This window comes from Pleurodeles waltl, chromosome 2_1, assembly GCF_031143425.1.
Source record: "Pleurodeles waltl isolate 20211129_DDA chromosome 2_1, aPleWal1.hap1.20221129, whole genome shotgun sequence".
Classification (NCBI taxonomy): domain Eukaryota; kingdom Metazoa; phylum Chordata; class Amphibia; order Caudata; family Salamandridae; genus Pleurodeles; species Pleurodeles waltl.
Window position 1 is genome coordinate 679,191,042 of NC_090438.1, and position 144,179 is coordinate 679,335,220.

The 144,179-nt window shown below is 43.4% G+C and overlaps 1 protein-coding gene across 1 annotated transcript; it reads left to right on the top strand.

The window, feature by feature from the left end:
• Positions 1–15,659: 15,659 nt before the first annotated feature.
• On the top strand, positions 15,660–110,931 carry APCDD1 (APC down-regulated 1). The gene is made up of 5 exons (XM_069216493.1): positions 15,660–16,613; positions 49,119–49,302; positions 59,816–60,347; positions 103,541–103,862; positions 109,747–110,931. Exons 1-5 carry the CDS (start codon positions 16,556–16,558, stop codon positions 110,199–110,201), a joined length of 1,551 nt encoding a protein of 516 aa, XP_069072594.1. The 5' UTR covers positions 15,660–16,555; the 3' UTR covers positions 110,202–110,931.
• Positions 110,932–144,179: the final 33,248 nt, after the last annotated feature.

Genomic DNA, 144,179 nt, shown 5'->3' on the forward strand with positions numbered 1-144,179 from the left:
TGTAATAAGGTGAGTAGAGGAGCCAACACCTTTGTCAAACCCTTAGAGCTGATTACAGGCCGAAACATAGAACACAGAGCTCAAAATGTTAATTCTGTAATCAAAATGGAGAAACGGCTGATGTTCCTTGCAGATTGGAAAAAGTAGATGCTCATTCTACAGGTCCAACTTCAAATGAGTTATCTTTTTAAGACAGTCCATTTTGGAGGGTATTGTCAGTACCCATAAAATGACCACCTTTAAATACAGAACGAGTCACACCCTTTCTTATGCTTTTTTCATCAAAAAAGAAGGGAATACATTACTTGACCCTGCTTTTCTACTCTTGAAGGGGAGGGGTTACTGCTCTTTTCTCTATCAAGACCAGACATACCTGTTGAAAGGACAGAAAAGAACAAATGGTTTTCTTTAAGGGGAGGTACCTTTTACCGACAGGAGTGTATCCAACCTTTTGGTTTCTAAAAAGAGAAATAGGACAGCAATAGGTCTCTCTGAGCAGGATAGACACTCTTCATAGAGCAATGACTGGAACAAGTAAGTGGATGAGGAGGCAATTATTTTGGTTTGAGACCTAGGCACCCTGTCTGTATCTGTCAATTGGGTAACATTTCCAACTCATTTCCTCTTTAAAATTAATTAATCTATGCCTGGGGTCCCTTGGCATATATATACGCATACACTAGTGCTGAATATGCTAAATAATATGGGATCACTATGTTGGCTGCCCTGTAGTAACCCCAAAGAAATGGTAGGGTATTTCCTCTTTCTTATCCTGACCACTATAATGTTACAAGTGACATATATTGGTACTTTTGACTCCAAAGTAGAATCTATAGCCTTCCTTCAATTTGCTGAATTGAAAGGAAACTAGCACATGCTAATTTTTAAATGTGAGTACAATGCTGGAGAGGTACCATTTAAAAAAGTGTAGTCAGACACGGAAGTGATAGATACATTTTCACCCAGTGTCCCACGTCATTGGTAAATCGCTGGAGTATTACAGAGCCGTTCATGTCTATATAGTAGTCTTTTCAAGGTAGGGTGCTGTCCTTTTGTTACCATTCATGATTGCTCTTAATACTTTCCATGTTCGGGTAGCCCATGTTCAGGTAGGGGTTGTCTGAAACCCCTATTTTCAGTATGACCGTTCCCTCATATTCTCAGGTACTAAATACATATAGCATTGGGAGTTGCAGACAAAATATTTAGCTTCTTGGATTCCTCTCAATATTAGATACACATAGAAACACTTGTCAGCTATTTTGTAACACTGAAAAAGCAACATCCAACAATTGCTGTTTTATGACATCAAAAAAGCAAACACTGTATCAGAAGTGGACAAAGAAAAAAAGAGCCAACAACACTGTTTCGAAGACATCAACCTCAATGTTTTCATCGAATAAGTAATGTTGCACTTATTTACTGTTGGCGGCTGATTTCCTGAGCAATGTGTATCCTACTGTTTGATCTGTATGTATGACTTCAAGAAGCGAAATATGTTGTCTGAAACCCCACAGACTAAATGAAGAGGTCCTTGTGCTATTCTGGAAACTTGCCCTCACAAACCATATGGGTAAGTCATAGCGCCTATCAATTAGGATGCCGCTTCATGCCTGGCAAGCCGTTAGAGCAGTTTACCTGCTCTGTTTCTTAGTCTGTTTAATGTTTTTGCACCACTATGCAGGGTGTTGGTGCTTCCTCTGGCACAAGACCCCCTCTCATTTGTTGTAGCCTTGGCTGTTTCTCATGTGAGATACAAGCTACCTAGCTTGACCTATAAGCTACCCCATGTGCCTGTGATCGTTGTGCTGCTATCTTGTGGGAAAGATGGATGAAGAGTGTCACATGTACAGACATAAACAAGGTAAACACTAAATTCAGTATTATGAGATGTACAAGTGGACAGTTCCCGTTGGAGCGGGACAAAGAATGATATTCATATGTCTGGTCTCTGTCTAGAGAGGCACAGTGGATAAAAAACAATGGTCTGGTATGCGGCTTGAGGAATCGCCAGTATCTGAGGTTAATTCAAGCTTTCCTTCCATCATTTCACTCTTTGTTGCAGTATACACCTTAAGAATGACAGGTATGCCCAGATTGGTGTATAGTGCACACTGTGACACAGAACTTAACCCTTAACTCACTGACGAGGCCTAAGTAGGCAGAAACTGGAATGGGGGTGCTCCCGTCTGGAGGGTACCTGGCCGGGCCAGTTTGAGCTGGAGTATTCCTGTTAGATCAGAATCAAAACTGATTTGGATGCAGTTGGTCTCTGTCTGACTGGCGTAGTGGGTGAAAATGGTGGTCCTGAATGAGCCCCAAGCGATCCCAATGGACGAGATAAATTCAAGTATTCCCCACTTAGGGCACCTACTGCAACAAAGAATGAAATAATGAAAGGAATGCTTGAATTCATCTCAACCTTTCTCCCTTTTAACTTTTGTCAAGCACTATTGGATCCAATGTGATTATTCGGGCTATGGCGGTTGTGTTTCCAATGGGCTTTCTCCTGCAGTTTAATCAATACTTGAGTTTATAATTACACCAAAATAAAGTTGTTTATGGTGATAGCATTATTACAGTTTTTTGGTCTCTTAATCTGGAGACTGGTCGATACGAACTGCCTTTGCATAGGTTTGCCTCATTGAGTGGTGGCTTGAATAAGGAAGTGGAGGAGGAGGTGATGTTACAATTACTTAGCTGTGATTTCATTACCCTGAGTGCTTTCTTCCTCTTTCCAGTCATTAAGTAGAAAGAAAAGAGGTATTTGTGGGACATGTTTTATTTTGAGCCTGTTTACGTACACGAGGGACATGTACAACCTTTACATTTCTGGAAGGAGAATGGGACAGCAATCAGTCTCTCTGAGGAGATAGACATTTCTCATAGAGGACTCGAAGTTATGAAAGGACTAGTAACCAAGTATACCATTAGACTGGAGAAACACAATAATGAAAAGTTCGTCCTTATATGCCAATTCCAATCTAAGGGGAGGTTATGAACCTCAGTGGCTGTAAGACATAGACCCAAAGTGAGTAACAACGGTCTGGCCCAAACTGAAGACCTCCCTTGAAATACAGACTGAAGATGTCTGATACAGAGGGAACATTTCTGTTTCAGACAACTTCGACTTTCTGTTTTTTTTAAAACATGTTCGACTGGGATGAAATACAGTATTGACCCGTGACCCGCGAAAGAAGTGACTCAATTGGCTGCTTACTAAAACTTACAACATTATCCTATATAAGATACTGGACACCTTGCTGAGGCTAAGGGACTGGTGAATTGTAGATATTGTACTGATTGCTGAGGAGGACTGGGGACAATGCACTTTCACAATCCAGGAAACTAGCCATCCAATACAACTTTACAGTCATCCAAATTAGAAATTTAGACAGAATGCACCATCAAAGCTCGAAGTGTTCCGACATGTGGCCCCTTTGTATACAGTGCACCACAGTCATTGACAATTTCTATCGCGTAACATGGCGCTGTGAGGTAACGCTCTCATTCTGGGAAGGGAAAAAGCACATGTGGAACTGGTTATGATTGTAGAGGTTGAGGTAGTAGTGAACTCCCCCACCCCACATGGTGCAATTACTAATGCAGAGTGATACGAATACGCCCAAATACAAATTAATCCTAAAAATTTTAGGCTTGACATTGGTAGAAAGCTCTTCACCTGAAATGGGCTGGGACCTTACTCTAAATATATGGAGGAAAAGATATGTGTATTTCTGAAAAGAAAGGTGTGTACCAGAGGAGGAGTGCCTCAGAAAAGGATTTGAGCACCTTGGAGAGATGCATAGTGTCTATAGATGAAAGATGATGGGGTATGGTTGATGGACCGGCACTGTGTCATGAGTGGAGTTCGCCCTGGAGAATTAAGGTCTTAATTAAAGTTTCTTGTGTTTCCTTAACTGGATGCATATAACTGTTCCATAGAAATACCAATGTGTGTTAACTAAACCTAAAGGGGTCTATCTTACTGCGATGTGATTACGTGTCTTGCTTAATGTGCAAAAAAAATCAATAAAATATTTTCAAACACTGTATTCTACCTGTGCTTCTTTGCCGATGGAGCAACTGACATATGTCTGGGAAACTCAGTGTACATACGGTGCAGTTAAAATATTCTAGGGCTAGCTGTGAGTTAATGAGACTTCCCACAGACAATAGGTGCTCCTTGGAAGGTCAGGGCTGCTCTTTAAATATGTCAGGCTGATCACTGCAGCAGTGTTGCTGCTCAAGTACACCAGGGATGCTCAATATACAACAAGAAACAAATCAAACATGCATGTGCCAGCGGTGCTGCCGAAACATACATAGGTTCCTTGTAAATTGCAGGACTGCTGATCACATGTGCAGGGCTGCTTCCAAGTGCCAGGGGTATGCTGACATTTTCAAGACTTGTTTATATTTACTCAAGCTCTTCCAAAACTATGCCGTGATTTCTTACATGCACCAGGCCTGGTGCTCAAACATGTCAGCACAGGTAATATAGGAAAAAGATGTTGCTCAGACATGCTGTTGCTATCATATACTCCTGATGTATGCCCCAAGTCTGTCGCTTATCATATATATTTAGAAGCCCACACTCCCCCGCACCTACTTAGTTGTTGGGGCTGGAGCATCCGCTGTTAACACCCAGTCAAGAAGCACAGGTGAGGACAGGGGCATAACACAACCCTTCGGGGCCCCAACCCTACAAGGTGTTCTCATTCATCCCAAGGTCAATGAATATCTGTGAGTTATGCGAATTGAACCCCCCACTCCCTCACATTCTGCAGGTGGACCCATCACTTTCGGTTATGCCATGGCTAAAGGTTATGGAGGGCCCCTTTTAAGAAAAAGAGAAATCACTCCCTGTTTCCTAATAAAAGTCTACCCATCAATCCTACCGCAGTCTCTCTGCTGCTAAAGCTGTATCTGCCCCCACTGATTTGAGACTTAAGCTCTGGCCCTCAGCCATCAATCTCGAATTTAGCTGGTGCTACATTGCTCAAGAAAACACCCACAGCACATCCTGGTCATTCAAGAGCTTCAAAAGCAGCAAGGGCGGTTTCTAATACAAATGTTTGCACACGGAACGTCTTTATTTATGTATATAAAGCTTTCCAACAGCCAGTCCGCACCCTTCAGGTAAAATAAATAAAATGAAAACAAAGCATAGGCACAGCACACTAAAGAAATGCAACATAAACAGCATTAATCTGCACTCATATATGCAGACCCGATGTGGTATTACAATTTATTTGCACTGTCGAATATAAGGGAACAGACACTCCCTGCTCAGGTAAACCAGTATGATAAGTTCAGTGGGATAATGAACTTGTTGCTGATATCCAGGGCTTTAAGTGGGATGAAAAAACTGGTGGTCTCTTAGAGAGGCATGGCCTGTATAGGTAGGCGTGAGGCTTATAAACATGTACGGTAAAGATCTGTGTTTAGCATAGTGTGCTACCCAACTGGTATTTTGCTGCTTTTTCTGTCATTTAATCCAGATGTATAATACAACAACTGACATTACACCTAAACAAGCCAGGACTATTGGCTTTGTCAATGGTTGCTTGTTGCATAAGATAAACAACAATGGCTTTGTTTTATATAATATTGTAAATGATTCAGTTCTGAAATAATGAAACTGTTAAAGGACTATAAGGAGTCTCTGAAGTTACATCCAAGGCAGTGAAGGGTGATTCTGCTGCTGAGTTAAGATTTTTTTAAATCCTGGAGTGAGGGCAGTAATCAATGTTTTTCAATCTTTTTTTATCCTCCTTGTTTCCCCGTTTGTCTTTTTGTCTCTCTTTAGCTGAATCAAAATCTGTTGAGGAAAAATAAGTGGTGATCCTCAGAAATAGGTCCTGGTAGGCCCCACCTGAAACCACCAGCTCAAATTAAGATTTGCTAAAGACTATGTATATTGTAATGTGAACTACATCTTCCTAACATATCATCAGATGCAGTGCATGTCAGAGAGCAGGACCCCAAATAGAAAATTCCTACTGACAGAGCCTATAGCCTATTTTCTGGTGCTAACAACTTTAAAAGTGAGATACTTAAGTAAATGACTTTATATTCCACTCAAAGGTAGAGGTGGGGATAAAGGTAAAAGCAAGGTGATTGTCATGTGTTGAGTTGCTGGGGCCAAAGCTACTTTCCTCAGTACTGTGGGGGACTTTTTTTCATTCATTAGACTTTGACCCAGAGCAAGACATAGAAAGGGAGAAAAAAGAGACAGGCATAGAAAGGTAAGAAAACGGTAACAAGAGGGAAAATCAGGGATTAAAAAGAACATCCAAGAATAAAGTAAAGAGACAGAAAGTGTAGAATTGTGAAAGAAACAGAAATGAGGTGAAATCAAAGCTATGCAGCCTTGGTCTTTGGCAGCCCTGGAATTAGACAGTATCAATGGTAGGCCCCTAAGAAATACTCAAGGCCCCTGCACTTTTGTGTTTTTACAAATTAACCACTGCTAGAAGCATTCTCCAACAGTTTGGTTTCCACCTAAATTAAAGTGGCTAGTTCAGTGCTCAAATAGAAGGCCTCATTATGGCATTGGTGGTCCTAGGACTGCAAACGCCATAGTGGTGGGTGGACCACCGCACTCCAGGTGGTCTGACCGCCACATTACGACCCTGGCAGTCAGACTACCAGGAACAGGTTCCTGATGGGCTGACGGTGGTCGGAGTTGTGGTCAGCCACGATGGCGCTGAGTTCAGTGCTGCCACAATGATCACGAGTCCAGTTTTCAGCAGCCTTTTCATAGCGGGGACCCCGACATGAAAAGAATGGCAGAAACACAGTGCAGGGAGCTCCACTGCCAAGCACCCTCATATTATGCCCTGTCTACTTTGTAGACAGTAAGCATTCTGAGGGTGCTGCTGTGCTACAGTAGTGGCCTCGGTTCCTTAAGGGAGCCAAGACCAGTACAGTATCAGTGTTCCCGCCGGGCTGTCAGGTGGAAACATTGTAATATGATGTTCCCACCGGTCAGCCGGATGGGAACATCATAATACGATGTGGGGTGAGGCAGCCGGGTTGACGGTCACCTCATCCCCACATGTTTGGCGGTCGGCTCATCCAACCGCCAAACTCGTAATGAGCCCCAGATATTTCAGAGGCCAGTGACTTTTGGTAAAATCAAGTATACAATTAATCACTGACATGCTTTTTGCAGAGCATGGTTTCCAGGTCTTCAAACTCTTATCTCTTCATTGGAGTGAATGGATTCCACTGTCCACTGCGTACATCTACAAAACTGAAAAAAAAATCACTTACTTAAGCACCCACTATACTCCAGAATGTGAGTGAAGGCAATCTGCAATTTTCATAATCTGAAATAGAGTAATACAAAATGCATTGGAAAAGAAACTGATTAGTTGAAGCAGCTGACACAAAAATATGCATAGGTTTGCCATTTAAGCTACAGACACATATGTTATGCATGATGCACAATATCTGCATGTACAGTATCTGATGGGGGCTTGATAGCCAGAGTACTGGTACAATAATTTAGCAGATGACATGAGTCAAACAACATGCATTATATTTTGGAGCAAAATGATTACTTACAGCATAAGTGGATATGGGGGATACTTCTTATAACAATATCTAAGTGATTTGGGCATTGTTACCATGCCATCTCAAGGGATCAGAATTACTGTTAAAAAAAGCACCAGAGACCGATTCCAAACTCAGCCACAGTCTGAAGGGCACTCCTTGATGTGACCGGTTTCACCATAACAAACGATCAAATTTCAAAGAACAAAAGTACATAAAGGTTACACCAATTCAAGCGGGTCATTGGCTTCATAAATGTCATCCTTTGTAAACGCAGGCTCCTTTCGGCAGGGATTATTTAGGCTTGCTGGATTGCTTGGATCCCATCCTCTCTCCATTGGCTGAATGTACACTGTCTGTATTTCACTTACATCCTCTTTCTGCGTGCCCACACATTTGGTGTGGTAATGTTGCACCCTGTAAATACTGATACCGCAAGGTGTATTATTTAGTTGCGTTCAGGTTTTTTTGCTTGGCATGAGGAATAACCTGAACCAAGAAGATTTGTGCATCTTGTGCCACAGATTTCCTCTGTTCAAGTGTTTTTTCTTGATCAAACTTTGCCAGGTTTTTCTTACCTAAGTGTGAAGTAGGATTTTTTGGAAAAGTCTAGATGAATCGGGATTTACAATGTGCTCAAAATGAGGATCTGGTGTTTGTCTTCCTTGGTAAGGCATCTGCAGTTCCTGCAAAATGTGATAGACAGAGCTTCAAGGCAAGAGACATGCATTGCACTTGTTGGGAGTCCCTAAACCGATAGATATTTCATATAACTGTATACATCACAAGGCAGATTTTCTACTCTAAGGATCCCAAATACGAATGGACAAGATACAAAAGTTCAAACCCTGTAATAGTCATACGGTTTGCTAAAGCTAGCTAAAACCATTTGATGAGGAAACTAGCTGAGTTCTCTGAGGGAAAAGCAATATTTTACTGCAAAGCCTGACTTCGTAAAATATGAATGGAGCAGTCCATTTAACATACATTTTTGCTTTATCATATCAGAGATTAACCTGTTTCTAAACGCTGCAGATTTCGCCAGACACATGAACTAAAACTCAAAGAGATTAAGGGACTGATTACGGGTTTGGCAGTCCACAGACTGCCAAACTAACAGAGGCGGTCAGACTACCGTACTCCTGGTGGTCTGACCACCATATTATGATCCTGGCGGTCCGACCACCAGGAGACTGCCGCCACCGCCAGGATCATGGATCCCAATGGATTGGCGCTGGTCGGAGTTGTGGTCTGATCACAACTCCCCTTTCCGCTAGCCTTTTCATGGCTGGGTCCCTGCCATGAAAAGGCTGGTGGAAGGAAGTGCTGGGGGCCACAGTAGGGCCACTGAACTGCCCACAACCATGTTGTGGGCAGGTCAAGGCCCCCCTTGCCAGCACCCCTGGAATAAGCACTGTCTGCTAGTGCAGACAGTGAGCATTCCGAGGGTGCTTGTGTGTGATGGCACTTGCTTCGGCTCTCTTAGGGAGCTGAGACCAATGCCGCCACACTGTTTCCACCGGGCTGACTTACAGAAACATTGTAATATGACATTTACACTTGTCAGCCCGGCTGAAATATCGTAATATGGCAGGGGTGAGGCTGCTGGCTTGACGGCAGCCTCACCCTAATCAGCCCCTCACTGATTTCTCAAAAATCACACAATCTGGTTCTTAATTAGAACTTGAGTTTGCTGCTTAGTTAACTGTTTTTGCAGGAATATCAGATCACAAAGGTCATTCCTTCAAAGGCCCTGTCAACTCAAAACAGTCTTGTTAACTCCCAAGAGTTCATCTTTTTATGGAGTTTTAGAGAGCCAATTTGGAACAAGACCATTAGAGTGCTTTACCTGAGCACAGATTGCTTTACAAAAGGTCAGATTTTTTCTGGTTTTTTTTAGGGGTTATGGAGATTAATGGGACCACTCACAAAGGTAATTTACACTTGTGAGTAATTTACACATGTAACTTTACCATTATGTTTTTGAGTAACTTCACTACTTTTGGCTATTCACAAAATTCAAGTGTAACGTTACTAAAAAGTGTAGACTTGCACGTCTCCACTCCCAGAAAAAGGAAGTAAGCAAAATTTATCGGGAACGCCCTCAACGCCGACTCCTAAACAACGAAGTCCTGGTTAACGATAGCGGAACAACGCTTTTGTTAACCATGACTTCGTTGTTTTGTGCCTTAACCATGCATGTGCTGAACAACGCACATGCGTGGTTAAGGCACAAACAAGGAAGTCGGCTGAGGAGGATGACAAGGTGACGACTCAGGTAAGTGGGGCGGGGGTGGGGGGTCGGGGTTTTAGTTTTTGGGGCGGGGTGGGGGGTCTGGGTATTTTCTGTTTTAGGGGCGAGGGGTGGGGGTGGGGGGTTGGGGTTTTAGGTTTTCGATCCGGGGGTGGGGGGTCGGGGTATTTTCTGGTTTAGGGCCGGGTGCAGGGGTGGGGGGTCGGGGTTTTAGGTTTAGGGCCGGGGGTGGGGGGTCGGGGTTTTAGGTTCGGGGTATTTTCTGTTTTAGGGCCGGGGCGGGGTGGGGGGTCGGGGTTTTAGGTTTAGGGCTGGGGGTGGGGGGTCGGGGTATTTTCTGGTTTAGGGCCGGGGCGGGGGTGGGGGGTTGGGGTTTTAGGTTTTAGGGGTGGGTCGGGGTCGGGTAATTTTAGGGGTGGGTGGGGGTTTGGGGGTTTAGGTTTAGGGGCAGGGTGGGGGTATTCAGAGTAGTTTTACGGGTGGGGGTTGGGGTACTTTAGGTTTCAGGAATGGGGTGGGGGTTGGGGTTGGTTTAGGTTGTGGGGGTAGGGTAGGGGTCAGTTTTAGGGGCAGGGGTGAGGGGTTGGGGTTTTAGGTTTTAGGGGTGGGTTGGGGGGTTTAGTTTTAGGGGCAGGGTGGGGCATGGAGTAGTTTTAGTGGTGGGGTACTTTAGGTTTCAGGGATGGGGTGGGGGTTGGGGCTGTTTTAGGTTTTGGGGTAGGGTGGGGGTCAGTTTTAGGGGTGGGGTGGGGGCGGGTCATTTTTAGGGGCAAGGGTGGGGGGTTGGTGTGGTTTTAGGGGGGGTGGGAGGTTCACGGTAATTTTTAGGGGTGGGGGTGGGGGCCAGGGGGGCGCATGCAGGAACAATGGATGCCTATCACTGATGCCTTTACCAGGAATGCATTTACAATGAAAAGTCGTTGTTAAAGCATTCGTGGTAAAGGCATTAGTGGTAACAACGAGGTCGTTGTTTGGACCTCTTTGTTCAGGCGTTCGTTGTTCCGGCAGGTGTCGTTCCGACATACATCCAAATGTGTCAGTTACTATGAAAAATAACAGTAGTAAGTCCAGCACCACATATTGCCAACCCTTGATCCGCAACACTTTCCACAGAAAAAAATGGATGCAATGACTTAAATATAAACCCCTTAGGAAATAATTTTAATTTAAATGAAATTCTTTGAAATAGTTAATATATAAATAAATATAATTCAATGTAATATATATAATCACATATAGTACATGTTTAATTATAAAATATTGTTATTAATATTTTGCATTTAAAAATTAATGTAACAATTTCTATTACTTATCATTAAATAATGTTAACGAATTGCATACATCACTTTTAATAATTATTAACGCATACTAAACAATATTTTTTTGCTTTTAAGGTACGTGGGATTTTTTTTTATTTAAACTCAATAAAAGATGTGATTCAATAAAATATATTTACAATAATTATTTATTTTAAGAGTTAGTTAATATTACTGATGCATTCTCCTTTCATTCAATATTTAAAATAAATACATAGAATTAATTTACAGTATTATTTCACATAAAAATATTTTTTAAACTTTTTCAAACTCTAATAATAGATGTGTTAACTTTTCCCTGTACTTCACCATGCAGTGACTGCTACCACTAGGGTGGCAGGCTGCCTACGGTAAAGCAGGGGTGGCTCCACCAAAATGGATAAGGAGCATCACCCCACTGGCTACGAGCCAGCAGCTTAAAAATAAAATGATATTGATTGTCAGTTTATGTTTCAGCTGCTGGGCTGAGCGAATGTGTGCAGGGATGGGCACGGCTGGGTCATGGGAGGGGGAAGGAGGAGTGCACTTAAGTGCGCATGTCAGTTTGGCAGGCCATCTTAGGCCAGCCAAACAGACATGAACACTTCGATTTTTCCAACCTAGCTGTGTTGCACAGCAAGGTTGGAGAAGCAACACAGGCTCCAGTGCACTGTCTGAGCGGTAGACCAAGCCCCTCATACCAATGCTGGCACTGCTCTCTGCATGAGAGGAGAGCGAGGATTGTGTGGGGAGCCTGTGCTGGTGTCCCAGGGACTGCTGGGATATCATCACGTGAGAAGAGGAACAAGGCGCCCAGCAGCATCGAGACAGGTACATTTTTTTTATTTCTTTTAATTTATGGTTCCCTCCACCACCTTGCCCCCGTCTCTGTCTCCTCTCCACCCCCCTTCAGATTTGTGGCAGCCACCACTGTGGTAAAGCATAGAAAATATTTCCCAATAATTTACCAGAGATCTCCACCTCCGCTGCGGAGATCTCCCTATGGTAAAGTGTAGAGAACCTTTCCCTATTGTTCATCACACAGAGATCTCCAGCCAACACGCAGGGAAATATATGAGAATATGAAGTAGAAGTGGTATGGGGTACTACTTCATATACTCATACTATTAACCACCTTTATAAATTGACAGCAAAACACATAAAATGGAAATATTCTGGTAATATTCATATACTATTGGTGCAAACAGAAAGAACAGTTCCCCCTTTGCACTTTGACTAACAAGGGGTTAGACATTTTGTGGCCAATTTACAAAGGCATTTATGAGCCTCTGAGCTAGCTCTGCAGGAGTAGTAATACTTCACACACTCAAAAGTACCTTAAAGAAGTTTCACACGTGTTTTTATTTTACTCTTGCTGTTTCTTTTTCATCCCTGCTTTCTCCATTTGCTACTGTTTCCCTATTTTTCTGTTCTTCCTTTTTTATCTATTTTCTGCTTTTCACAGTCTCATTGTATTCCAAACTTCGCCTGCCATTTTCTCCTTTCTGCTGGATGCTGTGTTGTCACTTTGCAAAGCTGTGCTTGTAATTTGTGCTTCTTTGTTTCTACTGTGTTTGTACCCGCCCCGACGATTTGCTCTTTCACTATGTTTGTGATTGGTTTTCTAGTAGCCTTCAAGCATCATAAAACTGTTATTTTTTTTTATTAGCACTCCAACAGAGGCTGCATCATTTTTTCACAGCACACTTGTGCTGTGTATTTTAATCACCTCATTTCTAATACTACCAGGCTATCCCTTCCACCCTCTCTATGCCCATGGTGACCAGGCGTCCCAGATTTGCAGGGACAGTCCCGTTTTTTTCACCAGCTGTCCTCGAAGATCTCTGGAAATTTAGCTTATGTCCCTGTTTTTACAGAGGGCTGCCAGATAATGGTGGGAGGTGATTTTTTTATTTATTTCCAAAGCAGAGAAAGTTAGCAGGTGTTATCAGAAATGCATTTTATTTATGTTCTTAGTGCCTTTTCTGTAATTCAGTGTTAATGAGTGCTGTCATTCTGTGCGCTTGGTTGAAGTAAAATTGTAGTCCTTCCTCTACTTTTGTGAAATGTCCTGGTTTTTGGCTTTAAAATTCTGGTCGCCCTAATTGTTGGTGCACCAGATAGCAGCCTTTGTGATCCCTTGAAGATCCACTCCTACCCTTGCAATGGTCTGCTAACCAAGTAGCTATATCAAAAAGCCTAAAAAGCAGGGAAACGTTGTTTTCTTTACTTTCGAAATGGCCGCCATGCAGGGTGATGCAACATACAGTTCATCGTCATGTGCTTTGGGACAACATGATGCAAGTTACGTCATGACCCCGGGTGGCCATCTTGAAAGTATTAAAGCAATGTTTTCATTGTTTTCTAGACTTTTAAAATTAGTGCTGTGGCATTGGCAAAAGCCAAGCGCATCACTCGCTGAACATTGGTAAAATGAGTGTCAATGCCCACCACCTGTACAATTTAAATACTGACCTTAGTGTACATGGTCCATGGCACAAACAGGTTCGGTAGTTGCAGTCCTTGGACTACGAAGCATTTACATACTTTTGAGATACAGCAGATTTGGGAGTGGTGAAATAGGTTGGACTCCTAAAACGTTTTTTTTTTTTTGTTTGTTTTTTTAAATGAACACTGGGAGCATCCAGATTATAAATTACAAATTCACTCTTCGGGTATCTTTAAATAGAAGTGCTGCAGAAAAAAACCTATCTTTACATGCCTCGTTCTGCTCTACCCTGCACCAGGCAGCAGTGATATATGTAAGATCATTCATCGGCAGCACAGAAAGGAAATCTGGGAACGAGGCTCTACCTCACTTTGGGGGAAAAATAGAAAACGCCAGCCTGTCTTATTTATGTTGATAAAAATCAGTTTTTTGTGATATTCTACAATGAGGAAAACTATTTTCTTCAATTTGAGGAAATTTGAATGAAAAACATCAGCATTCCCTCAGGGAACACGAAACAACACAAGAAGGGATAAACACTTAGACATACTGAAAATGAATGATCACTTGTGTGTTAGTCCGGCACTAGAAGTGAAAAATCATCCAGAAAGAAGGAATAAATAAAGGTGTCATAAGTGAATGATTAAACGGGAGCGATCAATATATTGACATCATCAAAGATGGATTATCAACCAGTAGCAAGGTTTGTTAGTGTCTAGCAGAATGAATGATCACTCTGAAGGAAGAAATGTTTAAAAGTACCGGAAATAAATGATCACCAGACGATGTTATTCTTTGAGGCACCTGAAGAGAATGATCATCGAGGTGTGTAAATGTTTGGAAGCAGCAGAAATGTATGATTACCTCGAAGATGTTAATGATTCTCGGTGCTCTAAATGGGCAGACACTGCCAGGTGTTGAGTACCTGCATTGCTTCATTTGAAAGGGAGAGTACTTCCAGTCCTCAGCAGTGATGCAATACTTTTAATCGGACAGCACCTGCAGTTCTCAGCAGCGAACAGGTACTCTGGTACAGGGGGCATCTGCACTTCTAGATTTCCATTTCAAGCACCTGTGACACTGGAAGTGATCGATGACCCAGAGGACAGAATGTTCAGTGTACAGAAGTGAGTGGTCGCACGAAAGCGATGGATGTCTGTAACTCACCAGAAGAGTGCCGTCAGGGGGCAGCACTGGAGGTTAGGGGAAGTGGCCCATCACATAGTAGGGCTTACAATAGCTAAAAAGCTTGGAATGTAAGACAAAACTTGTTGCATTTATCATCGGTAAGGAGACCAAAGGCAGTAATCCCCGTGGCTCTGTCTAAATTAACCAGAGTGCTCTGACTGTACTGGAATCGAGAAAAGTATAGAGGCATGTGTCTAGGGTTGGCACCTGCTCTTTTTTTCCCTACCCTGACCTGCAGTGCTTTAAATGGGCCGGTACTCTCCGGTACTAAGTACCGGCACTTTTTTTATTTTGAGAGGGAGAGTACCTGCACTTCTCAAGAAAAACGTAATACTTTTCACAGGAGAGTACCGGCACTTTTCAGAAACAAGCAGGTACTCTGGTACAGAGTACCTGCACTTCTATTTTTCCATTCTAGGCACTGCTGACCTGTATTTTGAAGTCCATGTAAAAAAAAATGTAAAAAGCTTTGTAAACCTTTAATTTTACCCTTGGAACTTTAAACGTCAAACAACAAATAGGGGAAGAAATCACGTTTTGAAAGTGTTTAGAACTATCCACGCAACGTCTACATGATTATTAAAGCACACAGGAGGATAACAGCCAAGTTAAAAAAAGAACACTGAGAATTTTACACAAATTAATTTCGTCTACCAGCTCTCAGGCATTCCAGACTAGCGAAACTTAATCAAATGTCTGCCAGTGCCGGCGTGCTGTCCGGTAAAGGTGGCAGCCCTACCAGGCTGTCTCTGAGACTCGCGGGCACGAAGGAGAGTGTGCGAGGACGCACAGGGCTTCCTCCTGGGCACAGCTCAGCCGCTCCTCTTCACCGAGGGATACCGGCCCCGCCCCTTTCAATGGCTCCGCCCCCTCCAGCTCCGTTCAAAGCGGAGATCAGAGCTGGAGCTGCAGCAAAGTGCAGCGCAGGAGCCGCCGGCCCGGGTAGCGTGATCTGTGCGCAGCCACCGGGCAACGGGACAAGACAGGAGGGACAGCGGCAGACAGGAGAAGAGACATCAGGGAGGAATAAAGAGGCGACGAGGAGCTGAAGAAGAGATACGCGAGAGTCTGGGGAAGGCACAGCAGACAGGCTGGCAAAGTGGAACAAGGTGGTGGCCAAACACACAGAAGAGCCTGTCGAAGAGACGCGGAGATCCTGGAAAGAGATCTTATAGCAGTCGGGGCGAGGAGCCCCCAGCTCTTCAGCCTGCGAGCGCCCAAAGGCGCGTGTTGTGGCGCTATACGACCTTCCTTGTTCACCTAGCACTTTGAGACAGCAAGAGCACGGGTCAGATCAAAAGACAGAGCTGGGTTGGAGGAGAGAACTTTGGAGCACACCCAGAGGCGGAGTGGTGCGGCTGCACCAAGGACATGCACCAAACTACCAGCTCTATAAATTCGTGTCTCACACATCTCATCATTTAAAAACACACGAACAATCATTGTTCCAGATAAAGGCCGAGCTCCCTCTTCATCTGCTCTTCGCAGGTACATTCCTCACATGGCTTGCCGATCCGATTCCTCTGCCCCGAGGTCTCTGCACGCTGCGCATTTCAGATGCGAAGACGGGATCTTTTAAGTCTTTTTAAATTCGTTCTTTCCTCTCAGACGAGCCTTGGCGTCTCCCTCGGATACTCACCGGACCCAGGAGCCCCCGCGTAGAAGGCCCGCAGGACTGCTGGTGTCTGTATTTTTTCTTTCACCACCTAAAGGAGTTGTGGAAAGAGGTCAAGGTTTCACCCGAGGAGGTTGGGAGCCGTCCCTGTCACACATAAACTCCCCCGCGAGACCCCCGACGCCTTCACCATGTCCTCACTCTACGTCCGCCTGGTCCGGTGCCTGCTGCCTGCCCTCCTCCTGCACGGTAAGCCTGCTCGTACTCACCTCTTTCTTTGCGTCCCTCGAGCACTCACACAACTGACTGCATTGTCCAGTAGATTTGTAGGAGTCGGAGGGATGAAGGGGGAGGGGGACCTCTCGGAAGGCAGCCCTGTCTCCTTGATGCGCTGGGCCGCCTTAGGTGCGTGTTCGCCTTTGTATGTGGGGCTCCTGTCTCGCCAGTGAGCACCTTGCTTCTCTCAGAATAATCTCTGCAGCGAGGCCACGCTCTGCCCCCGGCTGTCTCCCCAGCAGGGCCAATGAACACGTTTAAGGTCACGTTTGGATTCGCTGATGCGTCTTTGGGTCGGGATTCGATGGCCTTCACATGTATGGGGACGGTAGTGTGGGAGCCTCCCATGGGAGCCCCGAAGGCGTTAGTGGCACGAGCCGCTACCAGCACCCGCAAAGCACTGTAGTTGATGTGAGAGCACCTCGTGCTCTGAACCTCTTCACACCCCCGGGGTCCTTTCCACACCCGAGTCTTCGGGCCTGGCAGGTAGGTTCCTCGCTTCTTCTGGTAATACTTCTGGGACTATTATTTCGGTGTCCACTCTGATATTTCAAAACAAGAAATACCCCCTACTACCGAATGGCGCTACACGTGACATACCAATAGCAGATTGTGCGCTATGCACGTGGCAATTAAAAATAACTCGTCGCCTCATTCCGAACACAGTTTTAGTGGCCCTTTCAGAGCGCCCCCCGCTTTCACTTCTGGTACCTTTAAGTATTTCTCCCTTGTGGGAGATTTTACACTTGAACAGGGCGGCTCGGCCCTTCTGGGAAGATTTTACTCTTCGTAAAGCTGTGGTTAGGTTTTAAAAGGAAAGAACCTCCTCAGGCACTTTTGAAACCATCCTGAAGAGACTCTATTCTGAGTGGAAGAATTCCCTTGGAATTTTTCCGAAGAAAACTGGGTCCTCTCTTGTTCTACCATCCCTCGTGGCTGTTAAAGAACCTGCTAGCACTGGAAGCGTCAAGAGAAGATATAGTTGAAAGTGGGCGCTATCTGCAAAAGATAAACAAATATCGGACGCAAGCTTACATTCAGCCATATGTAAATAAAAAACAGATGTGGTGACAGCGTGCTTCTCGTCTCACTGAGACCTGGAACTCTGATCGGCGCCTTGCAGCACTCCCCCGAGCGCTAGACAGCGGTGGCTGCCGACTTCCAAATTGCAGTTAAGAACATGCTTTCACAATCCCCACTTTAAAATTTGTGTTACCCTCGCTAACAACTAACCTCGGATCTGACAGCGCAACATAAAGTCTACTAAAAGCACAGTAGGTTTACTTGTTTCTATTGAATAGATATAATTACCCAGGTTTGCAGAAAACATTAACTACATCTCTTGCGTCTGTTTCTAAGTTTTCCCTACTTCCTAAGAAGGATCCTGGGCCGGAGCATCTGGTATAGCTGGGATTAGACCTCGGGTCTCCTGACACCAAACATCTTAAACATAAGACCGTTCTGCAGGACTGAGGGTTTTGTCATGATGGAGGAGAGAGAAGCTTTCTGTGGGGTGTTACCTGCACCTGTAGTTTACAGCGCTCTAACGACGTCAGGTTGCCGCACGAAGCACTATCTAAATGCACCACCATTTAAAAGAGCCTTTTTGAGGGTCTTGTATGCCTTGGCTGCTGTGTTTTTAGAGATACCATTTTAATGCTTTGGGTGGTACCCATCACAGGCCACAGGGCTGGCAAGGAAACCCCCACCCTCTGCCCAGTGTAGCCCTTTACGTCTCTGGTGCCTCCACGTTGAGACTGAGATAGCGCGGGGTGTTTGCACTCCGTTGTCTTAAAAACAAGAAGCCATGGCACTGTCATGAACGTGACTACACTGAGTAAAGTAAGCCGGATGAAGCTGGGGACCATTTACAGTCTGTAATTAGAGGGTCGAAGTGACGCAGGCATGTGTGACGCAGGCAGGTAGCAACTAGTAACTCACGACTTCTGGACACCCGGAAGTAAAAGAATTCACAATGCGTCGCGAGCACCTTGCACCACTGTCATGCTGTCCGGACGCATCGCATTAAAGAAACTACGTAGAAATTGATACTCGGAAGCAAGTTTTATCCCTTGCAATATTTTCCATGTACAAATTTGCAAACCTTTACACTAAAGTGCAGCCATTAATAGTTGTTACTGTAGCCAAGAAAATGGCAACCAAAAATTGTCAACGCGACACGAATGATGCATAAAAATTGTACTACTGAGTCCTTTTAATGTCGTGGTACTAGAATGGTGTGGACAAAATATCGGACATTAAAATATCGAAAAGTAATTACCTGCTCTGGAGAACTGCCTTTTTCAGTGGAAGTAGATAATTTCTATATTTAAAAACACTTGCACACCAAAAAATGGCCCGGTGTTATTCATGATAAGCATCATAACAACTCAAGTAGATGCAGCATGTTTATGTAGATGTTTACAGCGAGGGTCAGAAAACTCTTGAAAACGGAAGTTTCCAGGTTCACCTTTGTTTAACTTGTCTAGAGCGAGATTCGTGCTGAAGTAAATTTGTCACGCTTAGGGCACGGCTACCTGCCATTTCCAACAATCATACTTTGTCTTGCACCTACCTGCAAGCGTTCTGACGTCACCGAGAAGCAACACTCATTAATACATAAACAATATAGGCCTGCAGCTTCAAGTGCAGCCAGTAACCTGTTCTTGCATTGTATAATATGCTACGCTCTTGCGGATAGCACACACTGCTAACCGGATGGCTTCCAAGCTCTTCATACGGAAGTAATAATCACACGGGATGCACACACTGCAAACAGAATCACTTCTAAGCTCTACCTATGGAATTACTGATCACACGGATAGCATACACTGCAAGCCAAATCACTTCTAAACTCTACTTATGGAATTTCCAATAACACGGATAGCATACACTGCAAGCCGAATCGCTTCTAAGCTCTACCTATGGAATTACTGATCACACGGGATGAACACACTGCAAGCCGAATCGCTTCTAAACTCTATCTATGGAATTTCCAATCACACGGATAGCATACACTGCAAGCCGAATCGCTTCTAAGCTCTACCTATGGAATTACTAATCACACGGATAGCATGCACAGAAAACCGAATCGCTTCTAAGCTTTACCCATTGAAGTATCGTACCACACGAAATCTTCCTATTGAAGTACCAAACACACGGGTGTCACACACTGCAAACCGGATCACTTCTAAGCTCTACCTATGAAGTGTTAAGTAAAGTATTATTATTAGCCTCAGATTAAGCACAATGTTGTTCGAAATTACAGTTGGCCAGTTCCAAATGTTTTCTTTGGCTTAGCTGTGGGGGTGAGTTTATGAACATTGGGAATCCGAAGATATCTGTAGCAGGTGCCTAACCTCAAGATATTTTAAAATTCAGACTTTGCAACCAATGAAGCAAAACAGATTTACCGTCCTGCTTCTTTTGTTGCCAATTTTTTTTTGTGGTAGAGATTTTTTTAAAAACAAAGGTGTACGCTGAGGCACTGATTTTGGGTCGGGGTTGCATCACGTTTCTGGCTCTTTTATTTCTCCAAACCGCACTTGTTGTTACAACGGCGCGAGTACGTCTGACATGCATCTTCACCATGCTATTAATCAGTACATTCACAAATCACAGTTTATATAAACTGAAGGATCGGGTGCCCATTATAGGTGGTGTTATGGTGCTTCTTTTGTTTACCTCGAAAGGTAATCATGCCACAGTGCGCACCTGTCACCTAGAGATTAAACATGTATCACAGCAATGAATGTACTAACCCACTGAGCCATCAGACATGGTTAGTGAAGCCATAAGTGATGGATTTCTGATATCATGGTTGGATTTGCCAGAGACTGTATGCATATAAATTGAAATCAACCGTTTTTTAAAATTTTGTACATTTACTTGGATACATCACGTCTCAGAAGCCTGAACTTAAAGACAGAAGAGTTCACAAGGAAGGGCACTTAAAACACTGTATCCTAATTCTAGATAGAACTGAGGAAATCATCAGTAGAGTAATTTTTCACAAGTCATAGCAGAACTGGCATCACATGCGCTTTTACTTGTGATCACATTGCGTGCTATCACCTCGCAAAAAGTCATATCACACAACCATCAACCCTTAATTATAGACCACTGAACATTTTTAACAATTCTTTACTGAAAAGGATGCAGTGGCATGCAAATAAAGACACAAACAAGCAGCAATTAGAAACTAGCAGAAGTTGAAGGCATATTTCCTCAGATTGGTTTAAAAACATTCTGGTGATGTGACCTGTTTTTCTCCTTAATGTTTGCTGTCAAAGAGACGTCTTCTCATAGAACCTAATAATTAAACTATTTTCTGCACCTTTTTTCAACTTAGGTGATGCACAAAAATACGTGTTTGTGATTGTAAAGTCACATGCCTGTTATACAGTCAGACATAGCGTTTTTTTCTTGCAAATTTGTTTCCAATATCGATGTTCAGTAAACATGGTGCAATTTTCTCATTTGCAAATCTGTGGTTAGGAAAGGGGTTGTTGGTATTTCTGTGTGGGTTGTCTGAAAAATTTGGCATACACTACAAACTCTTTGGGGCTTATTTACAAGCCCCATGGCGCAGGGCAGAGCACCAGCTGACCTTGCTACGTTGCCCGCGCCACAGAGAAAGCACAGAAATGTGCTGTATCTACAAGATATGGTGCATTTCTGTCCTCTCCCCCTGCGCTGGCGCATAATGGGCTGCCTAGCATCAACACAGGCACCCTTGCAGCACGGTGTAAGGATGACTGCGTCACAAACAGGATTGTTTATGTGCAAGAAGGGACACCTTCCTGCACAAAAAGAACCCATGGAGGCGTTTCCTCTTTCTATGTGTGCTGCGTTCTGCAGCACACATAGTGGGAAAAATGAGGAGAAATAAAGTTATTTCTCGTCATTACGCCTCCCCTGGTGAGGTGCAAAGTTTCAACACATTCCCAGGTTTACAGATTGTAAATCTGGGAATGTGTCAAAACCCATGAGTGTTGCGTGGGAAAACCCACAGCAACACCCATGGAACGCCTCCCTGGCGCAAAGTAAGGCAATGCAACTACTTGCGCTGCCTTGCCTTACTCCATAGCAATGAGGCCTTGCAAAGCCATGCAGGGTAGCTTTGTGTCCCCTCATAGATATGATTGAGATGCCTACGCCCGGGAAGTGTCATAAAAAGTGACACAAAAATACCTACTGCTGTTCAGGAAAGGAGAAAATGAGAAGAGAACACCCACAGTTATGAGTGGGCAGGGGAAGGGTTTTCTCCAGGAAAAAAGTATGTTCATCATGGAGAAACACCCAACAAATAGTTACATGTGCAAATTTACATTTGTGCTCATTGTAAGCATGTAGAACTTACAATTGCAGAAACAGAAATAAGCAATCAAATATTCACAGAAACATACTAATGTCATAGCTATTACTCAAACTAAAATTATTTGAGAACGCTGAAAATTCGGAAATGTACTTCCAATTTAATAGTAATCCCACAGGAACACATTTCTGACTTTCCTTAGCCATTTTTGACTCACGACTTGACTGTCCAACCTATCTTCATGTCTAGCATTGGCCAAGAGCTTTTGATTTTACTGACATTATGTCTGTGATATATTTACTAGGGGTTTAGCCAGCCCTCCTCACCCCTTGATGTGTTGTAATGTCATTCACATTATTCTTCTGCCCACTACAGCACCCAGTATGGGGCAGTGGATCACCTAACTTCAGGCATTGGCTATTTTCACTATTAGTAAAGGTATTATTCCTCCCTAGCACAAGGATCATAGCTACACATAAAGTATTTCCATTCAGTACCAATGCCTTCTATGGCAAATGGTGATTTTCAAGACCAAAAAGTAGGTAGGTTTTTGCCACTTTTCCTTTTCTTTAGACTGACAAAGCCCAGCCCCTCCCCCAACAATAAAGTTTTGCAAATCCAATGCCAAAACAAGCATTGACAAAGCCAAAAGACTGTTGGCCACAGCTAGACTTTTTGACTTAGCCAACACTTGTTCTTCTGTGTGAACTGAGCTTCCTAATCGAACCCATCACCTGTAGTGCCCCCAGCCCAATAAACTGGGATCTTCATTGCTTTTCATTCACAACACATGCATTCGTCATTTCCATTTTCTGCATCAATGCTCGGTATCTACACATCACTTACAGTGCAGAAATAGCTTATTTGTAAATGCTTGTGACTTTATCATGAAGAGAATCGAGGCTCAGGCAGATAAAGAAATTAGTCCAAAATTACACAAGTTGGCTATATGGAGAAGCTGGTACTGAATGTTATGGCCTAAGGTCCCTTAGATAAACAACTGCTCTGTAAGCGTAAACCCGAAGTGTTATAAAATGCAGTTATTGAAAAAATGCGCAAGTACTGAGCACTAAACGATTGTCTTTGATATCCTTTTTAGTTTCTGCAACCCGTTCAGCCCTGATGCATTTCACTGGGAATTAGTTAGCCAGGAGGCTGAAGCAAAAGTGGGCGAGCAAGTGCATACACTTATGTATCTCAGTATTAAAAGTCGGGTTGCTGGTGGTACCCGGAAGCAGAGCTGGTCTGGGCCAAATGAAAGGTACCCCGAAGACAAAACATGTCTGCAGTGACGGAGAGCTGCGTGTTTGTGTAGCAAACAGTCACAGAAGATTTTTCTTGTGTTTAGGAACCAGAATTGGAGGTCTTGATCGCCCCAGGAGACGAAACAAAATTTGGGTAAAGAAAGTCATGCAGTAGTGTTGAGGCCTCAGTGCTTCAGGTCCTGAACTCCCCTGGAGGCAAACAATGCTGTCGGTGCAGATTGGAATTCTGCAGAAGTTTCTAGGCCTTCAAAACTCAAGCAGTGATAGATAGCATCACTCCCCTAAGGGAAGAAAGTATGTTTTGTTCACAAAAATGAGTTCTGCTTTAGTGTTTAAGAACCTGACCCCCCAGGGCCTGGACTCTCCAGGAGACAACGCTAGGAAGTAGTTAGTGGTAGTGTTTCGGCCTCAGAACTGTAAGCCCTCTTCACCGTAGGAGGCGAAGCTGTTTCGAGCACTGAAAGTAGCCCAGCAGTGAGTCGGCCTTAGGTCTGTAGGCCCTGCTCACCCATGGAAGGCAAATCATGTTTTTAGTACAAGAAGTAGTTCTAATGTAGTCCTTAAGCCTCAAAACCTAAAGCTCTAAACATCGTGGCAGCAAAGCGTTTCTTGTAATGTTTAGGCCTGAGAACTGCAAGCCTCCCCCAGGAAGGTAAACGTGTTTTCGGGACACAAAGCAGCCTTGCGATGGATGACCTGAGTGACATAGTAAACAAATGACGACATTGCCAGGGCACTTTACCACATCCCTGGTCCCCATCGGTGGATTTACACACCAGCAGACAAATTGCCAGGTAGAGCAGCTCTGTCTGTCAGGTATGACTTTATTGACAGGCATGTATGCATCTGAAAGGGGTAGTAAAATAGTGAACGGTTTACGATTGCACTGCATTACTACATATGTACTTCGGTTAAAACATATAGGTGAAAGGTGTTTATGACAGCATCACATTAAAACACTTAATCAGTGCTGACGAATATTTGCTGCATTTATCAGGAGTTGCGCTTAGCCCAGCTACTAACCGAATCGCTTCTAAGCGCCTGCCTTGTGTAGTCAGAGAGCCCATGCTGTGCCAAGGGCTTTATGATAGTGAAATATGTAGTAACTGTGTCATGAGAATCACAAGAATGGCGTCGCAGCTCCTTGCAAAGGTGTAATATTGTCTGATTCTGTTGTTACTAAAAATGACGTGAAAGGGAAAATATGGGTAATCGGTAGAGTCCATCTAAAGCACTGATTTTAGGATTTTAAATGGGAATATTAAAAACATATCTACCCATGCCTGCAAAAATCTGGCAGTCAATGCAGCCTACGAATGGCAATGACGAAAATAGAGGGGGCCCCCTCCCCATGGAGCCAATCTGGGGCCTGACCCGTTTACACAGCGTACTGTGCTGAGGGTGGCACCTGAAGCTCGCGTCCCTCCCCCCCTCAACCCCCCCCCGCCCTTACCACGGGGGCTACGGGGACCTTTGTTACGACATTGGTGTGAACTTGCTACTGACGGCCGGGTTGTAAGGGGGCTAATAATATTGTTCAAACAGAAGAATCCATTTTAAAAGTGAAAAGAGCTATTTGTGTCGCGGTATTCCTGGCAACGTATTCCCCTGCAAAAACAAATTGAGATTTCCCTACAAAACGGTTCCCGAATCGAGGAAAAACATGAATAGAGCGGTGCTTTCCCCTGTTATTCTCCATTCCAGATGTGATCGCTCGGAATTGCTCGGCACAGGTGCAGTAATACCACTGGTCATCATGAACTGCACCAGGCCACTCAAGATGGGGACCTATTCAGGGGCTCGTATCAGGTTAGGTACCTGCCACTGATGGAAAACGTGAGGACACCTGCCAAGTGAGGTATCCTCCAGTTCCCAAGCCACCACCACTCTTCCCCCCAATGTATTAGCAGCAGTGTAACGTAAAATTATATCCTCGCCCTCAACATGTGATGAAGGGCTCCCGTGTCTTCCATATCTCACAGATATTCGTTTGTCTTTGCACCGTCTCCTCCTTGAAGAATTGGGGGCACCCTTAAGTACTGGGCACCTCTCTACACAACATGGGCTGCAGGAGCCTGAGTTACAGCCCGAGCAATGAGGGACATTCACAAAGATTTTTCCCACAGTATGTGAGTTGTGCCTGAGAAAAAAGTAACGTACACAAAGTTCATTCTACATGTGAAGTGCGCATGTAATTGGGGTTCTTGTGTTTGTAGAGTAACCGCACAGCTTTGTTTTGACTAAAAAATGTGGTATATGTGGCAAGCTGTAGGGTGACCAGAATGTTAAAGCCGAAAACCAGGACAATTCACAAAAATAGAAGACGGACTACAATTTTACTTCAAACGAGTGCACAGAATAACAGCGCCCATCAGCATAGAATTATAGGAGTCATTAATAACATAAATAAATTGCAATTTTTAAATTCATTATCATGCCTGTTAATTAAATTGCTTTCCTTTAAGAACTGCTATCTATCTCTGCATTGGAGAACATCGGAATTCACCTCCCACTGTTTTCAGACGACCCTCTCTAGAAACCGGGACATGAGCTAAGTTTCCTAAAATCTGACTGGACAGCTGGTGGAAAACTGGGACTGTTCCGGCAATTCAGGGACGCCTGGTCATCCTAGACAGGTGATTAGTCACACAGAGAGGAGGAGCTTGTGAAATTCAATTTAAATTAGGGTACCACACAGGTGCACAAAATGAAAGTTTCACCTGCAAACTTCTGCAGTTTTGACAAACTTTGCATTCAGCAAACTTTGCAGATTCCGTATGGCATATAACTTTCCCCTAAATGTGCCAAGAGCAAGTTGTGTAAAAGTGTAAGACCTATGCGGTCTCCCCCATTTAATATATAGCCTCTGGCCCTGCCTGTCCAGAGGATGTGCACATTGTGTATCCAGGAGGGAAAGGTTACTCACGGGAGGCTCATTACATCCCTCCTCAGCTCAGTGTTAATGTTCGTCTTGTTGTGTGACACACAAAGTCTTTGAGTCTCTCGCTGGGCGGTGGGTTTGGCCGGAGATTGTACCGGTGGTGACAAGAGCAGCTGATATCTTCTTGGGAGTCCTGGTGGCTAGCCTTTTCTTTTTCTTGGATGCCTTGTTCGGTTGTAGGGTCGATTAGTGTTGGCTCGGAGTGCTCCCTTTCCTCAATGGGTATATCCCTTGTAGTGTTCTAGGTTTCAGTGTGGAATTCTTGGGATTCCGGGAAAGTCACATTGCAGAGCCATTAGATATTCCTTGTTACTTGTTCAACCCCTTTTCTGACCATGACCATTTTTCCAGCTACAGCAAGGACCATCCTTACTCCAGGTTTGAAAGGTGTCCAGAACGTCTATCCTGGGCTTCTGTCCCTTATGATTACATGGTCTCCAGGATCTAGATGTTGGGTAACCGCATGGCGCCTTTTGCTCAATTGCATGTTGTTTTGCAGTCACCTCTCCTGGGTCTCTTCAGGATAGTACAGAGGCAGGGACCACCCAGGGCAAGTTGGTATGGCATCACGCCTCGCTCCATTCAGCATAAGTGACCATGGAGCCAGGTGCGTGGTGTGGTGTCTCTCGGTATTCTCTTAGGAATCTCTGGAGGCTTAGCACAGGATCTGCTGCTTCTATCGTGGTGAACCAGAGGCCCTTATTCAGGCCTCTGGCCATTGAGGGGGGATTTGGCGGTGATGTATTCCTAACTGTTCAATCAGATCTTTGAACTCAGTCCCTTGGAATGGCGGTCTGTTGCCGGTCTTGATCTCCTCAGGAATTCCAAACATCGTGAACACCTTTTCCAAGATGGGGGTTACTTTGGCAAATGCAGTGGAGTCAAATACTTTGATGATTAGATACTTTGAGTATCCATCGACAAAGACCAGGGTGGTCCTTCCATCTGGGAAGCTCCCAAAATCCAGTCAAACTGTGGACCAAGGCATGGTACACAGTTCCTCTGTTATTATGGGTGCTGGAGCTTCTTGTGCGCTTGTCAGTTGACAAGCAGGGCATTGCTTCATAAAATCATCAACCGCAGCCTCTAGATGGGGAAACCACACCTTGGCCCGTATGTGCAACTTTATCTTTGCCATGACTTGGTGTCCTCCATGAGCAAGCATGCTCACTCGTTGTTGGAGACTGGCAGGGATCACAAGCCGGTGTCCTTGCTGTACAAGACCATCTTGTGCTGTGCGAAGCTTATTATGTACCCTCCAGAATTTCTTTAATCTTTCTTTCTCTGGGCCTGTCCAATCATTCACATCCTTGAGGAAGTCTTGCCACGATCGTCTGGCCAGGGAATTCTTTACCTTCATGAGTACTGCATCATCGGCTGTGGCATCCACTATTTCACTCAAGTTGAGTGTTCTTGGCAAGCACTGGGAACTAGCACTTGCCATGCTCTTGACAGGTGTTTAAGGGTGTCTCAAAGCTGCCGTTGATGGTTCTCAGCAGTCATGGAGTGAATAAGAATGTTGTCACTCACATTCACGATGCCTTGGAGGCCTGACATGGTTTCCTTAATGGGGTCCTGGAACACCTCGGCTGCGTAGGAGAGTCGCTTGTATTGGCACAGCCCCAGGTGTGTGAGGTGTGTGAGTAGGTATGTACATACTCTCTTCAGATGGGCATAACTGATGGTATTCAGTGTTCAGATGTAGCTTAGAGAACCATCTAGAACCATTTAGCTCTGGAATTATGTCATCTATGGTGGGCATGATGTACCTGTCCCTTTTGATCGCTTGGTTTGGGGGGTGCATGTCAATACAGAGTCATATCTTCCTTGGCTGCTTAGGCTTCTCCGCAATCACCATGGGGGACACCAACGTTATTGGACCAGATAGCTTCTCTATCACACCTTGGTTCTCCAGCTGCTCGACTAGCAGGCGGAGGTGGAAGAGGATGCGCCAGTGTCTAAGAGTCGTGGGCTTCACTGACTTGTCAATGTGCAGTTTAATAGGTGGGGCCTTCAGACATCCTAGACCAGTCAAAAATTCAGGGTAGTGGCGTAGCAGTTCATCTATTTGAAACGCCTTCACGCTTTGGCAAACACACCACTTCCAAGTCCTCAGCAGAGTGACTGCTGAGGAGCGTGTCTGCTTCCTTGTCAACTATGTGAAAAGTGGTTTTGATCTCTTTCTCGTCTGACTTGGCGTTCACCATTATGTGTCCTTTCAGTAGTTGAGGTGTGAGGCTCTCATATGTGAATGTTCTTGTATTCAAGGCTACCAGTGCCAGCCAGGGTTGGAGGCACTGGTATTGCTGGACGCCCAGGATATTGACTGAGGCACCGGTGTCTATTATAACTTTCACCTGAGACCCTTCAGCCTCTTTCACACATGTCAGTTGAGGTCACCTGTGGCGCTTCAAGTCATTTGTGAATGATATGAGGAAGATTTCCTCTTCTTCAGGCAATGAGTCCCCGGGGGCATACCTGTGTCTCGACTTATGAGGAGTTACCTCAAGTTCGTCCAGAGATAGTTGTTCTATCGCTCTTGTGGTGGCGCACCATCCTCTCGCCCTTCTTCCTCTGGTGCCACTTCTGCACACAATTGCAAAATGGTTCATCCTGCCACAGTTGGAGGATATTCTGCCTTGTGCTGGGCAGTCATTTTGGGCATGCTCTTCTTTCCCACAGTACATACAGCAAGGCCCTTGTCTGACAGGGGCATGTGTCTTGGATCTCCAAGTTTTGTTCTGTATCTGTACGGCATCAGCTCTTTCTAATTCAATGATGGGGGCTTTTCCGGGGGCTTGTGTTATTGTGGTATCCATCTCAATGGCTGTGGCTGCTGCAAGGTCACGTGACCTCACCATGTTAAGAATGTCATCCAAACTAATATTTGGTTGTCTCAGAATGAGGCCTACTGAGCTTTTAGTTGCGATATTGTTGGATGATTTCCACCCTTATTTCCTTAGGCTGGTCATCAGCTGTGCATGTGCTGGCTAGTTCTCTCATCCTTGCATAGAACTGATCTATTGATTCTCCTTCTCATTGGCACGCTAGGCGGAGCTTGAACCGATCGAAATCCTAGTTTAGTTGTGGGCCAAAGTGAGCGTTGCGCACTCTCACGGCTGCATCATAGTCAACTATTGCGCTGGTGTTGGGGAGGTACCTGAAAAGTTTGTAGATTTCATCCCCACCAAAGTGTAGGAGGAGTGACCTCTTCACAGCTCTGTCCCGTTCACGAGTGGCAAAGAAGTAATTCACTAACCTTCCTACCCATATCTTCCAAGTAGGTGAGGCAGTTATGGGGTCTGCCAGTTCGCTGAACAGTGGTAGTGTCTCTACCGCAGCATGCCACAGGCTGGTCATCCGTCATTTTGGCCCAGGCAGTGGCTGCTTCCTAGACAGAGTCACGGTATGGACTGTGGGGCTGCTGTGCTCCCTCCAGCGTTGTTGCAGACAGCGGGTGCTCTTTTGGGCTCTCCCTCCCTCCGCTGGCAGGTTTGTCAGGTTTCAGTTACTGGGGGAAGGGTCAAGCTTGCTCCCCTTCTGTTATGGGAGCTGGTGGAGCCTGCGCAAAAGAGATGTCTGCAACAGGCTTCCTCTGGTGCACTGTGGAGCATCATTTATCAGGATGGTGGGCTATCTTGATGCAGGTGCCTGGCGTGGTAGGGTTAATGATCCCAGGCATACAAGGCGTTACTCTGATTTTCTACTGTCTACATATGCTTGCTTTTCACCTTAAGGGTGTATATTCCTCCTATTTATGTTTGTATATTTGTTTTTGTTTTTTTACTTATTGTTCCTCCTCTCACCATTCTTATTGGCTGCCAAATACAGGACCACATCAAATGCCCCAAATCAGGCCAAGGAGATGCTTCCCTCACCACCAGGGCCCCGGGACCAGTCCTTTGCACGTCAGCCATGCACGGTACCCCCTGAAGTCGAGGGGGGCGAAGCTTCACCTCCAATCCTGGAGGCATTGTCGAGCTGCAGGCCAGCAGGGAAAACAGCAAGTAGCTTTCCCTCTGTGCATCTCGCCGGCAGCAGGGGTAGAGCAGCGGCAATGTAGGAGGCGAGCGGGCCGTTGAGAGTTCGCAACCCGTGGCAGATGAGGTTGTCAATGCATCAGCAGCTTTGACTGCAGCAGGTGGAAAGTGATGAGGGAGCAAGTTTTCCCTCCAACATTGGGCACGGGGTAAATAAGCCTCTTCGCTAGTGTAGTGATCGGTCAGCACGATCACAATTGTAGGTAGCGCTGGGCCCAGGGCGCAGTATGGAAAGCACCAGGATAATATACACTCAGTTATACTATGGGTGGAAAGACCCCTTGCGGTCTATCCTCATTGATTATATAGCCTTTGACCATGCCTGGCCAGAGGATGTGCACATTGAGTATCCAGGAGGGAAAGGTTACTCAGGGGACGCCGGGTGGCTTATTACAAACATGCATACTTTACCAATAGGTGGCAAGGAACTGACTGTCAATATCCAAACAGTAGTAAACTAAGCACACACCCAGCTGTAGATCATGGCACAGCACATCATGGTGCACGTGCTACGTACACACGTGTGTCTCTCGATTCCTTTTACGGGGTTCTGTGAAGATGGCCTCGTGCATGAAGATGTACAGGAGGACCTCGTACTGTGACCCGGAAGTTCTGCAGCTAGAGCACAGGGCATGAAACGGGAGAGTGTATAATTACAGACTGCCGCCCCAGGTTCGTCTGCTTCGAATTATAGAACAAACTTCGTCTCTGGCTGAAACCGGGAAAACAGACGAGAGAGATCAAATCAGAGGTTGCTACTTGGGGAATTGCACGTTTAAACGGGAAATCACCCCTCATGTCTGCAAACGTACCTGGTGAAGGACGAAAGGCATGCTTTTATCACACAAACAACAATCAAGATACCGTGTGCTCACTCCTCTCTTTCTCTCATAACATCCCTTCCCGCTTCTTTTCTCTTAGCAGAGTTTTAAAACAAAGATAGGGCAGCTAACGACGTGCAAGCAACAAACATGATATCACTGCCCGCTTGGCCCCAGATGTGGCTTTTAGTTGGGAGAATTTTAGACGCTGGGAGTAACATTTTGTTTTAAAGATAAAATAAGTAATTCTCAATCTTAACAGGAGCATTTCAACTGGGAAAACCGTGGTAACCCAGGTGGATTGTTTTCCTGCAATTCATGTTTCGTTGTAGCTGGTGATTTACATAATTCAGAAGATATAGTTTTCAGTTTGAAGGCTCTCTGCAGATCAAGCAACGGTAACAGTAGAGCGCCCCCTTGTGACACATCGCCGCTGATGTCACTCATCTGGACTCGTCAGACAGATAGGGCCATATGTACCAAAGCATTCTCCCATTGACACAGAATGGGTAAAACCCTTTGATACATCTGGCCCATAGTGCCCTTGGAGCCTTGCGTAGACTCCATAGCATGCTTTACTCTCCATTTTTTTCATTTTACAAGTATTTACTTGGCAATTGAAAATAAAAAGGACAGATAAAACACATGCGTGGTAGACTTATGAGCCTTTCTTTCATCATCTGCTCTCTGAAGCAGACGTTGGGGGTGGCGAGAGTGGTAGTGAATAAGCACTACAAGCAACCAGCGTAGCATAAGTGTCCATTCCCATTCCTTCCTGCTCTGTCGTGTTCCCTGTATCCTTTTTCTGATGTTCAGCAGCGTGACGAAGCAGCCATAAGCACCAGTAATACAGCAAACAAAGGACCAGATTTAAGAGCCCCTAGTGCCTCCTTCTGCCACATTAAAATAATTTTGTTTTTAGGCTAATGTGGCCTAAGGACGCCAGAATCACTGTGCCAAATTTACAAAGTGGGGCTTTTTAACTCTTTGCGCTACACTATGCATGGGCCAGGAATAATGTATGCAAAGGGGGGTGTTCCCCCACTAGGGGGGCAAAACAGTGGTGCAAAGAAATTTGTTTGCATCATTTTTTGGGCACTTTTAACGCCTGGTCAGAGCAGGTGTTAAAAGGAGGCGCACCATTGTTTACAATGGGCCTCATTAGGCTTTGCAGGATTAGCGTCAACATTTTTGATGCTAATCCTGCAAACTAGCATAAAAAATGAGGACATTAGTTCCCTAATTACTGCCATGGTGCCTCATATACTAAATACGGCACACACATGGTGGCATTAGGGGGGCGCTAAGGTGTGCTAGAAAAGTGGTGCTGCACCTATTTTTCATAAAAATGCCCTCAAGTATCACTGTGTGTTCCATCCTTCCCACTTGCTCATATTACCTCTTTCCCTCCTGCTAGTGTCATCCTTTTCCTTTCTTCTCCTTTCTTTCCCACAACACATCTAATGGAGTTATAAATAGGGTAGCCACCAAAAAAAAAAAAAAAAAAAAAACAGCCAACATAGAATAATAGTGATTCCACCTTCCTGCTCTCTCGTGTTCTTTTCTTCCCTCTTCTGATTCACAGCAGTGCTTTGAAGGCGCAATCTAACAGTGTGAGCACCACAATCAACCAACATGGCACGCCTCTGTATTTCCATTCCCTGCCACCTCTTTCTTAATCTCTCTTCCTTTAGATCTCTTTCCTTCTCTTGTTCTCTTCTTTCCTCAGCGCTTTGAAGCAGCCTCAGAGTTGCCTGGGCGTTGTACTAACAAACTATAAAAAGCCATAGACAAGCGCTATCTTTGCATGGTTATTTCACAGACGCACACAACTTTTAAGACTACGTCAAATGTTCTTATTTTGCGCAGGACGAATTCCAGAATAAACTGTATATTTTCCTTAACTAGGTTTTGCCTCGTGATGATATGTTCCACCTTTTCTTTTTTTAGATAACAGAAAAAATCACTAAAATCTCCTTTGCTGCCAAAACGAACCCTGCTGAATGTCAAAGCTCGTTTGCAGCTGGACGTTGTCTGTTGTCATCAGTGGGTTCTGTGTATGTGCTGGAAGGAAGAAGCCCACGTCTTTTCAGGGACATGAATATCGTGGGACAAAATATCCCCAGAGCTCTGCAAAAGCGTAGCCCCCAGTCATTACTTTACATGTGCTTGCCATGACTAGTGTCTACCCAGACTTAATATCCCTGTCCAGACAGTGTTAGCTTCAGGTCTTCCCGGCACCAGGCCCAAAATCCATATCATAGTGTATGTAGTTTTAGCTATAGCCTTTTGTTCTATATTTTATTCAACAAATCTAAAAAAAAAACTGGGCGAATCAGCGGACTGAATGCCCATTCACAGCTACGCAGGCCACATGTTCAAGCCCCCAGCAGTGCTGGCTTATGGCCCTACTTGGAGTTTGAGTGATGTCCCGCCCTTTCTAGTCATGGAGCCCAATGTACTCTAATCTGAGTGGATGGGACATCTGCCATTTTCCGCCAAAATTCTAAGGCCCTTTGACTGTTATCTTGCTTCTGAGGTCGATAAAACAAGTATCATCGATATAGGTGCTAAAACGTTTGTTTTGTTTTTTTGCATGGACATTTGTTATTAGAAATACGTCTGTGTTTGTTGGTGCTGGTATCTACATTCAATACTTATAATATTTTAGCATATATTGTGAACGACTTGCTGCTTCCTTCTGTAGCATTAACAATTAATGTTTGAGGTAACTCTTACTTTGTCAAGGGTGGTTTTCAGTGTGATTATTTCTGTCTCTCTGATAAGCTCATCATGTTCACTAGGCTTAATTAGTTAAAACTGAGAGCATTACTATGTGTTTTATACCTGCTTTTGAGGTAATCACCAGTTGGTAAATGCTACCCTCTAATGATGGGCCTGAGCAGAGGGTGCATGTTTAGGGGAAACAGTAATGTTTGGCTGGTGCCTCCTGTGGCGCTATTATCAAAAGTGCTCTGAGGGTGTAACATGCATGTGCGACATCTGTCTGTGCCCCTGTGGCACTTGGTTTTACTGAAGGGGCCACACATTTATTGCAGGGCATTGCACGACCCCTTCTGTAATGCAGATCGTGCCAGCACGCATGTAGTGCAGGCACAATCTCAATGGGGTGCTGCCTTATTTGCGTGGGGTTGTATGTGATGCATGGTGCTTTCCTCTGTGTCATATTATAAACGCCAATGAAGAGGCAAAGGAGCTGACACACGGGTACAGACTGTGTACCATAAACAAGCGGTGCCCCTCAGGAAGTGGTAACTGGAGACCCATGGACCCTTCCTGGCAAAACCCTGCAGGAAGGAACAGTCATTCACTGTACCCACCTATGAGGGATCTCTGCCCCCTTTCAAAAGCAGGCCACATTGCCTCCTGCTCAGTGAAAGACAGAGCAGTGGCTTAAAACAGCCAGTCTGCCTTTCATTAATGTGCTACCTCCAGGGTAGGCACAAATGTGCAGCCGCGCTGGTGGCAGTGCATTCATTGTAACAGAGAACACAGACAAGGCCTGCACTCAGTGCACCAAGGTAAAGGTGTGCCACAGCACAGGCCACGGCAGTGTGACTTATCTGCAATATGGACCCTGATTCCATGTAGGCTATAAGAGTATTAGTACATGTTTCACACAATTTAATCTCCTACACAGCGACATTCAATTTAACTGAACCCAATTGCTTCAGACTTTTACTGCACTTAAATGCAGGTGAGCAACATAAGTTCATGCCATATTCTAAGCAGGCTGGCTGGGTGAACCAGTCTCATTAGTATACAGGGTGATACATTTGGCTTATAAATATTTGTCTCTCCAGAGTAATGTGTATGCACTCCTTATCCAGTGGCGGCTGGTGATATTTGAAAGTGCTGGGGTGTAAAAGTTGAGTACAACTTTTATGTAGCGAGCAAAGCAAGCAAGCTTAATTGACAAATGTGGGGTACCAGGGGGAGGGTTGCCCTTCTATTGACAAAAGACTGGCAAATGGTGCATTTTAAAGCAAATTAATTTAGTGAGAAAGCAAGGTTTATAAAGCAGTGGGAACGTATAGGCTTGAAATATGAAAAACATTAAAAACTGTTGCATATCTTATTGCCTTAATATGTTCAACAGTAATTGTAATGTGCAAATTGTATAGCACAACTTTAAAGTGTATGCAGATACACAAAACAACAAGTGGCATACACATAAATCCTGCCAGTACTATTGACTTTGTCAATTGTTGTTAGCTGTGTAAGAAAAAATGAGTTACAACAGTGGTTTGTCATAAATAATTAACATTTGAATGTTTCAATTCTTAAATTGTATGACTGTGAATGAAATATTATTTAGGCCTGTGGAGGAGTAATTGCCTTCAATTATGTGAACTTTATGTTAGATATGTATGCCCTTTTTCTCTGCACATCTCTTCCACCTGTACATCTTCAACCTCATCTCTTTCCTCTTCAGCACCCTATTTTCACTTCCCCTCAAATTGCACTTCCTCCTATCTCCCTCATGTCACCACCCCCAAACATACACTGCACTGACACTCATATGTAAGCTCCTTTACTTTTGCTTAGTACATATTTTGACATCTGTGTACCCCTTTCACAAACATCTACACAGATTTACCAATGCAACTACAATATAGGACCATTGTTCTGTCTGCTCTGCAGAGAGGCCAACTCACTGACGGGGACTTTGCTTGCCCTTATCCTCAGCACCAGATCTCTCAATCAAAGCTCTCATAAACTCCTGGCACGACTCAAAGACTGCACTATACACGAGTACTAAGATGCACCAAAAACATAGGAACATAACATGATAATAACTAACACTCTTGGGGAATGCAAGATTAAGTAAGACATGTGAAATAACAGAGGAACTAAATCAATGACATGCATTACCATAACGTTTTTAACATTCATTGTTTTTAAATCAATCCATGATTTTGGCATTAATGTTAAGGGCATGAAGATAGGGCACGTTTTAACATCATACAGCATGTAACTGTCTTTACCTTAAGTACATAATTCTCCCTTTGCCCTTGACTCCGATATTTAGATCAAGGTTTCTGGGGAGCAAAAGTCCTTAGCCTTTTGGATTAATTTTACTGGGGGTAGGTGGACAAATAACGCTGCTTCACTTCTAAAGGGGTCAGCGACCTGCAGCCTGGGCCTGGGGTGTCAAAGTGGTGGAGATTAGTGTGACCAGAGGTCTCAACACAATATGTATAACACAAGATTAGCATTATAAGAAATACCATCACAAAGGACAAGGTGTCAAATCTCACATGCTTAACATCCAGTGCTACCCTATTACAAATGGGAAAGGGTGGGATGCAGGCTCCGTCCCCCGAAACCATCACTGGCCTACAGTGGATACTTTCATGGACTACAATGGCAATTTAGAAGGGCTTTAGAAAGGTGAGCCCTGCATTTTGCGTCACATTGCGGAAAGTTTATTTACTGCCTCGCTTAAGTCTCTTGCTTCAGAGCGAGGCAGGGCAGGCAGCCTAGGAAAGAAAGCCCATACTTAAATACATCGATTTGTTTAGAGATGCAATCATATCTCTAAATAAATTGATCTATTTAACATTTTTGGAGGAAAAAGTGGGATTTTCAGAGGGGCACAACCCCAGAGCCCCAATGGAGAAACCTCCCATGTCCTTACCTCAGGTACATTTCTTTTTCAATTTGGTGTCCCTACTCTGGGTGCCAAAATGACTATCATACGAGTTAATCCTTCATGTATATATGAATAACATTTTATCAGGATCTCTGGTCATTTATGGGTCGCCAGGGGTCGCAGTTGCGACCCCTGGCTTGCCCTTTGCGACCCCTGGCACTTTCTTTGCGACCCCTGCCCTCAGAGGTGGCAAAATCAGTGCCAGGAACACAGGGGCAGCTCATCTTTATGGACGCTGGCTGGGGATCCACACTGTTTTCTCTCAACATTTCTGTTACACTAAAAGTTAATAATATTTCATTATTCACTGTTAGCATAATAAAAAATTGAATAAAATTAGCTAGAATATAGCCTTACCTGTCAGCTAAGGTAACCAATAAAAGTGCTTTTAAATGTATGTTGTACGGTTGCTTGCAGATGAGTGTGTGTTTAAGTGAGAGAGAGTATGTATGTGAGTGTAAATGTGTGCGTGTGTAAGAATGCATGAGTGTGAAATTAAAGGTCAAAGGGCGTGTGATGTCACTTCCGCTACCCCTAGCATTTTGGTGAATTGACGTTTATGGATCTCTGTTTCAAAATGTAAACCTTACAAAAATCCATTAAATACGTTGATTGTAACAGTAAAATCAGAACAAGCTACCAGTAAATAAACATGTGTGCGATTTATCCAGCAGCAGTATCTGTTCCCCTGCCTTATGATTAAATTGCCTGCTGTACTGCCTGGGCTATGGTGGAAAATGTAGTCCACATTTAAAAAAGGAAACAACTACCACCCTGTCACTTTGGCATTGTGTCAGAGGAAAACTATACACTTTTCCTTGCCCACTAGAAGGTGAAAGTGTGCTTGCCAAGGGTTATTCAGTATATGTTCAATGACCAGCAATGACAACTTTGATTCCAGGATCCCCTCGTTTGAACCCCCCTGGTATATATTACACAAGGAGAGCCTGTAGACAAAAACCTGAAACAGTCAGAAAAAACCTGAAAAAGTCAGAACGACTGGTAATTACTCTGGGTGCTGTCAATTCCATCATTTAGCTAATTTCTTACCCTTTCAGAGCTGGTTCAACCACATGCAAATCAATCCTACCACCACCCCAGAAACTGAACCCTTTGGCTGGATCCCATCAGGTTCATAAAGGTTTCCCATACTTGCTTTTATAACTGTTTTGTTTATTATTCTGCAGAGCCTACAGAAATAGAAGGAATATGAGTCTCCCGCTATGTAAATGCTTTTTTTCTGTTCTTTCAATTGGTCTTTTGAATGTTTTAAGAATATTTAGAAAAGGATGACACACTCTGCTCAAAGTCCAGCGTTCATATTGGCAAAGGCAATTCAAGAATGGCTTCGTTTCTGCTAAATTTGGGGAAAATCAGAGTTTAAATGCTTCTGCACTTTAGTTCATAATCTGCTTCATGTATGCAATTATATACCGTTACTCCCATGGTGCCTTCTGATACACTATACTTCTTACATACATGTGGTTAGAGACAGACCTCACCGATCCAAAAGATCTGGAGCAAAAGAGCAAACCAATTACAGTATGCAATATGAGGCCAAACAGCACTTGAGTCCAAATTAACACCTCCTAGCATCCTTATGTAAAATGACCCTTGGAACGTATGTACATTTGCCCACATCTGTGTCTGCAGCCCGCCCTCTGCTGTTTCCATATGGAACTGCCTGCTCTGCAAATATCTCAAATGCAGAATGTCTTCACTCTAATTTTATCTGCACTGACAAATACCTGTTTTTTAATCTGATTAGAGAAAAACAGTACTTTCAGAGGGTAGAAACTATCGCAGAATCCTTGGGGCGAGCAGGTTAACCGTTGCCACTGTAATTACTGTAAGGAAGAAGCGGGAGAGGTGATAGAACTCTGGTGATTTACTGCTTTCAACAGCCATGTGACTGTAAAGATCACTTATTGTTTCTCAAACTATATGTAAGTGAAAATCAGAATCTAAAATAAAAGTTGCAATACACCAATAATTATGTAGTAACAGCTGACTATTGTATATAAAATATACATGTAGTTCTCTTGTGAAATGAAATGTACCCATATGTTACTGTGGACACGGTTTGGATGTAACATACATGGAACCATTGCACCGTGGCGCACAGCTGCACATGTACTCGCCACAGTGAAGGATAACACAATGACACAGCGTGAGATAAAATGCAGTTTAAAGTGTTGCTCACAGCATGTACCGAATACTCCAGAAATAATGTGTTTGCTGATGAGAAGTGCTGAGTAATCATGATTAAAATGTTTGCCCAGCCCTATAAAACACAACTGAAGATTACCTCCTCCAATTTGGGAAAATAATGATCATTTGGACAACGTATTTTGGTGCAACTAGGTTCTAGTCCCTTTACAAAAATTCACCCTGAAGTCCTTCTTTACCATTATAAATAATTTCTCCTTATGTCGTTTGGGTCAAAGGGCATGCAATGCCTCTTCGACCGCTGGAATTTTGGAAAGAACAACCAAATAGTATATCTGTTATTTTGTTAACTGTTTTCTCTGGTGACATGTAAGGAAAGAACAGATCAAAACCACAGTGCAGGTACAAAACCCCAGTGCTGGGACATATTAAGTGTAGTGAGTAGACTGCTAATTCAATCACATCAAAAATCATATGGAAACATGGAAACAAGAAAAGTTTGGTACGTTCAAGTATAAATATAGTCCTTAAAGTATTTGTTAATTTTGGTGCTTAAAGCTGGCACACTCCTGGACACTTCACCACAAAATATTCTCTCACATTTTTCAGTGAAAACATAATCCTCATATTTTAACATATCGAAGGTCAGCCATTCATTGATGGAATATGTGAACCTGTCTGAAACGGTCTCCTTTTATGGCTACAGAACCCCCAAGTGTTAAATGAACCAGGATGTTTTAGGGGCATGGTGTCTCATAGACTGGAGCAGTGAGTTGTACAGTGGAATTGCGTGTCAAACAGTAGTGCAGACTTTGTCGTAGACTGTCATAGAGTGGAGTAGCGTGGCATCATTGGCTATGCATATTGGTATCAAATTGCTAAATGCGTGATATCAGCTGACCTGCACGATAGCAGCCTACATGTAGGTGTAGTAAGCAGAGGGCTCGTTGCTAAAACATGCAGTGATCCAGAGGTTATGTGTCTGAATCCAGCGACACAGTCTTAGCTTTTCATTTTTTCTGAGGTGGTAAATTGATACAATAAATTGGGTAATACCTTGGCAGTCCAATGAAGTTACCCATGCAGCTCACTAAGCCACCTCCAGGATCCTACTGGAGTCAGAAACCCACAGGTGTAAAAATCAGATGTTTGAAAGTTCTATGTAGATGATTTACTAGGTCAATTGACAGGATTTATAAGTGCAGGGGATTCATGCAGATGGATGCCTTGCAGAGGCGTTTTAAGGTATGGGCAAAGTGGGCAATTGCCCAGTGCCCTCACATTCCAAGGGGATCCCTGGGAAAGTGAACATTCTCTTTGATATCTGTCTTTCCTATTCCTCTATCTAGACCTCCCTCCCTATATGCCTGGACCTTTGACTCTGTCTCTCTACTATGTGTCATTTTAAGGATTTTTGGGTCCCCAAGCAAGACATATTTCATCAGTTTTTGTATGACCCTGTTTACTTTTAACATATATTGTAGTATCGTTTAGTATCATGTGGGCTTGCATTAGCAGGAAATGGCAATACAGTTCAAATTTGTTCTATACAGGAGCCCCAAATATATCTTGCCCATGGCCCCCAAATTATTAAAAATGACACTGATACCTTGTACACATATCCATTTACTACCACTATGGAAAAATACTCTGCACTTGCAAGACATCAGTCAGAAGAAAATCCAACACAAAGGGTGGGGTGTGGGCATCACAAGCAGGTGGTATGTCCTGATGTTTGTGAATACCCATGTGCACATCAGTTTTTGAGCTTTCATACATTTTCTGCCATCCCATTCCCATCCTAGAAATATTTGGATATTTCCCAACCTAGAAATAGTTGGATATTTTCTCCATTTTCAGGGTGGACACTGAAACAGAACACCCCAAAACTTGTTGAAGATGTAAGGGTGCGATTTTCTCAAGAAAGAAAAAATTTCTGTTAAATAACAGTGCTGCTATTTGAGGGTAATAACTGCACGCTGGGTACAGATCCACGTTGTCCTAACTGCAGTGCAAGTGACAACACACATTACAGTGTCAATAGGACTGGCCATGGCAAACTGGTGCAATTAATATTTTTTTATTGCAAGCATGTACAAAAAATAAGAAAAAGGGAAAAAGAAAATTGCTGCCTCCTATGTTTGGCTGTCATATGCTTTACAACATTTTTTAAATAAAGAAATTACCTTTTGGGGACAGTTTTAATTGTTATGGTTTTGGTTGTGCTATTCTTTTTATTATTACTATTTGTGAAGGACATAAGAATAACTCACTGCCTAACCAAGGATTTATATGCGTGGCAGCTAAGTTGCTTCAAAGTCCCTTGAGGACTTTATAACAACAAGGATAACAATTAGATGAAAAAAATACAATTAAACTGGGTACCAAAAATGCAGGCAAAACAAATAGCTGGTATTTGAAGTTAACATAAAAGGAAAATGAAAAAGCAATCTTTAAACCAATTTTGTCACCAAAGAGGAATTACATATTTGAGACAGATGTGAACAGTGTGAACAGGTTTTGTGCAGTCACTCAAAGTGAAGGAAGCCAACGGGAAAAGTGGGGTGACCCACTGCCTCACTCTATAAGCTGTGGTGGGTAGGGGTGGGCGTAACTCAATTCCACGGAGTTACAAGAAAACTCAGTGAGGGGTGGAAATCGGTATGTTGTGCTGCTCGTGCTGATTTTTAACTTTTGAGTTTATGTGGCTAATACAGTCACATGAAGGAGAGTAAATGGATGGACAAAGAATTTGATCCTGTTACCTGAGGTTTCACATCTTGCTGCAGGTTCTTCATTCAGCTGAGCTACCATGTGAGGATAGTCACTGAAGTCATATAGATGTGTGGGCTAAACGGATAGTACTGGAAAGCTTTCCATGCATCCAGTGTCTTGACATCACTTTGTGAGAGTAACTAAACAAAAGCATTGGCAACGCTAATAGGTCTGGCTGTGCCAAATGTGCAATGGGTTTTTATTTATTTTTTTGAAGACCTATACAAATAAATTGGAAAAATAAAAAAGAGCAAGTGAGTGACCTCTGAGATTAAACCCAGGCTTGGTTATGAATTGCACTCCGTTTCAGGTGGTGTGCACATCCGATCAGACAAAATGTCACGTTTCAAAATGAAAAGGTGCCAGTGGATGAAATGAGCTGCCCCCATTGCTCCGTGATTTATGCGGTGGGGTACAGAAGCAAAATGTGGATATTTGAACCGTCCAATAAATGTGAAGGACAGTCTCAAAGGCATCGTTTGTATGTATGTGTATGTATATATATATATATATATATATATATATATATATATATATATATATATATATGTATTTTAACTATGACATTTTTGGAAAACACAAGGATGGCAAAACAGCTAAAGCCCTCTGTATGCCAGACCTAAAAAATGAATGAATGTATATATAAAAAAATTACAGCTTGTCCAAATTTCGCTTTCTAGCAGAACAGTGTATTTATTCCATCCAATAACCCCTAACCTCTGCTTCTTGTGACCACTTTGCCTTAGTCATGCCTCGGTCTGAGTCCGGGAAAAACAGCTGTGCTTTTAGAATTCCAGCACTGAGTTCCTTGGATTGGTTATCTTCTAGAAGCTTGAAGTGGATTGACCCCACCCCTGTTAATAATCCCAGAAATGCCTGTTTTGATTGGTTCACTGCCCCCACCCCAACTGTCGGTAATCCAAAATGCCCATTTCATAAAAAAAAAAACATTTCATCATCTTGCTACCAGATCCGAGCTCTGCAAACTAAAGTAAGTATGAGCAAAATCTTACCAACCAAGCCTTCAGTAGGTGAATTTTCAGTGGCAGCGAATTTGGCGGCCTTGGAAATAAATGTGGCGGACAGTCACAATCAATGGTTTCCCATTAATTTCCCCGTCATTGCCCCCTTTAATTCCCTCAGCTCCTTGAACTGAATGTCTCAGACTCAGCCCTAGCTAGCGTTTCGAAGGTCTGAGACACTTCACCTAATTACCTGGATACATTAAGGGGAGAGGGCTACCCCCGGCGCCCATTGCTAAAAGTTTCTGTATGGTATTGGTGTAATAAAGTGCTCATGTTGATATATGTCAGCTTCAGAGCCCTGTTACCCATGTCAGCCAGACAGTTCACCATGTTAAGCACTTGTGGTGATGTCTGCAGTGAATTGCAGGTCACAATTTCAACCTCAGCGAGGGTGAGCTCAGCTTTTCTTTCTTCCAAGATTCATAAATTGAGTACCATTAATTTTGGTAACAGAAGCGTTTGGTATTCATCTCGCTTAGAAACTGCCAAATATATGTTTATAAAAACAAGTTATTAACATAAGGTTTAGGTTAATGAGCAGATAGGCCAATAACAGTGTTACGTTAATAATTTCGGAATCATTCGTTGCTAAAGTCACTGTCCGTATCAAGGATGAAATGGGCTAGTTTGCGTCCCTCACTTCGAAGGTGCTGTAGGAGGGATAGCAGCGTCTGGACCCTGGCAAGTGACGGAACCGACATCGCATTGGCACTCGTCTGGGAGTTGCCACTGTTTGTTTTGAGAGGTCGATCAGAGACATCTGAAGGCTAATACAGATCCGGGTGCTGTCTGGGAACTGAGCCACACACATAGTACATGCACTAGGCGTAAAGTCTTATAGTTCCGGTAGACTATTTACAGAATAGCAATACCTCGGATTTGTAGGGGAGTGCAAATCCGAGAGGAGAACCTGCCTGTGAAAGGTCCTTTACCCTAGCATAATATTTTACATTGTTTTATTTAAGGGCTTTGTAAAGCCCTGAATACCACATAAATGCTGCCTCATAGGGCAGATGAGGAAACAGGCAGCAAGACACAAGCCTTCAAAGCAGGTCAGATTTTGCTGTCTGGCCGCAGCTAATAAAAAAAAAAGAGGACAATCAGGAAGCATAATGGAAGACGTGATGTCTAGATCAATTTGAAAGGCCCTAGGATACAGTGGAATGATTGGTTTTCATATTTGTGCCTTGAACATGGTTGGGCCTTCACCACATTTTTAGGTCTCTCTAGGAAACTGATTGTATATTTGCAGGGGCCGATCTCAGCCACACGGAAGACTGCAATGAACGCAAGGTTTTCTTCAGGTGTTAGTACACACATCTCTCTAGGGTCATGTTCTAAGCACAGAGCTGTGATCATTACGTTTTAGAAGAAGTCTGAGTCAATTAACATGATTGCAAGCTCTTTGCAGTTCGACCAGACACGCTGCAGGGAGACGACTGCACACTTTTGCAGTTCTCCTGGTAGAAAAGAACGGAGCTAAAATGAAAGCAATTTGTCAGGGAATAGGAGGAAGAGGGAGCATTCTAGAAAAAGTTACGTTATGGAACATTCTTTTTTGATTCTCTTATCACCTTTAGATGTTCTCATCATAAATGAAACTAAGCAAAGCAATCATCGTAGATATTACCACTCACCCATTGCACAGTTGGAATGTTTTCTTCCGATATCCCACATACATCTAAGCCCAAGTAATCTAATTTAATTGGAAAGATGTAATTATTTTCAGGTAATCACCATTCTCTCTTTCCAACCATATCTCAAAAGACTAAAAAATCCTGGTTTCTTTGCTATTGAAGTTTTCTTGTCTAGAATATGAGGTATCTTCATGATTTAAGCCACTCAGATGCCACGGAGGGATGAGGTGAGATCCATGCATTCCAAATTTCACATTTCACATCCAATAACTGATGAAACAGCTAGTTCTTATGATCCTGCTGCACTATAGATTCTTCCTGTTACCCAAAGAGAACAAAGTGTAGCTTGACTCAATATTCTGATGAAAAATAGATGAGATTATTTTACATGCGAAAAGAGATGGGAAATTTCATTTGGTGTAGACTTTCGAGGAGTTGAGAAGATTGTGAGACTCCATGCTAGATCTAAGGGTGCCAACTTTGTTTTTGGAGAAATTATATCAGGTTATCATTGAGTGCTTTAGAGGGTGGGGGCAGGACCAACTCTGAGGAAGTGCGACTGGTGTAGCTGCACTGGATGCTGATTTGGGGAGGTGGGTGCTGACGTGGGGGGTACTGTGTTTAGCAAAAATGTACTATATAAAAACACCTGCTGCAGAGTTCCTTGTGCTTCCAGCTTTCAGGCAGCAATAAAAATTGAAGATAACTCTTGTGATTAATGTTCCTGCTAGAGAGAGATGGAGTTTTGTCTAGAGTAAGTTTTGACCCACCATAAAGTAGCACAGAGGGTTAATACATCTGCTGCAAAGAACGCATACCATGTAGATCACAGATCTGTATTTTATGTGGATAGGTGAGTGGATTACTGCTTTTATCATAGATTATTTTGTTACTGCAGCTCATAAAATGCAAACCTATCATATGAACAGTGACTGTAACGAACTGTCATCAATGCCCTGCATGCAAACTGCATAAAATAGGTTAGGACATTGTTTTTTCCCCAGTCATTCAGTATCTATTCGTAATGTTGCTAAAAATGGTTTGTTTGGGCACATATACATTCTTATTATTAAAGCCAACTTTTACCAGTGCTTTAAAACAAATGAAGTATATGTGAGAGTGGGGCTATGTAGATATGAGGGGCACGTTTGCTTGATGGTAATGGTGGAGTCAGAAGAGAAGGTCATGAGGGGATGTGTCACAAATTATTGCTGCCCTGGGTGCCACCAGTGCTAAAGCCAGCCCTGGGTTGGGGCAAGGGAGATGAGTGATTCATGAATATAAGTTTCTTGCAGACATGAAAATGTTCTCTAGACGAATTTATAGGATAGCACCCTTGTATCAATGGGGATAATCATGTAGTCAGTGTGATCGTCTTCTAGTTGATTTCTCATCCAGCGGTCTCGTAGAGCTCTTCCATTTCGTTTTGATTTGGGATTTCCATCATTGCACATTACTTTTGGAAGTGAATAAGAATCTCTGTGAGGGTTCCAGATGTTAGAGGAAAATTGGTTGAAGTTGAAGAAAGATGCTTAAGAAAATTATGTCCGAGGAAATGCTACTTATGGATTCTCTTCTGGATTTAACAGTTCATCCAGAAATAGGAGGGTTTGCCATTACCTGGTCTTTGGTGTGGTATAACTCAAAACCAATAGTTTACCATCAAAGGCATGGTTATGTTGCCTGCTCGCTTTGCGGTTTACAGTGTTGAGCCTTCTCTTGCTCATGAAGTGTCTTGGAGTGTAGAAGCAGGTAGCTGTGATTGCAGTATCCCAGGTAGTACACCACCATAGCGAGGAGCAAAAACAACCAATGTTGTATGAGCAGTAGATGGAATAACTCACAAATACAATTTACACCAAGCTTTTCTGATCTCCTAATCATTCACAGCCATAGGCATACTTTTAACTATACATTTGCTTTGCTGTCTGTGAATTATTCCCAAAGTGAAGGGCGAGTCTTACTGTTACTTGACTCCTAGCACACAACATTCCATTCCCATGAATGTGTGAACCAGTTCAGAATTTATTTCTTCAACAGCTTAAACAATAACGGTGGACTCCAATACTTCAGCAATCAGTGCACACATTTATCTTTATTTCTTATGCCAAACAGCACATTTATTGTGGGGAAATGGTTAAAAGGCTGTCCGATTGGCCCTTTCATTTCTAGAGAAACTCTTCGCCAGGGTCTTATGCTTTTAAGGGTGTAACATGCACCTTGTGCCCATGTCAGTGAGAGTTTTAGATAGCGCCTCGGTCAGAAGAAACCCATTTCATAACTCTTTCTGATAGCTGGATTACTTGACTTGAAGTGACCAGTGGGAGAGAAGACCCAAAAGGAGTTATTCTAGAGTCAGTGTATTTAAACTCTGACAGGCATTCTAGGGATGTGAAGTAAAGTTTAGATTTTAGTTTATTAGCCGGACATATGTGTCAATAGACGAATGACTCCACTGCGTGCACTGCACAGAACAAACTCCGCTGATCTCACTCACTGATTGCAACATCAGTGTGTCAATCAGGACACGGCATAAGGTGATTTATAGTATAGACAGGAACTGCAAACCCACTACCACAAGAGAGGCAGAAAAATAACTTGTCAAAACCCTTTTCTGTCTCCTCATCCGTATGTAACTACAAAGTGCCATGGTAGCAGATCAGTGGAAACCGCGGAAGTGCCCAGATGTGCTTGTGTCTTGTCCCCATGGAGACTGAGCTGTTGCCCTTGTCCCCCTTGTCCTTGTCATAGTGTTGGCCCTGCAGAGGAACATTGGCTTGGAGCTGGGAGGCCAACAGTGGAGGTTCTTAGTGAACTGGGCCTTGCGTGGTGGGCAGATGGATGCGGAGGTGGGTAAGTGAGGGTGCGGTGGGCAGTAGCAGGGAGAGGAGGCAGGTGCTCTTTGTGGTTTGACACACCTTGAACCTTAAGCTGGCTTGGATGCACTATCATTCGCCTTCTGGGATCGTGAGTCAAGGTGAGCTGGAAAGTAAGGTGAGAGGAGTATAAATATAGTCTAAAAGTTGCAGAGCTATAGAGTCATCACATGGGGGTACCGTCACTGGCGAGTGTTGCCGGTTGATTGCCACTGGATGGCGACTTACCCCATGAGTCTTTGAGGGGCAGTTCTAAGCCAGCTGTTTTCCTTTTTTTCATCACACCCACAATGTTCATTAGCTATCTACTAGCCACATCCTGCCACTTCTTGCCTTGGACTCAGTGCTTATTTTTAACTTGACCTCATCAAAAAGCAATTAGTGGTATTGAGGTAGTGTGGTAACTTGGAGGCATTGGAGGCATTGGGATATCTTCTGAGATTGCACGTATGCCTCCAACCATAACGTAGGAAGAGGAAGAAGGCGCCAGGGCAGTTTGGGGCAGGAGGCTGAGAAAGAGGTTCTACAAGCGTTGGTGCTTTTGAAGCTTTATGGTTGGATTTGTCTGGTCGCTAGGCTTGCCGTGGCTAATTCCATATTTGGCAGATGCACACCTAGGTACTCTTTCACCACATTTGTGCCTGCATCCCTACCTCTACTGTAAGGTAAAGTCTACTCTTCTGACTTAGAAGTAAACTATCCTAAACATCTTAACTCATGATATATTGAGGAAGCCCTTAATAAATTTGCTATAGCTCAGAATGTTATACACCAGGAAATTCCAGGCAAGGTCATTAGTTGTTTAGCAATTCAATATTTAAATGAATGATTGTTTCCAAAAAACGGAATGGTCAAATAATTATTTATTTCAGTTACCACATAAATAGGCAAAGCCCCTGATTTAACAAAGAGTGTAGAATTCTAAAAAGAGCAAGGAACCAAGCTTCAGGGGCTCTAAGAAGTTTAAAAAAACTGAATTTCAGAATCTTTAAAGTAAAACACCAAAGTTACCATCAAGCTGTAAAAAGAAAAATAAATGGATTCTATTACAAAAATTGGGAAGAAATGTTGAATATTATTGAGGTCAGGAACCCTCGTATGCCCAGGTATAAGAAAAACATGTGATCAAATCAAATAAAATCGGGATTTATAAAGCGGAAGGGTCTCAAAGGGCTAAGAGGGTTTGTCCTCTGAGCTTCAGTCGAAGTGCCAGGTTTTAATGTCCTTCCTGAATTGAGGTAGGAATGGTGATTGCCTGAGGTGCAGGGTGTTCCAGCCCGTTGCCGAACATATTGCAATGCACATATTATTACAATGATCGCAAGTGTACTATCTCTATGTCAGCCTATTGGATTTTATTACTCAAGCAGATGGGCACTATTAGTGTTGATTAAATGCTTTTGGAATCAGTAACTGTGGAAGCATTCTTTAAAACAATTAAGTACTTGAACCTTTCCACAAATCTAGCCTACTTGAGTCTATGCTATAAACCCTGCTTGTTGTGCAGGTCTATACATACTATGTTAAATAGATTACCTCGAATGGAAACATTCCCCATTCTTGAAAAGGGAATATAGTTAAACTTTTTTTTTTTTAAAGGAGCAGTAAAGACAACCCTGCATGCTATCATTTTATCTCGCTAAAGGCATAAACCACATTTTAATTTTTTTATTTTTTATTGTGGAGGGTAAATAATGGGTGAGCTGAAAAGGGTTCAATGCCTTTGGAGCAAGCTATCAACATGATCAAGCTACAATGGATTAGGGTTTGTACTGTGCGAGAATAGTAAATTAAACTTTGGTGTCCATTAATGGGGCACTTGAGAGTTTTTCTCAATACCTAGACCCACTGTAATCAGAGTTGTCATTGTTTACGTTGCCCTTCATTCCTGCCTCCATTTTCATGGTCTGATGCTTTCTTAATTTTGTCCCCCAGGTTTGGGAGAGGGTTCTGCTCTTCTGCAAACAGACAGCCGGTCCCACTCTCGGTCGATGGAGAAGAGCGCCTGGAGGGCCTTCAAGGAGTCTCAGTGCCACCACATGCTCAAGCACCTTCACAATGGAGCCAGGATCACAGTGCAAATGCCTCCCAACATAGAGGGGCACTGGGTGTCCACTGGGTAAGAAACCCCAAAGCATGCACGAGCGTACATCATCAGGCACAGTCAGGGGCAGTCTGAGCATTAACTCATTCTGGTCAATGCCCTGCTTCATTAATGGCTTTGAGGTCCGTTTCTTGATGAATTAGGGCCACCCCACTGTATGCGTCTCATCCCTCGTTACTTTTTTTAAGGGTAATATTGTGTTTCTAAAGCTGTGTTCTGCAAGGCACCTTCCGCGCTTCATTCGCTCCTCCAGCCATCTTTTAAACAAACATTGTCCCATTCGAGGATTCCTAGTCCACCTCCTCATGTTAAAGATTTTATCTGTACTCCCAACTATCAGGCAGACTTCTTCGAAATTGGGGGCTGTCATTTAAATAATGCGCGGTTTCAATAATTCTTGCTTTTATTGCACAATCACACATTGTGGAAAAATGCATATTTTGAAGTGTTGATGAAAGCCTACAAAGTATGACTTCAGAGAGAGGGTGTGTTCATCCTGTAGGGAACACCTTGAAGCAGTGATAATATTAGCACACGGCACTAGCTCCATATTGATAGTTTCCAGAAACAAATGATGTCACTGCAGGTTTTCCTTTAGACAATTGCGCGTTGTTTCGCTGGCAGAAACCATTCATGGCATTTCTGTGCACGAACACAGTGTTACAGCGTTACTGCGAGTTAGCAGTGGGGATAAAATGTTGATACCTCACATTTTTGCCTCTAAGCTAGCAGTTTAAAGGAGGGCATGTGTTCAGACCCCACATGGTAATATTCCAGAGCTGTACAGCGCTTTCTTTTATACATCGTTCACCAGAGCCATTTTCACAAATAGATGTCAGTGCAAGATTTTCCACATCTTTGCAACTTTTCCATTGATGTTAAGTTACAGCTATATTTAGCATCCTTTCACACCGAGCTGCTCTATTCAATATAAGGCAGTTTGATCGGTGAAGATGTGAAATTGTATAGGAATGCGTACGTGTCTATGAACAGTGCATATTGTCGCAGTTAGTGCTTCCAAATGTCATTAAGTTTGTTTGTGTCAGAATCTCCAAGTGCGACCACAATAATTAGAATGCACTGGATTTCCAGTGAAAATGTTCCAATTGGGAATTGAAATTACGAGTTTTGGGGTTGCGTGTCACCATGTCAAGGCGTGATATGTTGAGTGACCACGAGCTGCAACTTTGCACCACAGCTTCAGACAGTTTTTTTCTGAGGGTCCCTCTGATGCGCACCCTGCTATTAAGCCCAAGGTCCCTGAACAGGCGCACTGGAACCCTCATAAAACACCACCCTCCTTCGTCTTAAGGATTTTCAGGCAAAATAGCTTAAAATACCCCCACAAAAAAAGCACTTTAGGCCATTTTGTTCTAGGTTTGCACCAGCTAGTAGTGGAGCCGTTACCTCCCCTTTTAGAAGTGCTGGTTGTCCTTGCCCCTTCTCTGTCACTGTCTGAGTACCATCTTAATGCCCTGCTGTGTGCCAGCATTTCCTGCTGCAGAAGGCTGCCTATGTTCCCCCATAGCAGTACTGGATGGGTGATCTTACCCGTAGTGTACGCATTATTGATCCACCCACCTCTTTCTCACACATGCTTCACGCATGCAGTTTTTGGCATTACTGAGTTCCTCTATATTAACATTGAAATGTTTCCATACAGCTGCTTCCAGTTAGGGCGAGAATCAGTTATTTTAAGTATTTAGGTATGTTTCCATCCTTGCTGCAGCAATTCAAGCATGTCATGAATGTATTAGTGAAGGTCATAATATTTGGGCACTCATTGAAGGTGAAATATGTGTAAGGAGCAGTAATTATGAAGGTGTGATCCTTGGCTTTCAGCACCTTCTAAACCACCCTATGGCCATGGATAGCTGTGATTGCTATACAAAGTAGTAGCAGCAGCAAGATATTGAATGCTTTGCCCCTATTCATGGTTAAGACTTCTTCATAAATGGCAAACGTATGAAAAAATCCATCCTCATTAGTAATCTACACAGTAAACTCTTAACTGAATGTGGTTTATATCCTCCTTTTGGACACTTCCTCTCGGCCGCAGTTGATACAGTTGAAAACAGGTCTATCACTGTCATGAGAGATCCTTTGAGCTGTAGGAGCCAGGACAGGATTGGTTAATTTCCGTCCTGGTCAATCCCTTTTAAGAAGAGTCAATGGCGCTCAGGTTGGTTCACTTCCTGTGCCCTGCAGCAATCTGTTAGCCTCAATGTTGTTGTTCGTTTGGTACATAGTGCCACCAAAAGTGCTACATCAACATTTGGGCATTTCCACTCACCAGAAAGCAGATAACTCTCAAATACATTACAGACTTACCACCATGGAGCATCTGAAGCTTTCAAAGTGCTGTTTGAGGTGTACAGAGTCATAGATGGTCTGGTCGTTCACTACATGGAATTCAGTGAAGACATCATTTTTAACCCCACACTTAGCCAGTTCTGTTAAGGTCCACAAAGTAACTTTCGATGATGCAGTTGCCACTTGCCCTTCATCAGCAAAGTCATTTAGCATCACCAGCATCTTTATCCTTTCTATGATTGAAAGCATCACAGCTATATTACCAACCACCAATGAAATTCAGGTTTCCTCACTCCATAATTCTGCTGTGTCGCAGGATGATTTTAGAATGGTAGTGCAAACCCTGTTGTTTTTTAAGGGTGGACCCAGGAAATGTTTTTGTGGCTCTTGCACCCCTATAAGTTCATGCTAGGAGCTATATTAAAAAATAACTTCATTGCACACTGAGGCCACATACAGTTCTGCAGAAGAGAGATTTTTTCAGTAAAATCTGGCAAGACGTAGTTAATCGGTGCAAATAGGTGAGATCTTTTAACACAAGTGTGCCTGTAGATTTGTGAAATGAAGCCTTGCTCCATGCACAGCTAGATTACACCAGTTTCAAGTAAGGTGGAACCATTTGTCACAATTTTGAGAGAGCTTCATTGGTCCTACCTACAACCAGTCTTTGCTTTAAAACTCCTTGCACTGACTACAAGAGAATGTATTTTTGTTTTGCAGATACCGTCTTGAGAAGGTTGTACAATTTGGAGAATCCACAAGCTTGTGTATTTCAACTTCTTTTCTCCCAGACACTCCAAACTTTGGGAGGTCAAATTTCCTAACCACTTACTTTATTCAAAACAACTTCCAGTGGCTTGCAGCTCTTGACAGTTGTACTGAGGGTTTGTAAGAATTGGAAAAGCTGATTTGGGTCCAGCTATCTTGGTGGATGATTGGAGAATCAACAATTTTAGTACAGAGACTGGAGTTATTCTTCCAAACTTGGCAATTCTTTTAATGTATGGTGCTCTGATATCCGTGGCGAAACCCGAAAAAGTATTGATACAAATTCTTATACAATGAGGCCTTTTCAAATTAGACAAGAAATAGAGACTAGAAAGTCCTTCATGTAACCTTAAATACTAGATGTTGCTGCCTTAGCAGCCTATTATTTTAATAGGTGTAATGGGTCTGACATCTATTTCAGCCTCCTTTTCAATATACGGAGTGCTTAATTTGAGCCGGTGGGTTCCGGTGCTCGGCACCGGCACATAATCATCATCACCGGTACTTATGACAGCCACCCACATGGCGCTGCTTGTCCCATTTTGTAACATTTGTTTAATAATGCTATATACATTAAAATGACTACTTCTTGCCAGCCAAAGCTATAAAAATAGCTTGGTTGGTTGGTATTAGTCATTTTTAATGTATACAAATTCTGAATTATCATTAGTAGTGCTGGCAGAGGCAATGGATGATACCAGCTGTAGTGGTCTTCTGACAGGAGCCCTGGGACCTATATTTTTTGTAAAAATTTTTTACAAACTAAGTACTGAATATATGCCTTACCTTCATTCTTAGTCTCAACACCTCGTCATCTAGCTCTCTCTGCTCCGTCTGATTTAACTGATCGTTTTCAGACTACTTGGTAGAAGCTGGGGGCAATATAGTGTGCAGTCTCACAATATAAGATCCACCTCCGCTATTAACACTTTTTGAGTCACTCACTGCTTCTCTACAAATCCCCTGCAAACACGTATTGTATCATGTCTGGGTAATCAGCTTTCTCATTGGTGATGGTATTGCTACTACCAGGCGTTGATTGTCTATTACAGAAGCTTTGTATTCCTTAATCCACCCTCCGACAGCATCTGCAACCTTCGCAGGGCCAGTGCTGCATAAGACCCTGCCAGGTTTGCCATATTCAAACAGGATACCAAGAAACCCTGCACCACAGATCTCCATAATCTCCTTATTCACTCCCAAAAATGGCCTTGATATTTGCTATGAAAACATCTTCAAGAGTAAGGAGCATGTGAAAGTAGTTTCCAAAGACACCCAGAGCGCTCAATAAGATAATGGTTGTCATCTAGTTCCCCCCACCTAAGATATCTTTGTCCCTACGTATTCTTCATAGGCAAACGCATTTCATCTCTTTTTACTGCTTTGCATCATCGTCCGTGAAAAAGCCGAGCTTGACTCTCTGTGAAGAAAGATTGAAAAATTCCCCTTCTGCTTCCCCACACTTCAATCTTTTCAGTGTTGTTTCTTTCTGATGGTGAAACATTTGTCATTGGCTGCTGAAAAGTATCAACCCCTTGCGTGCTGATATTTTATCCTCATTGGTCACACAATAATAACTCTTAACAATTTGCACAAAGACACCCAACAGCATCAGTCTAGCAAAATGTGTAAGTCCAAGCACAATAGCTAGTTTCATTTTTACTAAACTTTATGGTACCCAGGGAGCTTCACTCCTGGCACTTGCCTGTGTCCAAGTGCACTTACTGCACTGTGTACTGGTTATGCAAATGGTGCTGTTCAGGGCTAAGGACAGAATCATTTCTAAATGAGCATCTGACATCCTTTTATGAACTAACTCTGAAGTCATACTTTGTACTCTTTCATCAACACTTCAAAGTATGCATTTTTCCACAATGCTTGATTGTGTAACAAATCCATGAATTATTGAAACTGCGCACTTATTAAAAAATTAGGCAATTTTGCTGTAGATTACACAGGACTTTTGAATGCATCCTTGTTCCTTGGTCTACGTGGCCTATGAAATTTACATGAAAAATGTCATTATACAGGGAAACATGAGAAGCTTTGTTTCACCCACCGCAATGAGTACAACTGGTTGCCTGTAAATCACTCTGACTTTCATCAGCAGGACCATAGCTATCATTAGTGCAGTCAGTGCAATAACCCGAGGCAACAGGGACGAGAGTGACCCACTTCACCACAGTTATGACTGTCTTTTACTACCCAACTAGGGGTCATAGTGGGAACTTTTTGTTGCTTGAGTTGAAAGTTTCAGGGTGATCTGTCAAGTGGGGACCAAGAAAAAGGGTGGGTGCCAAAAAAGTGTTTTCTCTATTCACTTTACCATAGGGGTCTTTAGTCATGCTTACAGCCTGAACCGCTGAACAGATTTACACCAAATATGGCAGGAAGCTAAATCCTGTTCTGCAAACTGTGCTGTTTCTGATTTGGTGTAAATCCATTCAGTATGTTTTGGAGCTATTAAAGGTTAGAAAATATACATATCTAGGAACACGGATCCTCTGCGGATCCAACAGTACCTGTGATGGTATCTGATTGGTTGCTAACACTTCAACAGGGAACTGTTGGCAGCTGAGTACTACAAAAAAAGATTTAAAAAAAGAAAAGAGGCTAGGCTAAGGACTCCCTGAGCCCCCAGCCTTGGTGCAAGAATCCCCCAGGGACCCTGGCAGGGCTAAAAATCATTTAGTTTTTTAAGATCTCAGAAAAATCTGCAGATGCATCTGCAGATTTTTCTGAGATTGAAAAAAAAAAACACTGCCTCCCATGCTTTTCCTTTACTTTACCCCCAGGTTGGCCAGGTCGCGGGGCATTAAGGGTGAAAAACGGAGGGGGTGCATGGGGCCTCCCTCCTATTGCTGATGGTAGCCCCAGGTGCCACCACCTCCCCGGGGCTAAGATATAAGAAAATGTGGTGGGGGCCTGCCCCAGGGACCACCACCTCCATGGGGAAAAAGTTAATATATGAATGTGGTGGGGCCAGTGTGCCCCCCGTCCCCGCCCCCCACCCCCGGGGACTGCCTACTCCCTGGGCTAAAATAAAATAATGAAGGGGGTCGGTCCCAGGCCCCCAGCCCTGGGGACCACCGCTACCCTGGGGCTAAAATAAACACTGGGGGGGGTGGCGGGATGGACCTGGAGACCAGCATCCCCCAGGGCCAGCTCCTGCTACCTTCCGAGGTGCCCACCCTCGGGCGGCAGCTATTTGCTTTTGCTTGGTGGGAGTCACCAAGCAAAAGCAATCATAACTCTGCTTTCTGCAAGAGGGAGCCGTCAAGCAGCTCTTGCTTGCAGAAAGCAGAGTTTTCATCTGTTTCCCTTCACACAAATATGCATGTAGGGGAACAGATGAAAAGATTGCTCCTGCAAGCAGGGAGCTGCTATTTAAAGCAGCTTCCTGGTTGTTGGAGCAATGCCAGCTTGAGGCTCCCCCCATGGTCCTGTCACTTTCTTTCCCATTTTGGGATGGAAGAGAGAAAGCAAGAAAGGTATTTGGATGTTGTAGTTATGTCTTGACACTGCATGGGAAAGAGTCACCTGTGGTCTAATGGTTAAGGTCTCAGACACTCTAAACCATGGGTTGAGGGTTCCAGCCTAGATGTGTCAGTGGTCATTTCCTCCTTTCAACTTCAAATATTTAAGGTACATAATGAAAGGTGATCTCACTCTTTTTACCTGACAAATACATTTTATTTTTCAATTTGTTCAGAAATATCGCAATCTAAGTATATCATTCATCAAAGCATAAAAACCCCTCTCTCTCTCTCTCTCTCTCTCTCTCTCTCTCTCTCTATCTATCTATCTATCTATCTATCTAATCTATCTATATATATATATATATATATATAGGTATGTATATATATATATATATTTCTCTCTCAACCTCTTTCTCTAATTCTCTCTCTGTGTCTCAATCTCTCATTTTCTCTTAGTCGTTCTCTCCCTTCCATCCCATTAGGGGTAGTTCTAAGGGGTTGGTTGCAGAGCCTGGCCTCAGGCCAGGCTCTGCAGACAACCTCCACTGCACATGGACAAAGGTTGTACAGGGTGCAGGGTTGGGTGGTTATAGGGGCTTTGCTGCAGGGCCTGTGGCCCGGCCTGGCCTGCAGCCAACCCCTGCCACACACAGCAAAAGGCAGTGCATGTCGGTGGTTGTATTAACATATAGCAATTAAAATTGCTTTACGTAAAAAAAAAACATGACATTCACTGAAAAAACAAAGATTACAGGGACACTATAGTTAGGAAATAGAGTTAAAAAAAATAGTAATTCACTTTAAAAGACCAAAGTTTACAGGGGCATTAAAAATAGGTTCTGAATTTACTTGAAACAAAACCATAGAAATACAGCTGTTATGGTTATGGTTAGCTCAAGTAACTATAACTCATGCCCTAAGGCAGGGTTCTGCAAAGTCAGTCGTGGAGAGCCAGGTCCATGCCAGATTTTTAGCATATCCACATTTAGAAAAAAGATGTTTCAGAAATCTACATTATTCTAAATGTGGATATGCTAAAATTCTGGCATGGACCCGGTTCTCCAGGACCGACTTTGCAAAACCCTGCTAAGGTAACTATTAATGCGCTCCCTCACCATGCACTGCTAATTACCCCAGATAGTACAGCACTCAGGACAACTTCTATAATGTCTTTAAAAGTATAAATTAAACATTAGCAGTCAAATTATTGAAGAAAAAACTGTGCATGGTGGGGGGTTGAAACTCCCACAAGCACTCTGCTTGGCTGCCAGCAACATGAGAAAAATTTTACTGGCAGCCATTACAGTACTTGGGGAGTTAGACCCTTGTCCTGAAGTTCTTTAAATAAAAAGATATATGGGGGCAGGGTAGGGATACCATGCCCCCCAGGCCCTGTGAAGGGACCCCCACTGGGGCCAAAAAAAACAGCACAAAATGCTGCAAGACTCTTGCAGCATCACAAAAAAATAAAATTGCAGCAAAGTCGAATTTCATTAAATTATGTCCTGGGGAGCCTACCACCAGGGCTGTCTTTGGAAAGGGATGGGCTGTGCAGACCCCCCTTATCCCTATGCCATTAGAGGAACCAGGAAGCCACCCTTGGTGCCGATCTTATTATTTATGAGAGGGAGGTAGCAGGGCCCTCTTCTCCGTGCCTCTAGACACCCCAGGGAGCCCACCCCTGAGACAGATATTCATTTTTATGGGGAGGGGGGATGTGCAGCCCCCTCCCCGAGTCTCTTGAAGCCCTGTGGATCACACCTTTGGGGTTGTCATTGATTTGTATGGGAAGAGGGGATGCGAGAGCCCCCTCTCCAGGCCTATAAAGGACCCCAGTGCCAAAAATCCATACTGTGAGGAGTTGGGCTACGTGGCCCCCACCACTCCCCCAGTCTGAATAGGCCCCATGGATCCCATCCCCAGGCTGATTCCTATCTTGAAGGGGGGCAGTGTGCCCCCCCCCCCGCCCTGAGCCATTAATAGCCCTGGGGACCCCATCCTCCAGGGCTTACTCATTGCGCCTGTCCCGAGGTGACTACCCCTAATTGCGACTAGCAATCCCTTTTTGCGATTCGGTAAAGAGATTAATGACTTGCAAAATTGGATTTGTGCATCGCAAAATGCTTTTTCCTTGTCGCAAAAGGACCGATTCTATGAAACTGGCTGTTTGCGATGAGAAAAAAGCTTTGTGCATGTGGCCTTAATTGCTAAAAATAACCTAGATCTGAAGGTTGTAAAGATCATACTACCTGGACCCTTCATACTGTGGTGAAAACTTTACAGATAGCCCATCTTCTGGAACAAAACAAGCATGCATTCTCCGGGTGCACAAACTCTTCTATCGTAAGTACAAATTATCCTGCTGACACGATTCTCTCTAATAAGTCTAGACTGCTTTCAAAAGTTAGTATTTACTATGTAGAATCTTTCTTCTGTTCAACACTTTTTCTGCAGAACTAAAGGTTGTGTGGAGCATAATGAAGACACATCAACCGTCACTTGCACACAGAGTTACTCTTGAATGCAAACACTTATAATGTGTTCAATACTTCTACCCAGCTATGGTGCATTAGGAGCACATGTGTTTTTTTAAACAATTACACCTATTAGGTGGACCTAAGCTGTACAGTACAATGTAGAAAATAATATGGTAGTCACCCACCACTACGTGAACTGAAAAACAAACTAGCACACCCATTGAATGAGGTCATCAGTGATGTCATCAATTATGTCATTGGAGATGTCAGATGAGAGGTCATAAACAGTGCATGGTGGTGGCACAAGTTATAGATAGCGCTGCTGAATTTAAGCTTGTGAAATTCTGTGTTTGTTTTTAGTTCAAAATGTTAGTTATCACTGATATATTCACCTACCTATAATGTTACTTTAACCTTTATTTTTTTAGTGAATTTCTACAACTTAAAAAAACAGATCCTTTTATTTCTACTAACTATAATGTTACTTTAAGCTTAGGTTTATTCAGTGTATAAGTATACATAGAAAGAGAGAGGATAATGGGTAACTGTAATTTGGGTTTACCCTGTCATTGAGGTCTTTTGGTTGACATTTACAGACCACAAGGTCAAAGATTTCTAAATGTCGCTTGAACCCAGCGATGTCTAAAGGACCATATTGCACATGTTACTCCTTCTGTTTTTTTAATATTACATGAGTTATCGATTGATTTTAGTACAATTTGGAAAGATTTAGAGCATTTGAGCATTACCCATTAAGTATTTACTGTTTGCCTGAAACTTCAGATATGTATGCCAATGTTTTAACAAATGTGTGTTTTTGTAGGGAAAACCTGCTAAAACTTAAAATGTGTTTTATGCAACAATGTGTATTAGAAATCAAATTTTAAATGCAAAGCACATTATAAAGACATAAAAATCATGCATTCTAAAATGTGCTTTTCTTTTATAGTACATTGGCACTTTAGATTAGGTATAACATGGCATGTATAAAAAAGAAAATAAAGTGCAATGTGGAAGTATAACTTTTGCTGACATGGTTCTGTGCTTACAATGTTATTTTTTCATAATGTGAAGGATTAATTGGTAGATGGTTTCATCCAAGATGGGCCTGCAAGGTTTAGCCTGTGGGTATGCTGAACGTTTTAACCAGCACTGTAACAAAGATGCAAAATGCTGTGTTTAATATTTTTGTATTTGTTTAGTGAAGCTAAATATCCTGTAAATGAAATCAGCACTGTGATTTCACAATTACACCGGTCTGAGAAATGCAAGTTTTGAAAACATTAGCAAACATTCAATAAGAAGGCCTAGCCATGAACCATATATATATATATATATATATGATGAAATGTAAACAAATAACTGGAGAGATGATCAAATAAATGTTCCTTTTTCACACCAAAGGTTTGTGCACGTTGCAGCAGTTGAAGTGACATGAACGGCATGCCCTCGGTTTCACTGACTTTTCCATCTTTGTGTTTTTTTCTCCAGCTGTGAAGTCCGATCCGGTCCCGAATTTATCACCAGGTCATATCGATTTTACCACAATAACACGTTCAAAGCCTACCAGTTCTATTATGGTGGTAACCACTGTACGCACCCTACCTATACCTTGGTGATACGAGGCAAAGTCCGTCTCCGCCAAGCATCGTGGATCATTCGAGGGGGCACCGAAGCTGACTACCAGCTCCACAATGTGAAGATCATTTTTCACAGTGAGGCAGTAGCGGAGAAAATGCTCCAGCTGGTAAACAGGACTTGCCCTGGCTTTGTTCCCGCTAATAGCGCGTGGCAGCCTGATGCGGCTTATGACTTGTGGAGGGAAGAAAATGGCTGCGAGTGCGTCAGGGCGTTAAATTTTGCAATGCATGAACTTCAACTAATCAGAGTGGAGAAGCAGTACCTGCACCACAACCAGGATCACTTGGTCGAGGAGCTCTTCCTCGGAGACATCCACACTGATGCTACGCAGAGGATGTACTATCGGCCATCAAGTTACCAACCTCCTCTGCAAAATGCTAAGGTATGTTTGCTGGGGGATAGTAGTGTGATGTGAGGGACCCTGCATGGTGGACAACAAAATCACCTCGAGAATTTCTGGGTTGTACTGAGCAAGAAATGGGCCACGAGTACTAAAATAAATTATGTGTTGAAGTGTTTTTGAAGAACAGGTGCCTGATTGCATAAATTGCAATGGTGCAGGCAATTTTGCACCAATACTATGCAGTTTGGCTCTGGTGAATTGCAATTTTGCCCCAATATCCGCATCAATGGACCACTGTAAATACAGCAAATCAACATTTGAATTGACTTACTGGTGTGGTGCAAAAATTGTATTATGCACTAACCAGCCAGTCAAAATGTATTTTTTTATGTTTTTGCTCTGGAAGTGTGTTAGAAATATGGTGCACTGATAGGACAGTAATTTTTGAATAACCCCTACTTTGAAGTGTCCTTGATGTCGGATGGTACTCTTGGACTATTCCATGGTGCTCCAGAAATTTAACAACGCTGCCCTTCTACGTGAATTCTCCTAAAGTAAAATCTTATTAAAATGTGCTTGCACAGCGTTTTTGTTAAGAAATTAGAATGCTGCACTTGCTACTTTATGTGATATAATTGCAGCCCATAAACTTAGGGATTCGTAACGATGGGAGAGGCTATGATACTAATGGTTTAGGGTCTGATTCAACAAGTTTTTTTCCTGCGTAATTGAAACGTGTGCAAAAAGATAGATCTGCAGGTGAAATTACCTGTCCTTGAGTCACAGAATCCCAATTTTTGTGGCAGTTTCCGATGATGTCGATAGCACATAGCAGCAGAAATGGGTGACCCCTTTCATCGGGACCTGTCAGATGCCTATGTTAAGAAGGGTGCGCTCGTGACTAATAAGGTACATTAATTTGCACCCGTTTTGCAGCTATGAACTAGTAGGTGAAACAAAGAGTGTTTGTGTCAAACTATAGTTTCGAATAACGTTAACATATGATGCAAACTGAGAATACATTCTTTGCTGCGTCTAGATAAGAAAACAAAATTCGAATTTGAAGCATTCGACTAAAAATTTACTTCATTCCATTTTCATTTGGTACGCAGAAACCTACTGCAAACTAGGTTTTGTTATTCAAGTCCCAGGTTTGTAATGTTAAACACTCTATTGCAAGTTTATTTATAGTTATCAAAAATAAATATGTTAAACGTGTTTAGCAGCAGGTTCACCATACATGTCGCTCTGGTACTACCAAAATCTTTCTGTAATATGGAAATGGGGCACAAAATGTTTACTCTGTTAAAAATGCAGCAACGTTGTGCAACGCATGTTTGCCCTATTTAGGGGACTGATGAAACGTTTCTGTATTATGGTAAAAAGTCCGCGGATTTAAATCCATCGAGTTTGTTGAATTTGTATGGATTGATAAGCGGGTTGGAGAGAGGCATCAGATTCCTTCAAAGCACGCTGTCCAAGCGTGCAAGCGCGTGCCAACCACAACAACAGGATTTCCTGCTTTTGAACGCGCCTAGGGGAGGCCTGGCCGCCATGCTGCTGGGCCGCGTGCAGCGTTGCCATGGAAAACAGAAGTGTGGCTCGCGGTCTCCACTGATTTGGAGTCATGCAGGTTACTGGTGATCAACGGTTTAGTGAAAACATACACTGAAGGAAAATGTTAAAATGCCACAGCATTCAAAAATATTAGTATTGCCGGCACTTGGCCTCGTTTGCCGCAAAGGAATAACAGATTTAGCAGTCAGGCGTTCGATGGAATGTATAGAATAGGTTATTAGCCATACCGATGAAAGACTGCGACCTCTTCTTGACTGTGCTCATGGCATTACTGCAGCTAATATTTCACAGTTGGTGGTTTTTCTTTTTTATAGTTTCAAAGGGGAAAAGCACATCTGCTACTTTAAAAGTGTGTTTAAATAATATGGGCTATGATTCACTTACTTTTGCACCTGTTCTGTGCCGAAAAGGCTGCTTTGTACATCTGGCCTCTAACTAGCCGGTCTTCAAACAAACAATTCCTAAATAACCTAAGTACGGCACTTTGGGCCAGCCCTGTTCATCATTTGACCTGTTCCGGCTGCCGTTCACAATTTATTCCCAGTCAACCCAGCATGCATCTTGGGGAAATGGGTGACTCTAGTTCAACCATTGCCTCTTTTGCACTGTGAATTACAGTTACTTCCCTGATCACATGTGCACACCCACGTAAAAATAGCATTTCATTGCCAAGGCTGGTGAGCTAATTCTTTACTTTGCCAATGTTTTTTTTCTTTCTAGTATTAGTATTAGAATTTTTTGCCATCCTTCTCATGTTACAGTTACTAAAAGCCAATAGTTCCTTTTTATTGCACCAGTTATACTCATGTGTTCCTGTTCTGTCCACTTAAACGAAACTACCTGATCTAAGTACACACGTCTGCTAGGAAGCACTCAAAATGTTGTATTCAAATTATATATATGGTCAATTAATTGTTAAACTCGAAATTTTATGTAAAACATATGACTGCCACGTTGAGGCAGCAACGTTTTCTTTCCCTCTCTTTTTTTTTAAACACTGCATGGAGAACACATGTTGACTTGTGGGGGTAACTTTAAAAATAGTCTTCAGATAAAACAGTTTATTTAAAAAAAAGAGTGTGTTTCACTCCTAATTAGTTAACATGAATCATACCCAGAGCATACAGGGAGCCCTGCACTTTCAGGCCCTCATCCCCTCCCCTCAAAGGCTTCTTCAGTTTCAATTGATGGTGGCAGTATGGAGGGTGGGGGCTCTTGTGTGTCTGAGGCATTCCAAACTCTCTTGATAAGTGTACTCTGGCTCACTGAGATGATACAGTCAACATAGATGTCAATTCATCAAAATGCCAGGGATAGCGAAAGTGACATCACACGCCCCTTGATCTCCACTTCCACTCACACGTACATACTTACACAAATACACAAATTCACACTTACATACACTCCCTCTCACATAAACACACTCTCACCCACAAGCACGCACACAACATACATTTAAAAGCATTTTTTTTACTTACATCAGCTACCATGGAAGGACCTATTCCAGCAAATTGTACTCCATTTTTATTATACTGATAGTGAGAAGTCCATTATTATTCACTATTAGTGTAGTCATTTTTTTTTTACAGAAAACAGAGTGGAGTCTCAACTGACGTCCATGAGGATGAGCTGCCACTGTTGCTGGCACTGAATTTGCCACCTCTGATGCCAGGGGTCTGAAAGGCAGTGCCAGGGGTCGCAAGGAGCAAGCCAGGTGCTGCAGCTGCAACCGCTGGCGACCCCTAAATGAGGTCCATGACTGTCAGTATGCATGTTTTATAAAGGGCACTATTACCTATGAGCAGTACTAACTTTGTAAAATAGTAAGGGCCAGTGCCCACAGCTTTTCTTAGAAGCCTGTAATCAGTACTGATAAATGTCGGGACTGCTGAATACCAAGACTGTGTAGTCTTGATAACACCTCATGCCTCTTCCGTTCACCCCCATACACTCCCAGCCCCTCTATTACAATCTTACCGGGTCATTTTCATCCCTGCTTTCTCCCTTTTGTCACTGTTTCTCTGTCTTTGTCTTTCTCTTCCTCCTCCTGTCCTCCTGTTGCGTTTTTCTCTCTGCTGCTCTGGATCAAAGTTTGATGAAGAAAAGGGACTGCAGGTCCCCAAAAATTAGTGCTGGTGGGCCCCACATGCAACAGCCGGCTCAAATTAAGCACTACCTATGAGCTTTCCCAGCACTGAAAGAATGACACAACAAAGAAAAGGTCTGGGGAGCGAGAAGAAGAAATGGAGAAATAAGTTTAGAGGACTAATCAAATAGAATTATTTGAGTTTGGAGGGGTGGCACAAAGCAGTTAGGCCCATATTTATACTTTTTTTGCACCGCATTTGTGTCATTTTTTGACGAAAAAGTGGTGCAAACGTACAAAATATAATTGCATTTTTGAAGTTTGCGCCACTTTTACGTAAAAAAATGACGCACATGTGGCGCAAACAAAGTATAAATATGGGCCTTAGTCTCCTGGATGGGGGACAAGTGTCTGCCTGTTCCGGATAGTATATGGCACATCACTTGTACACTAGCTGCAGTAGTGCCTTGTTCACTGAATTCATAGGTTCTTGAACCTCATTGTACAGTGTTAACCCTTGAACAAATTGATGTATTCTCAGTCCCAAATGCAGAAAAATAACATTTTGATAGGAAAACAGATTATGATATATTTAGACCTCATCAGTGAGGTGTACACCTCACTGATGAGGTCTAACTAGACTGAAACTATGATTGCGTTACCTGTGTTCTTATTCAGGGGTGATGACCTAGCAGGTCAGGTTGTTTTATCTGTTCCTGTTGAGACGGGACCAAGGCTGATTTGCATATGGCTAGTCTCCCTCTGAAAAGGCATAGTGAACTGAAAGCAATGAACTGGAATGTGGCTTGAGCGATTGCCGGCGGCTGAGACTTTTGCAAGAATATCACTCATCCCTTTTGTGTTTTCCACATTCTACTTTCAGGAGGCAGGTTTGACTGTGTTCCTCCAGTGGCAGAATTAAGCACTTGCTGTACCTTCTTCATAAAGACATGTGAAAGGAGAGATATTTTTTTAAGTTGTAGCAGCAATAGTTTTAACAGTGCCTTTCATTGTTGAGAGTGCCTCACGTAACTGACTGGCTTTGTTCTGTTATTGTTCAGGGTTGGCAATGCCAAAGAAATTGCACAAATTAAAAAAAAGAAGCAGAAATCGTACATGCCAGTTGCCAAATGGTACATAATTGAGAAAGATTGAAATGGAAGGTAACATTGAAGAAAGTTGTGTCGTATAGGATATTCATGAAACAGAGGTGTAACAAAATTTGAGAGGGCCGTCCTGTGAAGTACCTGGAGGGTACCCCCCAGGCCCAAACTGGTGTGCAAAAAAGCAAGCCGGATGTATTTTAAAAATAAATGTGGCCAGTGCAGAGTGAAGATGACAGATGACTGAGGGGCCCCTCCCAGGATCAGAAGCCTGCCCCGTGCACTGAGGAGGATGAGGGGTCCTTTGTTAGGCCCACATCATGAAGCACCAATGTCCTTCTTTGAGGATACAATTTGCTTCGAAGAACCAGGGAGAGCAAAATGTATGTGTTAATTCAATTAGTTTACTTGAAAGCAGAGGTATCCTTTTCCCGAGAAACTGTTTTGATAGTCGTCAAAATGAGTACACTCATTTAGCTTTTCAATGCAAAATTATTATTTTATTATTTCACTGCAAAATTCACTTTTTTGTTTTCACGTTTCCGTTGTAGACCTCAATGCGTCTGGTATTAAAGATGAGTCTTTTTTAGTCAAAGTGAGTCTGTCCCATCCTACTTTGCCCCTGATAACAACTGGATTAATGATCCCATTTTGGGCAGAAACTCCCACATGCAGATGAAACTGGGTCTGGTGGGTCAGTGATCTAATACTTCCACTCTAACAATGTATGTTGACCTCGTGGTTGCAGGTTCAAATCAGGGTGAGTGCACTCAGCCTTTGAGGTTCATAAAATCAGTACCATTGACTTGGGTAACAATAAACATCTGTTATTCGGTGCCAAGAGCTGGATGTGGGCTTTGCAAATGTTGTTACATCTCTGGAAAAATTGCACTCCTCATGGGAGTTTGGCCTCCTAACATTTGCCAGTAAAATCTGGTAGACATCAGGGGCAGGGACAATAGCACAAAATGATGCTTAGTGCGGCTCAGAGCTCATGATGACATGAAATCTGCTAGGCCCTATTTTGAGGTCTGCGACTTTGAACCGGGTGCAGATTGTACACACATTAATAGCTGAATCCAGCACAACTGGTAATTAGTGGGTGCACTATCTGTAGCCCCTTGTGTGCCCACATTGTAATCAGCACCTTTTTCTTCTTCTTGGTGCTTCCATAGCACGATCGTTGGTTTCCTTTTTTGGGCACAAGTTTTCAGATTACAAGAACATTCCTTCTACAGTTCATTTTCCCTACCGCTACAGTGTGAACTCAAATGAAAATGCAAACTAGAACTACTCGAAAAAGTGCAAGTTCCACTTCTTTTTGGAAGGTTGATCGTTTTTTGGTCTGAACAGCGGAAATAAAAACAAGCTTACCGTGACACAGTATGGTCCTCTGTGTTGAAACCCATGAAGATGACATGGTTTGCGTTTGCAGACTGATGCTATGTTATGCTGTTTTTTTTTTTTTTAATTATCAGCTTATTTCTGGCATTTGTATGGCCACATAGCTCCTTGTGTTTCGGGATGACGTTTACGATACATGACATTTATGGTACTGCGATTCACATTTACTGGGATCAAGATGGTCTGTTATCATTGTGACTGGTTAGAGAAGATCCGTCTGTCCAGTGCGCTGTTTAGTAATGGATCCTATGGCAAATGGTCTGTGCCTGATCCATTCACGGATCCTCGGAGGGCAGTGGTTCCCAACCTGTGGTCCGGGGACCCCTGGGGGTCAGCGAAGCCTCCTCTGGGGGTCCGCGACTGCTTAGAAAATTAAATAATGTTAACAGATTAGGTCCCAGCAGTCAGTGGAGGGGGTCCCCGGATTCTATTAATGATTTATTGGGGGTTCCCGGGTTCCTGTAATGATAAAGTGGGGGTCTGCAGAAGTCAAAAGGTTGGGAACCAATGTGTAGGGCTTTTTTCTGAACGGATGCTGTGGATGAGTGCGACAATGGGCTTTTTATCGTTCCTTTTCTATATTTTATGCTTCCTAATAGTAGGGAGTTCCTTCTCAGAAGGCCATTTCCTCTCAGCTTTTTATGTTGCAAACATCGTTTACAGAATATGGAACTGATGCCTGTTGGCAACCCTGACGGTTGTAAAGTTGCCAAATAATTAATGGGGGATCTTACTCATACACTGTATAAAACAGGGGGTTAGCACAAGTTATATCAGATTTATAGATGTGAATCAGACTGACTCTGAACAATTATGACCCAGAACTAGGAACGTTACATTAAACGCTGTCCCAAATGTTGAACTATTAGGGGAAAAATGTTGTTTTTTTTGCTATCGAGAAGGCAATTCGTTGTGAGCCTTTTCCCTGCAAACACACACGTGGCATGCCGGCATATTAGAAGAATAGGTAGTTAGGTAGGAATAGAAGAAAGAGTGAAGCAGTTGGTCCACTATAACCCCATGCAAAGTCACTGAAGATTAATAATCATAAGGGGGCCTCGATTAAATTCTGAGGCATCAGCAATGATGTTTGCAGATCAACGATATGGGAATTGCGCACTGAGAGGTAGGCACATGGCTTGATATAGCATCAGTTGGCACAATAATTTGCTCCTGATGCAAGTGGTGTGTTAAGATATTATGTAAGTTACACGATGTTCTGCTGCTACATAAATTAGGAATTTCAATAAAGTGTTACATTAAAAAAAGAAAGATGCAATAATCAATGTGAGAACTTGTACTGAATTAGTCGGTGTCTGGGTGTAGGTTTCTTTCACCACTTCGTGTGAACCTGATTTCCCCACCGCGGGGGGAGGTGTTTCAGATGCTGCAGCTCTCTGAAGCCTTCCTGTGCTTCGAAGCTTGGCTGCCCCTTTGAGTTCAGCCCCTCGCCTTGCCTAATTGTCCCTCCCTAGAGGACCGAGTGAAAATTAGTTTAATCACTAAATGGAGCTTCAAACCGCGAGTTGTGGGCTTGCTTGGGAACTGGGCACCGCGGAAAACAGCAACATTAAATAAACTTGTTTTCCTAAGTTCTCAGTGCGCAGCAGGTGGTGAGAAAGGATGGAAAAAAGATGGCAGGAATGGCTAGAGGGAGCATGTGGGTTATTTCATTTTTATTTACTTTGACTGGACAGCTAGAGGATATTCCAATCAAGAGTTGCTCCCCGGTTTTAATTTAGAATGAGTCCACCAATGAAAACACTTTCCTCTACCCCACCAAGGAACACACTGTATCTAAAAGTTGAATGTGTTGGCACAGTTATTCCTCGCAGAGATATAATTGAACTGTAATTAAAAACACAAGATAGCTAGATGGCTGGGCGAAGCCAAAGCCGCAGAGGCAGGCTTAAGAGAAATGTAATTGGTTTTCTTCCAAATTGCTGCAGAGATGCTGCCACAAGATTGCAAAATCAAATTTGCTGTCTAAAAATACTACATATGCACGCAGCACCGCAGATCATAGGTACAAGTCTGAATTGGTGTGAAGGTTCTGCCTGAAAATTACATGTGCTGCAGATAAAAGGATTATTTTTTGAACAAAAAATATAGTTGTGCAGAAATAATTAAAACTTCACTTTTGAGCTTATAGACTATATATATTTCCAGTAGAAAGGTGATTTAAAACTACAATCACACCAAGGGATGGGGTTGCCCATTCTGCTCCCACATGTAGGACGCCGCTGTTGTCTACATATGTGAGATAGGTTGGAATAGCACACACTGATAATCTGCCCTCAAAGTTTTACAAAGCAGTTTTCCTCCCAATAAACTAGAGAAGAGACAAGTTGCCACCAAGCAGCTCTGCAATGTTGTTGGCTCAGGTATCCACCTTAGGTAGGCCAGCATTTTTCGCTGGCATTGCTAAATACAGCTACAATGGTGATTGCTAACCCAGCTCCTTTCTATGTCAATGAAGGTGACATTAGAATCAGGTAGGTGGTTTGTGGTTCATCAAACACATCCTGTCAGCAGCCTGCAAACAACCCATCCTGTAGTTAAAACGCAGTCCTCATTTGCCTTTTGTCGTGAAGAGCAATCACAATAAATGTTCGCTCGGTAGTAAATGTCCAGAAACCTGGGCAAGAGCCGTACATTTGACATGTAACTGGTTCATGCATTAAGGCCCATATTTATACTTTTTGACGCTAAACTGCGCTAACGCAGTTTAGCGTCAAAAAGTTTTGCGCCGTCTAACGCCATTCTGAAGCGCCATGCGGGCGCCGTATTTATGGAATGGCGTTAGACGGCGCAATCAGACCGGCGCTGCCTGGTTTGCGTGGGAAAAAACCACGTAGACCAGACAGCGCCGGCGTAGGGGGAAAATGGCGCATGGGCGTCTTAAAATGGGGCAAGTCAGGTTACGTCGAAAAAATCGTCTTAACCCGACTTGCGCCATTTATTTTCGACGCCCATCCCCCATCAACATGACTCCTATCATTGTAAAGATAGGAGTCATGCCCCCTTGCCCAATGGCCATGCCCAGGGGACTTCTGTCCCCTGGGCATGGTCATTGGGCATAGTGGCATGTAGGGGGGCACAAATAAGGCCCCCCTATGCCACCAAAAAAAAATATAAAAAATAAAAAATTATACTTACCTGAACTTACCTGAATGTCCCTGGGGTGGGTCCCTCCATCCTTGGGGGTCCTCCTGGGGTGGGCAAGGGTGGCAGGGGGGGTCCCTGGGGGCATGGGAGGGCACCTGTGGGCTCATTTTGAGCCCACAGGCCCCTTAACGCCTGCCCTGAGCAGGCGTTAAAAAGTGGCGCAAATGCGCCGTTTTTAGCCACGCCAACTCCCGGGCGTCTCTTTTGCCCGGGAGTATAAATACCACGTAAAGGCCTGGGAGTCATTTTTTAGACGGGAACGCCTCCCTTGCATATCATTAACGCAAGGAAGGGGTTCACGCTAAAAAATGACGCACATTCCGGGAACTTTGGCGCTATTCGCCTCTAACGCCATAGTATAAATATGGCGTTAGTTGGCATTAGTTTTGCGTCGAAATTGCGTCAAAAAAAACGACGCAATTTCGGCGCAAACGGAGTATAAATATGGCCCTAAATGCTCAGACTTGTCTCTCATTACAGCAATTTCAAACCAAATATGCATATCACAAAAGCATAAAATAATCGCAGGGACATGCCATATGATTTTATTTCACCAGGACGTTCTCCCCATTCTCTGAAGTTCCCCATTGTCTTGGTTGGGAAGGGTAAAATAGACAGAACTGATTAAGATCGTAACACAGAGACATAATGGGGCGCGGTATTGGTTGGGAAAACTGTACAGGTAAAAAATAAAGAGTAAATACATTGTACACCTTTTATGCTGTTTGCACCAATCCATATTACACTGTGGTTTATGTCAAGGGTAAACATGGAGCAAACATTTGGCTCTTTAACAAGACATCGAGAAACCTGATTGTGCCCAAATTTAATACAGCTGTTCACATTTGGAAAGCAGAGTAAAAGTATTTGTTCCGTTTGATATTTCGTAGAGAAAAAAAATGTGCAAATCAGTTTGCTCCTATATTTACCTTACTTCAAACCATTATATAGGAGGGCCGGAATAAATTTGGAACGATAACTGTTTTGTACACTCCCTTTTGTTCAAGACAATTATGCTTAATTTTTGCCCTGTCGCAATTTTTTTTATGTGCTATATGATGGTGTGTACCATATACCCTGATAGCTCCATACTATATATTACTTAAATAACAAACGTAGAGAAAAATGGATCAGCTTCGTTTTCTGAACAAGTGCAGTTTTTGCTTAATTTAGAGACATTTCTGATAAAATCTAATTGTATAAATGCAAACAAGTAGATATGTATTGGTCAAATTACATTCCGCAGAGATCAGGATGTTATATCCAAAGGCACGTCTTCACACTATTATCTACATCTTCCCGTTAAATACTGCATCACAGATAATGGCCGGCCCTGGATCAAACTGAGCAGAGCTTACTCAGTGTGACAGATGCGTTCAAGTCATGTTAGTGGAAAGTGCTGCAAAGCCACACACCCAAACACATTTGTAGTTTGAGAGGTGTAAAAGCGCATGGTGAAGTCCCAGAGTGTAAACAAATGCGTGCAAAACTATCTAATAATGTAAAAAAAAACTTTCATAAGGTTGACTAAAGTGATGCCCATCTAAACTTGAAAGAAATAAAACTGTAAAGTGAACTAGCCTCAGACTCAGGTAAAATTTCACACTTGGCAAGTGAGTCAGGCTTGGAGAGGCTAACAATAAGAATTAAAATGCTATTTTTGTATAATAGACCGAAGCTAAAATGTGCCGGTAAATCCATGGTACAGTCTTCCATTTCCGTAGGAAATCACTGTTTGTATAGCTCATGTACTCTCGTACAAAGCAAACAAACAAGGGACATGTTTGGCAATTATATTTAAAACGTCTTATTCCCCTCCCCCACCTCAGCCATTTTGCCAGGTCAAAGGAAGTCCAGGGTCCAACATATTAATTAACAGTGATTTACAATGTGTACATGCACCTAGCTACTAACATAGAATAAGTTACGTATATTAAGTTCAAATACCAGAAGTCAGATAGGTGAAATCAAAAGAGTAAACAAACAGCACCATAAGGATAATGCCACCTCCAATTGATGCCTTTGGATCTAGAAAATTTCCTCTGCATGTCTCGCTACAAGTGCCCTCTGTGATCCGAAGGCCTCGAATGCACATCAGCAAAGTTTTAATGTGAGTGCATTAACAATTTTAGTAATCAGCAGAAGAGAGCACATTCTATTTTAGTGATCAACAGAGGAGAGCACATTCTACAACCATTCTTAAGACAAAGGAACATCTGACAAACCATCACTCTTCAAACAGAGCATAGTTAGTCTTAATGTTACCACAATTAGCGAAATGAAGGAGGAGAAAGACAGAAGACATCCACTTTAATCAGCAGCAGTAAAAATGGCCCACACACCACCCCCGCGAAGCCTGCAGACCTTAATCGCATGCAGCCCCAGAATCGAGGCATGCGGTCTAGGTGTGGTGGGCAACTTTTCAATGAGCAATAGCCTCAGCATCTGAGAACAAACGCTCAGTGAGTCACAATGGCTGTTAAAAATACAACTGCCACCCTCCTGAGTGATAGCGCGTGATACATATACTAATAACAAAACACAGCTAACACCCTGCAGCAAACTCTCTTGCCTATTTTGTCCCACGTCTCCTCTTTTTATCTAGTAGAACTTAAAACTATTGGAAAGTGGGGGGAGCTCAACAAAAAAAACTCCAAATAAAATCAATAAATAACTAAATAAAGACACATAAGTCACCCAATTACCTAGGTAAGTAGATAAATAACGCCTATGGAGAAGCTGGGTTTTATCACAAGAACTCACAAGGCGGCTATTTCTACTAGGGTTGGCACTTTTACATATATGTCGAAAGAGCACTGCAGTGGCATGAAAGGGACGGTGGGCTCTTGGATATAGAAACAAACAAAAAAGTAATTGATCAATGGCTCAGAAGTTTTTCTCACTTAGGTTTAATTATGTCAGAACTAGCCAGGTGTGTCAGGAAGTCTTACTGTTTCTGTAGGTTTCATTGTCGCTTTGACATGAAGCCTTTTTTCTTTGTTAAAAGCTCAGCTCCCTGAGACTGTTTGCAGACAGGCATTGAACTGCAACACATTTGTTGGCTCTCACTTAGATGCCCCTTAGGATCAGTATAGCCTGACCCGGGCAACTGCCTTATAAATCCCAAGTGTAGGATGCAGATGACAAGAAGCAACTGCAGCCTCCATTTAAAAAGTGGAACACCATCATCGATATGCTGAAACACTCACCCACTCACAGACCCACACAGCCACTCACAGACCGGATTACTGAGATTGCACCACCACAGGTGTGATATCACGGCAACATTTCCAAATTAGATAGGTCAAACGTTTGTGTGTAAAATGGTATTTTTACAGTAGGCACTGGCCAAAAAATGTCGTTCAAAAATGTTGTTCTTGCACTTGTCAAGCATTGGAAATGTCAGAGCAAAATTGCATCATCTTTGTAATCCAGAAAGTCAATATTACTTAGAGGAAACTGGAACCATCCATACTGCCATGCTTTCAAGCCAAGCATGTTTTGAAATTCTGCAGAGAGACAGCAAAGGTTTTTTTAACAATATTTATAGACAATGTAGTCCAACAGAACACAATATGTAATAAACGTACTAGTTAGTGGGTCTAAAGTCAGGAAGAGAGGGGTACGCTAGTTTACTGTTGTGGCTCATACATAACTCTACTCAGAGCAACAAGAGCGGTGGAATTCAAAGCTGACCATTCATGTTTTTCGAAGTGAAGTGTGAGCCTGCTCTCAGCCAATCAACAAATGCATTAGTTAGATGTTAATTCAGCTAAATGAGAGGCGTCAGAGGCGACAGACAAAGGTTTACCTCATGACAAACAGCACATGGCAAACAGTGGTGATTCCTAATGCTTCTGCCATCTTTTACACCTCTGCTCACGATGTGTTTGTGATATTGAAACATTAGCAGCGCATAGTATGGGGATCCCTTCAACTGTTGCCTTTAATGCAAGAGTTAGTGGTATCTTATGAGTACAGCGACACTTGTGGGCATGAAGTTATGCCCTACACGAGACCAGTATCCTTCATTCGTACCACTGGTTCAGGTGGTGAGGACTGGCACCCTTTTTGGGGACCAGGGCTTAATTTAATAATTCGGCATTGATCCTGCACAAGAGACAGAAAGGCAGACAATGAGGAACCAAAGAAGGCATAAAATATTGGAAAACAGTGACAAAGGTACAACGCATAAAGAAAAAAAAGTGCCTGCATAAATGAAATAAAGAAGACAGGAAGTGTAGAATGGTGGAAAAAGAGGCATGAGAAGGAACCGAGTGTTGACGGCCGTGGTATTCAGCAACCCTGATATTCTGAAGCTTCATTGGTGGGCTCCTAAAAATGTTGGGCCATTGCACTTATTGTGTTTTTTCCCTTACAAATGAATCATTGGGCAACCCAGCTATTGCACACACTCCAACAGGTCTCATTGTCTGCTAGCCCATGTCTGAAGGATGCCTGTTGCTCATACAGATGAAACAATCTTGACCGGTTGCATGATCTTCTGCCTACGCCTCTTGAATTCTCTTTGTGGAAGTAGCATTTTAATGCACTCCAGCAGAATCTGGGTTCGGCCTGGTGCTAAAACATCCCACTTTCCATGATCCTGTCTCTGTCGTTCACCATCTTTGCAGCTTCCCGCTATGTTTTTTCATAAGCTCTGCAGACATTTCATAACACAAAGGTAGTTAAAGACTCAACCATGTTCAATAGCAGTAAACATCTCCAGGAGTTACTGCTCAGTCCTTAAATACTTTTGGGATACAACTCATCTACAATAAAGTTTATCCACGCCAGATTTCAACAGGTGAATGCCTCAGATCTTTGCCTTATGTCAAATGATGCTGTTAAGATGGTTTGCCCCAGCTTAGTATTTATTCTCTGAGTTTCTAAAACGCTCAACTTCATTTTTCATAAGGAAATGCTATAACAATAATAAAACCATGTTTTTACAACACACCATGGCCGTCTCAACGCATTACCAATAAAATGTGTCATTGCCGACCCAACCCGATGGCTTATCAAACTGAGAATGATGAAAGCTTAACTAGTTGTGCAATGCCATTTGCCTACATCTTGCAGATCGCACCTAGACCTCAGCAGAAGATGGTTAACCCACTGAGTTACAATTGATGGCTTTTGTACAGTACTATATGCAAGACAGAGGTGGAGGGAAGAGAGAGAGAGAAAGAGAGCGGAGAGAGAGAGACTGACTGTCTGTCTCACTAAGGAGTTCTGCCATAAATGGTAATCTGTACCATCTCCTCACCATCTTCTTTTGGGCCGTTTTTGGTCAAGCATTGCAGCACGCAAGGGCTGCTTTTCCAACGTGTTGGTATGTATCTGGGCTTTTAACCACGCCCACTGCACACCCATCACTATCACTTGTTCATGGGCTTGTCTTTCAAAAATCCTTTGTTTTCATTGGTAAATGCTTTAAGTTTGTCCCTCCTTGTGGCGGTTTTGGTACCGTCTTGGACATCGCCACTGGCCATCAACCCTGTTACATGGATAATTGCACTTTTGCCCTTAACTTTAACTGTGAGCGAACTTCTTTCTCCTTTTGTGTCTCTCCTTCGCACTCACGGCGGTAGTAGCGGTGTCTTGAATCGGCTTGCTTATGTCAACTGTTTTACTTTTTATTTTCAGTTTTTGTGGCAAGACCAGTTTGGAATTTACCATGCTAATAGCTCTAACACGAGCAAACGTAAGACCCATTACATTGCAAATGCTTGTTTCTGGTTGCATTCCTGTAGAGGGGAGACCTGTCCTACCATTTACTGTCAACACAGGCTGCTAGCTATCATCTTGCAAAGTTAGACCCATGTCCTTCACCTAGAATCCTCACAGGATGAAGGAATGAGCAACCGAAAATGATCCCTAACAGTGGAGCGCCCAGATATTTAAAACCAAAAACCAGGAGATTTTACAAATATGGAAGTAGAACTATAATGATTTTGCTTGGACAGATTGGCTCAGAATTAATTAATTGATAGGGCTCGCCAACATAGAAAACACAGACAATGAGGCACTAAGGAGAATTAAATTCATGTATTACGCACACCATTGCCTGCTAAGAGCTGCTTACTAATCCTCCAATAGAATACATTAAACATGTCTTCCTTTGTGTTCAGTTGACCCTCCCTGAAAACCGGGACATGCTGAAATTTAGTGAACTTACTAAAATGTACGGGGACGGATGATAAAACAAAATCCGGATTGTCCTAGCATATGAGGGATGCCTTCTCACCCTACCTAACAGTGAATGATCTCTTGCTGCTTCTATCGAATCCATCACTTAACTCGGGCCTAAAAAGTTTGAAAAAAGGTCTTGGATGGAGTGCAGCATCTGAAGAAAATGTAAGACTCTGGAGCCGGGAAAATATTTGATGGGCCTTCCCCTTTAACTGCTTTGGTTGTTCTTAAAAGCAGACGAGTCTGGCTTCTTAAAGGTAAGATTGTTTGGCCTGTTTGGGCTGGAGCTAATTATTGTGCCTCGGGAGAAGAATGGAGGAACACACAGGAGTGTGCAGACCACGCCCACCACGAAGGCACATGTGCCACTATGTGGTTTTAATGAAAGCTGTGGAATGCGCAGCTTCTTGGCAGAGCACCAACATAGGAACGGCACACAACTGTCACCGCTAAAAGAAAACAGACAGAGCATAATTTGGCAGCAGGACAACTGTAGATGAGACTGAATTAAGTTTTAAAGGGCTTTATAAATTTATATTTTCCGTTTTGCCCCGATGGCTATTTGAAGATTCGCTGGTAAAACATTGCAGCAGGCTTGCAGGGCATACGTTTTTTACCAAAAGAAGATATTAACTAAAAAAGTACGTTTTCTTTTCCCATCAAACTATTTTGCTCATTCTTTTTGAACTTAAGATTTTTTTGGTGCACAGAAAACATTCAGTGTTACACGTTATTCATCTTAGCAAAGATTCTCGGGCGCTCAGACTAACCTATATTCTTTGTGAGTGTTCCAGCATTGTGTTGTACACAACGACACATAACTACCAACATTACAACGATCAAGTGAGAAGCATATTTAAATACACTGGGCACATTGGCACTGATTCAGAAACTGTTTAGCTAAGTGTTAATTTAACTTACTCTTGCAGTACTTCCGGCATACTCCTAGAATCCAGGAGTACCCTGGGAGTACTAAAACAGTAAGTCATAGCAAAATCTTTGTGAAACAGGCATAGAATGTGTTTTAAGATGAGCCAAAGTAGGAAACCTCACTATGTAATGAAAGTGTTAGTTCTAGAACAGGGGTTGCCAACCTGTGGTCCGGGGACCCATGGGGGTCCGCGAAACCTCCTCAGGGGGTCCACGACTGCTTAGAAAATAAAATAATATCAACAGATTAGTTCCCCAGCTTTCAGTGATGACTCAATCGGGGTCCCCGGATTCCAATAATAATTCAGTGGGGGTCCTGGGGTTCCAGTAATGATAAAGTGGGGGTCCACAGAAGTCCAAAGGTTGGGAACCACTGTTCTAGAATGAAGAGGAAAACCCTTGAGAAAAAGCCTTTTCATTTTTTGACATTGTTTCACTGAACTAATGGAAAGGAAATGGTAGCATTGTTTTTATTGACTAAAAGGGTAATTAAAAAATGACATACTTATTTCGTTGGAAAGAGATGGCCAAACTTGGCCAACGTGGATGTCCTAGGGAGCATGTTGGTGATCAAGAACTTAGAATGGGTAACTCAAATACATCCAAGCTTTGCCTCGGAAGCACTGAATTATATGGAGGTGAACTCACTCAGCTTAACAACGGAAGTGAGTCCTGGACAAGCCTGTAGCAGGATCAGCCCACACAGGAAGTAGAGGGCTTTGCACTGGCTGCCAGATGCTGTACAGAAGGATTTGCACTGACTTATGTAGTCCTCTAGTGAAAGAGTTAAACACAGATGATTGTGAGGCTGGAAAATGGAGTTATGAACAGCGGTGGCCGACATAAATTAAAAGTTGTGGGTGGAGGGGGCGCAGGGAGAGCGCAGGAGGGAGCACTAGGTGGAGAGCGTGAGGGAGGAGCATGAAGACGGAACACGGGGGAATTAATAAAAAAAAAACACTTACCAGACGCTGCCGGCCACATCGCGCTCCTCTGCTTCCTGGTCCCAGCATAAAAGGCTCCCTGTGCAATCCTCGTGCTGCTCTCATGTTATTACTTAGCATGAGAGCAGCGCAGAGATTGGCCTGAGGGGCTGGTTTGCTGCTCGGTCAGGCACAGGGAGTCTGTGGTTTTTCACAAACCCGGCTGTCAATACAGCTGGGTTGGAGAAAACAAAACTGAGCATGTCTGTTTGTCAGGCCTTAAGGGGCCAGCCAAACAGATGTATGAAATGTAGATTTTACTAGTAATTTATGACAGGAAGTCTTCATTTTATTAAAGACACGGAGGCGAGTATTATGCTTCTCTTAATTTGCTTTAATTAGGTAGCAGCAGTCAAGAAAACTACAATGCCCAAGAGACTTAGAGAACAGAAAGCCAATGGGAATGAAAAACGTATTTGAACATACACCAATCGGAATGTTAGGAGTAGTATAATCACCATACTTGACTGCGACCAGCCCTCTTTCTTGCTGCTGGCAGTCAAGATAAGTGCAAGTTAAGAGAAGCATAATATGAGCCTCCGGTCTTGACATAAAATTAACGGCGCAATCCACTCCCCACTGTAATGTGGGGCCCTAGGCCCTCATGCTAGTAAAGGAAGGGACGCAGACACGGTAGTAGGGTAGTACTGAACTGGCCTCAGGCACGTGCGCCCGGCCCCTTTTATTGGCAGGGTCACCTGACTGGTGACGCCTGTGTTGGGTGGGTGTGGGTTATACAAGTAAGACCAGCCCTCAGCAGAGTGGCTGACAGAAACACTAGAATGAGTCCAGCTGGACTCTACATCCCTCCCAAACTTTATTGAGGAACCAAACAAAAGTCCAACCTGTAAAAGAAACAATAACAAAGCACCACAATCAGTCTCTCGGCCTCGAAAAGGCAGACTGCAGAATTGCAGTGGACATGGTGCAGCTGGGAGCATCCGGACACCTCCGCACGAGTCCATAATTTAACCAGGTACAGCTGGGCACGAACACGGAGTGGATGAAGTCCAGATACTTCAGTTGATTGTCCACGACCTCACAGTTCACTGGATATAGTCGATCCGGTCCTGCCTGGGCTCATGTGGTCAAAGTCTATTTACAGTTTCTGATGCGGGTGCATCTGGAGCAGTGGGGAGTCCACTGTACACAGTTCTGGACGGCATTCTGACTCTGGAGATTGTCTACCTCCTAAGACTGCAGATGACGTGACGGCCTGGGGCGCCTGGGAGTCCAGCGGCAGAGAAGCAGCAGTCTTCCCTCTCGTGCCAGATCTCCATCAAGCAGGAGTCTCCTCAAGGCCCTTTCGCGGGCTTCCACAGGACTGTGTGGACTGTGCTTGCCTATCTCAGAGGAACAGCCTACAGGACCACATCCTAGTCTCGCATGGAGCCACAAGGGTTGTTGATGCAGGGTCCGCTTGCTCGAGCCATCCGGATTCAGGTGCTCTGGCCATAGTGCAAAGTCTTCAGGTGACCAGTCTCTCGATATGAGACCTCCGTGCTTCCGGATGCCTGATGTGGAGCGGTCTCAGATGCATTCTCTCCCAGCGAGATTCCGCTCTCACAGGAATTCATTGGAGGCCCTTGTCCCTGGGTTGCGACGGGACTGCGTGGGCTGTGCGGGCCAACGTCGGCCACGCCAAAGGAGTCTCTCTGAACTCCCAACAGGGCCACGTCCTAGTCTTGTGCGACCCCAAGGGTGGATGGTCCAAATGATCTGGTCTGCTCTCACCGGCAGGCGTCTGGTTCACGGAGCTCATGGCAAGTGTTCAGATGATAAGTTTCTACGTTGCCAGACATGCCTTGTCAGCGTCGGTTCTTGTTGCTGACTGTCTCCACTCAGGTGGTGCTGTGCTCCTCCTTCGATGATTGGGCGATGCACCACATCATGATGATGTTTTTCATCGTTTTGCAGATCAAACAGGTGGCGGCGGCTTCGTCAGTGGAAGGACCACTTGATGGACTTAGTGGCCACGGCGGGTCTTGTGTGGCCTGTGCAGTCGGCGTCAGGGATGCCATCACAGCCAAGCAGCCGGTGACAGGTCGGTCGTACTGGGAAGCGTGGGGGACCACCCACATCGCTGTCTTCAGTGACTTCTGCTCACCCCGGTGACTGTCTTGTACTGATGGGTGCCTCCTCATCTGCTCGCACGAGTCCTCAGTTGTGTCACTCTACTTCCTTCCACTTTCACACCTGCGATGGAGTTGATCTGTGGTGTGACCGGTCTGTCACACTCCTCTCCTCATTTCTTGTTGGCATCGTGCCACTCTCTCTTCTCCTTGGTGTGGTGTCATGCCACAGGTCACATGTTGCGGCACATGGACCTTGCGCTGCACCTCCGCTGGTACATCTTCCTCTTCGTCCTCGATGTGGCGTTGTGCCATGGGTCACATGCTGCTTCACACGGACCTATCACTGCACCTTCGCTGGTGCATCTTCCTCTTCGTCCTCGATGTGGCGTTGTGCCACAGGTCGCATGCTGCGTCACATGGACCTATCACTGCACCTCCTCTGGTGCATCTTGCTCGATCGCAGCCTCTCACGGGCTGAGTCCTGAGGGTAGCACATGATCTGCTCTTCAGGCAGACCTCTCCCGGTCTGGTCCGTTCCCGGATCCTCTTGGTGGACCTCTCTCTGGCAGGAGGGTCCCCACTCTCTTCCTCCTTCTCTTCACTCGAGGGCGCCGCTCTTGCGCCTCGAGGCTGCGCTGTTACGGCGCTCACTCCTGCCATCTGCTCTGGCAGGGTCGGTCAGTTCAGATGACCTGCTCACTGATGGGCCAACAGTGGCCATCTTCTGTCGTTGTGTGGCCAGCTGACATGGCCTCTTTTTCCGTGCGTTACGTCACGCTCTCGGGTACTCTCTCCATCTTCACGGACTTTACCCATGTCGTCACATTCTCTGGCGCAGCTCTCTGTGCACGCTGCGCACGTGTCAGTCTCTTTTTTTTTTCTGGGCGTCCTGTGGCAACGCCTGGCATGTCCCTTTCTTGTCCTGCGGTGATGTCCATCACTGCTGGGGCATGTGCCGTTCTTTCGGCGGTGTCGGCGGACACCTGCCAGGGGCTGCGCAGACCATGCGCGCTCTCTTCGTACCTCACGTGGCACTTGCATCCATTTCTCACCGTTGCAGCTTGGCTGGGACAGCTGCAATCTTCTCCTACCCTTTTGCAGCGTCGCTCGTGTCGCTTCCTTCTTCCTCGCCGTTTCCGTCTTCTGCGCCGTTTCTGTCTACGGGCGCACTCTTGGTTTGGGGCAGTCACTTTCTGAAGGTGCTGCTGTAAACTTTCCTTCATCCAAGCTTCTCTTCCCTTTAAAACAGAAATAGGGTGCAGTACCGATTCTGGCCACTGGATGCCAGTAGTGCACTTTTTTTTTCTAGCTTGAAGACAGTCTTTCCTGTTACCGGCCTCGTTTGTTTCAACAGATGCCGGTGAGGAGGGCATGCTGCTGAGAGGACCTCGTCATGCTGGTGGGGGCTGCAGGTAAGTGCAGTTTTTATTCATTTTACTTCTTTCTGTCTTCTTTTCTTCTCTTTTAAGAAAATGTTGTACATTTTCCTGCACAGCCTCTTTTAAGAGGCAGGCAGACGGCATGAAGTTCAGAGAGGGTGGGGGCGGTGCCTGGCATTTTAATTGTCCTTCTCTAGTGCTTGTTGGCTCCTGCCCCCTTCCTTCCACGCATTTTCTTGTAGTTTGTTTGGGGGGGGGGCTGCCCTTGGCATTTTAGAACTTTGGTGCATGTTTGCACCATCCTGTTTAGTCTGTTTCGGTGCGTGCCTGCACCACTTTACTCGGTCCTCAAGTGCACGAAAGTTGGTGGGGGCGGCTCTGGGCATTTTCCGTCTTTTGAGGTGCATACCAGCACCGTCACAGATCTCTCGTTGCGGCCGCAGCAGTCCTCCGTGCTGCGGCCGTTTTACCGGCATTTTTGGGGTGGGGGCGGCCCTGGGCATATTTTGTTCGGTGCGCGAGAGCACCATTGTTAAATGAAAAGGGGCGACCAGCCCCGGCCACACTTTGGCACCTTCTCATGGTGCACGGTGCGCGACAGCGCCACTTTAAATACAAAACAAAAGGTATACGGCCCCTTTTCTTTATTCTCGGTGCCCGATGGCACCATGTTCTTCACACGCGGCCGCAGCAGCCTGACACGCTGCGGACCGCATTCTCTCCTCTTGGAAGCTACCATACCAGCCCTGGCCACAATTCTTTATTTTCTTTTCTCCGGCGCGCGACAGCGCCATTTCCCACACATACTGCGCGGACCCAGCAGCTTTCTCTCACGCTGCGGGCCGCGCTGCGTCCGACTTTTGGGGGGCGTGTGCGGCCTCGGGGCATTTTGTTTTCTTGGGCTGGGGACAACAGGCCAGCGCGCTTCGTAGCGCTTTATTTTCGGCGCCCGCAGCCGTTTTTGCAGTGCTGCGGGACGCGCTTATCAGCATCACTCACCCCCTTCTTTTACTCCAGTGGGACTGGGGCTGCGACGGCGTCACTTTTCCTCTTTCCTCCACCCATTGCTCCGTCGTAGGTTCATGTCTGCAACCACGTGGGGTTGCAGATCCCACTCGTCGCCATTGTAATGTGGGGCCCTAGGCCCTCATGCTAGTAAAGGAAGGGACGCAGACACGGTAGTAGGGTAGTACTGAACTGGCCTCAGGCACGTGCGCCCGGCCCCTTTTATTGGCAGGGTCACCTGACTGGTGACGCCTGTGTTGGGTGGGTGTGGGTTATACAAGTAAGACCAGCCCTCAGCAGAGTGGCTGACAGAAACACTAGAATGAGTCCAGCTGGACTCTACACCCACCCCCACCTCCGATGGCCAAGCCCTGCCCATCCCTGCACAGGCTGGCTCAGCCAGCAGTAGAAAACCTCTAGTTTTGAATATACAGACTGCACATAAACACTTTTTAGTGGTGGCCGAGATTCGTGTAACTAGTATCTAAGTGAGAAATGAAAGGACTACGGAGAGCGTTTCTAAAACAAAACTTTCATGCAGCTGAATTACATTTCTCTCAACCTTCTGAAGGTTTCGATCCAGAAATGTGCCTTTCAGTCCTTTTGCAGCTATTAGAGGAATTATTAAGGTAGACACTTAGGGACCCGATTCACAAAGAGACTTACTTGCTACTCATAAAGTTGGGAGTGCAGAGTCTTCTACTCCTGGCAGAATCACCACACTGTGCACTGCAGTGCGGAGGTTCTGCCCCGATTGGGAGATTCCGCACTTACAACTTTACGAGTCGTAAATCCCTTTGTGAATCGAGCCCTCAAAGTCTCTCCATGGTGCATGAAGGGGGGTTAGCATTTCCACATGGTGGGGATTTACCAATGTACTAAATGTAGAGATATTACCAGGCACCTGCTGATAGATAGATCATTGCTGTTGTCGGGGTCACAGTTTGAGCAAAAGAGCAAGGAACTGTTTTGGTGCAATTTAATGTAAATTAGGTGCACGAAACAGACATTCATAAAAACACAATCCCAACCCCGATTTAGAGAATGAACAATTCTGCAGTTTTTCTTTCATATGTGGCACCTGTGAATGAAGAAAGGATGACAGCATGTCAGTACTGATGCATTCGCATGAGCTAGTGGTTAAAAAAAGGAATTCGGGGATGGAGAGTGTCTATCTAAAACAGTGTAAACAACCGCAGCCTTATAAGTTTACTGGTAAATCGAACCATTTTGCAAGCTGTTCCCCACCGGGAAACACACACAAATCTGCCTCTATCAAGGGAAGGAGTACGTCCATTTCCAGGTTGAGAGCGGAGAATGGAACACCTCTATATTTAATGGGCCAAGACTGGACGGTCTTATCTTCAGGGCAAATTATTTTCCATTCTGAACAAAAAAAGTTACACAGAACAATGTGCATTTTTATTCTACTGAGATATGATTCCAGCCCAGAAGTAAAAATCATACATGCGAGTACTCCTGAACATCCACGACTTGTGTAGCTGTTCAAGGGTGCTCTTGGGATTCTTGGAGAATGCAAAAGGAGTCATACATTTACTCCAAACAGTGGAGGTACAAGGAACTGGAGACTCGTTGCAAAAGAAAATGCACTAGCACTTGTAGGAAAAAAACGCAGAAATGTTTAAGTCAAACTGAGAAAACATGAAAGGAGGTGATACGAATGCTGAGGTTTTAGCAGCTTTTTGCTCATTGTGCCACCAGTGGTCGAAGTGCGCTTAAAAAGTATGAGAACTGTGATGCTGCATGCGATGGCACGGCGTCAGTGAGCGTGGGTGAGGGGTCAAGAGTGTGTAAAAAAATATATATATATATATTAGTGTGTTTTTGGCCTTTCGCCTTGAGGTAGCTACATAGAAAATAACACGCAGGTTAAATTAAAAATAAATTAAAAATAAGTTAATCAATAGGGAATGCACTACAGTATATTATGAAACCTCTACTAATGCACTGCAGAGGTGTGTGTGTAATCAGAGAGCCACAGAATTAACTCTTTGTTGGTACAGGGGAGAATTGTGACTTGTGCGTTTTTAGTGCTGCAAGGTCTCAGTTTGTGAGAGAAAGCACTGTGATTATTTAAGTCATTATTTTAAGCTTGTATTAAACTCAGTATAAGGTAGATCACTACAAAATGCACAAAAAGGTGTAAGATGAGGTGGTGCTTCCGAAATGTCGATTTTAGTAATACCCAGACTGTATGTAATGTAATGCACGTAATGTAATTTTTTAAAATAAAACTGCCCCTTAAAATGATGTACTTCACAGCTCAACTTTTAACTCCCTTGCACTACCACTCAAAAAGAATTCATCTTTGTCATTACGAAGCACCACTGAGAGCCAATACCAGCTTCCAAGTACCCTTTACATGTGCTGGTTAACCAGTGGGGCACATTTGCATTTCTTTCAGGCAAGCAGGCACCCTGGCAGGAAGGCTTGTTTAGCTGTCTGCCCGCCTTCGATCTCACAGCACAGGAGACACCTGAAATAACATTTTAGGTGAATGATTTAAGCTATCCATCTCGGAACAGTTATCTTTTCTCAAAAAGTAGGGGAACGATTTTTCATAAATTAAAAAAGTAGTGGCACGTCTTGCCTTTCTGATCCCACCCACTTTAACCTCTGTGTGCAACTAACTATAGGAACTGAGCATATCAACCTGGTTGGCCATGGCCCCTTCAGAACAGGAACTTTAGGGGTAACGTGGCTTAGCAGAATGTTCCTATTGGATTAGGACTGAGAGTGGTTTGCATACTGGTTGAGCCCTGTCTGTAGTGGTGCAGTGAGCAAAAAACTGATGGATTGGAAATGTCCCAATGTCATTACTATTACCTCATATTAATTCATGCATTCCGCTCATCATTTTTTGTTTTGTATTTTGAAGCATACAATAAAGCGGGAAGACAACATAGAAGAAAACGCCACAGGAGTTAAATAGTAGAAGAAAATAACGTTGGTGTCATTAAAATAGAGAGAAATGCTAAGAATGCCATTAAAAACCAGAAAGGGTGTACAATAAGTACAAAGGAAAACACTATGGGTGTCACTAAAGTACAGAAAACAGCACCATTGGTGTCCTTAAAGTACAGAAGGGATCACATCTTGCATTAAAGTACAGATGAGAGAGAACTTAAGGGCATTGTGATAGTACTGAGCAGAGCAGTACATAGAAAAGAAAGATAGGAGCAGCATTAAACTACAACAGAAAATACTGAATGTATTCAGACAAGTGAATATTCCGGATAAGTTCACATACATAAGCAAGCATAAAAGAAAAAGTTGTGGATTTTTTTTTTTTTAAAAGAGCACTGCAGGCCTTATAGATTCCGTGATGGCAAAGCACAAAAAAACCAAGTGACCTGTTTCACATTTTTTGTCTTCGGAATGATTGACATTAAATGTGTACTTTAATACAAATAATAGTCGATCCCTAACCCCTTCACTGCTAGGCTTTTTCTCCCCCCGTGCTAAGCCTTCTTTGGCTATTTGGGGTAGTTCTTGCTTAGGGGCCCATAAATTTTTGTGCACGTAAGCCACCCACACCAAATTTGCATCCTTTTTTTCTAACATCTTGGGAATTCTAAAGGTACCCAGGGTTTGTGGTTTGCCCTGGAGGGGACCCAAAAATTAACTACAACACAGCTAAAGTTTGGGTTTTTGGGAAAAATGGGCAAAAGTGCTGCAGAAGAAAGCATCTGTTTTTTCCCTGCACATGGCATCAACAAAGTGTTTGTGGTGCTAAAATCACCAATTTCCTAGCTTTCAGGAACAGGCAGACTTTAATCAGAAAACCAAATTTTTCAACACAGTTTTGGCATTTTACTGGGATATACCCCTTTTTTCCTATTTTTTGTGATTTCAACTTCCTTCCAGTTAGTGGAAGAAATGGGCATAAAACCTATTGTGGATCGAGAAAGCTATACATTTCTGAAAAGTAGGCACAATTCTAAATTCAGCAAGGTGTCATTTGTATAGATCCTTCAATGTTTTCCTACAGAAAGTAACACTTGAAATAAAAATAAATATAAAATGAGTTGAACAAAACAGCAATTTGTGTATATGTTTTCATCTATAAAGTATGGCAGATCTTCAAAAGCAATATACCTATTGATCCTCTGGACCCTTCTGGTTGAGGATATATATAAGGTTTGTAGGTTCAACCAAGAAGCTGAGACACCTAGAGACAATACCTGAGTTGCACTTTGCAATGGTTTTTCATTGTGTACCTGGTATACAGCAATTCTTTTGGAAAAATATAAAGAGCGAAAAATGGATATCAAGAAAACCTATGTTTTCTGAAATGGGCATAAGATATGGAGCTTATAAGCAGTGGTTATTTGCACATCTCTGAATTTAGGGTTACCCATAGTGGCATGTGAATTAGAGGGCATTTCTCAAAAGGACTTCTTTCTTACAAACTGTCTTATGTTTGGAAGGCTAAATGCAGAGAAAAGCAATTGATAATTACACTTGTTCTGCTATTCTATGTTCCCCCAAGTCTCCCAATAAAAATGGTACTTCAGTTGTGTGTGTGTGCCAAAATGCAACCTGGACATATCGGATTTTACCACTGAAAACGGACTCCTTTTTTGCAATGAGCCTTGCTGTGGATTTTGGGCCCTAGCACAGCCGGCATCTAGGGAAACCTAGCAAACCTGTACATTTGTAAAAACTAGACACCTATGGGAATCCAGGATGAGGTGACTTGTGTGGCTGTCACCAGGTTCTGTTGCCCTGAATCCCTTACAAACCTCAAAAAATGTATTATAAACACATTTTCACATTTATGTGATGGAAAATTCTGGAATCTGCGGGGAACCACAAACTTCCTTCAAGCCAGCATTCCCCCAAGTCTCCAGATAAAAATGGTACCTCACTTGTGTGGGTAGGCCTAGTGGCCGCAACATGAAATGTCCCAAAACGCAACATAAACACATCACATTTTTTAACTGAAAACTGACTCTTTTTTTGCAATGTGCCTGGTTGTGGATTTTGGGCCCTAGAACAGCCGGCACCTAGGGAAACCTAGAAAACATGTACATTTCTGAAAATTTGACACCTATGGGAATTCAGGATGGGGTGACTTGTGTGGCTCTCCCCAGGTCTGGTACCTAGAATCCCTTGCAAACCTCAAAATTTGTCTGAAAACACATTTCCTCACATCTCTGTGATGGAAAGGTCTTGAATCTGAGCGGTACCACAAACTTCCTTCCACTCAGCATTCCCAAGTCTCTCGCTAAAAATGAAACCTCACTTGTGTGGGTGGGCCAACTGCCTGCGACAGGGAAGGGCCAAAAACGTGTAGAGTTTGAGGGTGAACTAAAGCGGGTCCAAAAGAGCAGGATTTTTAATACGTTATTAGGCTGGCTCTGCTTTGGGCACCCACACAACTGAGTTATCATTTTTACCTGGAGACCAAGGGGTACACTAGGTGGAAGGGAGTTTGTGGTTTATTTCTGTTTCTAGAAGAATATGGTACAGAAATGCAAGGAAATTACGTGATTTTAGTGACATGTTGAGGTTTACAGGGCATGGTGGGTAAGAACATTTGTTGGGATCCGCAAGAGTCACACCACCTTGTACTCCCCTGAGTGTCTAGATTTCGAACATATTTAGAGTTGGAAGATTTTCCCTAGACAAGAAGCGAGCACGCGACCAAGTCTCTGACTTCTGCGATGTCCCAAACACTCAAATTTTGGAAAAAATTGCTGTTGGGTTTTGTTAAAAATACCCCTCACCCACCAACCTAGTTGGTGGCATGCTTCATCACTGGGGTCCCAACTTAGACACCTAGCATGTCAGGGGTGTGCTTCGACACCTGATCACAGCAGAGTGTTTTTTTTTCTTGTGTTGAGTTCCCAACTGAGAGAAGTGCCATAAAATGGTCTTCTGGCTACCAACTGAATTTATAACATATACATACTTGGATTTGGCACAAAGGTAAGTGATGGTTCGGTGTATAAAATTGTATAAACAAGATATTTCACAAAAATGAAATGCTTTGTTAATAATTGATAGATCAGAAAACTGAACAATGACTCACGGCATGTGAACTGTAAAGCCACGACAAGGCATTAACCGCTTTACAGGCCATCCACACTCCTCTCATACGTGACACATCCAAGACCATTCAGACAGCCAGCTGCGGGCCAAGCATATTGCAACATTCACAACAAGAGACAATGTAGAGACAATGTACACCCTGGGCGAGAAAGACAGAAAAGACAATTATTACTGCACAACTGTGTATACATAAAGTATACACACATGCTGGTTGGATTTGCACAAGGTTGAGTGATGGTTTAATATATAAAATGTTATTAACACGAGATTTTACAAAAATGAAATGCACTGTTAATGATTGAACGGTCAAAAAACTGAATTAATGAGTCACAGCTCATGATCTGTAAAGCTGCGTCAAGGCAACAACCTTCACACAGTCTATTCACACACCTTTTATATGTGACACACACATGACCATTCAAGCTACCAGCCACAAGCCCAACACCTACAACACTCACATCAACAGACAGTCAGACAGTGCCATTCAAGTGCCCATCATGTTCATACTCCCACATGCCTGACACAGAAATCACACCAGCTGACAGAGTGTGTGGCTAGCAGTGTGTGCAGTGACCAGCAGCAAGTCACTACTCACATGCTATCAGCCAAGCGCCAGCTCACAGACTGCCAGCCAAGTGCCTGTCCATACACACCACCAGCCAAGCGCCAGTCCACGCACACCACCATCACCTTTTTTTCACAAAAAAGAAAACACAAACCATTTATAAGTAAATACAACACTACAAACACAACAGCTCTAACTAAGTACATCACACTAATGCCAACCATGAAACTGAACAGAAAAAAAAGAAAACAATACAGACCAAGCAGTTCACTTTTACACTCACGTTTGCTCCCAAAAACTCTTTTCCATGTGGTACTGTTCAAAACATGCAGGCACACATAGCCGAGGTTTAGAAGGACAGTCAGGGCAGTACAAAAGACTCCTTCTACATACCTCTTTGCATACAGACTCTACATCACCTACTTGGAAAGCCTTTTTTGAGTGTAGGAGGAATATGATCAGAAAAATGGCGATCTTTCACTCTAGTCATATCCTCCACCACTTCAACTCTAGAAACACTTGTCTGTTCCACTACAACAAGGCTGCCTATCACAGACACCTGAAACTGAACAAATGTCATATTTGATTCCTGATAACAATCCTTGAACAACACAAAAGCATTAAAGGTTGCTAAGTGGAAAAGAAGGATATACAACTTCTTATACCAAATGCAAGCCTATCGAACAGCAGTGTAAGGTTTCAACCTCTGAATTACTGTAAACACCACCCATTTGCTTATTATAGTCTAAAATGCACACAGGTTTGAGCACTTCAGCAACCTGACCCCAAACAGTCACAGGGGAATTACTTTCATCATGGATGGTTGTCAGCATGTAGACATCTCTCTTGTCTGCAAATTTCACACCTAGAAGTTGATCACTACACAAGGCACTGCACTAACCCCTCTCAATTTATTTTTTTGTTTTTTTTTACAAACAAGCTCTTTTGGGTAACCTCTATTGTTAGAGTGGATTGTGCCATAAGCAACATTGTCCACTATGACCAATTCCCTAAACAATTGCACACCAGTGTAGAAGTTATCTACATGCAAATGGTGACCTTTGTTAAAAAGTCCTCTACCAAGTTCCCACACAATTTTCTCACTAACTCCGAAAGTGGACAACCAGGGGGGTCAGTACTGGAATCCCTGCCAGTGTACGCCCTGAAGTTATAGACATACTCAGTCCTAGTCTCAGACAGCATATACATCTTAATTCCATAACTTGCCCTCTTGCTAGGAATATACAGGACCAAAGACTCACCCACAGCTCTTTCTTTTCCTGGAACATAGATCTCTGAAAACTAATTAACAAAGTGATCAAGGACTGGCTGAATCTTAAATAGACAATCACAATCAGGGTGGTCTAGCGGCAACGCTAAAGTATTATCAACAAAATGCAGCATCCGAAGCAGAAGCAAATACCGACCAGGACTCATGGTTACAAGAAATATAGCTGTTACCTTCAAGGGACTAGTAGCCCAATATGAAGACAGCGATAGCTTCCATATAAAGGCCATCAAAAAAGTTAAACCCAAGAACTTCTTCAACTCATCCAGATTTGTGGGAGTCCACCGGCTAGTTCTAGAGTGGGGCTTAAGTCTGGCACTGCTGTCTCTGAAATACTGCTCAACATACAAATTAGTCTGCTCAACAATCTCATCCCAAAATACATCGTCCAACAACTAAAAGAAATTTATAGGCAGAATGTTTTCAGTATTCTAACCTCTGAGGGGCAGAAACATAGGCGCCTTATAATTGCCTCCAGGGAAGCTACTCTTTCCTAAGGGGTCGCTCCCCAAAATTTGCCACAAAATTAGATTCCTGGTGTCTAGTGGATTTCGACCCCCCCAAGGGTAGATCGGGCAAAAAAATGGCCAATCTAACCCCCGGGGGGCCAAATCATAGCAGGGTTATATTTGCCCCCAGTGGAGTGGCCATTGCTGAAGGGGGTTGCTCCCCAAACATAAAAACATCCCTTGTCTCTAGTGGGTTTGGATTCCTGCTCCGCAGTCACAGTCACACCCGCGATCATGGAGCAGGAATCCAAAAAATACAGACAGAGTGGGGAAGGAAAAGCGCTTCCTTTACCCCTGTGTCTGTATTTCAGAAAACCCTTGCACCAGGAGAAGCACTTACCTGAAGTGCGTCCTTCTCCCCAAATGGCTTCCAGCGTGTCCTCTGCAGCTTCTGATGATGTTGGCACGCTATTTGCACGCTTACGTCATCAGATTCTGAGGGGGGGTGGGTGGCAGTGGAAGGGCTTCCACTGTCACCCCTGTTTGGGGGGGTAAAATGGGTGACTCACGGAGGAGCTCCAGCTTTTCCCCCATGGGTGGGTGCGAGGACGGAAAAGTTCCGTCCCCTGCCCACGCCCATCGCAGCTGAGGACAGATCTTTTCCGTCCTCAGCATGCAAGAGGTTAAATTAATAGTTGATATCACTTTCATTTCACAAAGTGTGGCTTCTTTCGGATATCGGAGTAAAAATCCCTAAAAAGCGTAAATGCTACCTTAGAAACTAGTCATGATACACTGCACTTCACTCTGATTTCCTTTACATTCTGATTTTCCTTTCTATGCTATTGTTAAGTTAGGGTATGACGTGTTTTGGTACATATGTAACACTCTTACACTATACTATGTGATTAAGTTATTTTTCTACTTTGACCAATACCCAGCGACTTGTATGGCTCAGTTTATATTAAATTAAAAGTACATAAAGTACTTTTGAAGTGAGAATGCAGAGCTGATGCTCTGCAATAAAACACTATATTTTCAAGATTTCAAATGTAAAACCTTTCAATTCCAAATTCCTTATCACAGCCTTTAGTCCACCTCTTATTATGATTCAGAAAGTCCCATTATGCAATAGCTAGAAAAACACTGGTGTGAGGGACATTATCAGGGTCTTCACATCCTCAGATGCCACGAGGTTACAAGCCATAGGCGATTCTTCATAACTCACATAAAGCGCTCTGAGGTCATCTCTTCAGAATCCCCCTCAATGAGATGGGCCAGTGCGTGCACAGCAAGAGGGGAGAGTAAGCAGGCTCGCCCCATAAATCCCGCCAGGGAGAGTACTGATGAAACCAAGCTGCGCGCAGTGGTGAGAAGGGGAGGTTTCACGCGAAGCCTTGTCAGGCTTTCTGCAGGCTCTGACTACATAAGCAGTCCTAAATGCTGTATTTTTTCTCCGTTGTAACAAATACCAGTCTACGGCCCTAACCATCTCCAAATGTTCCACTTTTATAACCCCAGCCAAAGAGTTGCAAAATGAGAGTGCTCGTCGTTAGAGCTTGAGTGTCACAGTTCCAGATGTTTCTCTTGTGCAAAGGTGAAAGAGCACTACATCTATTTTTAAAACTACTAACCTTCAAAAGAGTTTTTTTTGCCTGTTTCTAAAGGGGACGGAAAAGGATTTTTGAATTTACTGCCTATTTATTTCTTATCAGCAGTTCTTTCCAGCTGCTAAAATGTGCCTTCCTCTTGCCTGCATCGAAACAAATGAACACCATTTTTAATGACTTTAATCTTATTGATTTCCTCCAAGGTTTAGTCATTACTGAGGTTATAAATAATAACAATGATGACGATGAAGATGATACGTTGCTTTACGTTTGACATCAATGGTGCTGCACTATTTGTGACAAACAAACTATATCCTATACTTACGTTAAAGAGCTTTGGGTCAGTCTCCTCCAGCCACTGGATTCCTTAGCATTGGACCATTCAGCTTTTCGTTTGTGAGTTTCCCAACCATATCTTGAGCCAGCCCAAATAAGTATATTGGTCTTACCGTTTTTTCTATTGGCTGCACCAAAAGTGCCATGTCAACTCCAGTGGAATGCATAGAAGGGTATTTTGAGTCTGTGAGCAGCCCATTTGAGCATCCCTTTAGCACTGGGAAGCGAAGATAGAGAAAAGCACCTGGAAAATGGATGCTACAGAAAAGAAAGAAAGCATTTTCAGATCTTGCCTACAGACATCTTTAGCGCTGTGTTGTCAAAAAACGTATTGGGGACAATACCTGTACTTACAGTGGAATTTGAATCATTCCACTGCTTATCACTTACTTGGTTTCTTGTCAGTTTCATTTGATTGCTTCTTGTGCAGTGGCTTTCCTTCCTCTTTTTGCACCCCCTATGAAACCTAGCATCTTTTATATTCTTTTGATTAGATGACTTGTATCCTTCTACTACTTACTTTCAGGGAACTATTTTTCTTTTGTTTTAGTTCTTCAAAGTGCATGTGATTACTCCCTCTCACCTCTGTGACTGCCTTTCCCTTAACACTATGTCCCCATGCTATCAGTGCTGTTCTCCCACCCCAAGCTGATTTATTGCTTCTCTCCCCCTCAACCGATCCCACTCTGCTTGTTCTCCATAACACCTATGCCCGCCCTTCCCTGTTCACTGCCACAGCTACACATCCACAGAGTTTACTTGATATCCCTACATCTCCCCTCTCATTCGTTGCTCCCTAGGCCTAACCCATTCTCCATTTTTAAATGGATTTTTTATTACTTCTTGAGAGAGTTCGTGAGCTGCAATTTGGTAGCAGGCCACTCTTTTGTGAACGTACACTTTAACACACATTTTTTCTTCTTAAATTTACAGCTTGTAGATGGGTATGTGCTATCTTGGAAGTTTAAAAAAGTAAAAAAACAAAACAGTGGTCACATAATGCAAGACATATCCATACACATAAATGATAGCGCATGTGCCCTTATACATCATCAGGCTGGGCCGCTGTAGCATCCTGATGGATGCAAGCTTATAAACCATCCTGCTTTTTTTATCACAATGCTTTTCAGCATCAAAATAGCCATTGTTAGATCGCGCCTGAGACAACACACGCATTGTCGCTTGCAAGACATTTTGTTAGCTTACAGAGGGATTAGAGCTCCTGTATTGCTTATTATTGGTCTGCTTCATCTTCACTCTCATTTCTTTGCCGCCTTGGTCAGCGGGTGTCAGCTTCAGTTCCTCTTTTTGTGCTGGTTAATGGCTTGGAGCTGGGCCCAAGTACTCCTTTCTTGTTCAACCGTCTGTCCATCCACTGTTCGCAATTTTGGAGGTACTTTTTTTCTTTTGTTGCTTGCCTCTGTCATTGCTCGGCCTGTTGTCCTTCCTTGCCCAATCATTGTTGCTTGCCTCACCCCCTCCCGCATTATTGCTCTTGCCTAGTCCTCCTTGCCCCTCCCGCGTTGTGATGCTTCTCCTATCCCACCCACTCCCACATTGTGTTGCTTCTCCTGTCCCTCCTACACCCTCTCGCTCTCCACAGTGTTGCTTGCAGCCTCCCTCTCTCCCTCCCTCATCCCACTGGCTGTGATGTTCCTAACCCTCTCCTGCCATCTTCTCAGTGTCCCTCATGTTGCTTGCCCCCTCCCTACGTTCCCCCCTGCGACAACAAAAAAGCGCTACGATACACCCAGGCTTTTGATAACTTGTATTTGCCCGTCTGAAAATACCGTGAAAGAAAGGGCACACATTTGCTTTACTGTGAAACATCATTCGTTGTGCATCTTCTGCAGAGTGTCCATGGTAGGCTGTGGGCTCGCTGTTTCTGAAGCAGTAACATCACAGTGGTAACTGAGGATTCTGAGACATTGGTTTCCTCCAATTGGTGCTTGTGTCCCACACCAGCACAAAGGAGACTGTGGCACCCACTACTCTAAGTAACTTAAAGAGATGTCTCATCGGCCTCAGAAAGACACCACTCACCTTTCCACCCAACGCATAAAGTTTCCTGCTTTTCTATCACTGCACACTGTGTGTGCGCCCCTCTTAGAGAGGGACATGCACAGAGAGTGCGGGACACCACCATTGAGTAAATACGTCACCAAAGAGGGGTTTTCACCAGCCTCAGTGACAGCACCGCCTTCACCCCTACCTCGCAAACAAAAATTTTCAGCATTTGTATTACTGAAGAGCGCATGTTCTGTTAATATTGGTGTAATCGATGTTGATACATACAGCAATACATTCATATTCATGAACAAAGTCACTTCAGTATTATTAGAATCTCCCGTTGTGAACTCTCCATCAACCCCGGCACGTAGGTATATAGTCAGGCAGGCTCTGAGACCTAGGTCTGAGGTTACTGATGGACAGGTCACAAGTGGGGTAACACATAGCCAGCAGACAAACGCTCAAACAGGAAAACGTAGATCAGATCCCACAGATAGGTGCAGCAACACAACAATGGTCCTCGGAAATTAGTCCCAATAAAACACACATGGCCAGAGGGGTGCATACATTCCTAAAAACGCCATAAAGTTAGATGCCACATGTAGTTAGGAACACTTAGCCAATCAGAACACAGCACACGCAGCAACCAAGCATCTCTCAGGCCGTATATCTCGACACGTACTCACTGACCCGCATTGTGTCCACGCAAGGTCGAGGCCCACCTGCATTCGTTATCTGGAACTGTATTTAAGACCCATGACAACTGTTTACATCATTAACTGAGAAAGGAATGTATTTTATTACTTTATGTTACTCAAAGAAATGTATAAAAACCTACTCCAACCTGATGTACATCTAGAGACAGTCCTCAGACCCCAGCTCTGTAACTGCTCTCCGGGCCATAATGCTCCATTAAGCAAACTGTTCCTGTTTTGCCACACACCTCTTGTCTTTTGTTTTTTTAATGTAAAATCATAATCGAGCAACAGCTCTATGCCTGTGGAGATTCACACAAATATAGAGAGTGCAAGTGACTAAACATGAGCAGACAAATGACTGAAGAGGTGCCTTCACTGACCTCGAAGACGGCCCTTTCCTAATCCCCCATTCTGGACACACACAATACCCTTCTTCTTCATTACTGCACAATGAGTGCACCATGCCTTGTGATAAGCATGTGTATAAGGAGTGCAAGTGGCCACGAATGAGCTGACATGTCACAAAGAGATATCTTCAGCAGCATCAATGACAGTCACTTCCTATACCTCATGCTCCATTCCAGACACACACTATTTCCTGTTTCTTCATCACAGCAAAGTGCATGTGCATGGGCTGGAGAGAGAGACATGAGTACAAGAGCATTATGACCACCAATGAGCTGACAAGTCACCAAAGAGAGGTATTCACTAGCCTCAGTGACAGCACTTCTAACCCTCCATTCCATGCACACTGTATTTCCTGGTTCTCCATCTCTGCATTCACTGTTTGTGTGTCTCTTCTAGCATAAGACATGTACAGAAAATTCAATTGACTACGAATGAGCTGACGAGTTACTGCAGAGATATGCACTATTTCCTGCTGCACTAGCATATACGCCTTGAGCGGCCTGGGCTGTGTGATCTGAGTTTAGCATGATGTCCCTTTAGCGGCTGTGCACATAGTGAACGCATATCTCACTGAAACAACTGCCAATGCTGGCTGTGTCATAATTCTTTTTTTTTACTTTCAACCATGCTGCACAGCAGCTGAGCTGCTGTACAACGTAGTTAAAAAAAAATACATTGACAAAGTCAGTAGGTCTCGCATAGGCTTGTTTTTTTATTTTGTTCATACTAAACACCATTGACAAAAAGACCCCTTTTATACTTTTTTAGCACTGCATTTGCGTAATTTTTTTACGCAAAAGCGGTGCAAACGTACAAAATACAATTATATTTTGGAAGTCTGTGCCGCTTTTACATAAAAAATTACGCAAATGCGGCGCTTAAAAGTATAAATATGGGCCAAAGTATTGGCAAAGGCAGGATCTGATGGGTGTGCCAATGTTCGTTTTTTGTAGCACCAATTTTAACTGTACTTTTGTGTGTTCTATGGAATATACAAGTAAGCAATGGCAAATACAGTAGCACGCAGTACACGTCAAACCTATTGGCAAAGCTAGTAGTTGTTTATATAGTGCTCCCTACCACACTTCTTCAATTTCTAACAGCTGCAAATAAGGGCTCTTATTGTACCCCACCTAGTTTACAGATCTTGAAAGAATGTACTGCTGATCCTGCCAGGCTGAGATACAAACTTGTGTTCTGCAGATCACTGTGGTGAGCACTTAATTCAATGAGCCGTCCTGTCGGCTAATCACCTACAGACTACATTTTACTCAAATAACTCAGTCCATCATATTTGTAATGAACATGTTTCAATCTGCTGCTACATTGAACTAAATTGTGGCACAGGTCGTCAGGAGGGAAGTATCAAGATTTACCAAAATAAAGTAGAATACCTGAAAAGAAGCAGTATTTTCAGGTACTGCTGGGAATACTGATAACTTTAATTTCCATGACTACAATGAGCAATAGGAGCCAAAGAAGACAAATGTATGTAATGAGATAATGGAGTCAATGAAAACTCAGGCTACCCTATTAAAGTACTTTTCAGTACTGAGGGCCACATCCTCAATGAGTGCGTTGAATCATTTTGGAATTTCCAATATTCAGCACATGTACCATGTGTTAACATTCACTTCTAAGCAATAGAGCCTTGGTGGGATCAAAATTAAATATATACTCTTAATAATAACTTGTTGGTACGTAGTGCTGCATAACACACATGTGCTTTTGTTGAGCACTCTAAAGAGCAAGTTTTACTCTACTGAGTAATGACTTCATTGCCTGGAAAAATCTCTTATCAATGATTTGGCCTCAGCCTTAAACGTTAATTGACGTTTAGGGAGTTCTGGTTTAACCACATTCATGTGTTGACTTTTCCAGTTTTGTAATATGAACAGGAAAAGGTTGAGCCCATGTTAGAACAAGTTCACTTGAAAATGGAAGCGAGTCTACCAGGGATATAAGATTTGTCTGCTTTAGAAAACAGAATCAGCAAGATCGGGTAAAATTAAAATGTGTATTTCTGGCCTTGCAGAAGACAACATAAAGGAGAATGTGACTGGTGCTGGGATCCTTTTGAAGATGGCAGTTGGCAGCGTTGGACAATCTTTGTATCCCACCAGGCATTTCCCCGGTAGGCTGCAGGCCTTGAAGACCGGCATTAAGGCCCAGTGCTGCTCCCGGTGCCTCTGTCAATTGCAGCAGACACATGGAGGCTTCAGGAGAGAGAGGAAGAGAGAGAGGAAGGGAGAAGGTGAAGAGAAAGCAATCACAGAGGAAGAAGAGAGAGAGGAGGGATGGAGACAGAGAGAGGGAGAGAGAATAGATGGATAGAAAGGGAGAGATTGTTCAAGGAGACAAAAGGAGTGGGGATGGTTTGAGCATTTTTGCCTAGGCTGCTTTTAGTTCCCCTTTCCATCCTTGGCAGTGGATCACACTTTATGAAATGTTTTGTATGTTTCTCTGATGAGCCCCATAAGACATTTTTTAAACCAAACCATTTACGCCATTCTGAAAGTCAGAAATAGATGCAGTTATCCAAATACTTTTCTTTGAGCGCTCATTATCCAAGCAGAGATTGATTGCTAATTTTCATGCCATTGCCAGGTCGTTGAAGAGGCCAGTCGTATGCCAACTAAAATTCCTTTTGGATTATCGCTGCCTCTTGAACAGAGAAGGATAGCTTTTAATATGAAATCATCAGCTCCGGAAAGTTTCCTTAAACACAATCTACAATTAGTTAATGATGATCAGATAACTGCACTGATTCTGGTTTTGCGGAATTCTACATGTTTGCCGTAATAGTGCACTAGAGAACCTGAGAACAGTGGACACATCTACATCTGATGCCAGAAAATGGTTTTGGTCTGTCATGATGTGCTATACATTGTGGGTTGCTCTGTGACTTTAACTTCTGCAGGTGGGTTACTGTTGCCACCTGCCTTCTACACCACCTATGAATGGTCTTTATGAGTTCGTAGATGATTTAGAGAATGTGATGGCATTTAGCTAATACCATGTGAAAACCAAAACTGGAAAAACATGGATGATTGAAACGTAGACAGTCAAACACTGGCCCTCCAAAATATTTTCCTATATAAATTTCAATTTGCACTTAAACCACTATGAAGAACATGCCTTATTTATGCTATCATGAGGTTTCATTAATATATCAAATAATTCTTATAACAGGTGGAAAGTGAGAGTGGAGGAACGTAGGAATTTTAAAATGCCCGGTTTTTTTGAAGGGAGATATGTATGCATGATTTAAATTTTGTTTTTGCAGTTTATGTTTTTTTCAGTTTATACTTTACAAGAAACGATTCAACTAGCTGCAGCTCAGTGGTTTACAAAATTGATTGATTTTCTTGTCCCACGTCTGTTTATTAGTGATGTCCGCTGTTGTAAGCAGTAAATAGCACTACTTTAGCAGATTTATGCTGGCATTCCCATAGAAAGAACACTGAAATACATTCGGAATTCTGCTACCCTCTTCTAGTGATGTGAAAGCCCTAAGTAATATGTGAGATAAACTTAAACAAAGGGGGCTCGGTTGCCGCAAAGCAGCCTCCTTTAGTGTTCCTCCACAGTTCAGAGACCCGACTAACTGGTGGGGGCCGGAGGGCCGAAATATCAGTGGGGCAACGACTCAACGCCCTAAGGCAGGAACCACCCCGGGGACTAACTCACCTACCCACTGACCCAGAGTGATCTGTTCCTAATGCACACTCCTCACAGTCTTGCCTGCATCCTGAAAGTTCAAGAGCTCTTCCCTGTGCCCTGTTCCATTAAACTAGTTCCAGGGTCTAGAATAATCCATTAAAAAACTCCGAAAATGGAAAAGTACTTTTTATTTTAATAGCTCTCGGTTTGCCTTACTTCAACTAGCCATCCATCTCTGCAACTGCAAGCCCAGGCGTCCACAGCTTTCAAAAACCGAGTGGCAAATTGTATCAGGGAGTGACATTTCCAACTTTCTCATCCCGATGTGACCCTTAGGACTCCTGACCCCCCGCCCCCGCAGAGAGGAGTGCATGTGCTAAAACATGGTCATTGTGTTCCATAACATATCACTCCATCATGCCAGAGAGGTCTCACTTGCCTCTTTCAGCCACTTAAAAGTCAACAAACTGACAGGAAAAGACCACGAAACGCTTATTTCAAAAGCACATCCTTTCAGAAAGAACGGGAACTGCTGCATGAGTTGCTAGGACAACATTTGGAGGACGTTATTATCATGCAATTAACGTGCAGATAGAAAAAAGACAGGATCGCGTTGAGGAGTGTGGGCAGAAAATGTCCGCTGCTGTCTCTGCAGACTGTCACTTCACGCAGGTGCTAGAGCCGTATTGTTTTTGTCGTTGAGCCCGAATTTCGCCACAGCTGCTATTTTGATTATGATAGGGTAAGCGAGTACTCTCTCTATGGCAGACAGCCGCGCGGCATTAAGTGCCACTTACGCAGCTGCACATATGCAAATATCAATGAAGTTTTGCACGTGATATGATTGGAGACTCTTAGCATCCATTTTATCCAGTTTTATCTTTAGATCCAAGTGGTTGGAGTGTGCACAGAGGCACGCTTTACCCTCATCCGCTCCGAACACAGTATCACTTTCATGTTCCACACCAATGTACGTAAACAGGGCTCGACAGCGAATGGCAAACATAAAACAAGTTGTTGTGTCGTGGCGAAGGGCTTTTCTTTCATCCCAGAGAGCTGCTTTCAGCTCCGTTTGATCCCATTGTGTGCAGCTGCCACGCAATCTGCAGAGGGCTCCTATAACAAGAAGCCTCACAACATTAGCGAAGATTGACGCACTGCCTCCGAGTGGCGACTCGCCTCCCAACGGGGCCAGTGTTTTGTGTTTCTTAATATGCCAAGATCTCCTTTGTTCATTCATAGACTAAAGAGCGCTCCTGATCCGAATGAAGTGACTCTGTCGAGTGCTGGCGAGCCTTTGTGGTGCTTGTGTCAGTCGTGGTGATTATGGGAACAAAACCCTGGATGGGATTGTTGGATAGGGGGTTAGAGCACTAAGCCGGGGTTATTAGAGTGACTATACCGTCTCATAGTTGGATAAAGCTGGATTAAGTCCAAGTTTGATACACCTGACTGCAAAGTGGTTCTGTTGCCTGAATAATGGAGGATGCCACCCCTCTTGTGGAGGTGCACGAACCACACGCATCTGGAACTGTGGGCTGTTTCCACGCACTTTAAAGTCCACTCAGCAAAGCGTTTCCCCACAGAACTGGGCACGGAATCTCCGGCTTTGTGGAATAAATGAAACTTGGTGCAGCACAAAACCACTTCTACAGTATTGCATACAGTGCTGAAAGCAATGTGTATAAACAATCAACAGTGTGTGAGCTTAATGTCTCTCACCACCCATCCAGCGTTCCAAAGTTAGCTACCTATCTCAGAGCTGAACTACTAGCCACCCGTGTCCATTGAAGGTCTCTGCTTGCTGAACGTATGCCCTTCTCGGATGTGTCATTATACCAACAGACGGATGTTTACAGACCATACCCCCTAACCTCCCCCCAACCCCTCCTGTTCCCTCCCCCCAAAGTTTCATTGGGTTTCCAGTATTCTAGAGGGATACAGTGCCTGATACAAGGGTTCAAGACCAGAGAGCACTCACATTTATGAATATCACTGCGGGCAGCATGTTGTGTAGATCTTCTCTAGCAAACTTGTCATTGCAGATTTTGGTTGCATCCAAATAAGTGAGTTTATTTAATCCAACCATCATTGTCCATTGCTGATGGAGTGCCTCAAATGAACTGTCTATCTATTACACAATGTTTATGTGGTTACTAATGTGAGGATTCCAATTCTTCATGAAAAGGTAAGTGTGGAGCAAGAGTGTAACACATTAATATAGGGAAGAAATAATTATGCAAATTAGGTTGTCTATCACTAAAATCCACTTGGTAAACATATATTGACAATGGAAGGTAGCAAAGTTCCCTTCAAATAAAGAACATCCATACTCTTCTACTCAAATCAGTGTGACGCACAGTGGATCTGATTATCATTAAAAGGTTGTTGTGTATGATCAGATTCCAAACAGCTTCGGGATGGTAAAGTTTGGTATGTCAACAAACTGCAAGAGCCATTGACCCCTAACAGCACATTTCTTCCTTTTGCTTTCGTCATCAACAGGGGATTTTATTTGGAATTTGGCCACTGTTGTCAGGAGAGACCAACATGGGATCAGAATACTCATTTTACTCATGGCCCTTATATCCTAGGACTTTCAGTCTCATTTATACCCAAGGTCTTCTTGTAATGCTTCTGCAAATACAATCGAACATCTGAGTTGTTGTCACCAGAATTGTAATTGTTTCTATCTAGTGAACATTATTTAAGACAGTACGATAATTGCATTGTGTATTGGCTGCCATATTATAAAATGTGTTGATTTCCTCCACCTTTGATGCTCAGCTGTATTGATAACTGAATTTACCCCTCAATTACGAACAAGCCTCGTACTTTTTGCCACCATCAGCTGGCCAATGCCATGCACCACCTGTGGCATTATGCTGAGGGAAGCTGGTGTGATGTAACCACAACCAACAGCATGGCTTCTAATTAAGGGACACAGAATGGTCTATACCTGTGGCTCAGATTATAATCAAATTTGTCCAGCTCACCTTCTCTGGAATATTAACGCTGTTGTGTCAATGGGCACCAGGTGGAGGGGTCGGAAAACTTTCTGCAAAGGTACCAAAGATAACCTTTGGATGTCAGTTTCTATGGGTTCTGGCGCGACCTAGAACCCGGTGTACGTTGTATGATCAGAAAACCAAACTATCTCCTACACTGTTTCCATCCTATTTAAAATCTTTCTTGCATTTGTTTTCTATGATTTTTAGAAAGGTTTGCCATGGGGAAATAGTAACGTATAGCTACTGCTACATTAAAGACAGCAGACTTTTCGTCCAACTCCACAAACACCAGCCACCACAGAATTTGACAAAATGGGTGACTGCGTCTGCAGATTTTGTTTGAAGTATACGTCCATGTCCTGATAAAACTACCTAGACCAATACTGAGAAAAAGTGACAGGGTTCGGGAAGCCATAATTTGGGTGACTCACCTGGAACTTCAAGCGAAATGTTTTGTTTATGATCACAGGAATTTTTGCATCCCTACATTGACAACGAATCACCATGATGCGAACGAGAGAATCAGTACTAACTGCACTAGAAAAGCAAGCATTTGCAATGCAATGGGTCTCGCATGTGCTAGAGTTAGAGCTATTAGTGTTGTAAACTCCTAACTGGACTTTTCTTACCACATAAATTGAAAATGAAAAGTAATACAGTTTCACATAAGTGAGCCGATTCAAAGTGCCATGACATCAGTGTTAAGCAGCACACAAATGGAAAAAGAAGTTCGCTCACAGTCAAACGTATCGGCAAAAGTGCAATTAGCTATGTAACTGGGGCGATGTCCAAGGCAGTAACTAAACCGCCCCAAGGAGGGACAAATGTAAAGCATTTACCAACAAAATTAAAGGATTTTTGAAGGGCAAGCCCATGAATGAGTGATAATGGTGTGCGTGCAGTGGGCGTGGTTAAAAGCCCAGATACATACCAACACATCGGAAAAGCAGCGCTTGCGCGCTGCAATGCTCAACCCAATAATTGCATTATTCTGAACTTTTGCTTGTAATTATTGAAGCTTATATGTGGATGTTACTCCTATGCATAATGCTACTCCTGCTTGTACCTTAAATCCCACATCAAATAAATGTCAGTCGGGGATCGGAAATTGAGGTTGATTGGGGGTGTTGTTACAACTGTAAATTACATTAGAAGTTTGTTTACATTTTCTTTACAAACCGTATCAATGGAATTGTGTAATGTTTTTCAGAATCACGATCACAGCTGCATTGCTTGTCGAATCATCTACCGCTCAGATGAGCACCACCCGCCCATTCTACCGCCGAAGGCTGATCTTACCATTGGGCTGCATGGAGAGTGGGTGAGCCAACGATGTGAGGTGCGCCCAGAGGTCCTCTTCCTGACCCGACACTTCATCTTCCATGACAACAACAACACCTGGGAAGGTCACTACTATCACTACTCAGATCCTATCTGCAAGCATCCTACCTTCACCATTTATGCCAAGGGTCGCTACAGCAGAGGCGTGCATTCGTCCAAGGTGATGGGCGGAACCGAATTTGTTTTTAAAGGTATGAAATGTTTTCTATACAAATATGCAGATGAACCCTTAATTAAACTGAAAGACAATTGTCATCAAAATATGAAATTGCTCCACTTTTTAAATACATTTTTATTGTGAACAGGTAACATTTTTCTAAAAGCAGCAATGCTATCTAAATGGAGAAATGATAGCGCCTAGCCCCTCCCTAGGGTCCTGATTCTAACCATGGGGCACTTATAAGTGCACCACCTCATATGTTCATCATGCCAATGTCATCTTTTGACATGACACCACCGTATATGCTCACACAGCAAACACCCAGAGAGGAATTTTGTCACTTTGCTCATCATTACCTAGCACCCGCCATATAACAGTTTTAGAATAAGGGATGGAAGACGTAGCACTTTGGGCACCCATTGAGAAGTGCTGACAGTGTCTTTTAGGAAGTCCTGCCATCACTGTTTGCAAACTGAAGGTCAGCTCACAGGTTTAGGCAGGGATATAAAATAATTTCTTTAAAGTCCTTTGATACTAGTCCCACATACACGAAGCATGTTCCACAAACACGTCCAGCCATCTTCAGGGGTAGCAAGGACGGTTTACTGAAGTCGAAAACATATTTTTTTAGAAAATGTGGCTTACTGATTCATTTTACAGCTTCATTCCCTGTATACTTTGGTTAAAAAGCCGTACCACTTACATGCTTTTACAAAGAGAAACTCAACATGGAGTATGATTTCTCAACAGCAGTAAATCATCTTGTGTACTTTATGGTCAGTCCAACATAAGTTGATGTGGAGAAATGTATTTTTTTAGTTGTCTCTATACAAGTCTCAGAAATTCGGATTCCTCATACGATACTTAGTTGACATGTGGGTCTCGGACTCACTTTTGCCATTTAAGTGGTGGTGAGATTGATAAACAGGAATAGGCTATTTGTCACTTTCAATACACAACCTTTGAATAATCGGTTTGACTGATTTTTAAAGCTAACATTTTAGCCCTTTGAGTGGTCGTTGTGGATTTTCAGAATAGCAAACATGCCAGAGGTGCAGTAACTTTTTTAGGGTAGAGCGCGCAAAGCCCTCTGTCCCTGGTGTAATCTCTGTGGGCTTTTACCCACTCCCATGTCACGCCCATCAGTTTGGTTGGTTCGTGGGCTTCCCTTTTAAAATTCACTTGATTTCATTAGTGAAAGGCATGCATACATCATGCCTGCACACCGGCCAACTATTGAAAACATACGGCTTGATGTTTTCTGTATGGTTTCTAGACTACTTTTTATTTTTATTTCCTACATAGCGCGATCTCACTGGGCAATAATTGAGTGCCTTGCATGACATACACTCTGTTATATGGATAATTGTACTTTTGCTGGTTACGTGGATAATTGGACTTTTGCCGATACGTTTTACTATGAGCGAACTTCTGTTTCCTTTTGTGTGTCTGCTTTGTACTTATGGCGGCCGTCGGCTCGCTTATGTAAAACTCTTTTACTTTTCAGTTTATGTGGCAAGAAAAGTCCGGTTAGGAGTTTAAAAGGCTAATAGCTGTATCTCGAGCAAAGCCGAGACCCATTGCTTTGTAAATGCTTGTTTTAACTTTATGGTTGTTTTTAAGCCGTTGGGAAGCTCCTTTTTGCTTTGAATAATTTTGTGGAAGATCATGCTCACATATTATAAGATTGATAATTATGACAAATGGGGCTTGTCCAAGTGTACCTAGAGAAGTTTGGTGGGTAGATTCTCTATCACTATTGTTATTGGCATTACATCCACTGCCAAGGCTGTAGAGCACAGTCTGCCATATTTAGAGTGATCCACGAACACAGTGGAGTTTTCTCCACCATGGGAGCAGTATACACTATCCAATAGGCCACTTGGGTGGAAAAAACAGTCTAGTGACCAAAACAGCATAAACGTTTCTGTCTGCAAATGTGAGCTACAACTGGGGGTCCATTGTCAGTGCCCAAACGCAAGCCTCTCTAATAATATTGTGGGTGCTTACAACATGTCAGAGACAATATCCACCTGTTCTCGACAGTTTGTCACCATTTGCATGGAGACCTTTTATGTGATCTACTCTGCCACACATGGTGACGGACCGCTCATGCCAGAACGGGTATCTGAACCGCCAACATATCTGAAGAGTCAACAGTAGATAGTGATGGCACTGATATTGGGGCTGAAAGAGTCTTTTCATGGCATGTTCACCCCCTTGGGTTTACTAAATATGGCCGTTAGACACCTAAAGGCGTGGGCAGTTAATCTCACTGATCTCTTTAAAATCAAGCCACAGGCGTTCATAAGCGTCACAGCTGATGTTAAAAATTATTTTAGAAATAGAAACAAAAAGGGACTTTTTGTACCAATATGACGTTTTAAGCATCCAAACAACATGTAATCAATTTTCAGTAAAATATTAAAGCACAGAAAAAGGAGTACCTTCTCAGGCAAGATGGTCTGTTTATCACTTGCATGGTAAATTTTATGACTCGTATTCCTAGTTGGTCAGAGGAGTAGATGCTATTTATCGGACCTGCTAAATGATAATACCGTAGATTATGTAATTTATCACACCTTTTCCAAGTTTTGGGGGAATAACATGTAGATTTTATGCTTAAGTCACTAAAAGCTTCATTATATAGTAAACATTGTACACTTTTCTCTTGTTAAATACGGGCAGGGTTGACCTGCCGAAATGTAAGGAAAGGTGAGTAATTTCACGTAATTACTGGTTGTGGTAAATACCACTCAGCTCAGAATTCTGACTCCTGTGCAAACAGGAGTTTACAAAAGTGTCGGAAAATACCAATCAACTGGTAGCTAGAAGCAATATCTTTGTACTGCAAATAAGAGCAAACGAAGGAGAATCCATGTGTAAATGTAAGTTAAAACAATAAACGCATGCGAGGATGGAAATATTTTGTTGTTTAAAAAAAAAAGAGATTTAATCGTATAAGAGATTTTACACTTTATAGGTTTTCTTCTGCTATTGAAAAGATTAAGGCTCCTATTCTTCGCAAAACTGTGAATTGTCTGTATCAGAAAATATTTTGTACATCGTTTTCATCTTTAACATTGACCTTTACGTTTTTTTTTTAGAAATAAACAACAGGAAGTGTGTTTTTAGCTTTGGGTTTATTTGACCAAAAAGGACAATTCAGTACTGCCTTGAAGCACAGTTGGATACTATGCTGAATATGTTTGTTGTTTCCCCTTGTGCAGTGGTTGGACCTATATTTACCTTTATACAAACATCCCGCAGATGGCTAAGTTTCAGGCCCCCTGATGATCCCGCTTTCATCAACGCTCATTCAAGCTTCCTCTTCTTTGGTGATGAAGAGGAAGCCATTAGGGCTGCAGTGGAAGGCTTTTAGAACACAATTGGATTTGCCTGACGTCCACGTCTGCTCCAGTATGCCATGGGGGCTGCAAAGGCTGAGAGCGCCCTTGAACTGCTTCCAAGCAAAACATCTCAAATTATAGCCTGGTACAGATGTAGACCAACAAGACATGGCAGTGTAAAACCACCAGAAACTGGCGATGCAACCACATGCATCGAGGCTGGAGCTTGGGTCCAAAATAACCAGATAGGTGTGGCAGGGTACATAAGGTGGTCTGACCTGTTGGAGGTCAACACCAAGATTCAGCCTTCGAGGGCAGTCAATAAGGGAAGCAGAATGAGTGGTGCCATATGTGTCAGGGTCTCAGAGACCACTGGTAATCTTCAACTTCGGTGACAGACCATAACGTTGTCTTTTCTGATACCCGCATGCAGCCCACCACATTGTCTTTTCTAACGGATGAGCATGCACCCCCACATTGCCTTTTCTGATGACAGTAAGCATGCAATCCACGAAATTGCCTTTTATGATCACGATGAGTATGGCAGATTTAAACGGGATTTAATTGTTGCTCTCCCTTGCTGCTTTGACTGGTCTTCATAAGGTTTTAAACACACCAATGTGCGGCTGCCCTTTTCTGGGGTCTTCTGAGCAGACAGCTAAAGTGAAGCTACATGATGCTAACCATTGTCTGCAGCATTGTCCGCATCAGCTATATACCCAGTAAGGGAAGCTCCTTTAGAACCTGTCAACAAACCCTCGCTGATATTTATCTATCCCCTGTTGAAGTACACCTGTCTCAGGGAGCTCGCTATCGGCCCGAGCCTCACCGATGTCTAAGAAGGGACTCCAGTCACTTTCATTCTCAGACGTCATCCTCCACAGGAGAATAGTCTCATCTCCGTAGTAGCTGCTGTATCAAATAGTGTTTTTATTCACATGGTTCAGACATTAGATGTCCACAGTCCTGGTGAAAACTCTGAGCCTTTGTTTGACTTCTAAACCACGTTATTCTCTTGGGCTGGCTGCTTAAAATGTGTGTGCACAGTCAACCAACACATATTGTATACTTGGAACTCAGGGACCTGCCCCTTTTATGAATGTTTATGTGCAGCCATTCCTTTTCCCAGAATTAGCCACAATAAATGTTTTGGGCCTGATTTAAGTTTGGCTAATGTCGCATCCACGCTTTTTCTATATATATATGTTTGTGCATTGCAGATAGGGCAGCTGGGGCATTCTGCACCATCAGGCAGATATTCCACATCCCCAAACCATAAAAGAGGCTTTAAGCATTGTGAACCTCAGAGTATGAGTAGTATTGGCGCATGACAGGTGCACGAATGGCAATGAGGGGCATGGGCACAACATTCCCTGTGCATGGTATAGGTGGACATCTCTCGGCCATCTTAAGTGTTATTAGGACTTCTGTTTCTCCTCTACCCTTTTCCCCATTAACTAAATCACACCTTACCCATGCCAGAGTTTCTTTTGACTTGCACAATTTGCAGAGTACACCCAATAGTGTACATATCCAGCTGTGTTAGCAAATCCCAAACAATTTGATCTATGCACTATTGATGAGAAATAGCGTAACACATAGATCACCATAGAGTTAGTGATGCATTGTAAAGTCCCTTTAAAGAATTTTAAAGTATTTGTATCACAGTGCCACTTACCCAGCCCCACTTTTTTGCACAGTTCTGCAGTTTGCTTTTGGAATATGCTTCGTGGCCCAGGGCCCATGCATCCATCTTGACCTGCAGCTCGTTCCTACATCTAGTCCATGGGCTTACACTGACGAGTCAAAGAGAAGAGATCCCCGTTTCACAAACAAGCACATGTTGAAGACGCTGCTGACTGCAATTGCGAAGATTACCTGCTGCTGTCAACTTCCCATTCATCCTGTGCCCCCACATGGCCCTAGAGCACATACTCAGTGGGCGCTCCAATGCCCTGCAGTGATTGTTAATCCATTATCATAATGACGGACTAAACACACAGTGAATATCCTACAATCATTTCCTCCCCCCCCCCCCAGCTAAGGGGACATGATACTGTTGTTCCCTGATTACCTGTATTTGTAGCTTTTCATATAGGTATTTACCTGAAGCCTGTTGACATTTAATCTGCACTTAGTCTATATCTATCCTCAGTTATAATCACAAAAGTTTCCTTGTGTGTAGCTTTGAACATGAAATCGCAATTTACTTTATTTGGATTGGTCATTACAACAAAAAGACTAGTAAGACAGCTCGTGGGTTGAGTGTCCATTGCAGAGAACTGTGTGTAAATTGTAGGTCACAATATCAGATCCCAGTAAGTCGGAATAAGTCTTTTATCCTGGAGAGGTCGATGATAAGAGTACCATTGACATAGGTAGTGATAAGAAATGATAAAGTATTTTGTCTAAACATGAGACAATTTAGTTTGCAGCATGTGAATAGTCAAAGACATTAATAAATTGTCAAATGGATTTGAAATGTTCTTCTCACTGCCTGTGGTTATAAATGGTGTGGAGGATAGCGTCTACAAGTAAATTCTTTTCTTCTCCATTTACTTCTAGTTAACCACATGAAGGTAACACCCATGGACCTGGCCACTGCTTCTCTCCTGAACGTCTTCAATGGGAATGAGTGTGGGGCAGAGGGCTCTTGGCAGGTCGGAGTGGAGCAGGATGTCACCCACACCAACGGCTGCGTTGCATTGGGGATCCGGCTCCCCCACATGGAGTATGAGCTCTTCAAGATGGAGCAGGACGCACGGGGGAGGTATCTGCTGTATAACGGCCAGCGGCCCAGTGACGGATCCAGCCCTGACCGACCTGAGAAAAGAGCCACCTCTTACCAAATGTCCCTGGTTCAGTGCGCTTCATCAGCGCCAAGAGTTGCAGAGTCTATGGAGGAGCGCCATAGAGCATCTAACAGGAACGCTGCCACTGACAACCAATTCCACCTCCTCGTCATGAGCGCTATGACTCTGCTTATTTGTACTGTTTCACATTGGAACATTTTCAGTTAAAAACAGAGGAGTTTAGAAAAAAGACTATCCTTGCCTTGACTGTTCAATTGGGATACCGCATGACTGAGGACTTTCTTTCCTCGAGGAAGAAACATGTATTTACTTGATGCACTTGGAAGCCAGAGCTGTTGTCCCTCTTGTCATTCCGCTCCTCCTCCTTCCGTAGTGAACAGCACTCGCTTGATGCCTGGACATTGAACTTCGCCTTCTCTGATCTCAGCCTGACATGACTGCACAGCAGTAATTGCACTTTAGGACTGCAGACAGAACTGTTTTTGTATTATTATTAATTGTATATTTTTGGGGAAAGATATTGCTCAAGAATATCCCTTTGAAGATGTTTCCTCACCCTCGCCCCATTATTTTTCACCCTATATCCCCTCTCGCCTCCCCCTGGCACCCAGTATTCCTTCCTTTTCTGGGACAAATGATCAGGAATTATTCTTTAAAGTTGTATTGCAAACAAATAACATTATTGTACATATGTATATACAAAAGACAATGGGTTTTATCAAGACATAACCTTTCAGGTATGAAACCAAAGAGAAGAAAAACTAAATATACATGTTTTTGCTACTGAGTTGCTCAGTGGTAAACATCTAAATTAAAAAGTGTAAATTAATTTAAAACAGTTTTATAACTAATTTTGTAAGCTGGCTATAATGTGTAAAGATTTAGTGGAGATTGCAGTCTCGTTTTTTTGTCTTGCTTTAAAGCTTTAAAACTGACATTTCTCTGTCTTTTATTATCTTTTATTAGTATCTGTTGAAGGACTACTGTTATCCACATCTCTTCATATATCAAACATGCGCGGTACTGCGGGGGTCTCATGGGCATTGACATCACCTATGTGCTCTTTACACGTGAGAAATTGTTCAGTAATAATTCTCTCAGTAATAGTAAATCTGCCTGTAATAGGAATAATAGTCTTTCTCCTAAAACATGGATTGACTTAAGTAGGAGTAACAGTTCTGATTGACTTCAACTGTTCCTAGAAAGGGCCCATTCGCTTGCAGTTCTGTCCCGACGCTGCACACATAACTAGGTCAGTGGGTTCAGGGCAGCGAATCTGGTGGGAATGCTTCAGCCATCACTTAGTAGGGCTTATATATACTCATTGAAAAGGACAAAAGGGATCAATTAATGAAGACCAAACCCTCTAGGCTTTTAAACACCTGATGGCCCAATAGACAGAGGTAAGACACCTGATGGGTAAGAAGATATCTCAAAATACAAGAAGACAAAAGAATTAGTACCTGGCAACTGGATCCTTTCGTAATACAGATTTATGAAACTCATGTTTTGCAACCACCATTTGTTTGTTCAGTGTGAGCAAGATATTCCTCCCCGCTTAATAAATGGTAGCTTCTGAAAATAACTTTACCATACCTTGCTGCACAATTATCTCACAAAGGCGCTGCATCATGAAATTATAATGTTTATTTAGTTGGAGTCATTGTTTTGGGGCTTGTTTAGGCTGCCATGCTTTGTCGCCAATGAAATACGGAGCCCACTTCTCTCTTAACTCTCTCTCAAAGCATCACCTCTGTGTATGTTTTGATACAGAGGCAATCTCGTGCTTGATTTCTCTAGGAGTATATATGTTTTCAAATAGGTCATTGTTGGGGGACAAACGGCAGCATTCCCTGAGCATCTTGGTCTCATGCCCAATAACTCCCTGTGGGTGGATGTCCCTGTACTCAATCCCGTTATGCGCTCCCCAAATAAAAAGCAATGTAATTCTCCTGGCACTCCCCTGATGTTCTAAGTGCCCTACAGAAGTTAAGCAATACCACGAAAATTGCTCTCAGCAGCCTTATTACTTAAATGGCTGCCAGTTTCTCAAACTGCTAAGGATGGAAGAATGTCATTGCTGCGGATGTGCCCTCAAAGTTTATTGTGCACTTCCAAAAGGCAATCATCTAATCGATTGTTTTTGCAGGGATGCCTCCACAGAAACACTGGTGCATATTATGAGCCTGGCACGAATACTCAAATGTCCACTATCGAAGGGTACAGTATTATGCTTTCTGCGCCCATAGGCGTTGTGGCCTTACCGAGGTTATGGGAGTAATAACAGTACTAAGGGCGTGATTTAGAGTTTGGGGAATGGGGTTACTCCATCACAAACGTGATGGATATCTGGTCCGCCGTATTACAATTCTATTATATCCTATGAGAATCATAAATTGGCAGATGGGATAGCCATCACATTTGTGACAGAGTAACCCGTCCGCCAAACTCTAAATCAGGCCCTTAGGGCCAGATGTACGAAAGGATTTTACCCATTCTGTGTCTATGGGAAAAAGCTTTCGTACATCTGGCCCTAAGTGTCTACAACCACTTTCCACACGTTTCTTTCCTTTCACGGCCTTCCTCCCACCCCCAGATATATTATTCCCTTTACAGATGGAGTCTGTCCAGCGAAAAAGCAGAAGGCGCAGGTTTATTTGCAAAATTTGTAATCCCAGTTTAGATGATAATTCCTATAAGTATGGGGATCAGAATTTATTAGAAAATTGAAAGTGCTGCTGTGTGTTGCAGTTCCCTCCTTAGAGGAGGCACACATGTCACCTTCCTGTGCAGATGTTCTGAGCAAAAAGAGTTGCATGTGAAAAGTTGCTACAAGCAACTAAGCCGCCGGTATCCATTTTTAAACGTTTCAAAATTGTTTATGTTTAAAAGGTAATAATATTGGGAAGCAAATAGAAAGATCTGCAGGTAGAGTAATGATATGCAATATTCTATTAACTAGTATAATAAAATAAAGATGGGGCCTAAAAGTACTCCCAGGCAAAGATACGGTAGCAATAGCTCTTACAATATCCGTTACTGATGGCATACAATACCAAAAAAGCAGGCAGCAGCAGGACCTTGGAGCCTCCCTTTAAAAATATTGCAAAATATTTACAACTGGAATAGTTAATACCAGTTATATGCCAATCGCAGACGTGTAATCTAGGATTAGATAAAAATTGTGTGTAATAAATGCACGGATGCAACTAGTCTGGTGGAGAGTCCTGCGTCTAGGTCAACCAACGTATTAATGAAAAGACAGTGTTGGGACACAATCTAGGGCCTAATGCAGTCTGATTATACACACACCAAGTATATCTGGTGTACATTGTGGAAAAACAGGCTGTGCTATAATTGACTGATTCTTTAGGCAGGGATACAATTAACATTGCTAAGGTAGGCTTGACTTTACATCTGCACATAGTTTGTCAATATTTTCATAGTCTGCATGTTTTTTTTAAAGAAAGTTGGGCATCTTTTCAACAAAAATCAAAAGACAAAATTAAAAAAGGAAAGGTCATTGGAACAGTAGAAGCGCACAAGGAATGACCCTATAACTCCCCTATTGGAAAAAGGATACAGAGAAGTAATGACATATGAAATTCAAAAATCAACCAATCCCGTCTCTTCCATAACAATAAGTAGGTGGGTTTGCTTATTGCTTTTATGAAAATGAGGTGGAGGTACTCATTGTAGGATCACAACAGAATATGAGAAAAGTGTATTGGGGGAGTGTAACATGGGAAAAGTCTGTGAAAGGGAAATTATGTGAGTAATATGTAGCATGTGATAATTTACACATCTATAAAATGCACCAAGTTGACATTGTCTGCTATGCATGTATTACTTACACTGAAACACACACGGGATACCATGGTCAGCAGAGGGCAAATCAAATGATATTCTACAGAAAATCCCCAGTCGACTGGCTGAGTCACAAACCAAGAGAAAAGGATTGTCTCATTGTTACTTAGGATAAGTACTACTTTCCCCACTGAGTGTATACAAGGAATTTTAATAGGCAGAGGAGCGTCGCCCCACTGGATTCACCAAAAAGGAAAAATAAAATGATAATAACGTAATATACGTTATTATCATTTTATTTTTCCTTGTAGTAAGGGGCAGGGCTAGGCTGGGCTGGAGGGAGGGGGCTGGAGGAGGGTCATGCACCACAATAAGTGTGCATGTCTGCTTGGCCGGCCGAGTTGGGCCGGCCAAACAGACATGCACACTTTGCATGTTCTCTACCCGGCTGTATCGCACAGCCGAGTGGATAATCTGGCCAGGCTCCTGTTTCCAGTCTGAGCTGCAAAGCAGGCCGCTCAGACCAATCACGACATCCTGATTGGCTGGTAGCCTGTGCAGCCAGGAAGAGGAAGAGGATGGAGGGGAGACAAACATGTCTCCCCTCGGAAGATGTTTTTGTTTTTTTATTTCTTTTGTTTAATCCCCTGCTCCCCTTCCCGTCGCACCCCCTCCCGTCCCACCAACCCCCGTTCAGTGGTAGGCGCCACAGAATTTTACCTGGGTAAAAGTGAGGAAAATATTGTACGTTTATAACTTACCTTTCCTAAAAGAGAAATTCTTCCCATGTTTGTGCATTTTTAAATGCTTGGAAAAAAACATTCTTCCCATTGCACATGGTCATAGACATATTTCATGCACTGGACATGCACACATGCAGTTTCAGCAAATGTATATAAATCAAGAAACATATGCACATCACAGGTCTAGCTGGTGCACAGGATAAGGTCCATACTGAGAAGCTGATGCAATCTGTGTTTTTTTGCATTCTGAGACGAAGTCCCGATGACCTTGCTGGATAGCTCAGTGTGTTAAATGGTCACTGCAAACATAAACGTTAAATACCAAGGGTCGAGTTGGAATCGTGGTAAGGACAATTAAGCCTCCTGTGCTTGCTCCTCTAAGGATGGTAAACAGAGCACCATGAAACTGTGTAATTCTAATAACTGCCTATTACAGCCTTTGAAGCAACATGCCAGGTCTGTAAAGAATAGGTTTTTATTTTATCATGGGATACCAGGACCAAAAATCTCAGGTTGCAAAGAAAAGTCAACATGGAGAGTATGAGCTACTAGTGCACGGAAACAGGACACTTGAGAGCACTGTGTGTACCGAGGAAGTTGCTAATATTTCTTTAAGCCATTATAAATGTCCCGTCAGTAGTATTTGATTGGGATTGCCTACCAGACAAAACCAGGTCTGGGAATCAGACAGTAATGTTATCCGGCTACAAGATGTGCACAAAGTGCTGGGGAATTCTCCATGCAGCAAGATTGATAGTGTGACTCATTTATTTTCGCTTTGGGTGTGGATAGAGAACTAGGGTTGGTGTTCTCTTTCAGCGGTGTGTCATGGCCTGCGGCAGTGGAGATCATGGCATCATCCCTCGCATTCCTTTTCAGGTACGGTTTAGGTTGTACCTTGCATGTATGGTAGAGAAAAGGAACAGGTGCCTAGGATTGTGGAAGTTACATTGATTGGCCATGCACATAGACTTCTCAAACGCCATTTTTTAATCCTGTGCACCTGGCGCCTTTTCAGAATTCACCGGTAAAGCCAAGATAATACATTAACACGTTCTTCAGTCATGTTTGATTAGCCATGCCTGAGGCCAAGAATCTTTTTGCACTTGTCTTTTTTAAGTTAAAGGAATTTGTACGTCCCGAGATGCTGTTGTAAGTTAAAACACCACAGACCTCCGTGAGATTCATGAACATTGCTACAAATAAAGCACAAAAAACTCCTTTGTAAGTTGTGACTGTCAGCCATCTTGTGTTCACCACTTGCACCTAGAGCCTCTTACAAACTGATCAGAATGTGGAAACAGCTGCAACACTTTAAGAAGTGTTTTGTGGGTTTGCTGCCCTGCTATTCTTTCTCTGCAGTGGCGTTGGGGGTATGGCCATACAGTACGTTTAAGGTAGGAAATTCAAAAGCATGCTGTAATACTAATAGGCCTGATCAGCAAAGCTATTTTTGCAGCTATGTGCAATGTGTGCGTAAGTAACAGCATATTTTAGGGCAGAATACGGTGGCACTTTGCCTTCGTAAATTAATTTACAGATACTTAAAAATACACCATCGTGGTTGAATTATACATGTGAGTAAATCTACTCATCCGACTGGATTGTGCACATTCAAGGGATACATTGTAACGATGTGGAACACACAAACCTGTGAGTTTGTGACTATTCACAAACTTTTGGAAGGTAGTGTGCAACCCTAAAACTTTACATGACAGTACACCGTTGCGGCCACTGTCTATGATTGCTGTCTGAAAGATATCAAGTGTGTGGGAGCTACAGACATGCCAATGCAGAGGATGCCACCTTGTGACACACGATGTTGGCCCCCCTCACACGGTCTCCCGGTGAGGAGCCAATATCACACAGTGGCAGTGAAAACGAGCTGAAAACCACTGCAAACAGTGGTTTTCAGCTCGTTTTTGGAAGCTTTTAACTGCTAATTTCCATTAATGGGTGACATCGGCTGCAGCCTCAGCAAGCTTGTGTTTTTTGTGTTTTTTTTAACGGTGGGTTCGGGGCAGGGGTTTGGGCCAAAGTGCCTCTTAGGTGCTTCTTGGCCCAAGGCCACTCCCCCTTCAATGTAACACACACACTCAGTCTGTGCTGCTCAGGTGTCAACTGAGCACTTTTGGAAAGGCCTCGTTGCTGCAAGGCCTAAGGCAACTTACCTGGGGTTTCCTCATCTGGGGAAAAGGTCTTGTCATGTTTAACCATTCCCACGTGATTTTCATTCAATCCGATCTCTTGTCTGACCTTTTACCTAAGATTATTGAAACTATAAACACAGAACAAAATGCAGTGCAGTAGTAAATTAAGCTGCTTCCTCTCTGTGCACCAACATACAGTGAACCAATACTGCCTGAAAAGTTATAATTTGTGAAAAAAATGGTATCTAGACGCCGTGCTGTCCAGCCTAGATTATCCACCAATGTCATGAGAATGTAGGGCCCTGTGAAGAGCGGGACGCAGTCCAGTCTCTCCACGGGAACTTTCGGGCCAGATGGAGACGGCCAGAGAGGGGATAGGCTGGGGGATAGATGGGGAGGGTCTAGGGCAGAGGTCTTCAAACTGAGGGGCGGGCTCCACTAGGGGGGCCTCAAGTGATCCCAGGGGGGGCGCCAGCTTGTGGCCAAAAGAAGCATTATACAGATTAACAGGGCTTTTATTTAAGCAGAAGCATGTTATTGCATTTAAAAAAAGGTAACAGTACTTAACTGCAATGTTCAAATAGGTCTACACATATTTAAACATTGCCTTCTTTATAAAATAATTGTGAAAAATTCTGAGGGGGTCCCAATGGTTTTTATTTTTCAACTGGGAGAGCACGGCATTAAAAAGTTTGGAGACCATTGGTCTAGGGGATATGCATACAGGGAGAGGCTGGGGTGGGATCGGCCTCTTCTGCGCAGCCTGTCGCGCTGCACTGAGGTTGGTCGATCTGTAGGAAGAAGGAGGTAGGGTTTTAACATGGCCATGGGACATGACGCAGCAGCAGTGAGGGCTGCGCTTCGTGTAATCGGCAAAGCCGGCCGAAGTGACCTCCTTAGGCCTCGTGTGCTTGACCAGGCCTGGGTGGGGATGACGCGTGCAATGCTCGTAGATACACACAGCGTAGCGGGGGTGGTTGCCGCCTTCAGCTCGCCATTCACGGGGGTGAGGAGGAGATCAAGGGGGGGTCGGGGATGCAGCGCGTCCACCCCCTGATACATAGCACATCCGAATGGGTGCGGGGGGAGCCTGAGAGGGCCCGGTGAAAGGAGGGGCGATGCCTGTCAGCAAAGAAATGGCTGATGAGAAGGCAGGGCCCTGTGCTCAGGGCCTGCCTGCCAGGCATTGCACACAGCAGGAGGAGCAGAGGCCCGGGTGGGCCTGGGGGCTTGGAGCAGCCCTTGGACCTCTCTGTAGCTGGGCAGCCAGCCAATGCAGGGAGGAAAGACACAGCTTATGGGCAGGGTGGGAGTAAGGGCAAGGGCAAGAAGGCACAAGCACATGCAAGGGTGGCCCAAAGGGAACCACATGTAGGCACTGGTAGGGAAGCAGAGCTGGGGCATGCTGGGGAGCAGCTAGAGGCAGGTGGTTTTGGGCAGGGTGGAGAGGAGACCCAGCAGCAACTATCCACTGACTGGTAGGCAGTGGATATTGAAGCCAGGATTCAGGGACAAAGGAGGCTAGTGGCAGAGACAGAGGAAAGGTGGGATGTGTTATGCAAAGAAAGGGGCAAGGCGGAGGGGAGAGCCAGGCAGGTGAAACATAAGTCTGTGGGGGCCAGTGAGGTGCCCAAGGAAGGGCGTAGTTTGGGGCAGGGCAGTTGGGTGTGGGTTCCTGCTGAGGAGAAGGGACAGGAGCAGGTGGCTGGTGTGGCAGGTGGGACAGGGGGCGTGATGGGCGCACAGGGCGCACACGGCCAGGTGTGGCGCGGGGAGTCAAAGCCAGTGTCAGAGGTTGGCAGAAAGGTGTTGAAGCCAACGGGGTGCATCACGGCCCTGGGATGTTGGTCCGAAGCAATAGAGGGGTCTTAGGCCGCCTTCTCTACACCGTGGGAGCACACGAAGCACACGCATGGCATATGCCATGGGGACCACGGGATGGAGGATGAGAGTAACATGGCGGATGCCGAGGGTGCTGATGATGAGTGGGGTATGGACGAAGAGGATGTGGTTGAGCTGGATTATGAGGAAGACTTGGAGGAATGGGAAGACGGGGAGATTCGCAAAAAAGAGGTCAGCGGGGAACTCAGGAGTGGGGCGGGGCGCAGGAGCGGCACAACCCCCTCTTTACTTCCTGTTTTGCAGGCATCAAAGACTGGCACACAAGTCCATGAGGTTTTGCGCAAAAAAGGTTGCTGGTGCAAGTCACTGTTGGAAGCAGGTACTCAAGTCCACGGAGTACAAGGTAAGGGAGTAATGGTGGTCACAAAGTGGGGCGAGCGGAAAGGCAAGGCTGGTGCGGCCCAATATAAGTCTATTGGAGTGGAGGATGACTCCGTACACAGCATGCCTAGAATAGGTGCGGTACAAGCCTGCAGCAATGACCAGGCGGGGGAAAAGTGCTGACGCCCCAGAGTGGGGATGGGGAGACAGCGGTGTGCGGGGACAAGGAGGGTGACGGCAAGGAGGGGGGCGGCCATAAGAAGTGACTCCCATATATGGGACTAGCGATGCCACTGGGGTCTCACATAGCAGACAAGACAAAAGCAAGGATCTGGAAGAATGGGTACGTTGATGTATTTAAGCTCCTTCATAGAGATATTCAAGCAAAAGAAAACTCTAAGGAGGAGGCATGGGAAATGGCACGTAGGCCTAGGGTCCCCATAACTATGGATAATTGGACCTCCGCATATTTGATCTATGCTAGTATCTACTGCAAAAAATATGCAGACAGAGCCTTTGCCATGTTTAAGTATATGGACATTATTCGCAAGGCCCAAATGCATTTTGGTGGTTTTGCATGGCTGAGCTATGACGAAGAGTTCAGGGCCAGAGTGAGTGTTAATCCAGAAAAGCCATGGGGAGATATAGATTCAGAGTTGTGGATGCAGTGGATGGCCTCTTCACATTCTGCTGTCAGTTTAGGGCCAACTATTAGTATTATCTGGCAGCAGCGGCTCCTCCCCTATGGCAGAGGAGCGTCATCCCCCGTCAGCAGCTGCAAACATTTTACAATAAAACGATAATAAACAATTTTTATTATCATTTTATTATAAAAGGGGTGGGGCCATGGAGCATGACATGGACGGAGGGGGAGTGCACATCACTCCCCTCAGAGTGCATGTGTGTTTGATCAGCCTTCTCGGGCCAGCCAAACACCCATGCGCACTGGGCTTTCTCCAACCCGGTACTGTGTTGCTGGGGTGGAGACAGCCGGCAGAGGCTCCCACTCTGCCTCAGAGCACCAAGCCAGGGTGCTCCTGCCAATCTGAAAGCTGCTTTCATGCTGCCAGCAGCATGAAGCAGCATTAGGATTGGCCACAGGGCAAGCTGGGAGCCTGTGCCTGCTGTGAAGACTGAGGAGCGGCATGGCGGAGGCAGCAAGGAAGGTACGTTTTTTAATCATTTTTTTTTGTTTGCCCTTTCCTCCTTACTCTCATCACGCGTCGCGCCACCCCGCTCCTTCCCCCCCCAACCGCAACTGTTAACAGGCTCAATGGCAAGCAAAGTTGCTACTTCATTCTGTGTGCACAAATTATATTTCTATGTGTGTCTATGCCAACAGCTAACATATGGTACACCTCACAGATGCTAGCCAAGAAGGTCTTCATTTGTAAATGAATGAGTACTGATGCCCAGTGCTTAATTTGAGCTGGAGGTTTCCAGTGCTCGGAAGTGGTACTTAATAGTCAACACCAGTACTTATGACTGTGTGCCACATGGTCGCACTGTTTGTCTATTTTAGAGATGAGCACAACAACACTTGTTCAATATGCATTACAAATTACCAATACCTACCCCTCAAGCCATTCTTATACCTTTGGGATTCTGAAACAGACTGAATTGTCTTACTTGTAGGACTGTGATGGTTAGTATTTATGTTGGTACTGTCCTTGGCTAAGCTGGCAGGGGGAATGAGTGGTGCAAGCTGCAGTGGCCTCTTGATAAGGGCTCTGGGACATTTTAGTTTACAAATTAAGCACTACTGGTGCCCCAAGCTCTGCTCAGCACTATTGAATATTGGTGCCCCAAATATCTGGGCTGCGTAGAGTTGAATCCACCTCAAGCCTCTTTTATTCACTATCAGACACAGCTGCCCCTTTATCTCACTCTTGCAGGTTCATGCTTTCTCCCTTTGTTACATTTTTTCCATCTGTTTCATCCTCCTTCTTTCCATTTCTGTTTTTCTCTCTCTTGCTCCTGGTCAATATCTGATGAGGAAAAATGAGTGCGGATCCCCAAAAATGAATGCTGGTGAGCTACACCAGTAACCACTGGTTCCAGTTCAGTACGGTACCCAAGCCTCCTTATCATGTTTTCTCAGTCTTGATGTGGACCGAGGTGATCGCACCTAGGGCACCCAGTTCTAGCTCTTTAGTTCATAGACAGCTTAGGGCAACAATATTCATGCCCAGGGATAGAATAGCCTTAAATGCGGGAACAGCATCGTTGAAAGTGACACAGGTCATTCCTTTTGACCGCTTTGAAAGTATATAGAGCAGGCCACCTATCACAGAGTAATAGGAAAAAACTCTCTTTCTAGATGAAGTTCATGTAGGTGAAAGTATGTATCCTCTGCTTAAATACTATTTCCTAATGAGGCAGCAACAGCGGGAAGATCCTGCCGATGCTACTGATCTGAACATACTTCCAGGACAGCGCATCTCCAGGTCAGGGCAGGTGAAAGCGAGCGAAGCACAGGTGAAAACTCACTGAAACTAATTTCTACCCATTGATTTAATTTTCTTGAGAGAACTTTTACTAGCCATTTCTTTTTGTTGATGGTAGAGGCCTGATTTTAGTGAGTGGTGTGGTAATGCATCAGTTAACAAAGTCACCCGACCCACATGCATATAATATATTTTTAGCTGTATTGAACTTCCAGTAGTGTGAGACTCACATTCTAAGATTCAGAAACAACATTACAACTACAGGCATCATAACCTCTACAAACACAGTAAGAGTCACATGATAACTACTGAGGATTAGGAAATTGCACTCATTTGGCTGTGATGTATGATCAGAACCACTGACATTTTGATGCCTGCAGAATATTTCACATAATTATGCATTTGCTGCCCTTGCTACAGAATCTATCATCTGCATATTCTACAGAATTTAGCAAAAAAAAAATTCTAGTTTAAACTGACCAAAAGTTACTAACATTCTACCACACCTGTTGCCTAGCAGTGGAAGGCCCTTTGGCAAAGGGTAACTGATCACAGTGCATTTGCTGATTCTGTGTTAAGGTGTCGAAAGAGTGCTTTAAATGGGCCAGTATTGTCAGGTACTGAGTACCTGAACTTCTTTATTTTGAAAGGGAGAGTACCTGAACTTCTCAGCAGAGGTGCAGTACTCAATTGAAGAGTACCAGCACTTTCCAGAAGCAAGTGTGTACTGTTGTATAGCTTGCCTGCTGTTCTATTTTTCCATTTGAAGCACTGTGTCGAACTGATACTAATGGCGTGAAACCTTTGCACAGACAGTGTGAATATGCATACAAATGTCAAAATAATAAAGTAATACTGTTTCAAAATGTGCCTCGTTATTACACATCATTTTTCTTTACCTGCTGCATACTTTAGTCCAAAATGCCTTATAATTTGGTCCTACCCTGCTGTATAATTCCAGCAGCCCACTATCCTGCCCGGAAACATGGATCATGTGCAAAGCCAGAGAGCAAATGTTCTGATAGGATGTTGCATCTTAGTGTGTTGAGGCTGTTGGATAGGGGAGATGAGGTCCAGCTGTCTACCGGAGAAGAGGATGAAGGTCTTCTGCTCACAGAAGCATTTGGCACTTAAAGGGCCAGTTTATCTTGAGGCTAACGGCAGGGAAGATGCCTGAATATTAAGCGGAGCTATTTTGCCCCTCGCTCTGCTCCTCAGAACGGGACATTCATATTTCACATTCTGAGGTAAGGTGCATACCAGTCATTCCTAATATTCAAAACGAGTGTGAAGCAAACCCCATAGTCCTATGATCTAAGGAGGGTTCTAGGATTCCAGGAGTTTGGAGACTACACAGGAACGACAAGTTAAACTGGAAAGGCTAATGGTTAGAAGGAACCTGAGTGAATAGGAAGGTGAAAGATGCTTATCCCTCCTCTTCTACTGAGATGGGTGTCTGACAATAGCAGACATTGAGTATGATAAGTAGAAACTGCACCCAAACCTGAAAATAATTCATTTAATAATGCCATAGGAGAGCAAATGCCTCACTTGAATAGACTGTCAGGGAGCTAGTGGTGGATGTTTAAATAAACGTTTTACTATACCCAGTGGATTAAAGGAGTTGTTTATTCTATAACTCTATTAGTATACATGTGAGAACATAGGACTATCTATCTCACGTTAATTGAAGTTTGTTAAACCCGGAGAGATAAGTAACAGGTTTAACCACCCGAAATTCACAATTAATACATTCTATGGTGTTGAGAAATTCTGGGATACCTTGGGAAGTCTATAAAAATTGGAAATGTACTTGTAATCGTATAGCAGTTTTCTGCTTTAACAAATTGGGTTTTGTGAATTTGGTCCAGGTGTGAACTTGTTTTAGTTTATACACAAAAAGATACCAAGGTATTCCAATAAACATCCAAAACGAGTTAAGAGTCCGTAAACTAAGGATTCATAGAAAATAGATCCAATCATAAGGGTTTACTGATACACAGAAGAATTCTTGCTCTATGGTACGTATGTTTTCACAATAGCCAACATGTGTTTCATGATCATCCATGACTTTTGCAAGGCTAATGGTGTATAAGGTTCAATACGTTTGAAATTGCGAACTATACTCCGAAATGAGTAATCCACATTCGGATGTAGTCAGTAGCTCTAATAGAAAGTGCATCTAGGAAAGTCATTGTTGGGTAGGAAGTATATAGTGAAGCCCGCGAATAGTTTCAGGGGTTTTGTAGACTATAGCACATCATTTGACAAGGTTGATCGTGGCAGTCTCTGGGTCAAGTTCACCAGTTGGAGTATTGACTGTTCACATTTTATTATGGCACTTTATAGTGACACATGGCTGCAAACAATGCTTTCCACCAGTAATCATCTGTCATCAAAGATGTTTACCCATTCAGGAGTTAAACAGGTAAGTGTTTTAGCTCCCATGCTATTTTCATTATGCATTTAGGACTAATCCCATTATCGTGACTGCCCGGAAAGCTTGGCTCCAAAACTCAACAGCTGTCCTCTTCCATATTTAGCTTATGTACATTATATTTTCATCTTTTCCTTACACTCTGCCGGTTTTCAACATTAACCTATCTAAACTATTGACCTTTAGCCATGATAACAAGATTGTGGTAAACTTGGCTAAAATGAAAATTGTGATCACCACTAAAAAAACAGCATACAAGGTGGATCTTGGGAGACAAACCCATTGATCAGGTGGGATTTTACGACTATCTGAGCAAGATGATCAATGATAAGTTAGCTGGATAAGACAATGTCCTCAGGAAAAAAAATAAGCCATTATAATATAAGCAAATCCATCAACCATTTTGCTCAAGTCTATGAGGGAGAATAAAAATTCCTTCTTTCACAGCCTTTAACGCTAAACTATTCTGTGTGTTTTCATATGCGTCGCCAGCTCTGAAACCTAACAATATAACTGATTTAAATAAAATCTATATCCACAGTACAAGCTCATTGCTAAAACTACATTCAGTAACACTACACTCTGAAATAAGATTGGAGTTCAACTTAACTTCGCTTTCTACATGGCTCATCATTGCAATTCTCAGTTATTTCTGTGCTTGTGTGAGTATCCCAAATGTGTCCTTAAAAGGCTTAAATTCTTGCTGAATTGAGACAAAGAAAAGTTGATAACTTGGACCTAAGACGTAAAAAGATTGGTACCTTCATAAAATAGTAAAGCCTCCCAAGCTTAGATCTTTTGGCTTTGTTGTGCGCGCCCTCACATTGCAAACTAATAAAAATGCTGTGATGAACCGCGATGGTAGCACTGAACTGTGCGCACCCTTTTAAAATACTATCACTCAGAGTTATTACTTGATACTTATATATCTAGAAATCGAGAGTGTTTAACCTATGCTTTAAAATCGCAAATAAAGAAAGCTACATAAGATTTCAGTTGTGGCTTATCCTACTACAGCAGTCCGTCATGGAACTTGGAGGCGTGCTAAATCTGAGCCGGTGTTTTCTGGTGTTCGGCCCTGCTAGATAATTGTCTACACCAGGATTTAAGACAGTCTGCCACATGGTGGCGCTGTCTGTCTGATTTAGAGCTGTGCACAACTGGTGTTTATTAATTCATTATACTTTAAAAATGACTAATACCTGCCACCCAAGCCATACTTTAAGCTTTGAGGGCCTGGGATAGTTTGAATTGACACTCATGCAAGAGTGTGATAGCAATTGGCACTGTTATTATCTAAGTTGGCATGATATTGGGTGGAAAAAGCTGCAGTGGCCTCCTGACGAGGTTCCTGCCACTTAAATCTGTTGAAAATTAAGCCTTTTCTAAAGGTGTCGAACACCGGGGCAGTAGACTCTATTGCTGTAAGGAAGAACCGATGGAGCATATACTGTCTGTGCCCGAAATTATTACCTCTGTGTAAGAAGTATTCACGTGACTCGTTTAATGTAGCTAACGTCTGAATGACTAAAGAGGCCTTTATCCTGTTTTGCCCTACGAATTGATTCCTTTGTATCTAAGCTTATCACATTTTTGGACGTAACATAACTTGACAAAAATTGTCAGGTCGGATTTGAAAACTTCACTGTCTTGGTCTGAGCTGTGCATGAGTGTTTTTTAAGATTTGTTTTTATCTGTTTTATCATGTTTTCTGTCCTATTATTGTTCTTGATTTATTGATATACAATTAAAAGATTTCATTCATTCACTTAAGTACTACATTCACTACACACCATTACTTCCCATTCAGGTAAGCAACAATATTTATTAAGGGGCATGGTAAGCAGCAAATGAAGTAATTTCTTCTCCACCAGATACCCTTTTTACTGAAAACATCATACTGCATTGGTTCCTAGTGGGGGACTGGCATAGGGAAAGATATTGAGTGGCTGTCATGTGGGTTTGTTCCCCATACTCATGACTGAATTTAGTGAGTCCCCTGGACCATTCTGCATTCCAACACAAGGTTAACACACAGGTCACTGTTTGTTGTGTTATGTAATTGTGTGTTATGTTATATACACAAACGTCTCTAAAGGCATCGGAGTAAAAATAGGGACCACAGAGTGATTTATTCTGAAAGATGAACACCGGAACATATTTAGGTTGCCCTCCATCAAACTCCCAGGATAGCATAAGCTTGGGATACTAAGTGCATTACATATTGTATTAACATATGCAATCAGTTCAGAGCACAACCTAGCCCAGATTTCACTCATTTACCAGTACAGCAAAATACCTGTGGGTTGCTGATAGTGGGTGGACATGTCACAGTATGTTTCCTATCTTTGTAACTACAAATTAATAAACTCCAAGACAACATTGCTGATATGGGGAAATCTAAACAAAACAAATCAATGTTTCAGCCAGCACAAATTTGATAAATGCCAATGCCTGATAAGATAGAGAAGCCAAATTTCCATAGTCCAAAGCCATTCGTAGTGTTGAGATCAAGTAAATGAATAAATTAGGCAACAGCAATAAGAGATATATCAAAGACCCCAAAATCCACAAATGGCAAAGTTGTGCTAGATTAAGGGCTCTTGACGGTAGACCAGAGGATACTGGCCAAAACGGTGCCAGAAAGTAAAGCAAAATTGTTGATCTTACATCTATATATTCAAACAATGCAAAATGTATCACACACTTGAAGGAGAGAATTAGAGATCTACAATACCACGCAGAAGGTGTCAAAAGTTGTTCATGGAGGAAACAATGTGAGACTGGTAGGTCTTCCAAAAAGGGCTGATGGGCAAAATATGGAACTGTCCCTGGAGGACTGCTTCAGCATTGCTGTCGCCACCAAACGACTATCAAACATGTTTATGGCAGAGCACACCCATAGAGTCCATATGTTCCCTCTGGACCTGAGACTCCATCCAGTCCTGTTGTTGCCAGATTGCTAAACTACAGATACCGATGCAGAGAGCTAGAAAGGGTAAAGCCTTCACCACTGGCATTAGCAAAGTATTTATCTTCCCAGATTACACTGCAGCAGTTCAGCACAAATGCAGCTCCTTTCAAGAGGTCGAGCTCAAACTACTACATAAAATGTGAATGACATACATGCAACCATTCCCAGCTAAAGATCCGAAATCAGGTGATGAACTATTCCTAGCTAAAATAAGTAACCAGGTGATAAACCACCTTGACCTCCCATTGATTGGTGATTACAAAACATTCTACTGAATATAGAATCTCTATTGCAAGATTGATGAACAAAATGCCTGATCCAATCTCTTCATCTCCACAGCCCTTTATTCATTCTGGAGATTATCAGTACACACCTAAACTAGTAGACTGTGCAATCAGCATGGCTCATGTCTTACTCAGGAGTCTCAGAAATGGGTAAAAAATTGTTTATGACTTTTTTATATAGTAATCTTATCGAAATGTAAACAAGGTTTATAAAGTTTATTATAAAAATAATGTCAATCAAATATATCAATTCCTTAGGGAATAAAAAGCAAGCATAAAAAATAGAATGAAGGATCATATTTTCTTAAAAATTAGAAAACAAAGCTTTATGAAGATGAGAGAATGAGAACAAAAAAAGGTAAAAAAGAAAAGGTATACGAAAAGGAAGTACGAAAGAGGAAAATTAGCAATATAGTAAAATAACTAGTTGATTAAATTACAGAAATTGTTTAAATGATTTTTAGATAGGTAAGTAGTAAAAGGTAACCATAACTTACAGATTATATTTCTGTAATATCTAAAGCAGAAACCATATCAATTTTAGGACTGTTACATATATGGTTCCACCAATAATATTTTTATTCTGAAAAATCTTTCAACAAAAAGTTATTTTCATAAAAACAATGGCAATAAGAGTGTCAGATTTTTTAAGATAATGAGTAGAAGAACTACAAGAAGGTGGTAACAAACCCAGGGGTATTTTGAACATAAAAATGTCAGAGAACTTTGACTGTACAAACTTCAAACATGAAAAAACATATTTAAAATAAAATAACATATGCAAGACTGTATCTTCATCACTTTTAAACGTCCATCATAAGTTAGGAGCAGAATTATCAATTTTACTGGTTTGCACTGTAGAATAAGCCACCTGTTATTAAAAATAATAAGAGCAACAATTGAGTGATATATGCCGATATAGACATTTTGAACAATTGAAGCCAGATTTGCCTTCAAATTCCAATATCAAACACATGTTGAATATTAGTTTCCCACAGGAGCACAATGGCAGGTTTGTGTTTTGTTACAATTGGTTGATGAAGTACTCTACAACTAATGGAAGCCTTCACAATAGTACCATTAAAAATCTATTAATATTCTGTGGTGGTACATTAGTTAAGTGAGGTTCATCTGAATGTTTTCATAGATAATTTGACAGCGAATCATGTAATAATGTATAGTCATTAACTTACTCATGAATATGTCATGAATTTAGTAATGCATATTTTACTTGGAAGGTCCCAAATGGTACCACATATCTCGTTAGTCTAAAAGATCCCTTTTCTTGTTCCAGTAGTTCCAACAGAGTTTTGGACACTTATTGATCCAGCTTAAAGATGAGAAAAATACCTTAGAGGAGAGTATTAATAAAAATGTGATTTTCAAACAATGAATTGAGTGTACTTTTTATATAGGGTGTTTGATAATAGTATGCCAGATTGACATATGAAGAAGATCTTTAAATGAGACGTCAACAAAAAATTAGTGCTCAAGTATAAATCATGGGGAGATACATTTTCATAATGAAATAATAATGCACATGCTTGATCTAGCAATATAAATTTAAATCAGGAAATCTCAGCGCATCATCAATTCTTGGCCTCCTGAGCTTTGACAAAGCATTATGAGGAGTTTTATTAGCCCATAAGACCTTTTAGCAAATATTGTCTAATTGCTTAAAACATAGCTGGACATTTTAAGATGTCTCATAGAGAATATGAAAATAATATGAGTGATCATCATCATTTTTGGGTCATGTATACCACACAGAGCAAAATTTCTGGTTTCCCAAGACCTATTGTCAGCTTACAGAGCACTTACAGAAGGCTTAACGCCTGCACATTGCTTACTATTGGTTGGCTTTTTTGTCACTCTGTTTCACTTGCTTGTTATTTAATGGTTTGACTTGTCCATCTTGTGTTTATCTCTTCCTGGAGCTTAGACTCTTTATTTTTGCCCTTCCACTGCTCACGTATAGGGAATTACTTTTTATTTTTTGCTTTGCACTCCATGAGAGTACATGTGTTTTCCAGCTGTATTCCTCGTGTGATCCTCTCCTATCTCACTCAGTGTTGCTCTCTCTGATCCATGTGCTTCTCTTCCCCAACAGTCTGGTTTGCTCTCTCTCACCTATGTGCTGTTCTCTCCCTCGTGCTCCAATTTGGTCTTGCCCCATGTGCTTCTCCTTCCACTCCTGTGTTGTTCTGCCTCTTGTGTGTCCCTCCAACTTCCTGTTTCTCTCTTCCTCATGTGTTTTTTTTTACTGTCCTGCTTCGAACTGCTCCTCTGTTGCCCCCTTGCACCACCCCACCCACCAGCAGTGCTATTTTTTTTTATTCAAACATTTCTTAGGAAAGCCAGATAGCAAAGTGCTGCTGGCCCTTCAGTTTTATAACTAAGGGCTCTTTAGCGCTGCTTCTTGGATCAGTAAAAAAATAATAAACAGCTGCTTTATGCACATGCTTCATAACACATGTGCTTGCTTACAAAACAATATGGCTGTTCAGTGCATTTTTTTTCTTTTTTCATGCTGTACAGCATCTATAATTTTGCTGAAGCTGTACAGCATAACAAAAGTTAATCGGCAGAGCCAATAGATCTCAAAGGGAAGTTCTATTAGCTTTGCCTATGCTTGTTATAGTATTTAATCTACCCTAACATGAAAGGAACAAAGTGTGCAGAACCGGAAGTTACATAGCCCACATCTCCCCTTCCTTGAGGGCCCTACATTGGTTACCAGTTGCCAGAAGATCCACCTTCAAGCTGCTCTGTATCAACGACAAACCAATGCATTAAACAGGACCGCTTTCATCAGGAATAAAATCACCAAATACATTCAACAAAAAACCTCAGCTCAGGATTGGCACCCTGCCTCAAAACATCACCATACAAGAAAAAGACATTAGGTGGTACACATTTCTCTGTTCAAGCGCCCAACTATGGAATTCATTATCCCCAAAAATAAGATCAAAGGATAACTATCTTATCTTCAGAAGACTACTCAAGAGCTTGCTCTTTCCTACATAACCACCATACTAAAACAGCAATGGACTGCATATCCCCGTGTACAGAAACATGTTATAATTTGATTATGAATATATATCTAGATATGTGTATTTCTTTGTACAAATATGTATAATAACAATTTCATCTTAAAATATATACGTACTCTTTAGGCCTGTTAAACAAATGTATATTTTACTTCAATTAAATGCATATATGTATGTATGCATGTATGTATGTGTATGTGTATATATATTATGGTTATGTGTATGTTTCTATGTGTATATATATATATATATATATATATATATATATATATATATATATGTGTGTGTGTGTGTATTATTCTACACTTGACATGTTCATAGGTCCTTGCATTGTTTCTATATAAGTTGCTTGATTAGATGCTTATGAGTTTCTGTTTTCATTTTATTTATCACAATAGGTAAATATTATTGTAACTATTTATCTACAAGCATTTCACTACTGAAATATTGAGGAAAGATAATATACTGTTAAAAGTACACACATTAACTATAATACTGAAAATCTTGAAAGCCTGTGCTTATACGATACAACTTTGTCTCAATATATTATATTCATTACACATTTTTTCAGTTGATTACGTAATCATGTATCTCTGTACTTACTACTCTAATCCTACTGTACAAGAGAAGAAAAGTTCTCTCTAGAAAGCTTTTCCTCTGACCATCACCCTATACATCTAACAATCTATCCTCTATCTCCACTCTCTGACTCATCCCAAAACCATTCTACTACAATGATCTCCAAAATACCTCTTCCCAGACTCTTGCCTCCTCTACCCCCTGGCTCACCCTAAACCTCAGATTATGACTATAAACTCACAAACAACCCTACTAAATTCTCCTTCTTTTATCTCTCCCTTGATTCATCCCAAACCCCATTTAACAACTATGATCTCCTTAACACATTTCTACAGACTCTTAAATTCTCCACCCCTCCTTTACTCATCCCAAACCTTATCTGACTACTATGATCTTCAAATTAACATTTCTGGATTCTTCCCTCCTCTACCCCTCCATTATTCTATTCAAATCAAATAACAGACTCACATGTCCTCTGCTCAAATTAACTCTACCTCCCTATGCTAATACTAATACCATATTCATATTTCCCTATTGTAATCCACCACTAATCCTTTTGGGTTCTGGTGTAGCATACTACTCACCGAAAAGTGCTTTGATGACTAGTCAGGAGTAGTAAGCGCTGTATAAATACAATTACAATTACAATGATGCAAGCACTGAGCGGATGGGTGGGCAAGCAGATGACCTACACACTGTGCACCAAACCGCGTTTCAAGCCCAAGCTGTCTGAAATCTCCAAAACTGAGCACCTCAGTCCTGCAAGCAGCAACGTAGGCTGCGAGCGGGCCACAAACTGCAAGTGTCCGGCAGCAGTTGAATGGAACCACATAGCTGCCAAGGTTTCAGATTGCTACATGTCACGTTTTCATAATTTCAGTGTAATTATGAGTAACATTTGGACAACTATGAGTGACACTTTCTTGGGTGCAAAATCAATCAATGAAGATAAGGGAAACATATAGATAGATATTACAAATTACACCCATCTGGGCAACAAGAAACTCTAAGAAGTTAACTGCTGCAAAGCCCAAGAAATATAGGATACTAACCTAGTGCTCTTGTAACCTGATCATCTTTTAGAGGGGAAAGCCTCTGGAGAGGCTGTCTGAGGCACGCAATAGCCTAAGTCAGAGACAGCCACAGAGTCCACCCAGCTGTACTTTATTTCAAAAAGACACTGAGAGCTGCAGTATAAAAATCAATAGCTGAGCAGCCAACCACCCCGGGGTCCAACGCGCCACTTGCTATAACATGAGAGTCAGTTGCGCACCACCGTCATCATGTCTCAGTCTAACGCAAGCAATATTTGCCACAGTCCGAGAAGGGTTTACTTTGCTAATAATACTAGCTCTCACGCCCAGGCACTTACTGATGATTCATGATGCAGATGAATCCTTGGTGGCACAGGCAGCTGAGACCGGCTTCTGGCGCTATGGCCTGGTGGACTGGGGTCAGGTCCTCCATCTAGTGTGATGTGATACCGCCAGCCACCACGGCATGTCATGCAAACAGCGAGCAGCTTAGAGCTATATTTCATGCACCCGCTCTGTTCAACATGACTGGCCTGCCTCAGTGACGCTGACTGAGTCAGCCGCTCTGGGCCTTGGTCGAGGTGAGTGGGCAAGAATCCCATTAAGATTGGATTTCATTCTTTACCGCCGGTGACGGTGAGTACAGCTCTCAGTCTAGCTTTCCCTGCAAAAGACCAGCACTGAGATGATAAGAGAGTCAGCGCCTGCGGTGGAAGTTGGCAAGAATCGATCCGATTAACACATGATCCCCACGGTCCACCCCCCGCCATGGTGCAAGCGGCAAGATAGTACTGGAGCTGCACATTTGACTTGCCCAAAGAAATTTAATGAAATGCCGCCCGCGCTCATCTCTGTTATAACAACTTATATACATTGTAGCAATACTCACAGAGCTGCGAGCACTCAGCAGATCTGGGATCAGCACGCACCGCCACAGCAGTTTAGTCGATGTGCATTATAGCAAAGCTTCGCTTGACAGCGCAGGAAGTGTTATAATACATGATTTTCAATTTCTGTGAGGTGATGTGGACCACCACACTGAAATGTGTTAAACTAACGACTGATGGATGGTAATTGGCAATGCTGGAGCTCCATATTGGGAGTTATGCATAGGTTGCAGCTGCAGCTGTGTCCTGTAAGCTGGCAGGCAGCAACAGGAGCAGAGTGGCTGGGGCAGGAGCGAAGTCCACAAGCTGTGGAGTCTCCCAGAGTAATGAAAGCCGACCAAGTTGTGGATCGGTCAAGGTGCGATTGGACCAGCGGTTCTTTGGGCATTGGCACCACTGGAGTCAGGTAAGCTTTCAGGCATTGGCTTGTGAAGCTATTGAGGCTGAACTGTATTGACAAGCAGATGTAAGAGGTAGTAGCAACAGCAGCTCCAGGGGCAAATAAAGGGACTTACGACTCCAATGTTACCTGCTACCCTGTCAAGGCAACAAGCCGATAAGCCTATCATCCAACCAGCCCATTTGCCAGACAACTAACCAGCCAGCCAACTGACCATTTTACCAGCCCGCCAGTTCATCAGCTATCTGCCCAGTAGCCCTTCTAGCCATTCATTGTTATAGCTATTCCCTGTTATAGACTGTTTGTCCATTAGCTCATCTACACAGTACAGCACAGTAACAACATAGCGACATAGTCCTACAGTGTGTAAGCAGTGGCAGTCATTAGGCCTGCAGGGTGGGTGCGCTCGGGTGCCAAAAGGCAGCCAAGCTAGGTCTCTGTGCAGCATGTGGACCCTGCTTGCATCGGCTTGCGAATTAACTTTGGTTTACTAACTGGCAATGACTTCTGTCTAAGCATTGGTCTCGCAAAACCATCAGCTCCACAGTTTCAGGCTCCTTACTACCTCGCTCTCTATTGAACCTGCAATGTGTGAACACAGTTACAGCTTGGTTCCTGCCACCTTGTCATCCTAACTTCAGTCACCCAGAAAGTGAGGATTTGTGGTTTGAAAACCTTGTGGCGTGCTGCGGTTGGCCGTGCTTGTGCCCTTCTTGGCAGGATCATAGTCTTGTCGGCAGCCGGTGGATCTGAGTGGACTAATTCTGGTGGATAGAAGGCAGTGGCCAGCTTGGCTCATGTTTTGTGGCGGAGAAGCTGCAGAAAGATCCACATCTACTCAAGATAGCTCAGGAGGTTCCCAAATCCCTATAAAATTCAATTCTCTACTTACCACCCACTCACCACCTTATTAGCTCCTAGCCTTTTTAACAATTGAGCATCTAATGAGTGCCTAGGTGTCGTGCGTGCCATAAAGAGGTACCTAATTAGATATCTTCTTCAATATCGCATCATATTAGGATTCAAGAGGCAAGTAGTGTCTATGCTGCTTACCGGCTGACCATCCTTGCAACTTACTTGATAATTATATACTAATAATTGATACTTGCATAGCGCTTGGCGCTTTGCAGCACATGGTCTTACATTGTGCACTGCCCACAGTAAGTAGATAAAGAGGTCAGACAGTGGACAGTGGGCAGCCTTTAGCTCTCATCCGTGGCCTACTGGAGGCCCTATCAAACCCATGCTATACCATATCAGGTGGTACTAACAGGCGGTATGGTTAGAGTCTTATTGGAAAGCAATAAGTGATATCTGATAAAGAGAACAATGAAATCAGGCAAAATTCGAGGGGCTGTCAACTCAGTCATTTGACAAAACCGCAGGGACAAAAATAAAATAAAAAATAAAGGCAACAGTAAAGCCAACTCCAGTATGCAGGAATCTGTTCCGTCCACCAAGAAAGTTAAAATTACTGACTTTACGAAACCTGCTGTTGGCATTGCCCCCTCATTTCTACCTCAAAGCTTGCTATTTGAAGCAAAACTCAACAAGCAATCTAGGATGCCTAATCAGCTTCTAACTGTTAGTCCCTTTAATTGAAGGGTTATTACTTTGCAAGCCATTCTACATTCACCAGGCGTAATAGGCCCTCACACAGGCCATCTCCCCAAATCATTAACATCAGGTCCAACCGATGAATCCAGGGAGAAGTCGATGCCTCCAGTGGATGGAGGCTTATCCTTGGACATGTCATCTCATCTAGGAACACTCCTGGCCCAGTCTAACACCAATAGTGCCAACAGTGTTCATAGTGAGAATAATGGGGCGGTATCTAACAAGGTCCTTGTTTTAGTGGAAGAAGACGTAAATGAACCAGCAGACTCCCTTATTCTGCAAGAGATAGAATTGATCATCCTTAGCCCCTGTGGGCCTTGAGAGCTGAGTATGAGAAGGACTAACAAGAGGGTGACCATGGCTGATTACAACCCATGCTCAGCCACATCAAGTTGTCTCTCACAAAACCATCTTCTTCTCTAGATCCTCTGATTCAAGAATTTCAATATCGATCCCCTATCAATCAGCTTAATGTTAACATCTGGAATACATCTGGGTCACCTGACAATATCCATAATTTTAGGAACCCGAGTCTGGCCGATGTCGCCACTCTGGGACACTCTCTTACGCAATATGGAAGTGATATCTTTGGCCCTTAAATTCCACTCTGACAAATTAGACCTTCAGGTGGATTTACTTAATGCACTAATGCACAAACAGTCCATCTTATTGGAAAAGACAACAAAATAAAAAGCATTAAATGAAATGGTTCAGAGGTTCCAAATAGATCCTACCACCAGTTACCATACTTGTTCATGCTCATCCACACTTAACATGATTCTGTCTCTTCCATCCATTCTAGCTGCTATATTGGAAGACATCAAAGACCATATCACTCAATATGACATCCCTCCCCTGAAGCCAAATAGCAATGATGAGCTAGAGCAGGAGGCTCAACCCCTCCACCTCAATAGCAGTGGTCAAGCATGAGAGCAATGAAGGGTCATCCAGTACCAATGAAGTCACTTCACTTCATGAATCGACACCTGGTATTTGGCTGACAGATAATTGTTGTGGTCCCCCCAAAGGTCGCTATTAAAATGGGAGAGAAAACAGTTGAGAAAAGCAAGGAAAAATCAGGGCATCCGTTCAGGCCATGTTAAGACGATCAGGATACAACCCCTCTGCAACTACTGGACACCCCCATCCAGGAGGCAGCATCAGTGCCTGTTCAGGGAGCAATGGCTGTGTCCATAGAAGCTTCTAAAAACGCAAACATAACTCCTACTGGAAAGTCGAATTATCCAATGTACCCAATTTTAATAATAATAATAATACTATTCCAAAGGAGGGTAATTTGCAAGTCTGGGCAGATCAAGGTACCCCAAGTAAGAAAGAGTTACCTATCATTCTGCCCGCCCCATGTCAGAGTTCACCAACCCTCTCTCGCAATTCACTGGCATCAAGAGTGTCTCTCCCCTTTTGTGAAGCCAACTGAGCCTACCTGGGTTCCCGCATGGAACAGCAATGATAATGCTATCTCTAAGGTTGAAGCACTGCCTACTAGTCAGCAGTCTGGCCAGTGCATTCAGGCCTAAAAGCAGGATAATGTAACTGGTAGTCCAATACTCCCAAGCACAGGCAAATCTCAATCTTTGTATTCACATGTAGAACAATATATTAATCCAAACAAGGATAATATCACCCATATGGTCCATATGCACAGCGTTCGCGAGACAAAGCAAACTCTTGGAAAAGATAACATCTGAGGTGTTTAAGTACACCAATAGATTCTACCTGCAAATAAATAACTTAGTGTTCCTTCCTAGCTATGAATCCAGGGGTAAACATAACATTCTTAATCGAGGTACGATACTCATGCTGATTGGCACCCTAAAGGGCCTATAACACACAACTTCTAACCATCTTGAATTTGTATAACTTAAGCCTCACCCTGTGATGCAAGGAAGGGAGATCACAGTGACTTCTTTGTGAACCTCGGAAATAGTTAGTCAGACCTGAAAATTCAGGGGTAACTTTGTAGATTGGGGCAGACGTCTCAATCCAGGATGCATTTTGCTATCTCACTCCCTTAACTCAAGTTGCACAAACCTCATTTCCTCTTACAGAGGTATCCTCAGAGGTGCAGTTGGCCCAGAATGCCACTGGAGAAATTTTGAATGCCTGCAAGTTATCACTGTTGCTTTGAATTTTATTTCACAGTCGTGCTTACACTAAGGGCCAGATGTATGTAGGTTGGATATTGCGACTTGCAATTTGCGAGTCCGTGCGACTCGCAAATTGCAAGTCGCAATTTGCTATGCAGAAAGGTGTCTCAGACACCTTCTGCAACTCGCAATGGGGTGGCAAAGACCCACCTCATTAATATTAATGAGGTGGGTCGCAGTTTGCGACCCCATTGCGAGTATGGGCACTCACGGGGATGGTGGCCTGCTGGAGACAGCAGACCACCATGTCCGTGACTGCTTTTTAATAAAGCAGTTTTTTTTTTTCTATCTGCAGCCCGTTTTCCTTAAAGGAAAACGAGCTGCACTTAGAAAAAAAAACCGAAACCTTTTGTTTCGGTATTTTTCAGAGCAGGCAGTGGTCCATAGGACCACTACCTGCTCTGAAAAATTGTTTTTGTGATCATTCACAAAGGGGAAGGGGTCCCATGGGGACCCCTTCCCTTTTGCGAATGGGTTACCATCCACTTCAAGTGGATTGTAACTGCGATTTCATTTGCGACCGCTTTCGCGTCGCAAATGAAATTGCATAGCATTGCGAGTCGCAAATAGGAAGGGAACACCCCTTCCTTTTTGCGAGTCGGAAATGCATTTTGCGAGTCGGATCCGACTCGCAAAATGCATTTCTGCATAGCGGAGCAGCTTTTGCGCCTCGCAAACTGCGTTTTTCTCCGTTTGCGAGTCGCAAAACCCTTCGTACATCTGGCCCTTAGTCCTCTATATCTCATGTTGGTGACCTGGGGCCAAGACCCACCAAGGGGCTTTCCTGTGCATGAAAACCACATCTGCTCTCTTCACCTGGAGAACTTTCCGCTGTCCCTAGTCCTATCTTGAAAATAACGAGAACTGATCATTCCGAGTGCTTTGTTTTATCTCCACACTTATGACAACTAATACTCATCAACTACTTTCATTAACCCAATGTGTGGCTACTTTTATTTGCCTTAAATAGTTAGGGATATTACCCTTGGAGGTTAAAACTATGTCATCTGTTATTTCTTATATCTCATTAGCCCCTGCTGATGGTACCCAACCATTTCTGTTATTTAATGCCCAGTCCCACCAGATCTTGTTTGAGGTTCAGAATAAACCTGTTTCATAGGCTAGTGGCCTTCCCTCATTGAAAAATTTGGGAGCTTATTTTGGTCCCCTTTTCTTGTGACCAGGTGTCTGCACAAAGTACATTGCAAGCAATGTTTTTTGTAGATTTTGCTCGAAATCCAGATCTTGCACTATTAAAACACTTTTTACCACATTTCTTATTAGACATTGCACACAGCCACTTTTATTTCCTCCAACGCTTAGCAACTGTGGAAATAATAGCTAGTGCCTACTCCTACCTTAGCCTTGTGCTGAAGATCAGAAAGACCCTTGAGTGTGAATCTGTTTGACCATGTCTTAGCTTGTATGTAATTATTTCAATTTAAGTGGAAGCAGGGCTGGCTTTAGGGTGGTGCAACTGCTGCAGCTGCAAATGAAATTGCATAGCATTGCGAGTCGCAAATAGGAAGGGAACACCCCTTCCTTTTTGCGAGTCGGAAATGCATTTTGCGAGTCGGATCCGACTCGCAAAATGCATTTCTGCATAGCGGAGCAGCTTTTGCGCCTCGCAAACTGCGTTTTTCTCCGTTTGCGAGTTGCAAAACCCTTCGTACATCTGGCCCTTAGTCCTCTATATCTCATGTTGGTGACCTGGGGCCAAGACCCACCAAGGGGCTTTCTGTTTGACCATGTCTTAGCTTGTATGTAATTATTTCAATTTAAGTGGAAGCAGGGCTGGCTTTAGGGTGGTGCAACTGCTGCAGCTGCACACGACGCTTACTTTGATGGGGGGGGGGGGTGCTGTGTTAAAAAAATAACTAATGGGTTTATTGGACCTGAAGTTTTTGAACTTCCTTGTACGCCCAGCAGTTTTAGAGGCAACAATAAAACGTCGATAACTCTGGTGATTAATGTGTGCGCTGGTGAGAGCGCAGTATTGTGTCTAGTGGCAGTTTTCACTCATCATAAAGTAGGGCAAGGGTTAATGTGCCTATTGCAAAGAGCGTATACCACGTAGAGCACTGAACTCAATGTGAGTGAACTATGAGTAGCCTATGAAAAATTTAATGTTTCTCAGAGAGAGGATATGGAGAAATTAGAGGCTCTGTGCGAGTGTATCTGTGAAGGAATTTGTGGAGAAGGAGCTCATGGGGCTGGGCCACCAAAAAAGACAGTCGCACTTAGCACCACCAGTGCTAAAGCCAGCCCTGAGTGGAAGCGCTTAGGCTGGCGTTGTAGCGCTCTTAAGGTTTCAGACGTTTGTTGACTTTAGTTTTTGTCAGATGAAACCCTGGTTACATACCATTAACACGCCTCGTGATTATCTACCGTACAGTATTACACATACAAGTTTTGCCCAGTATTAATGAAACCCTAGTTTTGTACCATTAGCGAGCCTAGTGATTACCTATGAATGATGATTTTTTTATAAAGCTCACTGTCACTCCGAAACGAGCATCCTTGCTCTAAATGGAACAAACGTGTGGCTACAAGACTGTATGGAAATTGCCTACACATAATTCAACACATAGGTTTGGCCGAACACGTGGTGATATGTCTGCCATTGTCAATCTCTGTTTGAGAAGCCTGATTATGTTTAGTCAGACTTATGCCGAGGACCCTTGTTCTTTGAACCTGTTCTATTTTGACCGAATGCATAACAATTCGGGACATACATACATACGTGACACTCTTGTTGGTGTAAAAAGTCATTTTATTAGAACAGGATTTAAACACAACAATACTTCAAAACATTTAACTGTATATCTTTTAAAGCAGACTTTAACTTTTACAACTCCCTTGCCTTCATTTTCTCCTCAAATGTCTCCCTTCAATTTTCCTGCCGTATATGCTCCCCTATTCCGCCCATGCCTTCCTTGCCTGTAGCCTACCCCTCCCCGCTCTGATGCTTCACCTCCTTGTTTTCCCCCTGGAAGGGTGGACAAGCCCGCACCTGGCTCTCCACCCTCCCCCATCTCCTGCCACCCAGGGAAACCCGTGAGGCGTTTCGCTGCCCCACCCCCTTTTTATTTTTGGGTACACAAATTTGTACCCCATATGCTTTCCAGCATTAGTCTCAGTTCTGTGATATAGTACGCGTTACCTATCTGTGATAGATGTACCCTGTCATCACGAAATAACGCTTGCTCTTGTTCTTTTATGTCCCCGTGTCTTAACACCTTGATCCCTTGAGCCCAACAAAAAACTCTCATGGCTCTGTTCAGTTTTTTCCGAGCCCTCTCAATGGCTCCATGATTGATCGCCCCTCTCCATGCCCTTCTTGGCACAAATTCGGTCCAAACCAAGCTTGTCCCGCATAGCTTCCGTTTCAAGAGCTCCAGATCCCTCTGCATCAATTGCATCAAAGTGAGCCCTGATAGCTTCACTAAATCATTCTCACCCAGGTGAATCAATAAAAGATCTGGGCATCCCCACTGCGGCAAGTTACCCGTGATAAATGGGAGCAGACTCCCCCACCTCATACCACTCTTGCCACACCAACGCACTTCATGGCTTTTGCTGGGCAGTCCCAATGATCTGCCGTAAATTTGCTTCTCTGCAAATTTCGCCACCCAATGAACGAATGAATGGCCGACCAACCACGTCGTCATCTTTTCCTTCTCTAGCCCGGCCACACAGCCTGTAAAGAAAAAACATTGTAACCACTGTCTTGATAAACTAACCACAAATGCCCCCCCCCAACCTGTTCGTTTTGCCCTTTTCAAGGCCTGACATACCACTCACAGCATCTAGACTTCCATCTCCCTATGGATTTGATCTTAGCCCAATCCCAGCCAATATGTGCTGCCTCCGTTGCTGCGCCAATTCTGAATGAGTGCGTTCCATAATCACCTGCGCGCCGCCCTATCCTTTCAAGGGTCATTCTCATAACTTGTAACAATTGATAACTAGTTAGCTTTTTTCCCGACACATGCATAAAAACCCCTGATTCACCTGCCCCTGGCCACCTTGTTTTGAAACTGACCCATTCTTTTACCGGGCAAGCCGCTTCCACTCCTCCTTTCTCTAGCCATATCCACCTGCCCTTTCCCAGCTGATCCGTTTTGGACCGTCTTAGCCATATCCCCAACCTGTCTTTGTGCATGCATACCTCTTTTCTCCTTACTCCAATTTCCTTACCCACCCCCAACAACTCTGATACTCTAAAGGCTCCAAAAAACATCCACAACATGCATAAACGAAATAAACCCACCTCATCTTCGTCCCTACAACAACTTGGTAACACCTGTGTCATCTCTACTAACATTTCAAATGTAATGGGCTCTCTTGCTGGTCTATCTCCACTCGTTCTAACCCTGCCCCATCCCTTCAGCATTTTACCCAATAAATCACTGTGTGCTGGGTCATATCCAAAAAACAGTTTCCCGTAAAAAGACACTCCAGCCAGTTTCCCTCCAATTGTCGCTGGAGATAAACCCTCCCTGATCACAAACAGCACGAAACGTCTGGTCCGTGCCTCCAGTACCGGCAGGCTTTGCTCCCAAAAATTGCCCCCAAACTGTTCAAAAGATTGAAACTCCAACCATGCCAGTCTGTAATTACGCCGCGTGGATACTGCTAATGACATCTCCACCAGCCCCGTGATCGTCATGCCCCCCATTCCCAGATGTCTGCTGTAGGAGGCTGGACTGGCTTGTAGTGAGTACCAAGGGGTACTTGCACCTTGCACCAGGCCCAGTTATCCCTTATTAGTGTATAGGGTGTCTAGCAGCTTAGGCTGATAGATAATGGTAGCTTAGCAGAGCAGCTTAGGCTGAACTAGGAGACGTGTGAAGCTACTACAGTACCACTTAGTGTCATATGCACAATATCATAAGAAAACACAATACACAGTTATACTAAAAATAAAGGTACTTTATTTTTATGACAATATGCCAAAGTATCTTAGAGTGTACCCTCAGTGAGAGGATAGGAAATATACACAAGATATATATACACAATAGCAAAAATATGCAGTATAGTCTTAGAAAACAGTGCAAACAATGTATAGTTACAATAGGATGCAATGGGGAAACATAGGGATAGGGGCAACACAAACCATATACTCCAAAAGTGCAACGCGAACCACGAATGGACCCCAAACCTATGTGACCTTGTAGAGGGTCGCTGGGACTATTAGAAAATAGTGAGAGTTAGAAAAATAACCCTCCCCAAGACCCTGAAAAGTGAGTGCAAAGTGCACTAAAGTTCCCCTAAGGACAAAAGAGTCGTGTTAGAGGAATAATGCAGGAAAGACACAAACCAGCAATGCAACAACTGTGGATTTCCAATCTAGGGTACCTGTGGAACAAGGGGACCAAGTCCAAAAGTCACAAGCAAGTCGGAGATGGGCAGATGCCCAGGAAATGCCAGCTGCGGGTGCAAAGAAGCTTCGACTGGACAGAAGAAGCTGAGGTTTCTGCAGGAACGAAAAGGGCTAGAGACTTCCTCTTTGGTGGACAGATCCCTCTCGCCTTGGAGAGTCGTGCAGAAGTGTTTTCCCGCCGAAAGAACGCCAACAAGCCTTGCTAGCTGCAAATCGTGCGTTTGGCGTTTTTGGATGCTGATGGGGCCCAGGAGGGACCAGGAGGTCGCAAATTGGACCTGAAGAGAGAGGGGACATCGAGCAAGACAAAGAGCCCTCACTGAAGCAGGTAGCACCCGGAGAAGTGCCAGAAACAGGCACTACGAGGATGCGTGAAATGGTGCTCGCCGCAGTTGCACAAAGGAGTCCCACGTCGCCGGAGACCAACTTAGAAAGTCGTGCAATGCAGGTTAGAGTGCCGTGGACCCAGGCTTGGCTATGCACAAAGGATTTCCACCGGAAGTGCACAGGGGCCGGAGTAGCTGCAAAGTCGCGGTTCCCAGCAATGCAGCCCAGCGAGGTGAGGCAAGGACTTACCTCCACCAAACTTGGGCTGAAGAGTCACTGGACTGTGGGGGTCACTTGGACAGAGTCGCTGGATTCGAGGGACCTCGCTCGTCGTGCTGAGAGGAGACCCAAGGGACCAGTAATGCAGCTTTTTGGTGCCTGCGGTTGCAGGGGGAAGATTCCGTCGACCCACGGGAGATTTCTTCGAAGCTTCTGGTGCAGAGAGGAGGCAGGCTACCCCCACAGCATGCACAAGCAGGAAAACAGTCGAGAAGGCGGCAGGATCAGCGTTACAGAGTTGCAGTAGTCGTCTTTGCTACTATGTTGCAGGTTTGCAGGCTTCCAGCGCGGTCAGCGGTCGATTCCTTATCAGAAGGTGAAGAGAGAGATGCAGAGGAACTCGGCTGAGCTCATGCATTCGTTATCTAAAGTTTCCCCAGAGACAGAGACCCTAAATAGCCAGAAAAGAGGGTTTGGCTACCTAGGAGAGAGGATAGGCTACTAACACCTGAAGGAGCCTATCAGCAGGAGTCTCTGACGTCACCTGGTGGCACTGGCCACTCAGAGCAGTCCAGTGTGCCAGCAGCACCTCTGTTTCCAAGATGGCAGAGGTCTGGAGCACACTGGAGGAGCTCTGGACACCTCCCAGGGGAGGTGCAGGTCAGGGGAGTGGTCACTCCCCTTTCCTTTGTCCAGTTTCGCGCCAGAGCAGGGGCTAAGGGGTCCCTGAACCGGTGTAGACTGGCTTATGCAGAATTGGGCACCTCTGTGCCCAACAAAGCATTTCCAGAGGCTGGGGGAGGCTACTCCTCCCCTGCCTTCACACCATTTTCCAAAGGGAGAGGGTGTCACACCCTCTCTCAGAGGAAGTTCTTTGTTCTGCCATCCTGGGCCAGGCCTGGCTGGACCCCAGGAGGGCAGCTGCCTGTCTGAGGGGTTGGCAGCAGCAGCAGCTGCAGTGAAACCCCAGGAAGGGCAGTCTGGCAGTACCAGGGTCTGTGCTACAGACCACTGGGATCATGGGATTGTGCCAACTATGCCAGGATGGCATAGAGGGTGCAATTCCATGATCATAGACATGTTACATGGCCATATTCGGAGTTACCATGGTGAAGCTACATATAGGTAGTGACCTATATGTAGTGCACGCGTGTAATGGTGTCCCCGCACTCACAAAGTTCAGGGAATTGGCTCTGAACAATGTGGGGGCACCTTGGCTAGTGCCAGGGTGCCCTCACACTAAGTAACTTTGCACCCAACCTTTACCAGGTAAAGGTTAGACATATAGGTGACTTATAAGTTACTTAAGTGCAGTGTAAAATGGCTGTGAAATAACGTGGACGTTATTTCACTCAGGCTGCAGTGGCAGGCCTGTGTAAGAATTGTCAGAGCTCCCTATGGGTGGCAAAAGAAATGCTGCAGCCCATAGGGATCTCCTGGAACCCCAATACCC

Coding starts and splice junctions, on each gene's coding strand:
- APCDD1 (XM_069216493.1), top strand. CDS start 16,556: ATGTCCTCACTCTACGTCCGCCTGGTCCGGTGCCTGCTGCCTGCCCTC. Junction 49,303..59,815: donor GGGCACTGGGTGTCCACTGG/GTAAGAAACCCC, acceptor TTTTTTCTCCAG/CTGTGAAGTCCGATCCGGTC. Junction 60,348..103,540: donor CTCCTCTGCAAAATGCTAAG/GTATGTTTGCTG, acceptor AATGTTTTTCAG/AATCACGATCACAGCTGCAT.